Below are 144,179 nucleotides of genomic sequence, written 5' to 3'. Positions count from 1 at the left end.
GGTCAGGTGCCAGCACCGTCTCACGCTCAGAAACAAGAACCTCGGGCTCTCAAAGCCCCATTGTCAGGACAAGGTCACTGCTGGAAGGAGCCAGGCATCCACAAATGTGGAAACTCCTTGGGCCAGCCCCAGAGCTGACTGAGTCCAGTTAGTTCAAGAACAGAATATGCAGGTGGGGATAGGCCCAGGAGAAGGCAAACACAGGGAAGATGAGTCCAGAGATGGCCAGAATGGATTTCCTTAGTTTGGGAGAAATAGACCCAGAACAAGGAAAGGGGACTTTGTCTGCACACTCAGAGGATGCACAGTCCAGTTTCTTACTAGTTAGACCGTCTCAGGAATACACTGACTGTGGTGTGATACTCCTTTTCCTCCCTCAGCAAGTCTGCTCACCAGCTCTCAAAGGGCAGTGATAACCCCAGCTTCTCTCTGAAGTATTTAATAGAGTGGGATCTACAGCTCTCCTAGTCGCAAATGCTTTAACATCGCAGCAGACCTCCAAAAAATTCCAGCAGGGTAATTTCATTTTTGCAAAAGTTGATGAAACTTGACGATTAAGGAAATAAGATATTCTGGGTAAACGGAGCATAGTAAGATTTTGAGATGAGATATCATGTCTCTCAGTATATTAGTACTTTCTTAAAACCCCAGAAAGATGGAGGCTGGACCAGGTAATCCCGTAGAGCAAGAAATGCTGATAGGACCTTGCCTTGCCCGGCTCCAGCTTTGTCTTACAGAGGACGCCGTCCTCCTCGGACCCACTCTCTTGGCTTTGAGGTCTGCCCCTCCGGCCCACACTTCTGTCTTCCCTTCCTGCTTGGTCCTCCCGGTAGTGCCCTGCCTCCCAGCCTCTAGCCGTGGCCCAGCAGCATCCAGCCAGCACGCGGACTGCATCTGGAGTTTTCTAAATCTCGGTTCTCCACTGAATCTAAGTAACTCCGACAGGACCTAGCAGAGCTTGGCGCTTAGAAAGCTGCTTAAAAACACTAAAGGAATTTAATTTAGCTCTTATCTTTATTAATAGTGAATACGATTAGGATTTCCCGAATTATCCTATATGTAAAATATTGGAAAAAGCCTCCGATCTGTAGCTGGGTTCAGAATGCTTGGAGCCACGAGGACGGGGCGAGGCGAGCATTTATGCAACATGTGTCCTGGGCCCAGGCAGGCTACGGTGGGGTCGGTAAAGCCTCCTGTGCCCTATCGTTTGGGTCGTTGTGAGGATCCACTTCCTGCAAATGTCATTCCGTCATAGCACAAATCTAAATGGCATCTGGAAAGGGCATTTATGTGGGACCGCCTATGCCCCATGGGGCTGGATAAGTGAGCTCCTCTGTACTTGAGTCTATTTTACAAAGAACACAAACAATCTGGGACTTTCGAGAAAACCCTCTGGGCTTCTCTAAAATGTCGTGCCTGGCCGCGAGCCACTCCCACTGCAGACCAGTATATGAAAAACTGAAGGGCAAATTCTTCTCTTTATAACATAAACCTGCACCAGCCCCCTGCATGAAAGTACATCATTTTTGCTGCTCCTGGTGGTTAACATAAAAGTTTCCAAAAAGGAACCATTTGGAAACTCGTGTGCCTCTCTTCCCTCCTGATTCTTCCCCTCTGCTTCCTGCCACGTGTGTAGGCTGCCCTCAGCAGAGGTGTGTCCCTCTGAGCACCCAACACAGAGAGCAACACGTGCCCTGACACAGGTTTACCAACACAACACAGAAAGATCAGACCAGAGAAACCTCCTCTTCAGATGTTACCTAAATGTTTGGCTAATTCTACAAAGAACCAGAGGGAGCTATGGTTCTTTCGGGACTGATTTCCCTCAAATACTTTGTGACTTGACAGGCTGGTTCAGGTCTCCAGTGGACACTACTAATCTTCATGGGCCCTCTGCTACCCTCTCACGTACCCCTAAGAAACAGATTGTCAAAATGCAACTATTTCAGTCTTAATTTTACCTATGACCCTCCCAAAACAGACTCCAACTTCTCCCACCCCCCAAAGTAAGGGCATCCATACAGGCATTGCCAAGAGGAGGCCTAATTACAGGCCTTTATACCTTGGCCGGTTACCCACTCGAAAGCATAGAATATTTAAAGTTCAAGTGTCCAGGGAGTGTATATCAGAAGGGTTTCGAAAAGAGTAACTACTAGGGCACCATGGGTTGCATTCTCACCTTGTCCCCAACTAGAGAATCCTGGGGAAGGGGGCCGTTGGGAGAGTTTGACATGCATCCCTTGGTGCACAGGACATATAATGGCATCTCGATTCCATCCAAGAAACCCAAGGCAAGAGATTGAAGCTGACTAGCTCGTCGGCCAGCAGAGCAGAGCCATCAGACATCTTGGTGACCTGCACTCCCAGGGGTGACAGTGGGATGGTGCATTATTCCCATGGGTCACGAGAAAGAGAGAGAGAGAGAGAGAGATGTCACTACAGTACTAGTCAAGTAAACTGCTTGGCCCCTTTTCAGGGAACTGGATCATGGCAGACAACAAATGCTTCAGCCACTCTGCGGCAGGCGCTGAAAGCAGATGCACCCACAGAGTGGGGACCAGGCTGAACGGCATAGTTGGCTACAGACCAGTGCTGCTACGATGGATTCCAGGGGGTCCCAGAGTCCCCTTTCATTGGTCTGCTGCACTTAGACATTTTAGGGGGGCACACTATTTTGGGAATTTAATCCAAGCTTCAACACTCCGTCTTGCAGAGAATTTTAAATGAGATTTAAGGGTGTTTCCAGACCTCTTGAAGGCTGCTCATGGACCACTGTTGACTTTCCTCTGCCGTGTGTCCTACCAGGTGAAGGACACCTGATTTAACCCAGCCAACCCCTTGTAGCCAGCACCATTCATCAGCTGGTTCCTGGCCTTCTGTTTGTCATTCTCAGCCTCCCTCAGAACCCCTGGTCTTGGAATGCCAACCTCATGCTCGCACTTCCCAGGGTGGATCCCTTCTTCCTGACATCTGACCTGGAATCCCATTTAAGTCTATAGCTCCCCTGTTTCAAACTTAATAACCCCCAAATACCACAGTCTAGTCCAGATTCTGGAAATGTCCTGCCTCCCATCCAACATCTAAGCATCTTTGTCTGGAGAACACCTCTTTGAAAATCTTTCTAAATCATGCTTAGCTTAAGGATTAGATCTAGGTTAAAGTTAAAAAAAAAAAAAAATGCCTGTGGGCCAAGTAACCCTTAAACTCTTGCCTTTCATTTGCATGTCTTTGTTTCAGAGAATTTGTTGAAGAGAGTTTGAGAATAGCATCAAGAGAGGAAACCCTCCTAAGGGAGGAAAAGGGAGCTTGAGGGTGGAGAGTAAAATTATTAATTTTTCCTGTTCTTCATTTTTGCTTGGGACCCACACTAAGCTGGATGCTTAAAACTTAGTACAGAAAAGGCTTTTCGGACAGAAAACACTTGGGTTATGGCTGAGAGTGTTTTGGATGGTGTGGCATTCTGCCATGCCTTTGGCATCAACTACCACTAACCAAAAATTGTGTGTGTCCAGTGTTGATGTGTGCCCGATGAGCAAGAGACTTAAACCACTACCTCTACCCCGAGCATGGCCCCACTTAAGACGTGGAACGGATTAAGTACTCTCCCACGGCTGCAGTTCTCAGTGGGTCGGTAATAGACTTGGGTCAGCATGCCGAGCAAACCAGACAGCCTGACTTTTCCTTACCCAATAGAAACTTGAATTTTAAAATGTATTCACATCTCATCATTTAGGGATTTATGCCTGCAAGCCCACTATCATTAAAGAGTTACATGCATACATTCCCCTTTCCATTGTAGGGATTACAAACCCCTAATGATAGTAAATTATTCTCTCCTGAGCCATATACTACGATTTCTCTGTGGAATTTTCTAGGCTGTTTTGTAAGGCACTACAGCCCTAATGAAGTGTTATTTATACTACACACTGATTTTCTGCTTTGTTTTTAAAGTTTCTCCTTGTTCTATCTTTTTTGATTTGTCATACATTTAGCAGACCTAAGTATGAAAGCCATTTTTCTGTCACTCTTCAAACTTTAAATGAATAAGACTTTTTATGAAGTGTAATTTTCAATAACAATGAAATATTAGAAGCCCCTCTTGGAATTCCTTGTTCTATTCCTGCCTGTGGTTTTTTTTGTGTGTTTTTTTTTTCCTGTTTTTCTTTTCTTTTCTCCCTGGTTTCCCACTAGTGCTGTCTTGGATTGCCATAGCCTCTGATATGTGGAACTAGGGTTCCAGAGGGGTGTCAGAAGAATTTCCTCTTACTTGATTATCAAACACCATAGACATGAACACAACAGGCTGTGCATACAATTAACAAACTAAATTTGGGGTTTTGAGAAGCTAGAAAAGGTATACAAAGAGATATAGGGTTAGTTTTCTAGAAGATGGCACTTTTCCTTTAATGTCGGTCTCCTTGACACTTGCATCTAAAATAACTTCTAATCATTCTCCCCTAAAAGCCTAAGACTGTAATCAATCAATCTGGATTAAAATAATCACTGCACCATGTTTTGGCTATGTGATTTGAAGATCTTTATAGAGCTTCTAGAAAATAGGTATCATCAAAGTAAGTACCCTATGAAGAAAAAGTAGTGGAATATGTGAAATAGAGTAAAATGATTTACATAATATAGTCTCAAAAAATGTTCCCTGCCCTCCTCTCCCCTCCCCTGTTTTCCTTTCCTATCCTCTCCTCCACTCCAGCCATTGTAAACTAAATTCATTCCTAAAACAACAAGTTTGTTGCAGTATCTATGGCAGACAAATTTGCTTGTCTTCCCACAACTGCCATCTCCACCACCCCTCTCCTACGCACCCCCTACTTTTGCTTGCTAAGGGAAGTTGATTCCTATAACAGCCTTGGGCAGGGGAACATGACTGGAATAAGCCAATTGTGGTAATCTTGGAAGGTGACTGGATTTAGGCATAGACACATGGCTCAGTGTTAATCAGTAGTACATGCAGAAAAAGCTACTGGGGACGTCAGGGAAAGATTTTCTCACTAATGTAAAGATTTTGGGGAGATTTCTGGGAAGATGTCAGAGTGGGAGGAACCTAAACTCACCTTGTACCACAGACATACCTAGATAACAGCCACATCTAGGTGCATCCACCTAGAAAATGACCCAAAGTTTGGTAGAACAGACTTTCGACAGTTAATGTTACAGGGGAGGCCACATCAAAAGGGTAGGAGGGGCAGCAACGCACTCAGGAACCAAACTCACAGTGAGGCTGACCATTAAAGGGAGGGGCACCACAGTCCCAAAGGAGGGAGAGAAGCAGACCCCAAACCAGGTAATCCAGGCACATGGGACATGCACTGGGAAGGTGAGTCCCCATAACATTTGTCTTTGAAAACCAGTGGGGTTTAATTTTGTGAGTTTTGTTTGTTTGTTTGTTTGTTTTTCACAACCAGTGGGACTTAAGTCTGATTACATTAGAAATTAGTGGGTTTGCCCCTGGAAGAACCAGTGGGTGATAGGAAACCTGACTCTCAAAGAGTCCTGACCCTTAAAGAGACCGCATAACAAATAACTCTACAGAAATAAAACATAGAAGAAGCAGTTTGAAAAGTACCTGGGTTACATGTGAAATTTATTTACTAATCTCAGAACATAGACTGGCAGGGCAGGAATCTTTAGGAGACTTCTCCAAGAACCAAAGAACTAGCAGGTGTCATTTATCTCACTCCCACACCTATGTGGGATAGCTAGACACTTGTGGGAACCAGCTAGAACATCCTCCTCCAACTGTGCTGACACTTTATGCCCTGCAGTTCTCTGATCTGCCCCATCTAACCCACCCTACCCCACCAGAGTCCCACCAAAGCAGCTCCTGCTGCATTTCACTCTGCAAGCAACAGCAGGGGACCAGTGCCACCTCAAAGTGACTCCTTCCCTCATGAGACAGGTAGATAACCACAAATACCAGTTTGGCCATAGCCCCAACAGCTGAGCCTTATAACCAGCAGTGTGGAGAGAGAGCATTACTGATCAGAGCATCTGTAGCCCAGCACACCAAGAGGGGGCAAGCATCTGATCTGACTGCCAGCCCTGCCTATGAACAAGAGCTTCTCAGGGGACAGCATAGGGAGAGTTCCCTTTGGGTTAGTCTATGACAGCCCCAAAAGATGCTTGGGGCAGGCATCTAATTCAACTGCCAGCCTCCCCACCAACAAAAACCTCTCAGAGAACAACAGAGAGTGCCTTGCAGTGCAGTGTTGCTACAGTTCTGGCAATGGATTGAGGGCAGGCATCTGGTCTGAAGGCTGACATCACCCAACTACAAGCCCATGGCAGCCCCAGACTGACATCTTAACAGCATAGGGACCAAACCTGGCCCACAACAGACAAAGAGAGCCATTGTAGCCAACTGGACTGAAGGCAAACACAATAGTAGGGCACACGCAGCCCACATAAAAGATACCCCTGAAGTGCCTGGTTCTGGTGAACAGAAGACATTGTGCTACAGGGCACCACAGGACCTCTTCTTCACAAGATCAGGAGACATGGCAGACTTTTCTAACACAGAGAAACAAATGCAGAGATTCAGACAAAATGAGAGAGAGGAATATGTTCCCAATGAAAGAACAGAACAAAAGCACAGCAAAATAACAAAAGTGAAACAGAGAAAGCAATATGACTGATAAAATTTCAAAGTAATGATTATAAGATACTGGCCTTGAGAAGAGTGGAGGATATCAGTGAGAGCATCAACAAAGAGATAGACAACATAAAATAGAACCAATCAGAGATGAAGAACTCAGTAGCTAAAATTAAAGATCCACTAAAAACAGTAATAGATTAGAGCAGGAGGAAGAATTGATCTGTGAGCTGGAAGGTAGATTACTGGGAAGAAATCAAGCAGAACAGCAAAAAGAAAAAAAAAAAAGAAAAAGAAAAAATGGGATAGGTTAAGGGAACTCAGTAACATCATCAAACATGTCATTCACATTATAGGGATTCCAGGAAGATAAGAGAGAGAAAGGGAGCAGAAAACTTACTTGAAGAAATAATAGCTAAAAACTTCCATAATCTAAGGAAAGGAAACAAACACCCAGATACAGGAGGCACAGAGAGCTCTCCATAAAATCAACCCAACGAGGTCCACGCCAAGACACATAATAATTAAAATGTGAAAAAGTAGTGATGAAGAATTTTAAAAGCAATAGAAAAGGGGTGCCTGGGTGACTCAGTCAGTTAAGCATCTGCCTTTGGCTCAGGTTGTGATCCGAAGGTCCTGGGATGGAGCCCCATGTTGGGCTCTCTGCTCAGTGGGGAGCCTGTTTCTACCTTCCCTCTGCAACTTCTCCTGCTCATGCTTGTTTTCTTTCTCTCTCTCTCTTTTTCTCTCTCTGTCAAATAAATAAACAGATAAAATCTTTTTTAAAAAGGCAAAAGAAAACAGTTACATACAAGGGAAACCCCATATCAGCTGATTTTTCAGCAGAAATTTTGCAGGCCAGAGTGAATGCCATGATAAATTGAAAGGGCTTTAAGGAAAAACCTACAACTAAGTATAATCTAGCCAGCAGGGCTATCATTCAGAATAGAAGGAGAAATAGAGTTTTCCAGACAAATAAAAGTTAAAGGAGATCACCAATAAGCCAGATTAACAGGAAACATTAAAGGGAATTTTTTGGGTGGAAAGAAAAGGCCATAATCAGGAGTAAGAAAATTATGAAAATCGTGATATGAAAATCATGAAAATATATTCATAGGTAAATACAAACATAATAAAAGTAATAGGTTAATCACTTACAAAACCAGGATGGAGATTACAGGATAAAAACATTAAAATCAATTGCATCTATAAAAACCAGTCAGGGAGTGTCTGGGCAGCTCAGTCAGTTGAGAAGCCTTCTTGATTTTGACTCAGGTCATGATCTTGAGGTCCTGGGATTGAGCCCCATATCAGGCTCTGCACTAGTGGGGGGTCTGCTTGAAGATTCTCTCTCCCTCTCCTGCTGCCCCTCCCCCCCACTCATGCATGCATGCCCTCTCTCTCTTTCTCTAAAATAAATAAATAAATTTTAAAAAAATAAAAATCCGTCAAGGGAGTCACAAAATAAAAGGATGTAAAGTATAACATCATACACATAAATTGAGGGGAAGGGAGAAAAAATTTAGTGCTTCCAGAATGGGTTCAAACTGTGACCATCATATTAATATAGATGAAGTAGATCCTTCAAATAGAAAATCAAACAAGGAAACAGTCACTTTAAATGACACATCGGACCACATAGATCTAACAGTTTTAGGACATTCCAACCAGAAACAGCACAACACACCTTCTTTTGAAGTGCACATGGAACATCTTCCAGGATAGATCACATATTAGGCCTCAAAACAAGTCTTAACAAGTTCAAAAAGATTCAAAGAATATATATGCATCTTTTCCAGGCACAATGGTATGAAACTAGAAATAATCACACACACAAAAAAATGTGGCAAGAATACAAATATATGGAGGCTAAATAACATGCTACTATAAACAATGAATGGATCAACTAAGAAGTCAAAGAGGAAATTAAAAAATATATGGAAAGAAAGCAAAATAAAAACATGAACTTCCAAAAATCTTTGAGATGCAGCAAAAGCTGTTTTAAGAGGGAAGATTATAGCAATGCAGGCCTACCTCAGAAGAAAGAAAAATCTCAAGTAAACAACCAACCTTACACCTAACGGAGCTAGAAAAAGAAAAACAAACCCCAAAACCAGTAGAAGGAAGGAAATAATAAAGATCAGAGCAGAAATGAGTGGGAGAGAGACCAAAAAACAAATAAACAAACAAACAAAAAACCAATGTAACAGATCAATGAAACCAAGAGATTTTTTTTTAAAAGATCATCAACGACAACAACAACAACAAAAAAAAAAAAAACCAGAGAGAGTGAGAGAGGAGAGGACTCAAATAACCAAAATCAGAAATGAAAGAGGAGAAATAATTGATACCACAGAAATACAAAGAATTAAAAGAGAATATTATGAAAAATTACATGTGAACAAATTGGACAATCTACAAGAAATGGATAAGTTCTTAGAAACATATAACTTCCCAAAATGAATCAGAAAATTTGAACAGACCAATTACTAGAAAAGAAATTGAATCAGTAATCAAAAAAATTCCCAAACAAAAGTCAAGGAACAGATGGCTTCACTAGTGAATTCTACCAAATATTTAAAGAAGAGTTAATACCTGTTCTTTGAAACTATTTCAAATAGAATAGGAAGGAAAACTTCCAGTTTTTTTCTATGAGGCCAGCATTACCTTAATGCCAAGACCAAATAAAGATAATACAAAAAAAGAAAACTATAGGCCAATAGCTCTGATGAGCAGAGATGCAGAAATCCTCAAAAAAATATTATCAGGGACGCCTGAGTGGCTCAGTTGGTTGAGCAGCTGCCTTCAGCCCAGGTCATGATCCCAGCATCCTGGGATCGAGTCCCACATCAGACTCCTTGCTTGGCAGGGAGCCTGCTTCTCCCTCTGCCTCTGCCTGCCATTCTGTCTGCCTGTGCTCGCTCTCTCTCCCTCTCTCACTCTGACAAATAAATAAATAAAATCTTTTTTTTTAAAGATTTTATTCATTTATTTGACAGATGGAGATCACAAGTAGGCAGACAAGCAGAGAGAGAGAGAGTTGGAAGCAGGCTCCCCGCTGAGCAGAAAGCCCGATGCGGGGCTCGATCCCAGGACCCCGGGACCATGACCTGAGCCGAAGACAGAGGCTTTAATCCACTGAGCCACCCAGGTGCCCCAATAAATAAAATCTTTAAAAAAATATATTATCAAACTGAATCCAACAATACATTTTAAAAAATCATTCCAACCAAATGGGATTGATTCCAGTGATGCAAGTGTGGTTCTGTATTTGCAAATTAATCGACTTGATACATCATGTTAACAAATGAAAAGATAAAAAACATATGATCATCTCAACAGTCATAGTAAAAGCATTGGATAAAGTACAACATCCATTTATGACAAAAACTCTCAACAAAGTAGGTCAAGAGGGAACACACATACTTCAAACGTCATGTATGAAAAATGCACAGCTAACGTCATTCTCAATGGTTAAAAACTGAGAACTTTCCTCTAAAAGCAGGAAAAGACAAGGATGTCCACTCTCATCACTTCTGTTCAACATGGTACTAGAACTCCTAGCAATAGCAATCAGACAAGAAAAAGGAATAAAAGGCATCCAAATTGGTAAGGAAGAAATAAAACTTTCAGTACTTCTAGATGACACGATATTGTATATAGAAAATCCTTAAGAATTCACCAAAAATATTAAAACTAAAAAAGAAATTCACTAGAGTTGTAGGATACAAAATGAACATAAGGAAATCTGTTGTAATGGAAGAAAGATATCTCTTCTACAAATGATGTTAGAAAAACTGGGCAGCTACATGCAAAAGAATAAAACTGGCTCACTTTTGTACATCATACATAAAAATAAATTCAAAATGGATTAAAGACCTAAATGTGAGACCTGAAACCATAAAATTCTGGAAGAAAGCATAGGCAGTAATTCTTTGACATCAGGTGTAGAAACATTTTTCTAGATTTGTCTTCTCTGACAAGAGAAACAAAAGCAAAATTAAACTATTGAAGCTATACCAAAATAAAGTTTCTGCACAAAGAAGCAAACCATCATCAACAATAAAAATACAATCTACTGAATGGGAGATATATTTGCAAATGACGTATTCAATGAGGAGTTAATATGCAAAATATGTAGAGAACTTAAACAACTCAACACCAATAATAATAATAATCATCATCATCATCCAATTAAAAAATAGGCAGAGACCGGATAGACATTTCTCCAAAGAAGACATACAGACGGCCAACAGACACATGAAAAGATGCTCAACATCACTCATCATTAGGGAAATGCAAATTAAAACCACAATGCCTGTCAGAATAGCTAAAATAAAAAAACAGAAGAAACAACAAGTGTTGGTGAGGATGTGGAGAAAAAGGAACCCTTGGGCACTGTTGGTGGGAATGCAAATTGATGTAGCTACTAGGGAACACAGTACAGAGTTTTCTTAAAAAATTAAAAAGAATTGCCATGTGATCTAGTAATCCCACTCTTGGGTATTTACCTTCTCCCTCCAATGAAAACACTAATTTGAGAAGGTCTATGCACTGTGACGTTTATGGCAGCATTATTTACAAGAGCCAAGACATGGAAGCAGCCCAAGTGTCCACGGAAAGATGGATGGATAAAGAAGATGTGGGATGTATATACAATGAACTATTACTCGGCCATAAAAAGGAATGAAATCCTGCCATTTGCAACAACTTGGATGGATCTAGGGGGCATAATGGTAAATGCAGTAAGTTGGAGAAAGAGAAGTATTATATGATTTTAGTCATTTGTGGAATTTAAGAAACAAAACAAATGAAGAATCCAATTAAAAAAGAGACAAGCAAATAAAAGAGTCTTCACTGTAGAGAATAAATTGGTGGTTGCCAGAGGGGAAGTAGGTTGGAAAATGGGTAAAATAGGTAAAGGGAATTAAGAGTACACTTACCTCGATGCATGCTGAGAAAGGTTCAGAATTGTTGAATCATTGAATTGTGCACCTGAAGCAAGTATGATGCTGTATGTTAATTATAGTTGGAGCACATCCCCTTCCTCTTTGTCAACAAAGCGGTCATGTCTTCACGGGATGCTCAAAACTGCTCCAGTGACACTCCTGAACACGAGACATCACCGACACATAGGGCAGAATAGAGAGATGGAAACCCCAGTCCTTGATGTCATCGCCGCGCTGCCGAGTAGCCCCCTTCAGTTTCCCCGCCGTATTAGACGACATACGCCTTAGGATTTAAGGGTCTTCGGGTCAGGATTCTGTTCTTTGCAGCAGAAGTCAGCTCACTGCCAGTGTTTCACAGACCCACCTAAAAGTCTCAGCTTTCTCTGTGCACAAACTGGGGCATGTGATCTCAACTCAGTTGCCTTTTCTGTATAATGGAGCCGGTGATTTTACCCAACAACTGACTGATAGGAGGACTCAAAAATACACAAAGAATAATGTTTGCTAGGACAGGCTGAGTAAATGATAGTTAAAATGATTTGAACAGTCCCCCTAATTCAGGCAGGAAATGCGGGTTACCTCTTGACTGACACAGACACGGCTCACCGTCAGAGGATCCGAATGAAAACCTCGCTGGTGTGTGATTTTTAAATTCCACGACTCTGGGCAGCTGACTAGTTGTTCTCGTGCCTCTCCAACCCTGAAGCTGAGGGTCCGCACAGAGGCTGGACACCCCAGTACCTACACTCACACATCAAAGGAAATACAAAGGGGCCTCGTGTTCATGCGACCCAGGGAGGAATCTGTCGTCTTGCAGGAAGATGTGAGGCCTAAAGAGCTTTTTTAATTTTGGCGGTTGAGGGGGTAGAGGAACTGGATCTCTTAATTTCCTTCTAGAACAACTCTTTTTGACACAGTCCCCCAAAGTCTGTTCCTTTGCCCCTTCTAAGTTCTTCCTGCAAATAGCCCTGTTGTTTCTATTATGATCTATGAATCAGGATCGTCTGCATTATTAGATATTGGTTCCCTGCTTTTTCCTATTCCAAATTTTATATAAAATTGTCTTATTTTCTTCACTTTCATTAGGATCCTTTCCTAGGTTTTAGTACTTGTGTTTATGTTTCCTTTTTTCCTTCCTTTGCCTTACACTTGAACTTCTCCTTCATTCTTTAATTGTAACTACAGTTCTCAGCCGCTTTGTCCTTTTTGTGCTTACTCTGTTTCATCTCCGTTTCCCAGAAGTCTGCACAGAAATCCCCCAAACCGGAACCCCGAATCTTTCCTTTCTGCATTTACGCTGGCAAGTCGGCGCAGACTCCAGGTGCAGCAGGCACAACAGATAGAGCCAGCGTCGACATTTCTTAGACTTAAAGTGCAACTCTGCTTCAGATTGCAGAGTATGTCAACACGGCTTCGAAAAGAAACCCTATAGGGGGATTAGTGGGACTCGGTTTATTTATTTATTTATTATTTATTATTTATTTACTTATTTAGATTACCCAGCCACAGAACCTCCTCCCTGTGCTGGGGAATCTGGCACTATAGGTTTGGGGTGTAATGCCCCCAAAGGCCAGATATCTGGTTTCCCTGATCTCCAGCCACTAGGGGACAGCCAAGCCTACAGCATAAAATACAGCTTTATGAAGATGCCAGGACTGTTTAGAACCTGCTTTGGTGGCCGTGATCCAGAGTTCAGCGTCCCCAACTGGGGGTCATGGCAGCACACTAAGCAGATCAGACTGGGGCCATGGTAGTACTCTTCTGGACATTCAGCTTTGCTTCTCAGACCTTGCTTTCTAGCCATCAACTAATCCAGGAACTCTAAGGACTCCTCCAATCATTTATTTTTGCTTAAGTCAGCCAATCTCTCTTTCTGTTGTTTGCAACTAAAAAACCCAGCATGGCACATTTTGCTTCTTTTATTTCATTATCCTGTGGAAAAGGCAGGGTCTTTAGGGGAGAGGGGCATGAGGACAAATTCTTGGGCAATTGAGTTAACATGTCTGAGACTCAGTCTTTGCAAAAGAAACAAAGGGAAAATAATAGCAAACTCAGAGATTCATTGAAAGAATCAAATGGAACTTTATATGCAAAATTCCTGGCTTTTTTTTATTTTATTCAAACTTGGTTCTGCCCTCCTGCAACTACAGTTTAGTTGGCAAACTGGCGTGTACACATATTGGTAACAGGTGACCGTCATGTTGATGCATGATCATATCTCCTGCATCATTCTAAATGAATGCACTACTGCATTTATTAGCTCATTTAACCTATGTAACAACTCTGCAAAGTAGGTATTATTACTCATTTGTAGATGAGGAAATGGAAGTTTCTAGAGAGAATAGTAAGTAGCGAAATATAATGCAGTTGGAATCCAAATGCAGAACAAACCCAGGGACTCTCACCCCAAAGCCTGCGATCCTAACTGTCTCCCTGCTTTCTGGGGTAATCGTACGACTGCCGAAAGATAGATGCAGATAACGCATTCTGCTGAGTGCACAGGACAGGAGAGCTCTGCGTTTCAGAGAAGCAAGGGAAGGCTTTTTAAGAGAAAGAGGCCGCATTTCTACGAGATCAAATTACAACGGTACAAGAATCCCAGAGTATTTGGATATAATGTTGTCACAAGAATTTTATTCTGTCAATTCCTTCCCATCTTTCTTAGCCTGTCTAACTGCTATTTATTCCGAAAACTCAACCAAGCATATTCCCTCCAGGAAACCTTCTCTGACTTTCATTGACTGGGTCAGGCCCCTCTTCTGTGTGCACTAATAATTTACACATTCCTATTCATGTCCTATAAATATTGGCTCCTTTGTCTGCCTACAGTCACTGGTCTGTGGATCCTGTGAATGCTGGAGCCATGTCTGTCTTATTAATCACTCTATTCACAACATCTAACACCGTACCCGGCACACAGTAAGTTGTCAATCAGTGTTGATTGAATGAATGTGGAATGAACATCCCCAGCAGAGAAAACCACAGAAAGACAAATCTGGCTAAAGACAACGTTTGGGGTAAAAATATTTTGTAACTTCACCAACGTCAGAGTATCCTGGCTCCATCCAGAACTTGATGGCAAAAATCTAGATAATCGAGATGATTAAATTAGGAGAGAGGCCAAAGCAAACTGTTGGTGTCGTACAAAGAGAGATGAAAATGAAATTATATGAGTATTTTAATCTGAAAGAAAAAAGAACACTACCACCCCACTTTCCTGTGATCACGACCAGTCGTTTCGAATGGATAGTGGCAATTATAAACTTGGTTCAGGGGTGTAAGTGAGGGCATGTACAGGTATGATTAAGTGTTTATATATTATTCAGTGAAATTTTGTGATTAATCATTTTGTAGACAATCAGAATTTCACGTGCACTGGGACTTTTTCCTAAGCTATCCTTCTGAAAGTCTCACACTAACAGAAATTATATTGGCTCTTGTTTCGACATAACGTTTTGATTACTCAGGCTCCAGCAAGTCTGGGGTTTGTCCTCTATCTGCATGCTTTTTGAGGAAAAAGTCTTTTGGTCATGACAGACCAATATATGCACCTGAAACATTTTTTTGAATAATCTAAGTGTTAGAATATGTGCCAAGAAGAAGGATACAGGAAGAGTTATAGGAGTCAAGACATGGCAGGGCAGAATGAGCCAGAATTATTAAGGGATTCCTTGTGGGGAGGAGAATAAGGATCATGAGTTCCTTTGGGGGACAGTTTCAGTGAGACAGAGAATATGCCAGATATTATGGAGTAGGTACAAGAAATCGGCATGGGTTGCTTTTTTTTTTTTTTTTTTTTTTGCAATAGAATGCAAGAACAAGGAGAAGGAGAGTATTTGGTGACAGAGAGAGCCTGGGAGGGTACTGGCCCTAATAATTTTTTTTATTATTAACATACAGTAAAACTGACTTTTTTCGTGGGTAGTTCTGCAGAAATTCATGTAACCACCTGATCATAGTCAAGACACAGAACTGTTCCTTCATCCTTAGTAAGTCTTAGTGATGCCTCGTTGCAAGCATTCCCTCCCCCCATCCCTAGCCCTAGCAACCACGGATCTGTTGGTCATCATAGGTTTGCCTTTTCATAAATATTATAGTCACAGAACCATACACTATGCCACATTTTGAGACTAGGTTCTTTCAGTTAGCATAATGTCTTTGAAAGTCATCCAGCTAATGTCTCTAGCTCATTCCTTTTCATTGCTGGGTAGGTTTCCACTGTGTGGATCTATCTTGCTTTGTTTATCCATTGAGTTGTTAAGGGACAATTAGTTGTTTCTCGCTCTTTGGTGATTGGGAAGGCAGCTGTTACAAACATTCATGCCTACGTTTTTGTGTGAACACAGGTTTTCATTTCTCTAAAGTAAATTCCTTGAAGTGAATTTGTTAGGTCCTATGTTGAGTGTCTGTTTGACTTTAGGACAACTGCTCTGCTGTGTTGAGGAGTGGCTGTGCCATTTTGCATTACCAGCAGCGAGGTCTGAGGCTTCTGATTGTGCAGCATCTTTCCCAGCTCTACGGTGTTACCTCATCATGGTTCTAATTCCCATTAGTTCAACGGCTAAGGACCTGGATCATTCTTTGCTGTGCTTGTTTGACGTCAACATGTCCTCTTTGACGAAATGTCCAAGTCGTTTACTCATTTTTAAATTGGGTTGTTTGTGTTTTGACTGTTGAGTTTTGAGGGTGCTTTATATATTCTGGGTAAAGGACTTTTGTCAAATGGGTCATTTGCAAATGCTTTCTTCCAGCCTGAAGTTTGTCTTTCCATTCTCCAAACGTGTTTTTGGCAGGGCAAATACTTTAAAATTTTTGGAAGCCCATTTTATCCATTCGTTTTCTTTAAGGCATCAGCATTTGGTGTAATGTCTAAGAATTCTTTACCTCATCCCACGTCACAAAGGTTTTCTTCTACTTGTCCTCCGAATGTTTTTAAATTTTACTTTTTACATTTAGGTCTATGAACCAGCTCGAATTCATTTTTGCAAAAGTTGTGAGGCTGAAATTCAAGTTCATTATTTTTTGTTATGGATGTTCACTTGTACCATTTATTGGAAAGACTGTCTCTTCCTCCACTGAGTTGCCATTACGCCTGAGTCTAAGAGCCCAAGACTCAGGAAAGAGTGTCAGGATGTGAGGGCACGAGAAAACGGATGGCTCAGCTCAAGCAGAGTGAGAACAAATTCACCCTTCTTTTTCCTTCTTGTTTTACTTGGGCCCTGAAGGGACTGGCCCCACCCACCCAGAGGAGGGCCATCCACTCTACTCACTTCACCAGTTCCAAATGCTAATTTCTTCTGGAAACACAGGCACAACTATAAATATTTTTGCCAGCTATCTGGGCACACCTTAGCCCAGTCAAGTTGGCACAGAAAATTAACCAGTTATACTGTGTTTTTTTTTTTTTCCTGATGCCACCAGCACTTCCTAGGCTTTTGACATGATTTCCTAAAAACCCCAAGTTTCCAAACTTCTACGATGGTTTTTGGCAAAACAAGGGAGATGCTTTTCTTGTGTTTCCCTCTGTCGGAGGAATCCCAAGCAACTTTTTCTTGTCCCATAGTTCTATAAGGAGTTTAGTAAACAGCTCCTCTGTTTTTATGGTCCACTTAGTTTTTGGTCTAAAGTTCAGTGGAGACTAGGATGGGACACATTTCTACTGATGAACACCAAACATTATTTAGAATCTTTCTTCCTTTATAATAATTTTTTATTATTTGGTCAGATTCATTACCCCTGGATCCTTCTTCCCTGGAGATGTTTTCTTCCTGAAGGGTCCTCTTTTTCTCTGCAAAAGGACATAGGTTGGGCCCATCCCACCCTATTCCTAGACATGCCAGAAGATTCCAAATTACCCATGCAGGCAGGTTTCTGGTAAATCCCTCCCATGTGTTTGCCAGTCAGTTTGGACTTCAAGCTGAGATACCCTATGCCCAGTACAATTTCATACAACGTAATGACTGAAACATCTCTGGGAGGAAATTATTCATACTATCAACTCTATAGGCAAGAAGGCTAAGCCTTCAACTCATTAAGTAGTTTGCCAAAGGGATTCCTAGATTTAGAATTGAAATACAGATTTTGTGACTCCAAATACTATTACTCCTTCCATCAAACTATGACAGGTTTAGAAATCATCCCTGGTGGTCATCTTCCAGCCTGTCTGCAATGCTAGGGCATTCTACGAATCATTCAAGCTCCCCGTTGCGTGCTGATAGGCTGTAAACATAGAACAGGTTGGGAATACTTGTCCAGACCATCAGTGAAATTTTACCTGGCAAAGAAATTAAAGCTAGAGACATTGTAGCCATGAAGAACCCTATTTGAATTCTCCCTTTTCCACTTACTTAGGGTACATTTCTTAAACTTGTTAAGCCTCATTTTCCTACATACAAAATAGGGATAATAAGAACTGCCCCACAGAATTGTTAAAGAGGAGAAAGGAGTCACCATGTCAAGTCTTCAGTCCTGTCCCCAAAATGTAATGCTTCCTCAAGAAATGGCAACTGTTATAGATTAATTCATTATTATTATTATAATTATTATATTTTGAACATAATAGGTAATATAAGGTATATATTTGAACACATAAGATAAATTATATTCCCTATATCGTCTTTTTAATAATCAAGAACACATTCTCATGGGCAGTAAGTGTCCACAGTTCACATGGTCTCCAACTTTTGCAATTAAACCAATTTTGAAAATGGCACTCGGGATAGCACGAAATTGGACCACATCATAGGGTTCAGGAAATGAGACATAAGGAAGAAAGTTTCCTCAAAGAAATGAATTAAAATCTGGTTAGGACTTATGCTATTCAGAGTGTCCTGGAAATGGTAGAGGATCAAATTACGGCCATCTTTATTACATCTTTATTACAAAGAAATTCATGGAGCAAAAGTTAATTTAAGATACATTTTCATTTCAAGGGATTATTTTTAAAGTTTCATTACCAGCATTCTCACTTTGTTTGCTGCTGGCTGGTTAAAAAAAAAAATCCCAAACTGAAACGAAAATGAAGCCACTAGCCTTGCCCCTTAGACTCAGCGGCTTATTCTCCTTTGGTAAATGCTACAAATGAAGGTTTTCCCCAAGGCACGTTTTCTTTTTTCTTTTCTATTTTCTGAAAAGAAAACAACAGATTAAGAAACAAAATATCACTTTTCCTGATAGTCACATTTGTAGACTATAATCATTATAAGAAGATAATGTTGAAAAATCAACCTGAAAAGCATTTATCAGGTTCATTACTATATATTGAGCAATATGATGAAATGAGATAAATATAAAATACAGAATTGGCGGTCCAGTTAAGAAGAACCGAAACACGTAAAGTGACAATAAGAAGAGCAGGTTCATAATTCAGCACGGAGGGTGACTCATAAAAGTGACACAGAACAGCACTGTCGGGTCTCCGTAAAGCTAAGGAAGAGACAGAACCATTCCCTGACCAAGTATAACGAAGCACATAAATCCAAAGGGACCATCTGTCCGATCAGGGAAGTCCGAGAGGGAGTAACTGGTTGCATCACTTATAGATCAGGCAACAAAACCAAAGAGATAACACATCCGTTTGCAATTATGACATTTTATTGTGTTCATTTCTGTATCCCCAGTGCAAAGTGCGATGCTTGACTGTGTGTAGGTGTTTGTTCCAGATGCTGCAGAAGGCTCCGAGGATATAGTGTTGGACATGAGAGGGAAGTCCCAAACTCTCATGGAACTTACATAAATGAAGACTCCATGGGATAATGATGAAAGCTACAAAGGGCCAAGTTATCATGAAAAACTCAGGGGAGGAGGATAATCAGGGTTCATCTCTCAGGAGGTGACAGAAATACTTTATAAAGGGGCAAGAGTGGAATGTGAGATATCCTTAAGAATAGTTTTAGACCATTTAATAAAAATGTTATTTTTCACTTAAAGCCATAGTCTCACTCTCTAGCAGGTGAGGGCAGGGGTGCCGAGGGACCCCTTGATAAGCCAGGGGTGCCAAGCTGACCTTGAAAACATGTCCTATCATTCATTGCCTTGTCACAATTTACCCCAGTCTGAGAGATCAGAGGATCACATCACTCCCCAGTTTACATCAAAGATGCCACGTGTTGTGTCCAATCCCCCTCCATAAGATGTTAAGTTCTCTAATATCTAGTTTTATATTTCATTCATTGTTTTACATACTCTGAACTTTCTCTCCCAGGGCAATGTGTACATCAGCAAATAAGAAATACTTGTTGACTTACACTAACACAATCTATTTTAAAACTTGTTTATTCATCTTTACCTTTTGAGCTTATCTCATTCTCCCTATCACAGTTTAAGAAAAAATGCCTTCTATTTCCCTACTTTCCCAAAACACTTCCCTCTTTTAAAAAAAATTATTTAAGAGAATAGTTGATACATAGTGTTACATTACTTTCAATTGTACGATATAGTGATTCACCCTTTCTGAATATGGTGCTAGGCTCACCACAACAGCAGCTACCATCTGTCACCATGCAGTCCTATGACAATACCCCTGACTGTATTCTCTCTCTGTGCCTTGGTCCCCATGCCTTATTCATCCTGTACCTGGCAGCGCATACCTTTCATGGCTCTTCACCCACCGTGCTCATCCCTCCACCCCTTTCCCTCTGGCATTTGCCATCTTGGTACGGACAGTCTTCACTCCAGATATTGTTGCAAACTTGGGCCATTTTTCACCTGATTTGCATGGCTAAAAAGAACCATATGAGAAAATGTAAGATTTGTAAAGATCCTGAATAGTTGGGCCTGAACAACATAGAAAAGGAATTAAAGTTCTGTCTTCCTAAAGGAAGATCCCAAGAGAAGGTAAGAAAAACATCATGCCAAACAAGGAATACTGGTGAACCAAGGTTCTTACACACAAGGAATCAAGAATAAAGTCAAAGATGTTACAAATACAACAGTGAATGCAAAATCTGAGTGATTCTGAAGACTTGAGTTTGAATTTAGGACGAAGGTTTGTTTTGTGATACTCCAGGAAAAAAATAAATTCAAGAAATGTTCAGAAATACGTCCACTGTCACTTAGAAGCAGATCTAAAAATAAGACACTGAAAGAGACATCCAATAGCCCATGAAATTCAGAGACCCGGGTGCCAAATGAAAGTGACCACCAAATGTCACCCAAAAGCACAAGCAAAAGCATTAGACCTCCAAATGAGCCGTTTTTTGCTTTATGGATGCTTTCTATATTCACCCATTCCTGGCTCAGGCTTCTGCAGAAATGTGAGATGGAGAAAAACCTCATCCTCCCTCTTTACAGATGTGGCCTCAGTCAGGGAGGATGCTATGCTTACTTCCTCCTGAATTCAATGCCCAAGGGTTCATGTGAAAATCAGCCCCACAGTAAACCCTGATTTCGTGGTCATATGCCCGCTGTGAGATGGTGTGTTAGACACCACACTCCTGTCCTGTTATAAGATGTGTTTCCCTCAGCTGGGATTTGGCTCACCCTTTTCCATTTCTCTACTCCAGGAGCAGTTTATCTCTTACATAAAACAAATAACACTGTCAGAAAGTTTATCCTAATAATTAGCTTGAATTTATTGCTCTAAAGGCACTAAATCTTCCTCTTTCATAGGCCTTTAGAACTTAGAAACATTCATGCATCATTACCCACATCCCTTCTGAATTATGGTTGCACCAGGCAGAGTTAAATCTCTCACTGTTTCTTCAGCCCTGCTTGCCATCCTTCAGAGCCCTCCTGCTTTCCTACACATTCTCCACCGATTACCAACCTCTCTGTTGTGTCAAGGTGCCTGATGCGTAAACCTCTCCGATGCAGTGCTTCATTGGCAGGTCCCTACTTCTTCCCCAAAACTGAGCAATGTCTTTACTGACGTATCAAGTGTTGACTTATTTTCTTTCTGATGGAATCCATAGATACTTTCCATAACCCAAGTTTCTTGTTGGATAAACAGGATAAAGGGAAGTCAGCTATACTGTAAAGCTTGAGAGAATGAACTTCTGAAAGCCTTCTGCCTTTTTTTCCATTTTTTTTTATTTTTTTATTTTTATTTTTTAAACTTTTTTTTTTAAAGATTTTATTTATTTATTTGACAGAGAGATCACAAGTAGACAGAGAGGCAGGCAGAGAGAGAGAGAGAGAGAGGGAAGCAGGCTCCCTGCTGAGCAAAGAGCCCGATGTGGGACTCGATCCCAGGACCCTGAGATCATGACCTGAGCCGAAGGCAGTGGCTTAACCCACTGAGCCACCGAGGCGCCCTTTTTTTTCCATTTTTATTCGTTCATTTATTCGGTGAGGTTCACATCTGTTTGTGTCTATAGCTTTGAAATATTCCTAACACTCTTTCTTGAGCAATGCAACGGATGCCCTTTGGTTCTTTAATCTAACTTCAGGCAGTGTCAGTTGACATGGCCAAGTTGAGCTTCATCTTCAAGGCTAAGCCATACTGATTGGGACGGACACTTGATAGCTTATCAACTCACCAGTCTTCTTGAGATCCCACCAACTCTGACTCTTGCCACTTAAAACATATCTCTAATTGCTCAGAGCTCATCCAACTGATTGGCATCACTCCCCACTGTGACATTATCTTTTAGTTTTGCTTTGCTTGGCAGAAGCTCTCACATTATTTACACCATATAATCACTAATTTAAAAATTACAGTTCGAGGTGACACACAAGAATTCGAATGCTGTAGAAGCGACTATAGTCGTTAACTTAGATCTGTAGTTTGTTTCTCTTGGAATTCATTTTGTCCTAAATATTCTGACCAAAAACTTAAAAACAAAGAAAAATATACTCTGTGGTCTTCTTGCTTACCAACAGATAAATGTCCATTTTAAAAGTATAAGTTGAATAATAGCTACCAAGCCAGCAGTGGAATGCAATCTAAACATTCAAGGAAAATAAAATCTGAGTACGACCGGCTTGTTATTTGAGACTGTGAGAACCGAGACTGTGCCAAATGTGAGATTCTTACTAACCCTTACCGCATACCTGACATCAGAACAAGTCACTCAGAAAGAGTCTAGCCAACACCATGACTTTCTCTAAACATTTCCTCCAAGCGTCCTTTAGTGGAAGTTTAAATTTCACATCTTCAGGCTAAAATGAAATTCCTTAAGTCTTTCCTTGCATGACTTGTTTTGAAACACAATAAGCTTTCTCCTGATTGACCAAAATTATTATGCCTGTGTGCAGTTTCCAAGATTTAAATTGGGAATAAATCTTAGCGGGATAAAATGTCTGGCACTGTTTCTTCGCTGGGTATAAAGCTCTTGGGAGAGTGTAAAGGGAATTCGCATTTTGGACACTGACCGCTCCACCGCCTTCTGAGTACCTCCATCATCGCTAACTTCTGCTCACTAAAACTTGAACAATTCCTGAGCATTCCTGACCCCCAACTAGCAGGGACTCCTCATTGTCTTCATGCTTTAAGAGGTTGTTTGTTTTGTTTTTTCCCATTCCGAGATATTTCCTATGTTTTCTTCTAAGTTATTTTTTCTAATAGTTTCTTTGAAAAAACATTAACTTTTAAATGCATCTAGCATTTGTTTTGCTGTATGATGTAAGGTGAAAATCTAATTTGTTTTTTCTCTAAACAGTCCATTTCAACACCACCCTACCTCTAACTGAATAGTATTTTTATTCTACAGGTATAGAGGTTAAAAAAATCAATAATTGGGTAATCAGATTTCCAAGTGACCTGCTAGCGTACGTCAGCCAAAGCCCTTACTAATAAATAATCTAAACAACTATATATTGATGCAAAAATGGTTGAGGAAACAGCTATGTAAGCCCCTCACAAAGTACAGAGTGTTAACGTCACTGCAAAATGGTTTTCAGAACAGGAAAGTCCTGTTTATCCTCCTCTCCATTAATTAAATATGCTTCTCATCCCCTCCTCATGGATCTCCAACTTTGAACCTTCCTCCCCTGCTTCCCATAAGATAAAACTGTCCTCAGACCTCTGTTTTCACATACCAGAGCGTTGTTTCCCATTAAAATTCTCCAAGAAGAACATTTAAGTCATGTTGTTCTGACCCTTCTGTGATGGTAAGGAGGTGGCTTTGGAGTCGGACAAACCCAGTTTCCGATGTTAGCTTAATTACATAGCCGTTGGTGGCTTTGGACAAATTGCATGGCCACTCTGGACCTCTCTTTCCATATCTGTTCAGTGGGGATCTCTGAGACATAAGAATATTAGGTCTAATGTAAATGTACCACTTTCTAGTAGAGAGCCACGGTTGTTGTTGTTGTTGTGTGAGTTTGCTTTGTCTACAGGCTGCAGACCCTTGAGACAGGTCTACACAACAGCACAAACACATGTTGCTCAGAGACCCTGGCCTTGGTGGTGCGTGCAGTTTGGGGCTGTTCATCTTCGGAGAGAAGATGGATGTATTTTCACTGTGGAATAGTTACAGAATGTTGGCCAAAGCACTACTGCCAGTTCATGAATAGAAATGAGGATGTAGGTAACTGCATAGCCAAAGGCATGGAGTACACCTAAGTTTGTTTGTATTTTTGTTTTGTATAGTAACTCCATGCGTTTGCTAACAGTACTCTTCCACAGTTTGATGGAACTGTGTGAAAAATGCTCTGTCCTCCTCTAGCTGGAAGATAAGCAATGAGTCTAAATCAGGCTATTTTATTTTATTAATTCCAGTGTAGTCAACATACAGTGTTATATTAATAAATCAGGCTATCTGTATCTAAATTTTCTAGAGTCTAATCTTAAGCACACTGACAAAGGCTGAAAACTGAGTATTAAGCGTGGAGGGGCGATGCGAGGAGAGCCAGCCGTCTTTTCCTGCCGCGTGGATGATGTCTGGGGCTACCCTGGTTTCTGATTTTCCTAAGCCTGGTCCTGCAGCTTTCCCTTTGATTCACGGACTGTCCTGTATCCTCCCAATGAGTTCAAGTTAGCCAGAGTCCATTTCTCTAACTGGCAAAGAGCTTGGACTAACAGAATCCGGACTCGGTAAGAGGGGAAGCCGACGCTTCAGAAGCCCGGGAGCTCGCAGGAGGTTTTCATAGCTCGTGTGTGTTACTTCCAGGATATGATCCTAGACACTTTAATTTTAGAATTAGCTCCCTTCTGCCACTGGCTCTTGCCACACATGCCACTGTGGATCTCTTGAGATCCGGGCTTCAGGAAGGTCCCCGTATGCTCCGGGGAAGTGCACTGGTGCCGGGTTAGGAAAACAACTATAACAAACAAGGACGCAAACGACATCTCTTAGAAAACTCTCTCTGGGCGTAGCACAGGTTTTCATACCTACACGCCATTTCCTATGCCTTTTGAGTTTAAGAAATTTGTTTGATTTTTAGCCACAGTGGGTCCTTTCCTGCTGCTGAAGCCTGAGGGGAGAAGTCATAAAGCCAAGCACACGTACCAGTAGCCGCATCGGCTAACTCCCCTCTCACGCCTGTCAGTGAAAAAAGCCTGCTCTTGGACGAGCCAATTTCGGCACCTCCCAGCTAAGCTAACCCATTCTCTTGTCCCGGCTAATCGACGGCTAATCGACTCATTCCGTAATCACTGAGCACCTGCTGGACGGAGCCCCAGCTGCCCCCCGCAGGCACGCTCCCCTTCCCTGCCACGCGTCCCCTCTGATGCGTGCTTCTCGGAACTGCGGGGCTCTGTCTTAAAAACACACACAAATCCCTCAACCTAAGGTTCTCCTCCAGCGAGTGACCTCTCTCTTTCTTCAAATTTGGGTTCTCACTGTGTGTGGAACTGATTCAAACCAAACCGATTCAAACCAAAAACTGACTTGGTTTGAGATCGGGCTGCAGTTTCACTTTTCTCTTGGAGGAATTAGAGCCATTCCAGCTCCATTTGTCACATCATTTCTCCTTGTGTACCTCGTCAGGCCACCTCTATCGTACGTCAAAACTTCATACACCGGTTTGTGAGCTAATCTGTGCTGTCAGTGAGTCCATCCCTACCCCATATCTTTTTAAAATCACTTTGTAATCTTTCTATTTAGAGCCACAGACCTCCTGTTTTCCCTTTTCAGAAATGAATTAGCTATTCTTTGCCTTTCGCTGCCCTGCATAAATTTAAAAATCGACCTGACAAAAAGTCCTGTTGGGACTAATTTTGTTCCTTGCGAATATGGAGTCATTCATCTATAACTGCTACACAGTTATTTTGTGGGGACTATTCTATCACTGTTGTCTTGAATTTATCACTAATTCCTTGGGACAATTTTCTAGGTAGCAAACTGTGGAGCAAATTATGTTCTCTCTCCCACCAAACATCGTGTTACAATTTTTTTTTTAAATGTACAGAGTAGTTTGAAAGAATAACAAAATACGTTCCAGGTATCAAACATCTAGGTGGAACAGCTATCAACGTTTTGCCATTTCAAAGCTGCAGACATTGGCACTCCTAAAAATTAAGGCATCCCTACATCTTTTAAAAATAAAAGAATTTGGGCCGCCTGGGTAGCTCAGTGGGTTAAAGCCTCTGCCTTCGGCTCAGGTCATGATCCCGGGGTTCTGGGATCAAGCCCCGCATCGGGCTTTCTGCTTGGCGGAGAGTCTGCTTCCTCCTCTCTCTCTCCCTGCCTTTCTGCCTACTTGTGATCTCTCTCTATCAAATAAATAAATAAAATCTTTAAAAAAATAAAAATAAAAGAATTTTTTATAACCACAATACTAGTATTACCTGAGATAAAATTAACCATAAACCTCTAATATAACATAGTGTCAGTCCGTATTTAAATATCCTCCAGTTGTCCACAAAGTATCCTAATTAGCTAGTTTTCTTATGAAAGAAAAAAAAATCCACTTAAAGTTTACCCATCGTATTTGATTGTGTATCTCTTTAGTCTCTCTCAAGAACGTCTCAATACTTTTTTTTTTTTAAACAACATCAAATTTTGAAAAGACTGGGGCAGTTGTCTTGGAGAACTGCTTTAGCCTGAATTTGCCGGACTGATTGCTTCCATCTGGCTGTCAATTAGAGACCTTCTTTTATCCCCTGTATTGCTGTAAACTGGAAGTCTGGTTTAAAGAAATAATTAGCTTCAGGTCAAACATGTTCAATAAGGGTACTTTATAGGGAATGCTATTCACTTCGTATTAAGTTACCTCAGGTGGCATAGAAAATCAAATTGTCTTACTCTTGGAGATGTCAGATTTGAGCACTTAAGAGGGCGAGAGTCAGATCTTTCCGTTGTAAAGTCATGTATGTTTTCATCCTTGCAATTAGAAAGTTAAACGTGAGGAGGTCGTTTGGCTTCCTGTGAATAGATCCCTTTTTTTTTCCAGCTTTATTGAGGTACAATTAACAAATGAAATTGTAAGGCACTTGAAGTACACAGCGTGATGATTTGGTTTACATATACACTGTGAAAGGGTTTCCACCACCAAGTCACTGACACATCCCTTACTTCACGTATTTGTGTGTGTGTGTGTGTGTGTGTGTGAAAACACACGTTCTACTCTTAGCAAGTTTCAGTTAAACAACACAGTATTCTCAACTCTAGTCACCGTGTTATACATTATTAGATCCTAGAACTGATTCATCTTAAGATTCAGTTTGTTACCCCGTAACTGTGCTCTCCCTGTGTCTCCCACCCCGGCCCCTAGCAACAACCCTTCTACTCTCTGTTTTCATGAGTTCAACTTTGTTTTTTTCAGATCCCACATATCATTGATACCAAACAGTACTTGTCTGTATCTGTCTGGCTTATTTCACTAGGCATAATACCACCCAGTTTCATCTGTGTTGCCGCACAGGGCAGGGTTTCCTTTTTTAAAGGCTGAAAGGCATCCCGTTGTGTATGCACACGCCACATTTTCTTTATCCATTCACCTGTTGACGGATGCTTGGGTGGTGTCTGTACTTGACTGTTACAAATGATGCTGCAGTAAATCCCAGAGCACAGGTATCTCCTCCAGATAGTGATGTCGTTTCCTTTGGAGGTGTCCCCGAAGCGGGATTGCAGGATCACATTGTAGCTCTGTCTTTCCTTTCCTGAGAAACCTCCACACTGCTTTCTTTTTTTTTCTTAAGATTTTATTTATTTATTTGACACACAGACAGAGATCACAAGCAGGCAGAGAGGCAGAGAGAGAGGGAGAAGCAGGCTCCCTGCTGAGCAGAGAGCCTGATGCGGGGCTCGATCCCAGGACCCTGTGATCATGACCTGAGCCAAAGGCAGAGGCTTTAACCCACTGAGCCACCGAGGTGCCCCCTCCACACTGCTCTCCACAGTGGCTGCATCAATTTATACTCCCCACAGAGTGCACGAGGCTTCTGTTTGTCCAGGACCTCCCCGGTGCTGGTTATCTCTTGTCTTTTGGAAACAGACATCCTAACAAGTATGACGTGGAATCTCACTGTCATGTGAACTTGCACGTCCCTGGTGATTACTGATGTTCAGGACCTTTTCACATACCTGTTGGCCATTTGTATATCTTCTTTAGGAAAATGTCTACCCAGGTCTTTGGTCCATTTTTAATTTGGGCTATTTGTGGGTTTTTGTTTTGTTTTGTTTTGCTGTGAAGTTGTAGGAGTTCTGAATATTTTGGATATTAACCCCTTATTGGATATGTGGTTTGCCAATATTTTCTTCCATTTTATAGGTTGCCTTTTCATTTTGTTGATAATTTCTTTTTCTGTGCAGAAAATTTTAAATTTGATGTAGTATAACTTGGCTTTATTTGGCTTTTGTTTCCTTAACTTTTGGTGTCAAATTCAAAAACTCATTTCCAAGATGAATTTTAAGGAGATTATTTCTGCTTTTTATTTCTAGGCATTTTATGGTTTCAGGTCTTAATATTCAAGTCTTTAATCCATTTTGATTTTTGCGTATGGTATAAGATAGGGATCTCGTTTCTTTTTCTTTTCATTTCTTTTTTTTTTTTTTTTTTTTTTGCACATGGCTCTTCGGTCTTCCCAACATCATTTGTTGAAGACACTATCCTTTCTCTTGTATATTCTTTTTTTTTCTTTTTTCTTTTATTCATTCATTTGAGAGAGAGAGAATGAGAGAGAGAGCATGAGAGGGGAGAAGGTCAGAGGGAGAAGCAGACTTCCCATGGAGCTGGGAACCCGATGTGGGACTCGATCCCAGGACTCCAGGATCATGGCCTGAGCCGAAAGCAGTCACTCAACCAGCTGAGCCACCCAGGAGCCCTCTTGTATATTCTCGGCTGAAGACACTATCCTTTCTCTTGTATATTCTTGGCTCCTTTGTCAAAAATTAGTTGCAAAAGATATACATACACCAATATATACACAATATATTGACCATATGTTAGCTGACCATTAGTTGACCATGAATTTATTTCTGTTCCATTGATCTATGTGTCTGTTTTTATGCCAATACCAAATTTATATTATCTTTCATTCTATTAATGGAGTTTATGACACTTATTGATTCGTTAATGGTGAACCATCCTTGTATCCCTAGAATAAATCCCACTTGATCATGGTGTATGATCCTTTCAATGTACTATTGAGTTCAGTTCACTAATATTTTGTTGAGGATATTACATTTATGTTCAAGGGGGATATTGGCTTATAATTTTCTTTTTTAAATTAACATATAATGTATTTTTGGCTTCATATCTTGAAAGTATCCTTGTCTGGTTTTGTTATCACGGTAATGATGGACTCATAAAATGACTTCGGAAGTGTTCCTTCTTTTTTTTTTTTTTTGGAAGAATTTGAGAAAGACTGATACTGATTCTTCTTTAAATGTTTGGTAGAATTTACCAGGAAGCCATCTGGTCCTGGACTTTTCTTTGCTGGGAGGTTTTGCATTCTTGATTCAATTTCCTTAAAAGTAATTTGTCTATTCGGGTTTTCTATTTCTTCATGATACAGTCTTTGTAGGGTGTATGTTTCCAGGAATTCATCCATTTCTTCCAGGTTGTCTATTTGCTAGTGTGTAATTGTGCATAGTCGTCTCTCATGACCCTTTCTGTTTGTGTGGTCCCACTTGTCTCCTCTTTTTTTCCTAATTTTATTGATTTGCATCTTCTTTCTTAGTCTAGCTGACAGCTTGTCAATTCTGTTGAGCTTTTTAAAAACCAACTCAGCGTCATTGTTCTCTTCTATTGTCTTTTTAGTTTCTATTTCATTGGTTTCTACTCTGACCTTTGTTATTTCCTTTTTTCTACTAAATTTGACCTTATTTTTCTCTTGTTATAATTTTTCGCTTAAAGTCTATTTTGTCTGACATAAGGATATCTGATGTAAATATAGCTACCCCTGCTTTCTTTCTTTTTTTTTTTTAAAGATTTCATTTATTTATTTGACAGAGCTCAGAAGTAGGCAGAGAGGCAGGCAGAGAGATTGGGGGGGAAGCAGGTTCCCCGCCAAGCAGAGAGCCCGACGTGGGGCTCAATCCCAGGACCCTGAGATCATGACCTGAGCCCAAGGCAGAGGCTTTAACCCACTGAGCCACCCAGGTGCCCCCCTGCTTTCTTTTGATTTTTATTTACATGGAATATCTTTTTCCATCCCTTCATTTTCAGTCTATATGTTTTCTTAAAGCTGAAGTGAGCCTTTTGTGGGCAGCATCGAGTTGGGTCTTTTTCTTTTTCCTTTTTCTTTCTTCCTTTTTTTTAAAAATATATTCAGGCACTCTAGGTCTTTGGATTGGAGAGTTTGGTTCATTCACAATTAAATTAACTATTGATAAATATGGATTTACTCTTGCCATTTTATTATTTTCTCGCTGTTTTATAATTCCTTGTTCCTTTTTTCTCTCTTGCTTTCTTCTTCAGTGATTTGATGATTTTCTGTAGTGTATGCTTGAACGCCTCTCTCTTGATCTTTTGTATGTCTACTCTGTGTTTTCTGCTTTGTGGTTATAATAAGTCTTACATAAAATGTATTTATTACAGCCTATTTTAAGTTGATAATAACTTTAAATGTATAGAAAAGCACTACAGTTTTACAGCACTCCCAACATTTTTTTTATTAATTTTATTTTTTATAAACATATATTTTTATCCCCAGGGGTACAGGTCTGTGAATCACCAGGTTTACACACTTCACAGCACTCACCATAGCACATACCCTCCCCAGTGTCCATAATCCCACCCCCCTCCCAAACCCCCTCCCCCCATCAACCCTCAGTTTGTTTTGTGAGATTAAGAGTCACTTATGGTTTGTCTCCCTCCCAATTCCATCTTGTTTCATTTACTCTTCTCCTACCCCCTTAACCCCCCATGTTGCATCTCCTATCCCTCATATCAGGAAGATCATATGATAGTTGTCTTTCTCCGATTGACTTATTTCGCTAAGCATGATACCCTCTAGTTCCATCCACGTCGTCGCAAATGGCAAGATTTCATTTCTTTTGATGGCTGCATAGTCTTCCATCGTGTATATATACCACATCTTCTTTATCCATTCGTCTGTTGATGGACATCTAGGTTCTTTCCATAGTTTGGCTATTGTAGACATTGCTGCTATAAACATTTGGGTGCATGTGCCCCTTCGGATCACTACGTTTGTATCTTTAGGGTAAATACCCAGCAGTGCAATTGCTGGGTCATAGGGTAGTTCTATTTTCAACATTTTGAGGAACCTCCATGCTGTTTTCCAGAGTGGTTGCACCAGCTTGCATTCCCACCAACAGTGTAGGAGGGTTCCCCTTTCTCTGCATCCTCGCCAGCATCTGTCATTTCCTGACTTGTTAATTTTAGCCATTCTGACTGGGGTTAGCAAACTCAACACCCAAAGAACAAATAATCCAATCAAGAAATGGGCAGAGGACATGAACAGACATTTCTGCAAAGAAGACATCCAGATGGCCAACAGACACATGAAAAAGTGCTCCACATCACTTGGCATCAGGGAAATACAAATCAAAACCACAATGAGATATCAGAGCACTCCCAACATTTTATGAGTTTTTTTTTAGATGTTATTTATTTATTTGTCAGAGAGAGAGAGAGAGCACAAGCAGGGGGGAGCAGTAGGCAGTGGGAGAATCAGGCTTCCTGCTGATCAAGGAGCATAATGTATGGATTTGATCCCAGGACCCTGAGTTTTTGGTTTTTTTTTACATAAAAAGTGATTTAATGTAGGGTGTCTAAAGAGCTCAAAGCAGAATTTGGTGAATCAGCATAACATATGGAAAGAACATGCCTTTGGAGTCAGGTAGATGTCCCTACAAGTTCTTGCTCAAGCACTTACACCTATGTCTTTGGTGGTCTGTGAATCTTTTTGAGCCTCAGTTCTCTGTAAAATGAGGATGTGAATACCCATTTTGCAAGGCTGATAACTTGAATCTGATTGGAATAATGAGTGTGAGGCTCTTTAAGCCATGCTGAGAGCCCACGGCAGATGTGTTTCTCAGGCACTGGGACTGTTATTCCCATCCTTGTTCATGAGCACAGGCAATGGAGAGCCTGAGCTGAAGGCAGGGGTCCAACCGACTGAGCCACCCAGGCATCCCAACATTTTATGTTTTGATGTCAGTTTACATTGCTTTACATTGTGTATCCATTATTGTAGCTGTAATTATTTTTAATAATTAATACTAGAGTTTAATAATACCAGAGCTATAAATTATCTACAATATTGGAGTGTTTTGAATTTAACTATATATTTATTTTTACCAGTGAGTTTTATGCTTTTGATGTTTTTATATTGCTAATTAGCGTCCTTTTGTTTCAGCTTGAAAAACTCTCCTTAATGTCTCTTGTAAGGTCAGTCTGGTAGTGATGTTTCTCTTCAGGTTATCTACAGAATGCTTTATCATAATCTCCTTCAATTATGAACCACTTAGCCAAGTAGTTGACAGTTTTTTTTCTTTCATCATTTTGAAAATATCACCCTACTCTTCTGGCTGGCAAAGCTTCTGCTGAAAAGTCCACTGCATGTATTAAGGGTTCCTTTGTATGTAACATGTTGCTTTTCTCTTGGTATTTTTAAGATTCTCTCCTTGTCTTTAACTATTGACAATAATTACAATGTGTCTTACTGTGAATCTCTTGAATTAATTTTATATTGTATTCTTTGGGCTTCCTAAATCTGGGTGTTTATTTTTTTCCCCTCAGGTTATAGAAGATTTCAGATACTCTCCAATTCTTGAAACTTTTCCTTTTACATTCTTTGACACAGCATTTCCTGGTTTTGCTTTTGTCTTCTTGCCTATATCTTGGTGTTGTGAACAATCTTTCTTCCATCTACTCTAGAGAGTTCTTTTCTAAATCCAGATTCTTTCTTACTCTAAACATATTCTCTTCCTTTAATAGTTTCACTTTTCATCTCTATGACAATGATTCTCAAATAGTTTCCTAAACCAAGATCTTTTACTCAGAGTTCACATTATGTACCTAACTGCCTGTTTGAACATTTCTTTTTTGTGTTCCAAAACTTAAACTCATGAATCCCAACTTGAATTCGTTAATTCATTACTTTCTAAGTTTTCCTCCTTTGCAATCCTACTCATCCTCTTAATTACAGCTATCAATGATTTATTACCAACCATGCAACTAGCCAAGCCCCAAATATGGTGCTCCTTCCTGCTTCTCTCCCTTCTCTACTCCGAGTCCTGATGATTCCTCCTCTGCCATCTGCCGACTCAGTCCACTTGTTACGATTCCTATCGCCATCACCTTAGTTCAAGTCCTTACCATCTCTCACCTGGATTATAGCACAACCTCCTCTCTGCCCTACAATAATTTTCTCCTTCCAGTGTATTACTCATACTGTAGTCCAAGTAAATTTTCAAAAAATATAACTAAATCACATCCTTCACCGCTTAAAATGACTCGATATGTTCTCGGGATAAGGTCTACGCTCCTTAACATGGCTTACAAAGTCAATAATATAATCCCTTCCTCATTCAGTATTTTATCTCACTACTCTTTCATGGTATACTCTACATTCTAGTAATACCAGAATTTGTTCAATTTTTTAAAAAGATTTTATTTTATTTATTTGACAGAGATCACAAGTAGGCAGAGAGGCAGGCAGAGAGAGAGGGGGAAGCAGGCTCCCCGTCAAGCAGAGAGCCTGATGTGGGGCTCGATCCCAGGACCCTGAGATCATAACCTGAGCCGAAGGCAGAGGCTTAACCCACTGAGCCACTCAGGCACCCCAATTTAAAATATTTTATTTATTTATTTGAAAGAGAGAGACTCAGCAAGAGAGGGAACACAAGCAGGGGGAGTGGGAGAGGGAGAAGCAGGCTTCCTGCCGAGCAAGGAGCCCAATGTGGGGCTTGATTCTAGGACTATGGGATCATGACCAGAGCCAAAGGCAGACGCTTAATGACTGAGCCATCCAGGCACCCTGAAATTTGTGCAATTTTTATAAACAATTCTGGGACTTTGATCATAGTTCCTGCCCTCTTCTCTCATAGGTCATTCCCATGACATTTTAGGACTCATTTTAGATCTTCCAACATCTCTGAAGGCCTTTCTGATCCACTACTGCCTTGAAAATAATTGGGGTTACTTCCCTCTGATTCTATACACCTGGTTCTTATCCTTCCCATAGAGTTTTCATACTGTACTTATAACAGGATTACTGGTTTATATCTTCTATGAGATGATGAGTTTTTTTGAGAGAGAAGACATCTTCACAACTTATCACTACCACTTACACAGAACCCGGCATATGACACTCAGTGAATAACTGCTGAACAAGTGGGTAATTACACACAGACCCCTACAAATGAGTGACTTATATTCAAACGTTTATCCCCAAGTTGCTAAGCTCTCTACTGATACTTCCCTTCATTTATTAAAAAATAAATGAACATCCTTCTCAGGTGGGTCTGACCTTAAAACAATGTAAATAAAAGTCAGAGTTAACTTCGTTATCTTAGCCCAAAAGATTTTCGAGTCCCTTGAAGTAGCAGGGACAGATTCTTTCCAAACGGAAGTGGAACTTTGTTAAGTTCTACTTTGTAGATGATAATAATAGGTCATACTTACTGAACACTCACCCCGTGTCAGTGTTCTTATTAATTTACATGTGATAAATTATTGAATCCTCACAACCCAATAAAATTGCTACTACCCCATTTTATAGATGATAATTTGAGGCATAGTTAGATTTAATAACTTCCCCAAAGTTACGCAGTTAACAAGCAGAACTGGGATTTGTATACGAATTCTCTTGCGACCCTTTGATTTACCTTCTAGTCATGGCTATGATAACGTATGCAAATGTGGATCTATTCCCTCTAGAATCTTCACAACCAACTCAGAATTAATTTCATCCTTTGAAACCAAAGCACAAGTGCTAATACTTGTTACTATTATAAGATAGAGTAATGCCTCCACATGTGCACACTCTTTTCCATAAATTTGAGCACGCATGTATACAGCACTGAATTTCCTTTCTAAATCTCAGGACTGACCATGTCATTTGCAGGAACCAGTGCAAAATGAAAACGCAGGACTCCTTGTCTAAAAATTACTAAGAACTTCAAAGTGTCAACAGCAGAGCATTAAACCAAGCATGGGGCTTTTCTAAGTACAAGGGCCTTTGCAACTGCGCGGGAAACTCACCATGCAGCCAGCCCTGCTCACTTGCTTTTCTAAGAGGCAATGGAAACTAATCTCTTACCTACACTTGACAGTCAGTCGGCAACAATACTGCTGAGCTTTTCTGTATATAAGACTAAAAATTCGGGGCACCTGGGTGGCTCAGTGGGTTAAAGCCTCTGCCTTTGGCTCAGGTCATGATCTCAGAGTTCTGGGATCAACCTCCGCATCCATCTCTCTGCTCAGCAGGGAGTCTGCTTCCTCTCCTCTCTCTCTGCCTGCCTCTCTGCCTACTTGTGATCTCTGTCTGTCAAGTAAATAAATAAAATCTTAAAAAAAAAAAAGACTAAAAATTCTATCTTCCACTTTAAAACAACACCTGTAAGTTGTTTAAAATATCGAGGGCGCCTGGCTGGCTCAGTTGGTAGAGCACGTGACTCGATCTCGGAGTCCAGCCCTTGTTGGGTACAGAGATTACTAAAAAATTAAATAAACTTTAAAATAGTAATCCTCACTACCATTTCCACATCGCAGAACTTTTATAATCAAATTGGGAATCTGGTACATATAAAGTATTACTGCATCTTACCCACAAAACACCTTCACAACTCTGTGTGATAGAAATAAGTGCTCCTATTTTGCTGATGAATAGAGAGAGGAAGAGAGATTAGCAATTTCTGTAAGATCACTTATGAATAAATTTCAGGAGCTACTAGTTAAGCCCAGGGCCTCCAAAACCTGCAGCCTCCCATTACGCCATGCTGCCTTTTTTGTGGCAACGGAAAAAACCACAAAGTCATTGGACTAAAGAGCTGGATTAGGAGATGTTTAGTTTTTGCCCTAAGCAAATAAAACCTTACTCTTGTTTTCTCTGTATGTCTCCCCTGTTTATCCCGGATCCTCCAATCGCAGGCCTGTGCGAACAAGACAATATATGGTCTTTAAAAAGAACAAGGCTATCTTCTGAGATGTGGTGAGGTCCCTACTGGCAGCGCTGTCACGGTCACTCTCAAATGTCAGGGGCAGAAGCGGCCTCTTAAGAGTTACAAGTCCAGCTGTTGTTTTAGATCATCAGACTTTTGAAACCAACTGGGAAAAATCTCCTTCTGCCAAGAGGCAACTCTCCAGGCTCTGCAACAAATATCAATTCCAATTTGGTTGAAGTTGTGCAGGGTTGTTGTTTTTTTTTTTTTTTTCTTTCCAGTTTTCATGGTTCCAGAAGTGATTCTCTGCACATTGGTTGGAGGCTAACCTGAAGCATGTCATATTTTCCATCTAGACTGAAGAAGATGTGCCTTTATTCATGCCTTCTGAAGCAGAGCTGGGACACATATTTTCCATCGAGATTGAAGATATACTCTTATTTACGCCCCTAAGCCAGAGCTGAGGCATAGTGCTTGTTGGGACTTTGAGCTCACAACAGTGCATAATTTGCAGAACCAATCATCTTGCCTGAGACAATGGAAAAAAGGATTATAATTTGTTTTTCTCTCTTGTGAACAGTTACTTTGTCCAGTCGAGGTTATTAGCCACCCAGAAATTTGCAAGTGGTTCTCCTTGGCAAAATCTGATTTTGGGTTTGACAGCAATGCTGATGATTTCATAGCATTTTAGAATCATGAAGTGTTAACATTGGAAAGGACTTTGGAGATCACATAATCCAAATACCTCATTTTACAGAGGAGGACATTGATGTTCAGAGATGTTTCAAGGTGGCAAGAGTCATAAAGCTAGCATATGAGCTAGTCCTGGAAATCAGAGCTTCTGATCCCAGTTTAGTTCTCTTTCCATTACTCTACGGCTGCCTCCTTTAACTTAGCCGACATGTCAAACTTCATTTGCTCTCACTCCGCCAGCAGTTTCCAATTCAGGAGGGAAGTGCTTTGAAGTAGGGACATGGAAACAAATCAAGTTTTATTGAGCATATACTTACTGGGTTTAAAAAAAATACTTAACACAGCATTCAGCATGGTGCTTTGTACATAAATAGCTTTCAATCATTCTTCTATCCATTTATTCAGTCAACAGATCTATATGGAGCACAAATAATGGATGCATATGAAGATGGAATCCATTGTTCATTTCTACTAAGATAAGTAAGAGCTGATTCCTGCCCTAAAGGAGCTTACAGTCCAATGGAACACACATGTATGTATGTTAATCATGTATATAATTAAACAGTTATTAAGTGTTTATATATTTATAATTAATTATATATTATTTATATATAGCAGTGATTATATATTATAATTAATTATAATAAATGAAATTATAATTGTATATATTTATAAATAATTACTAATTGTTTAATTAATAATTACAAGCAAAAATATATTCAAGGACAAAGGCATAATAAAAGCACTACAGAAAGATGAACTTTTACAAAAAGCCTTACTGAGTAGGTAGCATATGGAATCAAATAATGTTATCAATAGAATCCAATGTGAGGAATAACACTATAGGTTATAGAGAAAAGAGCATGGACAAAGGCACAGACGAGTGGAAGGACATGTGATATTCTGAAATCACAGAAGGGGATAGGAGCAAGATAGGGAGGTAGAAAGGCAAAATGACATCAGCTCTTGGTGGTTCCTGGATAACAGACCCAGGAATGTAGATGTTATCACATGAACAATGGGAATACTAGCATGAGGGAACTAAGATGATCCAATCTGTATGTTTGGGGACAGTGTGTATGTTGTACTGGAAAACCAAGAGGAGAGAGATAATTATTAAATAATTACAAATTTATCTCCACCCAGTGTAAATTAGGTAATCTCACTGATGGTGTTTGATTATGCCACTTTCTCGTTTAGGATCCTATATTGTTAAACCTTTAAAATCTAAAATCTTCAGCTCTTAACCAGATTCCTATCCCACACCATGAACAAAAACAAATGCAATAAAATCTTTATGTTTGTGCACTGGTGCATTATTTACAAGATGCTTTCTAATACATTGTTCCATTCGATCTTCAAAATTGAGACAGGAAGAGGTCAATATCTTCATTTTATAGATGATAAAATAAAGGCTCAGAAAGACTAAGGTCAACTTACTGAGGGCCTATTATGCATGTTATTCCAATCCTCCCCTCCTCTAAGTTCACACATCTGGTAAATGGAAGTGACCTCCCAGGTCCTTGACTTCTCTTCTCCAATGACATTGTCCTCCCTGACCTCAGCCACATCCTCCCATGGTCATTCTCTGACTTTGTCACTACAAATAAGTGCACGTCACTACAAATAAGTGCAACATCTCCATATTTTTTTCATTCTTATCCTATTTTTCCACTCACTCTCATTGTCAGTCCAGCCTCAGTCATCTTTCAACCTTGCTACAATGAATAACCCTACCCTTTTCTCACTGGATGTCATTCCTTCGATGTCTCTTCCCTTCCCTTACATAGCATAAATTTATAGCTAATCATTAGAATCTCCCAATTATACACATTCTTAATAACCTTGCCTTCTCACTGTGTCAAAGCCACAGCCCATAAGCCAAATTATGGGTTAGTCCATTTACTGCATTACTATTGTAGATGACTATCTAACACACCTTCTCTTCTCTCCTCAGATGTCCAACACCCCCTTCCTAATACCCATTCGCAGCTGATGACCTTGTGTCCTGCTTTACTGAGAAAACTGAAACAAATAGAAGTTTTAGACTCCCATCATCCCATCAGATTACCTATCAGCATATGCAGGCACATACTCTTCCTTCCTCCTGTTACTAAACATAAACTCTCTCCTTGCTCCCACATAAGCCAAGCTATCTACGTGCACAGAAGAGATTCCATCCCCTCTCACCTGCCTAAGGACATTAAGAACTTCTCCCCTCTCCCACAACATCAATTTCTCCCTCTGTACAGGACATTTCCAATCAGCATACAAATACCTCATTGTTTCTTCCATCTGAAGACCAAAAAGAAAGATACCGCTACATCTTTCAACACTGGCACCATTCCTTTGCTTCCCTCTGCTGCACAGTCTTGTCTATACTTGGCGCTTCCGATTTCTCTTCAGTCTGAAACTCATTTTAATTATCTCCTCCCTATTAAAAACAAGGTCACTAATGGCTTCCCCATGGCTAAGTTCAGTGGTCAATTCTCAGGCTTCATCTTCCTTACACCATCAACAATATTCGACACTGTTGATCACTTCTCCTTGATATATTTTCTTTATCCATCTTTCAAAACATTAACTTTCCTGTATTTTCTCCTGTATTGCTCCTTTCAACCTCTCTTCGTTGGTTTCTCCTGGTCTCCCTTACTCAGTGTTGCAGAGCTGCAGAGTTCAGTCCTTTGTCTCTTTTTCTTTAACTACGCTCATTTATTTTTTGGTGATTTTTTTGGTGATCTCACCCAGCCGCATGACTTCAAATATAATCTGTAGGCCAATGACTCCCATATTTATATCTTCAGCCCAGAATTCTGCCCCAGACTGCAGATTTGTATGACTACTCACTTCAGTAACATGGGCAGAGGGGGACATCCTGTATGAATTTTACTCCTCAAAAAGCTGAGCTTTGTAAATGTACAGAAGAAAAGAACAAGTTAATGAATAAGATTGGTGAAATTCTTATCTGAAAGAATCAAAGCAATGGGAGTAGAAGAACAAGAGTGAGAGGGAAAGTAAACTTTTCTCAGAGCATCACAGAGCTGGCAGGAACCTAGAGGTTGAGCAGTTCTCATTTGATAATGAGAATGCTAAAGTCCAGGGGGCAGGACAATTTAATCCAGTTCAAAAATAGCCCTGACATGGCAAGCATCCGGATGGAAACTTGGACATCCTGCTCTATCCAGTGCCCTTTTGATCATATCTCCTTCATCTTTCTGTAGAAAGTAGAGCTGCTCCTCCAAATAAAATTGGCCACTGTGAGAAGACACAATAAAAATCTGAATAATTTGACTCAAGGGCAAAGGAGATGACTACTGAGAATAATAAACTATTTTTAACAGATTATTTTCAAAATCCGATGATAACAAAAACTAAGATTAGAAGTGGTTAAGTATCGATGCTTCAGCGGTCCACTTTAATTAGTATGCGTTGGTAATGTGTATTGCTAATATATAAACACAGTCTATAAATACATAAATGACATATTTTTTAATATGTAACTATGTTTTTTATTGTAACCAAATACTGTTTTCTCTCTTAAATTCCAAAATATTTCCACAAGCTACAACCCACCTTCCCAATCTCGCAGACAGGCATTGATTTCTGTGTACCTGTACTAGGTATGAAGAAGTACCAGTATCCCTTTCTCCAAGCGCACCCGGCATAGGTACTCATTTCCCAGGCTGCGATCCAGCCCCGTGCATGCGTACTCGTAGCCATCAGAGCTGTGTGGAGGACGGGTGGGTCACCCAAGCCTCAGCATTAAGCAGCTTTCCAGACCGCAAGATACTCCTCTCTTCTCAGTGGCCAGCTAATCTCTAACCTTAGGGATTCCATTCTAGCTGGGTGACAAACAGCCGTGACAGCTGCAAAATAAAAGTAGACGAGGGTAAAAACTCTCTTTCAGAGGGCCTTACCTTGGGGTCAAGTCTCTTGGGTTAAATTATAATAAGCTACAAAAGTTTCTCTTCAATTAATTTTCTATTTAGTAAATCAGAAAATGCTTTCTTTTTCTTAAACACGCCAATGTCCCATAAAAAGTCACACTTACGCTACATCCTAGGTTTCCAAAACACTTTTAGACTGGCTCTTTGGGCACCCACTTGCCTGCTTCTAAACCATCTCACAAGATCTTTCTTCACCAGTAGATGATAGTGTGTCCTAGAGCAGGATCTCTTTCTAATTAATCTTGTGTTCCTGATAATAGTAATAGGAACAATAATTCTCTTTTAAATTTTTATTTCAATTCCAATATAGTTAACAGTGTTCCATTAGTTTCAGGTATACAATATAGTGATTCAACACTTCCTTCAGCACCCAGGGCTCATCAGATAAGGGAGCTTAATCTCCTTCACCTATTTCACCCATCCCCCACCCACTTCCCCTCTGGTAACCATCAGTTTGTTCTCTATAGTTAAGAGTCTGTTTTTTGGTTTGACTCTTTTTTTCTCTGTTCATTGGTTTTGCTTCTTAAATTCCACCTTTGAGTGATATTGTACAATATTTGTGTTCACTGATGGACTTATTTCACTTCGCATTATAACATCCCCCATCTATCCATGTTGTTGCAATGGTAAGATTTTATTCTTTTTTATGAGTAATATTCCTGTGTTTGTGTGTGTGTACATACATCATATCTTTATCCATTCATCTATTGATGGACACTTCCATTCAGTAGGTTGCCTTTGGTTTTGTTGATTGTTTCCTTATTTTTTATTTTGATGTAGTCCTAAAAGTTTATTTTTCCTTTTATTTCCCTTGCCTCAGGAGACATAACTAGAAAAATGTTGCTATGGCTGATGTCAGAGAAATTACTGCCTGTGCTTTATTCTAGGTTTTTATGGTTTCAGGTCTCACATTTAGACCTTTAATCCATTTTGAGTTTACTTTAGTGTATAGTGTAAGAAAATGGTCCAGTTTCATTCTTTTGTATGTAGCTGTCCAGTTTTCACAACACCGTTTGTTAAAGAGGCTGTCTTTCTCTCATTGCATATTCTTGCCCCCTTTGCTAAAGATTAATTGACCGTGTAATTATAGGTTTATTTCTGGGCTCTCTATTCTGGTCTATTGATCCATACATCTATCTTGTGCCAGTGCCATACTGTTTCGATTATTATAGCTTTGAAGTATATCCTGATATCTAGGAGTGTGATTTCTCCAGCTTTGTTCTTTTCTTTCTTTCTTTTTTTAAGATGCATTTATTATTTTTTTTAAGATTTTTATTTATTTATTTGACAGACAGATCTCAAGTAGGTGGAGGCAGGCAGAGAGAGAGAGAGAGGAGGAAGCAGGCTCCACACTGAGCAGAGAGCCCGATGTGGGGCTCGATCCCAGGACCCTGGGATCGTGACCCGAGCAGAAGGCAGAGGCCTTACCCACTGAGCCACTCAGGCACCCCACATTTATTTATTTTAGAGAGAAAGCATGCATGAACCAAGGGGAGGGGTACAGGGAGAAGGAGACAGATAGAGAGAAGCATGAAGTCTGAGGTGGGCTAGTGAGATCATGACCTGAGCCAAAATCAAGAGTCAGATGTTCAGCTGACTGAACAATACAGGTTCCCCTCTGGCTTTGTTCTTCTTTCAAGATAGCTTTGGCTTCTGAGGGTCTTTTGTGGTTCTGTCACATGTTAACATTTTTGTTCTAGTTCTGTGGAGAAAGTTGCTGGTGATTTGATAGGGATTGCATTAAATCTGTAAATTCTTTGGGTAGTATGAACATTTTAACAATATTGATTCTTCCAATCCATGAGCATGGTATATCTTTCCATTTATCTGTGTTATCTTCAGTTTCTTTCATTAGTGTTTTGTATTTTTCAGAGTACAGGTCTTTCATCTCCTTGGTTAAGTTTACTCTTAGGTATTTTATTATTTTGGGTGGAATTGGAAGTGGGATTGTTTTCTTCATTTGTCTTTCTGCTGCTTCATTATCGTTGTATAGAAATGCGATGGATTTTTGTGTTTTGATTTTGTATCCTTCAACCTTAATGAATAATTTATCAGTCCTAGTAGTCTTTTGGCAGAGTCTTGAGAGTTTTCTATATATAATATCATTTGCAAATAGTGAAAGTTTTACTTTTTCCTGACCAATCTGGATGCATTTTATTACTTTTTGTTGTCTGATAGCCATGGCTAGGATTTTCAGAACTAGGATGAATAAAAGTGTTCAGAATGTACATCTTGGTCTTGTTCTTGGCCTTAGGGGAAAAGCTCTCAGTTTTCCCTGTGGGGCATGATGTTCGCTGTGGGTTTTTCATAAATGACCTTTATTATGTTGAGGTATGTTCCCTTTAAACCTACTTTGTCGAGGGCTTTTATCATGAATGGATGTCTCACTTTGCCAAATGCTTTTTCTGCATCTACTGAGATGATCATATGGTTCCTATTGTTTTTCTTACTGATGTCGTGTATCATGCTGATTGATTTGCAAATATTTAACCACCCTTGTATCCACTGGAATGAATCCCACTTGATCATAGTGAATGATTTTTTAATGTATTGATAGATCTGGCTTGCTAATATTTTGTTGAGGATTTTTGCATCTCTGTTCATCAGAGATATTGGCCTATAGTTCTCTTTTTATTGATCATTATCAGTAAACTTTATCCAGTATTGTTCAGGGCAATGCTGGCTTCACAGAATGAGTTTGGAAGCTTTCCCTCCTCTTCTATTTTTTTGAAATAGTTTGAGTAGAATAGGTATTAACTTCTTTAAATGTTTGATAGAATTCACCTGTGAAGCTGTCTGGTCCTGGACTTTTGTTTGTTGGGACTTTTTTTATTTTTTTGATTCATTTTCATTGCTGGTAATTGGTGTGTTCAAATTTTCTATTTCTTCCTGACTCAGTTTTGAAGTTTATATATTTCTAGGAATTTATCCATTTCTTGTAGGTTGTCTAATTTGTTGACATATACTTTTTCATAATATTCTCTTATAATCCTTTATATTTCTGTAGTGTGAGTTATTCTCTTTCATTTATGATTTTGTTCATTTGAGTACACTCTGTGTCTGGCTCTTTTAGTTATAAGGTTTGTTTTTTTGGGGGGGGGTTTGTTGTTGTTTTTTTTTTTTTGAGATTTTTCTTGTTTCCTGAGGTAGGCATTTATTGCTCTAAACTCCCCTCCTAGATCAGATTTTGCTTCATCCCAAAGATTTTGGACCATTGTGTCTTCATTTTCATTTGTCTTCATGTATGCTTTGATTTCATCTTTGATTTCTTGGTTGATTCATTAATTGTCTTGTACCATATTATTTAACCTCCATGTATTTTTGTTCTTTCCAGATCTTTTTCTTGTGAATGATCACTAATTATTGTGAATAATTTTCTCATGAATAATTCTTAATATGAGTACAATACTTTACCATTTTCAAAGAATGTTTATATACCCCTATTTCACTGTATTTTCACAAGTTGGAAAAGTATATATGTATTAGAAATTTGGGTCTAAAGACTCAAATTTGATATCTTAGTGGATTCATTTGATATCTTAAAACAAATAAGCTGTGACTCTGGATCTAGAACATAAAATCTTTATTCCTACCAAGGTTAAAAAATAATAAAATAATAAGATTTTGAAAGTCCATGAAAGCTAGTGATTACAGAGTCATTGGAGATATTCAGGAGTATAGTTTCTGTGGTATAGTGAGTAATAAAGTGGTTTTGAAGTTTGTAGTATGTCTTCACAGTAAAGAGATGGAAGAAGAAAGTTAATTTGAGAATTTTGATAGTAAAATGGAGAAAGGTGAAAGATCGGTTTGGTGGAGTTGCAGGTCAAGAGAACGTTTTTAAAGTCATGAATCAATGAGCATATTTGCATGTGTAGTAAGATGAAAGAGCAAAAACACAGGTTAGAAGAGTTATGTGGGCCCAGTATAAGGAGATTCTTCCTCAAGAGGTGTTGAGAGTGGGGCGCCTGGGCGGCTCAGTGGGTTAAGCCTCTGCCTGTGGCTGGGGTCATGATCCCAGGGTCCTGGGATCGAGCCCCGCATCCAGCTCTCTGCTCAGCAGGGAGCCTGCTTCCTCCTCTCTCTCTGCCTGCCTCTCTGCCTACTTGTGATCTCTGTCTGTCAAATAAATAAATAAATAAATAATCTTAAAAAAAAAGTGTTGAGAGAGAAGAGCAAAAGACAGGACAAAAAGGGTATAAAAAGAAGGAATTTTATTGTACTAGCTCTCTTTAAATTGCATTTTTGAAAACGCCCTGAAGTCACAGATTTCAAACTGAAAAGTGCATGCAGGTGTTCTGCAGACGTATCTTCTCTTCATTCAACAACTGTGGATTAAGTACCTGGTTACAGTAGGCACTGTTTGCCCTTGACCTTAGCTTCCTGGCAATGGCGCTCTGAAGTACTTATTTTGATCCCCACCTTTCTGGTTGGGAAACTGAGTCTAATATGTACATGATTTCCCGCTAAACCTGGGCAAAGGCAGCTGGCTCACAGATCTTTCCAGCACATTAGCCTGTCCTTCAGAGGATATACCGCCCACTGGGCCAGCAAGACAGGTAAAGTGGGCAATTACCAGACACACTGGGGGCTGAGGCCCCCCATCCACCTGGGGACCATCGGAGAAGGTCCGATAAAATATAACAGTTTAAAATATTTCTTTGCAATATTTAAGAAGCTGTTTCAAATCTTCAGCACAGTTTCTATTTTGAACGGCACTTGTTTTTGTGAAATTCTCCCAATGCCTCGGAGAAAGGTACTGTGGGATGGAAACCGGTTTTAGACACTCTGCCCTCTTGTGCAGCTCTTTCTGGAGCCACCGTGTGGTATTGTTGTGCAATTAAAATAGCTGCGTCCTTCAGCGCCTCGGCCTTCCTCTGACCAGTTCTCAACTAAGAAGTATCTTTTCTGCATCTTACCTGTCCGTTCTCTTCTAAGGGCTTATATCTTTCCCCTGATGTAGGGCTTTATAAAGTCTGTTTAAAAAAAAAGGGGGGGGGCGCTTGGGTGGCTCAGTGGGTTGAGCCTCTGCCTTTGGCTCAGGTCATGATCTCAGGGTCCTGGGATTGAGCCTCACATCGGGTTCTCTGCTCGGCAGGGAGCCTGCTTCCCCCTCTCTCTCTGTCTGCCTCTCTGCCTACTTGTGATCTCTGTTTGTCAAATAAATAAATACAATCTTTAAAAAAAAAAGTCTATGTTGTCAGATTTCTCCGGAAGGTGAGGAAACCAGCTGGCCAAATATGTGTGTTCAGAAAAAATCAGTAGGACACATGTACCCATGCCACTGCTTCAAAGAAGAGCCATCCTGTGTTTGCTGGCCGGCCCCTTTCATCGCAGCACCACATGGGAGAGCGGCGCTTGGCCTGCTCCATTACAGCGACCCCACGGCCAGCGCGTGGGATAGCCCCACTCGGATGCACCGGCTTAAGCTGATTCTTTGATGCTCTGCAGCTTTTCCATCATGAAAGCCACATAAAAGCACATGAAAAATTAGGTCTCATGTTTAAAAAACCCCTAAGGGAAAGCTATGGCTGGAGGAGGACAGAGCAGGCGGCTGGAATCTGGAAGGAGCGCATGGCACTGAGCTTTGGAATCTGCATCAGAAGTCCTGGAATCTCCTCAGAAAACTATGGAAAAGGTTGAGTCTCTAACTTCCCATCTGTGCTTAAAAGATGATCCTGTTTTCTTTCTTTTTTTTTTTAATATACTATTGATTTTTTTTATTAACATACAAAGTATTATTGGTTTCGGGGTGCAGGTCTGTGAATCATCAGGCTCACACAATTCACAGCACTCACCACAGCACATACTCTCCCCAGTGTCCATCACCCAGACACCCCGTCCCTCTCCCCAACCCCCCAGCAGCCCTCAGTCTGTGTCCAGAGATTAAGGGTATCCTGTTTTCTACCCTCACAATCACCATTCAGCTCTTCTGACTACATTATTCTGTTGTTGCGTTTGGACACCCTAGAGCACAATGGCTCAGACACCATCGCGGATTGTTTCAGAAGAGAACCAACACCCCAAGTCACATGGAAAGGTGTACCTAAGGCAGATAACAACACAGCCCTACTGCTTTTGTATTCCTGAAGAGTTTGCAAAGTGTTTTTCCTCAGGCAGGACTCGTTCATTCTCCCAGCAGCTCTGTAACAGGCATTTAAGGTCAGTGATTTTCTTCCAATCACCGGTGACACAGGCAAGCGGGAGCTGGGGCTGCTGGTTCCCCATGTGCCATGTTTCCACTCAATCCCAGTGAGCCCTGCCGGGCAGCAGAGACTAACAAGCACGCTCAGTGAACGGAGTTTGGGATAAAAGGCAAGGAAAAGGCATAACCAGAGGCAGGCAATTGGGGAAACAGAGGACTTCCGTGAAGTGCGGGAAACGTCAATAAGCAAAATGTAGTATATGCTTTCAACTCCCTTTTGGCAGAATTCTCATAAAACAGCTTGGTAGGCTGCAGGAAAGTTGATTCCACGGCTTAAAAAAAAAAAATCTCATCAGCTAATGTTTGTCATGATGTCTTTCATTTGAAAATGTGTTTTGCACATGTGGGTGCCTAATAAATGCTACTTGCTAATGACAGTGAGGACTGATGGACTGGAATCTCCTTTGGCACTCACCTTGTCAGCTTTTGCAAGGGCAGCGTGTGATGAGGAAGGCTGCGTCCCGTTCCCAGCCGGCTGGGTCCTCGAGTATGCAAGAGTAACTTGGAGGACACAGTGCGGCGGGGGTACGAGGCCGGGCGACACAAGGCCGGGCACACCCCATGCCAATCATTCTGATGAAAACTGAAAAATTCAGTCAATCATCTGAGGACTCATCCACGTGGCACCGAACATCGGATGACTGAGCATTTCCAGTTCTCAGCAGGCTGGTGCGTAGACTCACACAGACTCGTAGAGACTGGTCATGCCCCAAGATAAATAAACTCTTGGGTAACATGGCACACTTGGGCCCAGAGGAGCGTCTCATTCATTCATTCCCTCAGTAAATACCTTTCTTAGAGGGAAAACTATGTGTCACCCGTCACTGTTTTTGTACAAGGGACCAAACATATACAAAGCACTTGCAGTCCAACAGAGGAAGACAGTAATTATAATGCGAGTAATAAAATCTGTCCCAGAGACATAAACAAAATGCCAAGGGGAAGCAAAGCGGAAATGGACTGCCTCTGCCTGAAAGTTTGCAACGCTTCAAAGATGAGACCTTTGAACAAGGTCTTATCATACCTCAGCAGAGCAGACATAGGTGCTCCAGGTGAAAAAGAAAGGCAGAGTGACCTACATAAAGACAAAAGAGATACTTAAAAAAATGCTTTTCAGGGAAAATGACCCCTCAGGAGGGGGCGTAGAACATGAGGTACATTGGCTGTACTTTCTCGAGGTCCTGTGCATCCGAGGACCAGGCTGCGGTGCGCCTCCAGCTGTCCACCTTCCATGAACCAAGGAGCGCGTGGGCGAGAGGACACGCTCACCCGGAGCCCACGCTCACCCCCTCCCCGTCACCCTACCTTTCTTTGTCTTTCGCAGACCACAGTCTGCTTTCTTAGGATCCAAAATCCCCTGTCCAAAGGGCCCCCCAACCTAGTGGAGAGCTTGCAAGGTCCTCTCCCCCAAATCTACACTTCCAAAGGCAAAGCATGCCATCGCGGCGAGCACCCCACGCGGAGATGAGGCCGGAGGGCAGCGGCCGGGCAGCGCGTGGACAAGCGCGGAGCGCACGGAGTCGGCGCCGCGGGGCTGCGGTCACTCGCACTGCGGGCGGCCGGATGCAGTAAGACAAGGGGCGCGGGCTGCCGCTGGGGCTGGGAGCCAGCTCTCCCCACCCACCCACTTCAGAGTGGGACTCCCAAGGGTGCAGGAAGTGTAATTTGGAAGCCAGCCGGCAGATCGCTCTGAAGGTCGGATACCAGTGTCGCGCATTATTTCACAGACCGTTACCTTGCCTGATAACTTGGAACACCTAAATGCACGCGGTGTGAGCCTCCACGGATGCCCTTGACCTGGGCTTTATAAATTTTAGAGACAAGTCTGTATTTGGGGAAACTGGTCAGAAAAGAAACCGGGAAGAAAGGCTGAGTCTAGACTGTGAAGGGTTTTATATGAGAGGGTCGACACAGACATTTCTTTTTTTTTTTTTAAAGATTTTTATTTATTTATTTGACAGACAAAGATCACAAGTAGGCAGAGGAAGGCAGGGGGTAAGGGGAAGCAGGATCCCTGAGCCCAGTGAGATTCGGGGCTCGATCCCAGGACCCTGATATCATGACCTGAGCCGAAGGCAGAGGCTTTAACCCACTGAGCCACCCAGGCGCCCCAAATTGGGTATGTTTTAAGTGAGGCTCCTAAAAAGTACCATTTATTATGACACAGACATTTCTTTTTCTTTTTCTTTTTTTAAAGATTTTATGTATGTATTTGACAGATCACAAGTAGGCAGAGAGGCAGGCAGAGAGAGAGGAGGAAGCAGGCTCCCCGCTGAGCAGAGAGCCCAATGCGGGCTCGATCCCAGGATTCTGGGATCGTGACCTGAGCCGAAGGCAGAGGCTTTAACCCACTGAGCCACCCAGGCGCCCTGACACAGACATTTCTAAAAATAGATTTGTGTGATGTCAAATGGCTCAGACCTTTCCCTTTCACATCTTCTCTGTGATGACCTCCTCAGAGATGGCTTTCTTTTCCAAAGTACCATTGTAATTATCCACAACACAGAGTTTAGCTCTTAATCATAGATTATCAAATTTTTACTGAATTTCATCTTGACCTCCCTACCTGACTATAAGCTCTAATGCAAGATAATAAATATCTAGCATCTTTTAAAATTTTTTTCTTTTTTTTTATTATGTTATGTTAGCCACCATGCAGTACATCATTCATTTCAGATGTAGTGTTCCATGATTCGTTTTTTAGGCATAACACCAGCACTCCACGCAATACGTGCCCTCCTTAGTCCACACTACCAACCTCACCCATCCCCCCCACCCCTCCCTTCCAAAACCCCCCATTTGTAGCATTTCGTTTTTGTCATCCATGGATGTCTTGCATAGTTTAAGGGTGGTGGTTTTTCTAGTAACTACTTAGTGATTCATTGCAAAAAATTGTTGATGAAAAGTGAATTTCAGGGTCACAACTGAGCCATGCTCTGATGCCAACCCTTTCATATTCCTCTGTCCCTTTGGAGCCGGCTCTATGATTTGCAGTACCTGGTGCAAAACAAAAATGTGAGGCTTCTTGTTTAAAAATTAAGAATTCCGAGAAGGTGAGAGCAGAGCATTAAGCCAAGCGTGGGCCCTTCTGAGCATGGCCTGTGTGTCTCCCAGAGGGGTTCCCTTCACTCGCTGAAGATAGGTGCTTCCCTCCAGGTTTCGTTCGTAAACTGGGCAAAGTAGTCTTTATGACTCTTTCCCAAAGTATGGCTCAGTGGTAGACAAGCTGATTTTATCTTATTTTATTTTTAAAGATTTTATTTTTATTTATTTGACAGAGATCACAAATAGGCAGAGAGGCAGGCAGAGGGAGAGGAGGAAGCAGGCTCCCCTCGAAGCAGAGAGCCCAATGTGGGGCTTGATCCCAGGACCCTGAGATCATGACCTGAGCCGAAGGCAGAGGCTTAACCACTGAGCCACCCAGGCGCCCCAGACAAGCTGATTTTAGATGGTGCGCAGATGGACACTTGTGTAGTGTGGTGGTTATGTACCCGCGTGTTATGATGCATGTAATAGTTATGCAAGTATGCTTTAGGGAAATACAATTTGCACATCAATCAATAACTTCATGTTTATTATTGTTTGGGACAAGGCTCAGTTAAAAATTGGATTGAATTAAAGAAAAATATTAAGTAAATAAGAGTAGGGATGGTATGCAGATGTTGTAGAAAGCATAAAATGGTGTTCACGTGACAGAAGTTTGGAAGCAGTGGAAACGCTGGATGGTTACGTCATCCTAAGGCCCCACTATTTGGGTAGCATCCTTAGGCCACATCTGACCTTTGATTTTCTGTTTTAGCTGATCCCTTTTTTGGGCTTTCCTGCTCATCTGGTACAAGATTTTCCAGTAATGAGAAGGAAAGTCTGCTGAACCTGGAGCCTGGTTGGAGGCCGTCTCCAGGAATCACCAGGATCTCACAGTCCGTCAGCAGCGGCTCACCACAGCCTTTCCTGACCCTATTTTGCAGAGGGAGAAGACGCCTTACGAGGGCCAGAGAACTTGGAGCTGGACGCAAAGCTGCTTCTACCAATTTCCAGTCAGCTTTCCACCCATTGTTGCCCTTCCCAGCTTTGTGCATGCAAAATTTTAGCAACGGTCTCTAGGGACAGCGGCCCAAATTTACACCCTGTATTTATCTATAGTTCTTTTAAAAGCGCAAAGTGGAATTCCTAATCTTATATGATCTTATCGACCTTCCAGTGAAGTGTTAGTTTATCTCTATTGGCAAGTGGCCACCCTGAGACTGCCTGCAGGGCAAGTTTCTGCAGGAAGGTTTACATCCGACTTTCCGGTTCCCAAATTCATAACATTTTCACCATTCTTTGCTAGAGCGTGGAACACCAGAGCCCCAGGATTCCATTCTAGATGTGATTTCTTCCTAAATTTATCCACGGCCAGTGGTCTACCTTCCCAACAGATATTAATCTTAGGGATTTGGGATCAAGAAATCGGAATTCCTGGGAATTCTGATAGTCGTAAGTTATTCTTAAAATCCTTCCAACATTCTTTACACTCTTTACTCATCGTGGTTCTCTAAAAAGTGTTCGTTTAATAGATGTATTCATTATTGATTATTAATTTATCAATATTTATTGTTAATAAATAAGAGATATTAAGTCTGGTGGTACCAGAAAGAACCATAGTCTATAGCAAATAGTCAAACAGTAGGAACCACCAGAAAACACTACTGGGAATTATTTAAGTAACGTGACGTTTAGCTCTTCTAACAAGGGCAGCAGCAGTAAAGAGAATCATATGTCAGAATTATCAACGAAGGACCTATTTCACCTCCCACCTTGTTGTTTCTGGAAACACTATTTGTAAAATTTGCATAAAATATTCCATCTGATTAAACTTTCTGTATTTGCACTGTTTCCAGGAGCAAGTCTCTGTCAGCAGCACACAGAGCCCCAAACACACTCGTCCCGTGCAGGGGACACAAACAAGGCTGATCTGACGCTGATCCCTCCTGGGCGCTCTCATCCTGGTACAGAGGATGCGGCCCTTACACTGCCTCCCCTGACAGGTCCCCATTTCCTGAGATTTCTTTGACTCAGCAACTTCTCTGCATGGCTTACTGAGTCTAATTCTCTCAGGAGATAATACTTTTCTTTCCATTTTCCCGACTTCTCAGCCGATTTTCTTTGGGATGCATTTCTTTGGGATGCATTTGGGATAGTCTTTACAAAAGACTATAAAGGTAAACGACACACTGGGAGAACTTTCGGTGGGAATTTTAGTGGTGCACTACCTGCGACGGGCAGGGATCCAGGGTCACAAGCGTCCGGGTGGAGCGCTTAGTCCAGTTATTTCTGTTCCAAGAAAGAGAAGGGCAACAATTAAGCAAGGTTTCTAAAAGCACTTCCTGTTTTTAAATAAGGAACCCGTTAAGCCTCATATTAGATAATGAGGGTTCTACAGAGACTTAAAATCCACTGTCTTCCCAGGAAGAGCTATTATTTAGGAGTTAATTGCTGGTTGCTTGTTCGGTCTTTTTGGGGCCGTCAGATTATTGCTGAGTGGGGGCCTCATAAACAAGACGCTTCCTAGCCTGTCCTCTCCAGACCCAATGGACATGTGTTTCCCATTTCAACATTTCATTGCCCCAACTGAAAACAAATCAGCTGTGTCTTTGGGATCTGAAGGGGGAGAAGGTTGGGATTTATTCCTGGACAAGCCTGAGGAAAACATTACCCTAATGGATGAAATATGTTTGTACTAAAGACTTCTTAGAAGTGTTGAGCTGATCTTTCCCAACTTGATCTCCTTTTCCTTGAAAAGAGAGAAGATGCAGTAAAGTCCGTCAAGATTATCCTAGAGCTTTGTCCTTAAAGGAGGAGTAATGGGTAAGACTTGCCTTGGTTTAGGTCAGACTCAGGAGTACTGACTGTCTTTAGAGACAATTCACACACCTTTGACAATGCGGTCTAGAAGTCATATTCTCTCTTGGCCACGCACAGCAATAGAAACCCACTTCCTGTTTTCTAAAGCCAAATTCCTCCTTTGGTTCAGTCTTTCCCAAGAAGGCTCTCCCTGATTTCTCAATACTCAATGTGGTCAGTAAGAAAATTGGTTCTGGAAAAAATATTTGACTTTCTGTGTAGAAAATAATGGTCTTCTTAAGACTGCAAGCCCACTGTGGAGGAATTTTGGCTTATTTTATGTTTTGCACCCTGATGGAGCACAGGAAATTGGAAAATAGATTATTTTCCTTGGAAAACCTGGAGCATGTTTGCTTTAGCAATTGGACAATTTTTAGAGTTCAAACTGGCCAGCACGATGTGGGGCCACTCTCAAAATGGTGTGTCAGGGTCTAAAGCATAATTAGGGAAATTCATCAACACTGATGGCTTTGTCCTGAAGTCCATGTGATAGAACTACCCAGTCAGCAAAATATGTTGGTTTCTTTTTCTTTTCTGAGTTGCATTTTGCCATAAAAGGCTTGGAAACTCAAAGAAACTTGAGAGCTGGCATGTCCCCCTGGTGTACCCAGCTCACTACCAGAAGCTGGCACCTTGCTAATTTTGGGACCGTGCCACTCAGTCAGTGAAAATACATCAGAGTCATGTAAAAACGACATTTAAAAATTATCCTCATGTAGCTATCTGACTCAAACTTAGAACGAAATGTAGAAATCACTTACAACAGTAAACATCACTCAGATTGGTGAGGCTGCATCTGGAGACAGGATAAGAGAACATTTCCTGTTTTGGACTCCTAGAACCAACTGTCTCTTAGCAGAGAAAATTTCAGCAGAATCAGTAAGAATCAGTCAGTGGTTTTACCTAAAGTGTCTCCTGGCTTTTCTGGACCTATACTTCTGGAATACCTCTGATGTCTATGACTTTCATACATGGTCCATGATACTTCCCCATGATATTTCTTTGGTTAATGATATTAATCAATGTAATCAATTTCTGATAAAAAGGTAGTCTATATAATGAGTTCTGTGTTATTTAAAAATTATATTATCAATATTCATAAAGATCAAGATTGGTAGCAGTCTTATTCAACTCTTCTATAAGCTTTCTAGTTTTTAATCTTCTTTATCATTTACCAAGAGAAGTATGTTAAAATTTCCAATTGTGATTGCAGATTTTTACCTTTCTTTTTATAGTTCTGTCATTTTATATACTATAAATTTTAAGGCTACATCATTACATGTTGCTAAGTGTTATCTAAAATTGTGATGGCTTCATGTTGAATTGTTCTTTTCATCATTCTTATCCCTAATGGTGCTCTTTGCCTTAACATCTATGTTATCTCTTATTAATATGGAAAAGCCAAGTTTCTTTGGTCTAATACTCATCTGATTTATATTCTCTTCAAATTATCCTTGTGTTTTATGCATCTCCTGTCAACAGCGCTTAGTTGTAGGAAATGCAATCCCATCTGACCACTAGCCACTTATTTGATGTTGGGGTGAGATGGGAAAGAGGCACATTGTCTCCTGAGAGGGCAGGGCCTGAGGTAGGTTCCCAGTGACAGAGACAGCAGGTCGTATGGGAAACAGCCCAGACTTCAGTCTTTTGAGTCTTGGAGAGGGACGTTCCACAATCATTTCTAGGCCTCCGTGGTGATGCCTTTTCCCCTGGTGACTCAAAAACAGCAAATGCTAAACAGACGCTTTGAAACTCGCTTGGAGTCAGGAAGGGAGAGGTTGGGAATCAGGAGAAATAGGGAGTGCCACCCAGGCTGAAGGGAGTCTCTAGCAGACTGTCATCAAACACCTCCTCCCTGAGAAGAAGGAGCATCACACAGTCAGGAGACAGTAAGGAGAAGGAACTGAAGTAAAACACAGTCTTCCCTCAAAAACGAGCTCTGTGCCCTGCTGCTTTATGTCTGAGCTCTTTGTGTAACCAAAGAGGAACGAGGAATTCATCAGAACTCCTCAGTCATTGTTCTGTAGGATTTCCTCTGGGATGGGAGAAAGGGCTTCTGAACTTTTGAGTGCCATTTTTGTATTCAAGGCAAACACAAAAACAAACACACAAAAAACTCCAAAGAACAAAAACAAAAAACCACACACCAAAAAAAAGTCAATTTTTAAAAAGTTTTTATTTAAATTTCAGTTAACACACAATGCAATATTCATTTCAGGTGTACATAGTGACTCACCACTTCCGTGTGTCGCCCTGTGCTCATCACAGTAAGTGCGCACTCAATCCCTGCCGACCACCCAACACAACCCCCACTCGCCTTCCTTCTGCTGACCCTTGGTTCGTCCTTTATGATTAAGAGTCTGTCTCTTGGTTTGCCTCTCTCTCTCCTTTTTTTTTGTCCTTTGCGCATTTGCTTCGTTTCTTAAATTCCAATATTAGTGAAATCATATAGTATTTGTCTTTCTCTGATGGATTTATTTTGCTTAACATGATACTCTCTAGCTCTCTTCATGTCATTGCAAATGTCAAGATTTCATTCTTTTTTATGGCTGGGTAACATTCCATTATACACACACACACACACACACACACACACACAACGGAATATTAAATTACATATGTATACATATATATGCGTGTGCGTGTACATATATATATAAATACCACATCTTCATCCATTCATCAATTGACAGACACTTGGGCTGTTTCCGTAATTTGGCTCTTGCAGATAATGTTGCTCTAACCATCAGGCTACATGTATCCCTTTGAATTAATACTTTTGTATTTGACTAAATACCCAGCAGTACAAATGCTGGGTCATAGGGTAGCTCTATTTTTGACTTTCCGTGGAACCTCCACACTTTTTTCCCCGGTGGCTGCACTAGTTTGCATTCCCGTCAACAGCGTGAGAGGGTTGCCCTTTCTCCACATCCCTGCCAAAGTCTGTTTTCTTGTGTTGTTGATTTTAGCCATTCCGACAGGTGTGGGCTCATCAGTGATGTTGAGCATCTTTTCATGTGTCTTTTGGTCATCTGTATGTCTTTGGAGAAATATCTATTCATGCCTTCTGCCCATTTTTTAATTGGATTATTGTTTCTTGGGTGTTGAGTTGTGTACTTTTTAAAAAATATTTTGGATATTAGCCCTTTATCAGACACGTCATTTGCAAACATTTTCTCCCATTCTGTAGGTTGTCTTTCAGCTTTATTGATTGTTCCCTTTGTTGTGTAGAAGTTTTTATTTTGATGAAGTCCCAATAGTGTATTTTTGCTTTTGTTTCTCTTGTCTCAGGAGACATATCTAGAAAGAAGTTGCTACATTATTGCCTGTAAAGACTCCTCAATTTTTTTTAAAGGATTTTCTTTCTTTATTTATTTGACAGAGAGAGCGATCTCCTACACAAGCCGGGGGAGCGGCAGGCAGAAGGATGGGGAGTAGCAGGCTCCCCGCTGAGCAGAGAGCCCAATGCAGGGCTCAATCCCAGGACCCTGAGATCACGACCCGAGCCCAAGCAACCGTTTAACCGACTGAGCCACCCAGGCGCCCCAAGATACCTCAACTGTAAGAGTATCTAGGCAAACGGAAAACCATCTTGTGTATACTTTTGGGAAGAGCAGGCAGTCACACACATTCTAAACTACGTGTTCCTTCTTTTCCTTTCTGCATTTTCCCTCCTCCGTTTCTCGCTGCCACACTTTCCTCATCCTTGAATTTCTTCTGCTTTGGTGCCACACAGAGAGCCTGGGCCACCTGATGACATCCCAGGGCTCTCTTCCCTGGAGCTCAGTTGTCCCTTGATCGTACAGAAAGACAAGGAAATCCACAACGTGATTCAAGTAGGCTATCAGTGCTTTGTGTATGTGTTTTCTTTAATCCTTCCCCCAATCTGTGAGGCAGGTCATCACTTTACAAAGAAGAAAAATACATATAGGACAGGAGCAACTTCCCGAGATTACATGGCAGATTAGTAACTAAGCAGGGACCGGAAACAAGGCCCATGTTTGTGTCACTACATCATGGTACCCCCTTTAGTTCTCCTCTGCAGAGATCTTGTCTGAGTGCTGTTCTGCAGCGGGACTCTCAGACCACACACACACACACACACTCTTCTCTTCCCTCTTTTTCCCCATTCCGTGTCTTAAAACTATGTCCTAGGGGTGCCTGGGTGGCTCAGTGGGTTAAGCCTCTGCCTTCGGCTCAGGTCATGATCTCAGGGTCCTGGGATCGAGCCGCACATCAGGCTCTCTGCTCTGTGGTGAGCCTGTGTCCTCCTCTCTCTGCCTGCCTCTCTGCCTACTTGTGATCTCTCTCTCTCTCTGTCAAATAAATAAATAAAATCTTTAAAAAAAAAAACCAAAAAACAAACAAACAAACAAAAACTATGTCCTAGTCTTTCAAGATCATGCAGGAATGATAAAAAATGGCTAATGATAACTTCAGGGCATGGGTCACCTCATACAGCCCAGATCGTGGGAGACTCCTGGAAACCCATTCTCTGAAGGTACAAATTTAGGTCCAGTAGTAAACCAAGGGAGATATTTTTGGTAGAAATCTTTCAGAGACATCAACCCTTCTATACCTCGAAGCTCAATTAGGTGAGTTAAGTTATATGCGGGATTTTTTTTTTTTTTTTTTTTTTTTGTCCTCTAAAAAAATGTACTATGACCACTTTCCTCTCTACTTGGCTACAACAAAATCTGGGATTATACAAACACACCCACCTCAATCTCCCATCTCCGCCTGCGGAGGCGGTAAGATATACATACACGTTCTTTTCTTTCCACATTTAACACATTTTGAAATATAATATTCACAGAAAAGTAGAGAGATCAATATCATGAACATGCTGTACTTACCACACAGCTTTCATCAAACTTTAATACTTGTCCTCTTTGTTTCTCATATTTTTTTAAAGAAATAAGATATTACAGATATGTTCGGAGCACCCAGGGGGCCCTTTCCAATTCAGTCCCTTGTCTCCTTACTCAGAAGTTGCTTTTTCTGAAATTATTATTCTGAAATTGCTTTTCATTCCTATGCATCTTTTTATATTTTTACCACATACATTCATGTTCACAAACAATATATAATTTAGAGTGCATTTTTAAACTTCATAAAACAGTGTCACACAGTCTTCTGTAACTTACTTTTTCTCCTTAAAGCTATGTTTCTGAGAGCTGTGCAAGTGGACATGTGTAGCCATGGTTCACTCATTCATTTTTTATTTCTGAATAGTTTTCCATTATATGAATATATCACAGCTTATTTATTCTCCCATTGATGGACATTTCGTTTATTTCCAAAATTTTGTTTTTATAAACCATTCTGCAATGAACATTTTTGTTCCTGTCTTCCCATGCTCATGTGTGAGTTTCTCTAGCTGTCCAGTTTTGTTGGCCTTAATTTACCTATTCTTAACTGAGTGACACTAAGCAAATAAATATATGACTCTAAGAAATAGTTTTCAGATGCCTTCAATTTGTAGAAGACCTGGCTATCTTCCTTTCAGGAATGCTGCTGTTTTAGAACTAGAATAACATTTTGGAAGTTATTTTCCAGGAAGCCCACAGTGTTAGGCATTAATTTACTGAAAATGTTTTTTAGTGTATTAATTTACTATTACATTTAATCACTTTATTAGGAGTAATCCAAAAGGCACAAGATCCATTATATGGATAACCATATAACGTCCAGTGTGCGAGAATTAGAATATGTGGTCAGGGAGAGCTACAAGGCTATGAGATATAAGAAACATCTTGAAATGCAGGCAGTATAGAAAACAGGAAGGAAAGGAAGGGAGGGAAGGAAGGAAAGAGGGCAGGGAGGGAGGAGGGAGGGAACAACTGGGGAAAGAGAGGAGAAAGAGGAAGGAGGTGAACCAGTTAGGCGGGGCTAGGTTGCAGTCAGAAATAGGCCCTGTTGTGTAACGGTTCAACGCAGCAGAACTCCATTGCTCTGTCATCTAACACTCCAAGATGCTTCCTGGCCAGCAAGGGTTGTACCTTTGCTTCCTGCAGTCACTTTTCAGGGTCCAAGGCTGACTGCTGCTTTACCATTTTTAAAACACGGCCTCCAGAGTTGAAACGGCCCGGCGGCTGAGCGCTGCTGCAGTGCCCGGAGCTAGAGGTGGGGACAAGAGCAATCGTGTTGGTACCCAAGCAGCACCTGAAACCAGCAGGCGCCCTGCTCTGGGTGCTCAATCCCTCTCGACCCACAGGACACGATGTCTGGGTCATGGATGCCCCCGAAACAAATCAGGACCGTAGAGTCCTCCCCCAGGATTTTCGTAACAGGGGCTTGTTTCTCTGATCTTCCTTCCCAAGTGCAATGGATGGGGGCTGCGTCCCGCGGTAGCTGCTTTCCCGGCTACGTGCAGAAAACTCGCACGCAGAGCTGAGAGGCAGACAGAGTTCTGCGGATGTCGGTTCTCAGTTCTGTTGCCTGGGGTTTTCAGAGCTACCCTAGTTCCTAGAGCTCCTCCTTTCATTCTCTGACTTACCCCCATCCACGTAGCAAATCCTCTGATTAAACCATCACCGCCTAATTTGAGCTGGGTTTCTGCCACTTGCAACTGAAGTGGACCCGACCATATAGAAACTGCTGGGCAGAAGCGGGGCATTGTTTGTTACAGGCCCTGAAATCGAGAACCGGGAGACCTGAGGTACTCGGTAGACCAGGGCGGATCTTTACCCACTGCCAGGCCTCCAAGCCTCCCAAGGGTCAGACAATAGCAAACTCTGCAAAATGTAAGACTTCCCTCTTTTCTAGCAGAGTCAGAAGGTTTGAGACACAGTGGGAATTACAGGGGCTTAAAAGGAGCTAGAGAAATGACTGGAAGTCGTCGTTCTCGGCCCCTTCCCAAACCTCTCTGCTGTCCCATCCCCCCACAAGCCCGATGCAAAGTGTCAGGACCCCGTCGGCCATAAAGCCCTTTATACTGAGATGATGCTGAGTAGAGGAGGCAAGTTAACTTTTTTCAAAACCCTTCTGAGCCTGTCCCATGGGAGAAGTAAACTGAGGCCTTAGGAATAAGCAGAGCTCTGAGTCCTGTTCAGAGAGGAAAAAAAAAAAAATAGTGAGGCCGAGATGGATCTACATTCAAGAATTACGTCTCAACAAGATTTCTGGTATTGGTTTCTGTTTAATGGGATATCCAGAAAGTGAACCAAAAGCTAACCAGGCCAGATCTTAAAAGAGGTGTGTGGTGCTCCTCCACTGGGCGCCGTCCGGGCAAGAGTACAAATGAAAATCCACGTTTATATTCAGACATTTCTGTTATCAATCAAGCTAGCAAACTATTCAACAAATTATGTCCGACACTCTTCTCTTAATGAACATACTTCCATATTGACCTGGAAACTCAGGCTGACATGTAGAATTCTCGAACTATTTGGAATTCCTTCCCAGAATATGGCACTGCGGGGATGGTCAGATCCTAGAAGCCCAACCTGTGTCCCGCTCACTTCCCTTTCCACGTCAGCCCATCCTGCACCCAAAGTAGACCTCCACCTACACGGGTGGCAACGGCATTGTGTTCACCGAGCTCTGGCTACACACCGTGACCCCCCGCAAACAGCAGTCACAGTAAGAGAGGCCCATGGGGCCCTGAAAGTGGGCTCCAGATTACCGGGACAGGGAGCCTCAATCAGAAGTGCCTGAAGCGTGGTCTACGGTGAGGACGGCAGGTTCCAGGTCCGCACATCCGGCTGGCGCTGCAGACTCATTGCCCAGAGGCCAGACACCATCAAAAGAGCGCCGGTGGGCTCCGGGGTAGGGCATACAGACCTTGGCTTGTCTAGGGGTGCGGCCTCATTCCAGCCTCTGGGACCCAAGGAGCGGCTCGGCTCCAGCAGTCGTACTTTGGGTCCAGTGGGCACCCCCGTGGGTTTTAAATACAGCCCTTGTGATTTGAACCAGTTACCACCTGCAGCTCAAAGAATCCTTATTCATAGACTTTCGATGCCAAAGGTTCTCGAGCAAGTAGTCTATGAGTCACGGCTTCCACTTTCATTTTTTAAGGAACTCATTCTTACCATGACTGGTCAAAATGTGTCTTCTTCCCTCAGCACCACAGTAAACATACTCAAGAAAGTCATGCATCCAGTGGCCTTTCCTCCACCCCCAGTGACGCTGGTCTGCTCCCCAGCATCTGACCATACTCAACACTCTCTTCTCTTCAGAGACTCCTCTTTCCTTAACTCTGGGGAAGCCAACAAGCTGGTCTTCCTCCTGCTTCTCAAACAGCTCCTTCCAACGGCCTTCAGCAGCTGTCACCTCGCTACGTGTTCTGCAGAGTCGGACCTTCCTCCCTGGGCTGAAACTACAGATGACCCTCTGAACCACATGGGGTCGGGGTGCCATCCCCGGTGCAGTCAAAAATCCATGTGAAACTTTCCACTCCCCTAAAACTTAGCTACTAACAACTGCTCTTGACGAGAAGCCTTACCAAGGGCACAAAAAGTCTTCCCACACAAATTCTGTGCATGTATTAGATGCCGTATCTTTATAATAAAGTAAGCTAGACAGAAGAAAATGTTATTACGAAAATCATAAAGGGCCACCTGGGTGGCTCGGTTGGTTAAGGGTCGGCTTTGGCTCAGGTCACAATCTCAGGGTCCTGGGACTGAACCCTGCATTGGGCTCCCTGCTAGTGGGGAGTCTGTGTCTCCTTCTCCCTCTATCCCTTATCCCCCCTCCTTGTGCTCTCTGTCTCTTTCTCAAATAAATGAAGTCTTTTAAAGAAAGAAAATCATAAGGAAGAGAAAATATACCTACAGTCCTGTGCTGTAAAAAATCCACATTGGTGTGAACCTGGGCAGTTCAAAAGTGTGTTGTTCAAGGGTCCACTGCGCTTCCAGTGGAAGCACAAGGACGCTCTCTCCTCTCGAAAAACTCGTTCATTCTTGTACCTCAAGGTATCACCTCCTTAATGATGAATCCCAAAGTTCTATCTCCATCCTTGACCTTGGTTTCAAGCCAAGCTTTCATATCTTAACTTACATTTTGTTGTTTTCAAATTCAGTTAACGTACTTAAAACTGCAATTACTGCCTTCTCTCACAGGGTCTCCCGTTTCTGTTGGTTTTTGTCAGTTTTGTCTGTGATCCCTTCTCCTAGTTCCCACTTTTTAATTTATTATTATCTTAGACTCTATTCTCTTTTTCCTGCCATAAAGTCTTGTTGATTCTTTCCTTGCAAGATGTTCCCTATTCAACCTTTGCTTTTTGTCCCCCTTCTAACTGTTCTGCTTCTAGATCCTGTTCTGTTCTGGCTTCTCTTCTTCTTACAGCAATCCTGCCGTAGTAGTATTTTTTGCATGACTTTTTTTCCTACTTAATAACTTTTAGTGGATTTCTATGGCCTGAGCAAAATTCCAAACTCCTCTGTCCCGACACACCATACTCTGCAAGATGAAGGCTCAGTTTCTATCTCCAGTGTTTTCCTCCACGTAGATTCAAAACAAGCCCTCCATTCCATCTGGGCCCATATTGTCATGGTCCCCGAACACAAATTCCTCCTTCCTGTGTCCCCACGTTTATCCGTTTTCTGTTCTCTGACTTGAAGGCAACACCTCCTGTCCTCCCAGTCCTAGATGATTAAACGAGCCCCAGTTCTTCCATGAAACCCTCTCTCACTTCAGCTCAGTGTTTCTTTCTTCCTTCTGGACTCTTGTCTGCTCTATTCGTTTGACACCTTCACTTGCTGTCTTGACTGTCGCATACGTTGGTTCATCACGTACTTCCCTTTTAAATCGGATCTTAATCTATATGAAAACAGAACATATGCCCCACCCCCATACCACACACCCAGTGCTAAGCACAGTAGGTGCTTAAATTTTACTCTCTTACTTCTTTATTCTAAAATAAATGTGTGTGCTATTTTGTCTGTTTTGTCATATAGAGCTGGTATTATGGATTCTAAAGAAATGGGTGAAAATTAAATTCTCATAAAAGTGTCCCTTTACGCATTATGCCAATAAATATCCCCTCTCCCTCCCACCATTGTCTTTGCTTTTGAGGAATAGACTATTTGCATTTTTAAGAAGTGCTACCACACTCCGATGAAAGTTCTGTTCACAAATCCCTCTTACCTTCGCTCTTCCCGGCAAGTACCCTTAGGTCCTAGCAGACTTATTTTTGAAGTCCAAAGAGAAAAGAATCAGCAGACTCAAATGTATATAACAAAAGACCGCATAGTAGTATCCTTCTTCTTTTTATTGAAAAGGAATCATTTCTATTCTAGCGCAAACAATGTATATTTTACATCATAAAGCAAGATATAATTTACATATTATATTTATTATGAGATCTTTATACCCTAAGTGTCATTCCCTTTTTTATTCAATCACCTCTTCTGGTTTGACTTAACCTGCCACGTGTCCTACAGATCAGCATCTTGTTTGGGAAGGGACTGGGGACACAGACAGACAGTTCGCATGTTTTCATCTGCATCTGGGTATAATGATGGTGAAGAGCAGGGAGGACGCCTTGGAACTTTGTTGGTCTGAGGCCCTCTGTTGAGACCTGGCTTGGAAGCCAAAAGGCTACTCCTCTAAATCATATATCAAACTTCTACTTAAAAAAAAAAAATCAATAATAAATGAACAATACTGAGTGCTTGTCTCATGTGTATACTTCTTGATCAGGTGCTTAGATAATAAATGTTTGTGGTGTTGAGTCACTAGCAATGAAAATTCCTACGGCTGACCAGCGCTGGCTACTCTCTGATTTCCCAGTCATTGCTTCCCAGGCATTGGTGGCAAAACTGCCCAGTTTCACACAGCGTTTGGGTTTTGGGTTCAGGCTTTTCTGTTCACTACTGAAAACGGATGTCAGGACGAAAGCTTCAAATGACTTTGTTTCACATGACCTTCTATTCCTTTCCTCCCTCTTCAAAAATTCCCCTTGCCTAGCAACACCTTGTCTTGTATGAGTTGTTCCCTGCACTGTAGCCCAAAGTCCAAACTCCAAATGTTCACCAATTTCTTGGATTGCACTCATTTCACAAAGAATGTTTTCATCTGTTAGTCTACACTGTTCCTTTGAATCTTGATAATCTGCAGCAGCTAGTGGGACCAAAGAATTAGTATAGGGAATCCTTAGGAAGCAAGTAATATGTGGTGTTCAGCCAGCCCACGTGAAACATCAGTAAGAAATATTTTAATAATACGCTAAAAGAAGAGGGAATCAGTGGATGGAAGCAAAATGCACAAGATGGGCTTTCTTCTTGTTACTAAAAGAAGTATAGATTCAACATTTAAAATACATTTTCCAATTGATGGCTGTTTGGCTGAAAAAGTTCCACCATTGGTTCAACTTGCTAGGCCGAGGGGGAACAAGTGTGTGCTGAAAGTGCATCTTAAACTCAGCAGTCCATGCCTGTCACTCAGAGTTGGCATATCTGGCCAAAACCAATCTAGAGCTTTTTAATTACTGATAACTAAAGGTATTAGAACCAACCTGGTCAGGATAAAAATATGTCAAAAATATGTCTGTTCTGTGTATCTTAAATTATTCTTTGGTCAAGTGATGTGATTTTTGAGAGGTCTGTAAATATAAACCTATTTCTCATTTCCACATACAAGGCTATAGGAAGGGTATATTTACAGCAAGGTAGCATTTCCTTGCTAGAAAACAAGGCTTCCAGGTACCTTATCCTTCCATTAACATTGTATACTTTTGTAGTCCCTTTCCTCCCACGGCTACCAAGTGCTGCACAAGCAGAGAACACAGCAAAGAATGAAGGAGCAAATGAATAGAGCCTCACAACACCCCTGTGAGGTAGGTAAGTACTGTTAAACCCATTTTACAAAAAGGTAAACTGAGGCACAGCATGGTGGTGTGGTTTGGTCTCGTCCACCCGACAAGTTACAAAAGTACAGCTGGAGACAAAAAGAAAGAAACAAAGACAGGTCAGTCCTGGCTCGCAGCCCTAGGCACTAAACTTTATTTCAAAATATTAGTAAAAGAATAGCCCATAGTCGCCTTTTAAATTTTTTGAATTTAGACAAGACATTAAGGATTCCATTCAAACGTGTCTTTCAGATTCCTGTTGAGTGGAGAAGGGGCAGATGGCAACATGGCTTTCCCTCCTCTAAATGTAATCCCCATGACGTATCAGGATATACTCCTGTTCCACCAGAGCTGTCTCCAAACTCAAGAACATTTTTATAGCCTCGAATAGGCTCTAATTTATTCAAAGCTCAAATGTGAAAATGAGACCTGTTCTGAAACAGATGCCCTGTGAAGTGCTCTGTGGCCTTGATGAGAATTTTGTGTCAAGAAAGAAAGGAAACGAGATCCCCCAAAACATCTCATTACTGTAGAGATTAAGGACAGTGGTGACGGTGTGAGATTTGCTTTTGGTAGTGTTCGAGAAACTGCAAACTCAAGCTTGCAAGAATATTTTAGATATATATACATAAAATATATAAATATCTACAGTATATATATAAGTGTGCATCTGACTATCCTTAAGGCACTAAAGAGATGTAGGCCATGCCTTTCACAACTCAGTCTTTGTTTTCCTAAAGAAATCTCTCTCCCTCTCTAGAATGTCAAGCCCATGACAACAAATCATTCAAAAACAACAAATACCTTTGACTTACGATGGCTGATTGCCTGGATGGGGGTGAGGGGTGGTGGTGATGGCGATATTGTCATCTACAGCTTAGAGCTTAAACTCTAGCTGATAAGGAGAGCTTCGATCCACAGCTTAGAGCTCAGACTTAGCCAGACACAAGCCAGTGACCAGATGTTGTACATAATTGCTTTCTGAACAGTAGCTGATGGAAAGACCTTACCATGACCGACAGACATGGAGACCACAAGACAGGAAATCGTGTCTGGCACAGATTTTTCAGAGAGACTTTGGCTTCTCAGAAGCTCCTAGAGCTTTTATACAGAGAACTGGGAAGAAGGATAGGGGCAAGGCACTGAGGTTCAAACAGGTCACCAAGGAGATGCTAGACAATGACTCTGAATGTATATGTGGTTTCTTTGGCTGCTGTAGTTTTTTTGTTTTGTTTTGAAACCCATAAGGCCATCGGGGTGGGTGGGCTGAACCTAACTGAAGAAGCTTGGAGTATATTAAAGCAAAGCACACGAGGAGAAGGAAAAACAAAATCAACACACGCGGAAGCACGTGGTGGTGGTGGTACCCCGGAGGGAGGAGAAACATTGTGAACTAATTTTCATTTTGCTCCTCTCCGGCTTTTCTCTGCCATGGTCCCAATGTTTGAGTTCAGGGTTTTTTATTTGTTTGTTTGTTTGTTTTATTTTTTTTCCCCAACAGATGAAGAAATGACAGAGCAGGAAAGGTGTCTTATGGTGTTTGATTTCTTCGTAGGCCTGTTTAATGGTTTTTTCTCCTCAGTTGACCGTTGGCACCTGGTTCCTCTGTAAACTATACTCCTTGGCCTTCAGTCTCAGGTTGGCAATGCTGTTGGCCATGTGGATGCCCTGTGCGGGGCTAGTGTTGGCACATGTGGCAGAATAAGTAGCCATGGCGCTGTAGGGACAAAGGAGAGAGCGGGGAGAATAACAGGCATTAGTTTCACGAAGCCACAGGTCGGTGCCCCGGGAGGACACGAGTCTCAGCACGGGCCAGGCGGGGCCAGGCAGGCTGCACGGGTGACCTCTGAGGTCCTTTTCAGCCCCGGATCTGCATGGGTTTAGGGCACTCGGGAAAGGCTGGCAGCGTCCGAAGGGCAGGGGAAGCGCCGGGGAGAGCGGGACAGGGCGGGGAGAGGGACCTGCTATGTGGGGCACAGTGAGGCATAACTGACTTCTGGGCCAAGAGGAGAAAGCTGCTTCTGCGGAAAAGCGGGACGTTTCCCGGCCGGTGGCCTCTCTGCGTCTGTCACAGCCCGCGGAGCTGGGAGCGAGACACGCGGCGTCTGGAAGCGGGGACCCCGCGCCCTCGTCACTCTAAGTAGCCGACTCCGCGCCCGCCACACTGCGGGCCGACGGCGGGGACCGCGCCGGGAGCTGCTGAGAAGCAGCAGAGCCCCCGTCCCTGACACCGCGGCCCGGAGCACCGAGTGCTGCCGCAGCTTCCTGTCCGATGGCCTTGACTTTGTAGCTTCTTCTCAAGAGGACTCGAGTGGCTCTGGATGCCTTTTAGGTTAGTTATTTGGGGACTGTTTAACTCCCCTACATGAACCAGCAAAGGCTCTGTCCAGGTTCAGGATTCCTGGCCTCTGAGATAACTGTTTCTCTTTGTCCTTATTCCTGAGAAAAACCTGAAGTTGTTTTTCATTGTCAGAGATGGTAATTAAGACCTAGAAAAGCAGCTGGACAGAAATGGGCACTTGCTGGTTTTCCGTGAATGGAATCCATGAATTTCTTTTAAAGGAAAATGTAAGGGTCTCTCAGACTTGGAAGCAAATTATTCTTTACTGTCTACTAAACAGTTAAAAGGGAACTCGTTCTAGTTAAATGAACATGTTTCTAGTTGTTTCTAAGATTAGCAAAATCCCTTTCGATGGAGGCCTCGAGTGAGATAGACTACAAATGGGACACCGGGAGCTCCACTGCTGACTGCCCTCCGGGGCGATCGACCAGCCACATGGGAGTTTGTGGTTCTGGGGATCCAGTGACAGACCAGAAAGAGAGAAAAGCAAAGCTGCTCTCCAAATAGACAGCCCTGTGTCATTGTCCCTGTTTGGGAGACCATACAGTTGAGGCTTATGGTCAAGACTCACAATAGCCTGTTCCAGCTCACTTACTAGCAATTAACCCAGGAACATTCAGTTAATGAAGTATAATTAGTCCCAGATCACTGGGTCTCTCCAGAAACACACATCCTTAATTTAAAATTCTTACAGCACTGGGGTGTGTGTGTGTGCGTGTGCGTGTGTGTCTTAAGGCAGAAAAAGGAAGACTCCGTAGTGTTCCAAAAGAATCCTACGTTCTTCCACTTCATTTTTACCTGCTTCACTCTTACCCATATCCGGGAAGAAGCTCTCAACCGTCTATGCAAACTTAGGTTCTCCTGGAGCACCTTGTAATTTCGCTTTCAGCACTTACTTCAGTGCCTCACCTGTAAGCTCATAGATCAGACACCACCTCTGACCCCGTTCACCACTATATCCTCAGGTAGAGCTAACATCGTATCTGGCACATATCGACACTCAAGAAAGTATTTAATGAAGAGATAACTGAGAGATATCTACTATGATTAAATGAATTCTTGCTCAATGTCAATGATCTCGGTCGGTCTCCTGCTGTGAGTAATGATTTTTCAAAAATGTTTTACCAGGGGTACCTGCGGGGCTCAGTGGGTTAAAGCCTCTGCCTTCGACTTAGGTCATGATTTCAGAGTCCTGGCTCAGGTCATGATCCCAGGGTCCTCGGATGGAGCCCCATGTCAGGTTCCCTGCTCAGCGTGGGGTCTGCTTCCTCTCCCTCTGCCCCTCCCCCCACTTGAGCTCTCACTCTCTCTCACTCACACTTTCTCTCAAAAAAATGAAATCTTTTAAAAAAATTTACCAATATTCTTTTATCACTAGGAAGTAGTCCTTCCTATTACATTTGCTCTCTTGATAGACTGAGCAAAATCAAAGGGATGGGACAAAGCCAGGGCCGATGACTACATACTCTTGATCCATCAAAAATATCTTTTTAAAATGAACAAATATTAGTATAGATTAGTACAGATCTAACAACAGACTATCGCTTTCCCACTGTCTACCAACAGAGCAGAAAGAGTCCCCAGTTAAGATAGGTTTCAATTAGGAGTGAGGTAAATGATCAGAAACCCTGTTAAAATAGGACAAGTTTTTTTGTTTCTTTGATTTTTATTTTTTTTAGTAATACACCAAAAATTTTCATTTATTTTTGAAACCCGTATAGTACTCTCATTTAATTTCTATATGAATTACTTGCTTCCTTTCAAGGCACTACCAGAAATGTATGCAAACCCGTAAATCCTACATTCAAAAAATTGCTAGTATATACTGAAACCCAAGGTTTCAAGGAAATCAAAGATGTCAGTTGTTAGGAAAAGAGACCACTGGGTTTGGGAAATGATCCTAAGTTACAGATCATGAAATGAACCCAGTCCGCCTTTCTTAACCAGGTTTTTGTGAGAGAATTAAATCCTGAAGATGGTCCATAGTACCATTTAAAATGCATAAGAGAGGAGCTGAAATGGTACGTTATCTATGTTATTGGTTAAACAGAATAAAATTGAACGCCTCCTGGAAACAGAAGGCTAAAATTTCATGAGAGAGCATAAAGAAAAAATTCGGTAAATTGTGGATGGTCATGGAGTATCACTCTTTCAAGTACTTGACCTAATTCTCTTGGGGTTCTATTTTCCTTTGAGGCTCTAGGCAAGCAAAGTCCTATTTAATAGAGATTTTCTCCTTTTTTTTTTTTTTAAAGATTTTTATTTATTTATTTGACACAGAGAGAAATCACAAGTAGGCAGAGAGGCAGGCAGAGAAAGAGGGGGAAGCAGGCTCCCCGCTGAGCAGAGAGCCTGATGCGGGGCTCAATCCCAGGACCCTGAGACCAGGACCTGAGCCGAAGGCAGAGGTTTAACTCACTGAGCCACCCAGGTGCCCCGATTTTCTCCTTTTTTGATGGTCAAAGATCTAGTCTGTTTTCCATAGTAGACAAAGGGGACTGGAACCTTTGGGGATTGTTTTTGTTTACTGAAGACATCATCACCGTTTCCTAGAAACGTCTACTGTAGCTGTGACTTCAATATTATCTATTTCACAGATAATTTTTATAGAGCTGCTCTGTAGTTGACTAATTTCATCTGATATGCTAGTCTGAAGACTTCATATGGTAACACATCTCTTGGAAATACTGAGATTCCCTCTCTAATGTGTCCATAAAATAATCCATTTTCCATCTCAAAACCAAATCAATGCAAATTAGTTACATATTGCATAGGAAATTGGATTTTCACTGGGACACTTTCCACTAAATGGAAGCCTGAGTTTCTAGAGTTGAGAAAGTACCCTTGTCCGATTGTACTGTGGTGCTGTTGTAAGGGTATCACTGCATTCATGACACTGTGCAATACTTTGTAGGTAGCCCTTATGTTAGTGGGGCATGAAGATTAAAACAGCAGCTGCTCTCAATGAATGAGTTTTGCAGTTTCCTAGGAGCATAACAAATGATAATATTTGCCCTTGATAAATGTTTAGGAAAGTTATAAATTTTCAAAAATGGATCCAACTTAGTCTAGCACATTGCACAGCTCTAAGAAGTAGGATACAAGAACAGAGCCCGCTTACTTCATAGACGATTAACCGGGTTTGGAATAGCGCCCGCACTAAAGAATTACAAGTCTGTGCTCCGTCTGGTAGTTCGACATGGTTCTAGTTCCTCAACTTGCACTGAAAGAGCCATGGAGGCATGGAGAGGGCAGTCCATTGACACACCAGTGACAAGCAAGACGTGTGACAGGTCAGAGAAGACAGAATTAATGAGTGGGTACTCTAGAGCCGCTTAGTCATGCTTTAAAGAAAGCATGAAAAGTAAGTTGGAGAGGACCACTTCCCAAAGTGACAACAGACTCGAGAGAGCCTTGGCTGGCTGCCAGCGCGAAAGACTGTTGTGACCACCTGTTTCTCACGCCACCAAAACTTATAAAGGTCTATGTTAGGCAGAGAGAGAGGATCTTGAAACGTTTTCTCCCAAGACAAAAGCAAAGAGGGTTAATTAGCTATTTTCGACCAATTTTATAGGACCGTTCAAAATGTGAAAACGAGCACTCATCCCTACACAAGAGGACACTTGCTGGGATCAGAAAGTGAGACAAAGACTAAGTGATCCGTATCGATGACGCACGTGATAACGTCAGGAGCTTAGCAGCACCGACAGATCCAGCCCACTGGTCCTGCCTTCTAAGAGCCACCTGCCCCTCTAACAGGACATGGACATGAGCTGAGCACAGGGACTGGGTTTATAGGATTTGGTGGAAGCATCTTTTCTCTCGAGTTTTGAAGAATGTCGGTTCTTTGTGTCTGTGACCAAGAAACTGCTTTGCCAAGTGAAGTGCATTGCGGAAGCGGAGACGAAACAGAAATGCTTGGGGCCCATCTGTTGATTCAGCAGCTCTGCGCCGGGACGTGTACGGAGCTGACACATTTAAGCAAGCTTGAAATCTTTCCATCTCCTTGTTTGGAGATTCTTAACAGATGGAGATCAGCCACAGACGGCAGAATGCTAACCACGCCGGGGTTCGGTTCCATTTGCACTGGGGACAAATCATTTTTGATCATTTCAACCTACCCCGAAAGGTTGTCGGGAGAAGGAGCGTGTTCAGATGGCTCCAAACACCAAGGAAGCGTGGAAAATTCTCCATACGGTATGATTCTAAACCAGGAGACTTACGGGCACCTGCCTCTCTGCTTTTCGAAACGCCCCACAAATCACCAAACACTAGAGGAGTGCTTGGGGGAAAATAGCGCCTGCCTCCGTTTTCAACGCGACTTCGTTTTCTCTTTGGCCCCCTTGGACAGATGATGACAAGCTGTTGAAAATTTCCCCCCAAAGACAACTCTGTCAGCCCGAGAAGTCTGGGTGTCATCCTGAGACCCTGAGGTTTCACCAGCTTGGGGTTTTTCCAAAGGTGGTGGAGCGCGAGGCCGCTGTGGCGCAGCGATGCTGGTGGCCGGAGGCGAGGCTCTGGCTGTGGCTTTTGCAGTGCGAGAACCAGGTGTATCCGCTCTACCTAAGCCAACGCCATACCCGCTCTCCTGTGGGCGTTTACTTTTAAAGAGAGACCCCATAAATCCTTCTGGAGGTGATCCTTTGTGATTTAAATAAGCATTTCTGAAATTCAGAAGCTGATTTTCTGCCTTAGCCTTCGGCTTGCGCTGTTTGCTCACGATCCTCCTGCCGCATCTAACTTCCCCTCCTAAGGACGTTTTACACACGGGGCTGCATCTCTCTCTCTCGTCTCGAGGACTTTCGTGTGCCTTCTTTCACATGCACGTCCGCTACCGGGATTCGGACGCCCTGGGAGGTGTGGAGAAGGGAAAGGCCGCTCGCTCGGCCTTAGATGCAAGGCTGCATGAGAGCCTGACGACCCGACAGCCTGGGGAGCGGCTGGAGCCAGGACAAGAACACGGTTCTTCCGACCCCTGCCCCGTATCCTATAGTCCCCTACTCCTAGGGTCGTAGCCTCAGCACCACGGGGAAGCAGGTTAGAGACGCAGCCGAGTCCTGAGCCAGACTTACAGAACGCGGCTGCACTGCAACCCGATCCCAGGCGACTCACGTGCTCCGTAATCTCGGAGGAGCCTGCTCTCGTCTGTGCGACTCCCCTTAAGTTCAAGGACACATACGCCTGCGTCTCTGCTTCCCCATCGTATCCCCACTTGAGGACTTCACTGGTGGCGTTGCTATAAACTGCCAAGACCCGCTTTCTCGAACACACTTCGTTCCCACTTGAACCCTACCCCCAGCAGCCACCCTCGTCCCCCTCTGACAAGTTACCTTTTCAGTGTCTTCCGTTAGAATCCGTTATGAAGCCCCTCGTGTAAACAACATCTTGGGAGGGACGAGGATCTATTTTTGAAAGCGTGAAAGGGAGAAATGAGCCAAATGCGTTCAGTGGATGTCAGGCAGCACCGTGACCACGATCAAATGGGGGAGGAGGAGAAGGACGGGGAGGGGAGCCGTGGACAGGGACAGCTGGCCGCTCTCTCGCCTGTCACTAGTTTTCTTGGAAGCCCAGTCCTCCCTCTGGAACTGGCACTGATGACCCAGGCCATTTTCCAGCTCCCATAGGAAAGGATGTCTCTGGGGAGAAGCTTTTCGACTACCTCATCTAGAATAACAGGTCAAAATCTAGGATTTGGTTGGTCGCTGCTCCCCAGGAGGTGAAGTCACCACGAGATTTGTTGAACTTAATACCTCCCTCCGGTGCCGTGTGCGCCCTCCTTTGCCCACGGAAAATAGTTCTGATCTAAGCAGTGGGCGCATGTGCCAAAAACCAGCTTCCCCCCACGGGCGATGGGTAGATGAAGCAGACACCTGCCGGGACAGCAGCATCTGTGTCGGAGAACGCTTTGCTCCTCCTGGTGGTTCAGTTGCCTGCCTGACGTCATCACCCGTAACATGCTCAAGGGAACGGACAGGGCCATGTCGTGCTATAAATAGGGGGAACCATATGTCCCCGGTGACGCCTGTTGTTCTGGTGTCATTATTAATAGCACTCCCCTTTCACTTTCCGAAAGTGTCCCAGCTTGGATGATAAATTATACAGCCACCATGCTGGATATAAAAGACACCCAGAAAAAAATGTGTTGGCTCTCTCCCATCCCATGATTCTGACCACATGCAAACGATTACTTTGAGTCTTGGTTCCCTCCCCTCCTCTTTCAGGGGAGAGCGGTGGAAGCCGGCGAGCTATCCTTTCTGGCAAAACTGCTCACTCTGCCTGGTCGCATGACTGAGCCACATCAGTCCTTCCAAGGGGTTGCTCACACACCCCAGAAGGTGGCTCTCAGTTGCACGCATGCAACCCTGATCTGAGACAGACACTGAATCAGAGAGCATGTTTACAGTTTCCCGGTCTTACTCTTTTTACTACACTCAGTGTAATGGAAGCCTGAATCTGAATGAGAACGTGCTGATGTGGCCTAGTGTGCTGGACAGACACAGGCACCACGAGCCCTGGGTCTTACTCTGCTGGCTGAAGGCTTACACTTGGGCAAGTGTTCAGTTTCTTCTTTGGAACCAGAGCAAGGACAGAGCTAGCACACAGGAGCGTTCCAAGGATTAACCAAAAGAAATGCCTTTTAATGAATGTCACATGTGAGATAACTAACTTGACATAAATGTACCAACAGAAATAGCCAGTTAATTTTTTTTATAACACAAAAGGTCTCTCATTTCCTTTGCTTTTCAACACTTGTTTCTCTTTTATGTTTCCTAAACAAGACACATTTCCTACCAAGCTTCAAATTGTGAAACCATAATGTATTTTGGTCCTAAACAGAGCAGAAAAATCTCCGAGTAACAGAATAGCCTTGCCACTTTTAGAAATTAACCAAAATATAAACACTTCAGTCAACAATGGGTCAAAAACATTGATATTGATTAAATTAGTGTTTTAAACCATCATTCTTCTACTTCTATCTGGAGATTAATTTATTCTTCATACAGAATATGAACAATCAGATTCTATGCGATTTTTAATTATTTTTTTTACAAACTCTGTATCTAAGAGAAAAAACTATATAAAAGTATACCATGAAATGAGTCAAAAGCACTAGCTTATATGATTTTTAAATGAAAACAGCAGAATACAAGATCTGTACACTAAGGCTACACTATATAAAATACTGAACTCTAATTGCAAAAATAAACTAGTTATATCAAGATGGTGGCATTAGGAATGTTTCTTTAAAAATGTATCTAGTATTTCTACATAAATCTTTTAAAATAAAATAGAACATTTCCAAAAAAGGCACACACAAATTGCATGTTAATAATTTCAGCATGATGCCCATATACCAAGCGTGTATGATGCAGGCACTGGGGCTTGACCCTCCACTTAGGGGCAGGCAGTCTGGTCCAGTACTAATTCAGGGAGGATCTCAGCCTCACCCACGCAGTGTCGTGCCCTCAGGCTCTCTCTCAGGCTGCCAAGGACTACACAAAGCCAACTGGATAGCTTAGAGCTGGTGTGAAACGCTCCTAACGGGACCCAGGTAGGAAAAGGAGCAAGACTTCCTGGTCAGGACCAAATTCAAACCAGAGACCTTGAAGCATTAAGTGCTGAACCACATCCATTCCCCAAGCCATTGAATGAGTCTGTGAGCTAACAATATTTATCAGAGAAACAAAGCAGTCTTCTACCTATTTAAAATATTAAAAGATATGGGATTTCACAATGGTCTTCAAAATGTGTTTTTAGTAAGTTTTCCAATGGGAAAAGAGTCTACATTTTAAATCGGACATAGAGATAGGACTAATCTTTTGAAATCAGCAAGGCTTACTATATCTGAGAGCTGAGAAATTTCCAGTTTCCCAGGTATGGGGTCTCTAAGTGCTAAAACCAACATAATTCAGGCTAATTGCACAATGGGGGATTTAAAAAAAAAAAACCCGAATACAATTGTGGCATTTCTTTCAAGGAATTGATTTGGAACAGAAAGAACATTGAGGTGAGGCCTTATGCTTTGATTAAAACCATCAATTTTGAAAAGTATTTACATTTCACGAATGTGGCTTTTCACGTTAGGAGCTGAACTTTAGCTGGGGGATAATCTCCTATAATTAGTTTAAGAGCTCTCTTTAAAGCGTTGATTAGCCTTCACAATAAAAAGGCAAATAAAAACATAATAAATGAATTTGTGAATACTTCTCCACTGCAGCTGGCCAGAGAGAACACGCAGCCTTGACCCTGTGTCTAAGAGTACTCAGGGTTAGGTTCAAAGAAAGGCACTTAAGAACAGTAACGATGCTTAGGTTCAACTTCCCTTGGGCTAAATTAATCTGTGTTATGTGAACAGCATAATAAATGGAGGTTAAAAGTCTTTCCAAGAAATTGAAATAATACCCTGTTACTTGCTTCTTGAAAAATTTTCACCTTTTTAATATAAAAGTTTAGTATGAATCACACATTGTTTTTTATCTTTTAAAAACCCCACACGGACAAACTGGCCCCCAAAGCACTCCAGAGAAGTGAGAATTCGCAATAGAACAGGAAGGTATTTTGGATCATAAGCCATTCCCACCTGCTAACAAGGGACTGTGGCCATGAGCGTGGTCAGAATGGTTGTGGATGTCCCTTCCTTCCCTCTCTCTCGTTCCTTCCTCCCTTCCTTTTCATTTCCTTCCTTCTTGTCTTTTAATTCAAAATCAGTTTTACCATAACGTTCACCTTTGAGCCTACATTGGAGCCTTACGAGTTAAATTTCTCCTTCAGCGTAATGAAACACATCTATCTTAAATTTGGAAGTGGAGTCAAGTTTTGTTCCTGAATGGTCACACGAGGGACTCTGGGCAAAGCTTAATGATCTTTTCTTTTAGATTCTTCCCCATCTTTGAAACCTTTGCAAGAGTTCCTGAGTCCAAGAGGAGATTGCTGATGGCCCGTCCCTCTCTCTTCTGCCCCAAACCCTGCTCCTGGGGCAACTAGTAATCTCCCGTGAAAATCTGGGGGTGTCAGCAAGTTGAATGTCTCTGAAGAGGTTAACCCAGTAAGAAATGTCAGCCGGCCGCACCAGCAGCTCTGAGCGGGACTGGCCGCTGAGAAACGTGTGGAAGTGGAGCAAGGGAGGGCGGGCCCGCCATTCACCTGTACGGAGAGGCCGTCCCCCAGGAGAGATAATCGGTGGGTCGTGGAGCAGGACGAGGTACGATGGGCTGCTCCACAGCAGTCACGTCCCCTGAGTAGGATTTGAGGAGGGAAGCGTTTTTGTTGGCCAGCATGGCTCTCTCGTTCCTGCGGAATTTGGCTCTTCGGTTCTGAAACCACACCTGGAAGAGTGTCGGGAGGAGAGCAGGGCACAGCAGGGAGAGGGAAACAAAGAAGAAGAGGTTACACGAATCATGCCAACGTCCTGGGCAAGGTTACCCTGTAACACCTCCCCAGGAAGAGACGGGTCAGGTACAGCCTTCTTCCCAGAGCGATACAAAGATGCCACAGTCCTTCCCTGGCGGGCCGCGTGAGCTCACTGCCCTAGTATCAGAGACGATCACGACAGGCCCCTGTGGGGCCTCCATCACCACCCACCCCCCGAAGAGGAGATCCAAGACCAACCCACAAGGCAGCAAAATGTGGTCTATAACCCTTGTAGCTTTGTAATCAAGGAAAAGAGAAAAACCTCATTAGACCATGGAGACTGGCTTTTTTAGAAGTCTTTTTCAAAATTCTCCAAAATGTGAAAATATCATCTGTTTTTGAAATGGTTATTGGACATTTAAAGAAAGTTCTCCGTGTCCAGATCCACTGGTGCCTGCGGCAATGATCTACGAAGCAAGTGGTTTACTGGGATCATGCGAAGAGCACCAGGGCAGGGGCGGGAAGTTACAACGAGAGGACCCACCCCCGCTCACAGCACACCTCTCAGTTATCGAGAGCGGCCAGGGCTAGAAACTTCCGGAAGCACACTGCATTCATTGCTTCTACTGGTCGTGCTCATTCCATATACTGGGTTTTATTTTTTCTGTTTCAGAGTCAAGGAAACAGGTTCGACGAGAGTAAGTAATCTGTTGGCGTTCGCTGGGATCGGAAGCGGCTGCGTTCCTGGGCTCGAGGACGTCTGGCTCATGACCACTCCAGTCGTCCAGAGAGCCACGGAATCGTATGCAGTCATTCACTCATTCGAGAAAGCTTTTGGGGTCCCTGCCGTGTTCCAGAGTCTCTGCTAATTGCCGGGAGTGGGGAGATGAGGCTTATTTTCTGCTCATAAGCAGCTCCCAGTAAAGTAAAAGAAGACAGGCACGTACATTTGACAAACTGCAAAACAAATCTTTTAGGTATAATTAACAGGAAATGCAGGATGAGGCCTGGGAAAAAGCCATCCCGTGGAGTGGAGTGGGACAGCTGCATGGCTCCTGGGAGCACTGTTAGTGTAAAACACCACACGGCTAGTGCCCCGTGGGTCGTGCGGGTGGAAGGGCCGGGCAGAAGTCAGAGAAGGTGACTCTGGCGCTCACTTTCCGGCTCCGCACGCGCCCAGCTCTTGCTGCTCACGGGTCCTTGGCGCTACTATTACCTTGATCGTTTTAAATGTAAATGGAATCTGCTTTCTGTCATCCACGGCTCTCCATTGCTCACCGAATAGAACCGAAACTTCTTACCATAGAACAGAGTCTGCTCAGGAATGAGCTCTTGGTCCACCAACCCAGCCACATCCTGCCTCACACGGGCCTCACGCATGGACCCTCCAGCATTCCAGCTCCCGCCCTGGGCTCGGGACTACCGGATGTGTTCAGTTGTTCCCTCCTCTGGATACTCAACCAAAGGCTCCCTCTGCCTGTGACAGTCCCCCTCTCCGTCCAGGCATCCAACGACTTGCTTTTCAAGATTTGACTTTAATATCACCTTCTTGTGAAGAATCGTAGTGGAAGTGGAAAGAACTTTAAAGTCTAATGGAGTTGGATCAAAACACCGGCCCCGCTGCTTTAAAATGCCGTCATCAGCGCCTCTGATCCTGGGCCTCCGCACCGCACAGAGACACTAATACCCACGGGGCTGTCATGAGAGTTGCACAGAATGGGTGCTTCATTTAAGTGTATTTTTACCCCTTTTCCCGGGGCAGATTTGATCGTCCCTTCCTCTGGTCTATCACGAATTCTCGCGTACTCCTTGAGCGTAGGAATCATCTCCTACGTCAGGACAGTGTGGCGTGCCCATCTACCTTCTCTGTCTCCCACCGACAACACCCTGGAGGAGAGGGCCAGTGTCTTACTCATCCCCAACAAAGTGAAACATTTCCAAGAGTATAATAGGTGCTTGATAGATGTTCGAGGGGGAGAAAAAGAAGAGGAAAAAGAAAGAGGGAAAAAAATGAATTTTTGCAAAAGTGGTAAGATACGGCTTCCATCCAAGAGGATTCACAGACTCGTGTGGAAGTTGGCCCACAAAGGACTCAACGTAACAGTGTCATGTTGTGACGAATGCCATAAAGAAGGCCAAGGGACTGGTGCGGACTGGGGAAAGGGGACTTCCCGGAGGAGGAATAACGTGGGGGAGGAAGAGTTATGTCCGCTCACATCCGAAATGTCCACAGCCCCCAGAGGGATCAGAACAGAGTGGGGTGAGAACGGAGGAAGAGAAAATAGTTCCAGCGTCTAAGAAAGCATTTGTTTGTCACTGTAAGGGGGGCAGGACCGGCTCACGAACTTGGCTCTTCCACATTGAAGAAAGGAAGACTCCGAGCACGGCTCGTCCGGGTGCCCTTCTGTGCCAGTCAAAGTGGCGCTTCAAAGAGCTGCGGGTCTAAAATGACTCACTACACTGCGGCAGGCAAGGCCCGGGGCACAGAAGACGGGGCAGGGGGGTGTGAAAGGAGAGGAAGGGATTGAAGGTGGAAACGCAGAGCGCGTTTGGGGCGCTGCGGTTGGCAGCGAGGGGAAGAGGACGTGGGGAGGACGTGGGAAGGACGTGGGAAGGCAAACCCCGGGCTGTGCTTGGGATGGCAGAACGGAGACGACCCAACTGAGTCTCGTCCCTGCAGATCCCGTGGGTCCCTCTCACCGCAGCAGGGAGGGCCCGCCAGGCAGTGCTGAGGGCCTCGCCCCCACGCGGGCAGGGGTCTAGACAATCTTCCCTGTCGCTGACCTCCTGTCTCCTCCCAGGGAGGCCCTTCAAGGTGAGGCCACCACTTCCCTACAGCGTGGCTCTGGCCAACGTTCTCCTTCCGCTGAAGGGCCCTCCAGGGCCCTCTCCATCGACTCAAGCATCCCTCAAGGGATGCTGCTCCATCTCGCCCCAGTCCTGTCGGTCGAGAGATCTGTCACACGCAGGAAAAAATCCCTCAGGCCCAGACGAGCACAAACTCCAACGACCATTTCCTTGAGCGGACAGGACAGATGGGCCGGATCCGCGCCTGCCCTTGTCAGCCGGCCAGCTCCGGAGGACACCGAGGTCGTCACCTGCGGCCGCGACAGCGACACAGCCAGAGAAGGAGCGCTCGGCCGGACACGCGCCTCACTCCTCATCTCCTCTGGGGCGTGAAAGCCTGAACTGTGTCTGCTTTCAGGTCCCAGCCGAGCCGCTCGGGCTGTGCGACACCGGGGGAGACGCTGGAAACGCTCTGTGCCTCAGTTTCCACATCTGCAAGGTGAGGGGCGCCCGCCACGTCCCTGAACGGGCCTGACGAGTAAACAGACCAGTTCACGTAAAGGCCTTAGAACCGCACTTGGCACAGAGGGTTCCAGAAGTGCTGGTGACGAGGCGATTTTCGTCGTCACTAATCCCAGCCGCGCTATCTCCGTGCAGCCGAGCGGTCACCGCGCGAACGTCGTAGGACGTGCTGCTCCCTGCGCTGTCCCACGCGCCCTGCCTTCCCCCTTCAGAGACACGGAGTCACCCCTAAACAGGCTCCAGGGCAGCTCCTGATGCGCTCGTGTCCGCTCCCAGCAGGGGTCACCCCCCCGCCGTGTCTGCAGCCAAGTGTCCTGCCGGCCTGGACACTCCCGAAAGCAGCCCCAGGAGATGAGACGCGGGGGCAGAGACTCCATCATCTCTGCGGCGCCTCACGCTCACATCGGAAGCTGGGGGTGGGGGTCAAACGCTCGGAAAACGACGCGGTCACCGGATCTGCAGGGCCGGCAGCCGCGGGGCGAGCCCCGAAGCGGGGCATGGTCCGCCCACCTAAGGGCTTGCAGCCGATTTGTAAAAATCCCGCGCGGGATGCCCGGTGGCTCCGTCGGCAAAGCGTCTGCCTTCCACTCGGGCCACCACCCCGGGGCCCTGGGTCGAGTCCACGTGGGGCTGGGCCCCGCGCCCCCCCGCCTCCCGCGCCCCGCTGGTGCCCGCCCTCTCACAAGTCAATGAATAAAGCCTTAAAAATAAATAAAAATGCTACGCCGCCCCCAGAAACAGGGTCTGACGTGCCCCCGGGGGCCCTCCGGAACGGCCGCCGCAGCCCCGCGTGGAAGCGCCGCCGGCCGCGCGTACCTGCACTCGGGCCTCCGTGAGGTTCACGCGGCGCGCCAGGTCCTCCCGCACGAAGGCGTCGGGGTAGTGCGTGCGCTCGAACACGCGCTCCAGCGCCTGCAGCTGGCTGCTGTTGAACGTCGTCCGGTTCCTCCGCTGCTTCCTCTTCTTCTTCTCCTCGGAGTTCAGCGGGTCATCTGCGGCGGGAGAAACCGAGGCTGAGCGGCTGCGGTCACCCTCCGGAGTGTCCACAGGGCGACACCGTGTCCTGCGCTCCCTTCCTTCCTGCACTGTCAGGGCCCAGCGTCCCTCCCACCGTGCGCAGCGGCGCGCACCGGGGCCCTTGGGTTCAGGCGCCGGCGAGCCCGGCGGTCCTGACGTCTGCGCCGCCTGCAAACCCGGGACGGGACCGGGACCAGCCCCAACCGACAGGGAGACCGCGCGCGCTCCTGGACGCCGGCTCTGCCCCAGACGGCCGGGGACACCTCCCTGCTGCCCCGTTCTCCGGGCTCCTGCGGAGATGCGGGAGGAGAGAACCTTGCCGGGGGCCTTAGTTGTCTTAGGTTGTCTTGTGATCTTCAGTACAGTTTCCCACCAAGGAAGTCAGCAACTCTCTGGTTCCTGCTCGTCAACGTACCCACTAGACCCGAGCGCAGAGGGGCGCCTGGGTGGCTCAGTGGGTTAAGCCTCTGCCTTCGGCTCAGGTCATGATCTCAGGGTCCTGGGATCGAGCCCCGCATCGGGCTCTCTGCTCAGCGGGGAGCCTGCTTCCCCCGCCCATCGCCAACCCCCTGCCTCTCTACCTACTTGTGATCTCGGCCTCTCTCTGTCAAATAAATAAATAAAATCTTTAAACAAACAAAAAACCACGAATGCAGAGTGAGTCAAACTGGTGAGCAGGATTCCCGTTTCCCCACGCGTTCTCCAGGGGACACCGAGTCATTCCTAACTCATGTGCTGGAGGCTCCATCCTCTTCTAAGGGCAGCGCCAAAGCCTCCGCCCAGATCAGGGAGGCGCCCCCACACCGCCCCCGAGCCAGCTCAGGCCTGGGGCTCACCGGATGAGAACCCCGCAGGGGGTTCAAGATCTCTGAAACAGTCTCACCCAGGACCTTTGGGGAATCATGACCCCAAGTTTTCACCTGTTTTCCTGTCGGTTCCCCCAAACACACCTTGGCAAGCGGCTCACCCAGCCCGCGCATGGGGTGACAGGGTGGCGGGCTGGGCACCCCTGCCCGAGCCGGCACCGACAGGAACCATGGATTCGGGAAGCTGAGCCAACACCAGCGAGCCGCCCGGGAGGCCGGGCCACCTGCCGAGGGCACGCCGCGCCCAGAGATGTCCAACGCAGGGGTGCGGGGGCCGAGACACGTGCTCCGCTGGAGGAGTTGGACTTAACACTTCCGCGGCCCTCCCCGCCGACTCCCAGCCTGGCCGGGGACAGACGGAGAGAAGAGCTTGGCCCCAGCTCCACACGCTTCAGAGAGGAGCTCCTGGGCCTTTTCCCACCACTTGACGTCTCCTGATCCTCTGGCCAGAGACACACAACACACTCAAGAAAGCGCCGGCTCAGTCGCTGAAGCCTCAACTCCTGATCTCAGCTCTGGTCTTGATCTCAGGAACATGAGTTCAAGCCCTGCACTGGGCTGCCAGCCGGGCCAGAGCCTACTTACAAAATAAATAAGTAGAAGCAACCAGCGTGAATCCGGATCCTCAAGAGAAGTGATACCTGCCTGAGCTGTGATATTATTCTTGTCACAAACTGAGGGCACGATCTACATTTGGGTGTGGATCCGAGGTGTAGCTTATATCCAGGAGCCCCCAGCCCAGAGCCCTCAGTGCCTGACAACTGAGGCCTCCAAGTGGTTTTGCTCAGGGACCCCTTCTCCTGCGGGCGGAGCGGAGACCGCATGTTTCCTCGGGATGTCTCAAGCACCCGGTGAGAGCAGGTGCTTGTTGAACATGAAATGTCCTTGTCTTTTGGGGTTTCTGCTGAAAAACCCAGATATTCCCAATTCCATTCCCCCGGCTAAGAAGGACTGACCCTTACTCCTTCTGTTTTAGGGTCGTGTTCACAGTCCACCACCTCCCTGACTTTGTTCCCTCTATGGTATCTCCTCCAGGAGCCTTGCGCCAAAGAAGCTGCTGTGACACTTTCGGTAAGAATGTCATTTCCGCAGCCTCCTGACACGGGAGCCAGTTGAACTAGCGCCATTTCGGGGACCAATCGAGGCCTGGAACATTCCAGCCCACAGCCTGATTGTACCACTGTTCACCTAGCAGCAGAACCAGCCACAGACACAGCCACACTAGAACCAAAGCCTGGGTCGGACAGCGCTCAGCAGGGGCCTTACCTCTGTGTTCTCCTTCGTATTTAAGTATTTGGAAGCTTTCCTGTGGTTTCCATTCTCTTTCCCCAGAGTCTTTCTGTCTACGGCCTTATCTGTCTTGTACTTCAGTCTCTCTAGGTCATCCGGGCCTTTTTGACAGCAGCACAACGTGCCTTTCGTGCTCCTCTCAAACAGGGCTCGGGAAAAACCTGCAGATTCCATCCTGCCCAGGACTGAGACCGATCAGACAGACCCTGGACGATTACGTTTATTCACATGAAGGAAACCCCTTATTAAGCCAATCCTACGATTTGTTTGTTTCCCTCAAAGAGAACTTTCTCTGATAGAGCCACAAATTCTAAATTCTTTATGCTGTTTTATGAGCCTTTTCTTTTAGTGCTGCCAAACCGTGATCAAGAACAAGAATATTTTATGTTTTGTTCTTAGCCCTACAACCTGCTACATCATCTCTTGGTAGTTCTTTGAGACCTTCCACCGTTCGCTCAAATTCCACCGACTGTCCACCAGAAACCACCAGCTCCCCTGACGTGGGAGGAAGGGAAATGGAGAATTATAGTTTATGACACAGAATAAATAGCTATGATGACCTGAAACGAGGCCAGCAGAAGTTTCCCAGTGAATGTTCTTGTTGTTTTTAACAAATGAAAACACCAGTCCGGATCATGCTGAAGGTGAGAAAAGACACAAATAACAGGGGTCCGAGGAGCCTGGATCTGGCAAACGTCCTCCCTAGCGCCGGCGTAACGGAACGAGACGATGAGTCGGCAACAGGGGCAGCTCGAGCGGCAGCCCATGGACTCGGCTGTCTTTGCTCGCCAGCCACAAGCTGTTTTCCTCCAAGAACACAGAAGACGGGACCCAACCCAGCCCCCTGGGCGGCCGGAGAAGAGAGGTGCACGTCGCAGAGCTTTACAAAGGCCTCATTCGCAGCGCCTGTGAGAAGCCCTTTTTCGCAGATTCTGGATGCGGGCTGAGGGAGGGGAGAAGGTCGTGTGTGTGTTGTTGGAGGGGGTCGTCTTTCCTGTAAAACCAGTCACGGTGCAGGTCGATTTTAACACACGCTGCCCAAGGACACGGGTGTCGAACTGGCTGTCGGGGGCGTCGCAGGAGTTCTGGAGTTCTTGGGGTTCTGGAGTGGGCGGGACGCAGCGAGCTGCGGGATAACCACAGAGGGCGCGGGTGCGACTTTATCAGTCGTAGCATTTCTGATGCGAGGTGTTTGTGGTTTTTATGAACGATTATGTATTTTTACGTGTGTTGTGGATGACTGAGTAAATTGCCAGTTTCGGCCACGATTTCTAATAAAAAAAAAAAAAAAGCAAAATGGCCCTGTGAGCAGGTGTACTTTCACGTGGAATCATGAGTCATAGAACACTGGCACCACAGGAAGCCAAAGAAGTTGTCTGCTTCCACCCTCTTATTTTATAGAGGAGGGAAAGGAAGGCTCGAAGAAGGAAGTGAGAATTCCCGCAAATCACGACACCGGTGTGCCTGAGCCGGAGCTGGAAGCCTGCCCTGCTAAGGCCGCTGCGGCCTCAAGGGCAAGTGACCGCGGTCACTCGCATGAAGCATCAGAAAAACAGAGGAAACCATGACCCTGGGAAAATGTTATAGGAAATGCAGGCTTTTCCACATGAATTCTACAAAGAGGGTCTGAGATAGAGGGTGTATCACGCGTGTATCACGCGTGTATCACACGTGTCATTCCTACCAGACGAGTCACAGAACTGTCAACTCTCTCATCTGGAAGAGCGACTTTGATCCAGATGTTCTCAAAGTTTCTTTTCCCGTGGCCTCCACTCCTCTCCGCTTCATCAATTAAACATGAGCAGTTTTTTACGAAGTAGCAAACCCCATTTTCCATCTTCCCTCTGCATCCTTATTAGCCCTTCACTCGTTCATTTCAGGACACAGTTCAAAACCTGTTTTGTATGATGCATCCCAATGTGACCTCCTCTAAGACTCTGGGATAATTTCCATTCATACTGATCTCTCCATTCTCTTAATCCCTACATATATTTTAGTGTGTAATCAAATGCTTAAAAAAATGATGGTTCAGTTCTGTCAGAGTCAATCTTATTCACCTCTGTGCGCTCCTATATTCCTGTGGAAATGACTGAGGGTCTCTTGATAAATGATGAGACAATAAAATCTTGAAACAGTCATGGTAGTGTTGTGGCATAAATGCAGTCCCAGAAACTTAGAACTCTGGTGATTCACCTGAAGTTTTGAAGGCTGAATAATTTCTGAATTCCCAATTATTCTTTTTAACAGTCCCTAGCAAATAACTAGGTTAACAGTATCTTTTGTTTCTGGATAACTTTACCCGTGGAGGACAGAACCTTCATCATCTCTTCTTCAGACAGGTTAGTAGAGATGGGAGGAGCTGTGTGGTTCTGATTCCTTTGTAAATTAAGAAATTAGTCCTTATTTTTATTCCGTAGTAGAAAAGAGGCTCCAAGACAAAGGAAGGGTTCAAACAAGGAGAAACACTGGTGAGAATGAGATGTTAAAGGAACGACCCTTGTGATGGATGCGGATGAGAACACATGGGACCGTCGCTCCCGAGTCCTCAGTGGGAGGCCCCGTGCGCTCAAGTACAAGTTAAAGGGAGCAACAGCTCTGTGCGTCCCCAGGGCTGGAATCAAGGGGACCCCACATCTAGCTGCCAAAGCTGCCCTGAAGGCTGGGTGGGGAAGCTGACATGAGGAGGGCGGTCCTCTGACAGGGGACCGGGTGGCACGGGCGACCCCAGCTCCCGAAGGCCTCGCACTCACCAGGCGGCTTCCCTTAACTCCCAAAGACCCCGGCCCTCTTCTGCTCTGCATCTGGTGGGAGAAGCCTTGGAAATTCCAAATAGGTCAGCCAAATGTAATTTAAAGGTACAGCAAAAACATATTTTAGGAATAAAATCTGAAGAAAAATGTGTTTCGTATGCCTGAGTCACATCAATTTGGAAAGAAATCTGATGCAAGAAGATAAAACGCCAGCTTCAGTAGCAGAGACCAACCACCACATCAAAGCCTGCCTTCTTCCTTTTGGTCGAAAACATGGCAGGCGAGCGGATCTACAGAGCAGCCCGCTGATCATTTTATGGGCATTGAAGAATGTTTTCAAAGGAACTTACATTGCACAACATCTACTTACTTTAATGGGATTTGTGTGGTTCGGGCCCTGCAACCTTTGGAAAATTGAAGGGAAGTGTAATTGCAAAAGCCACTAAAAACAGCTTCGCTTTTCTTGCAAGGCCTATGAAAAGCAGCGAGATACAGCTGTGGCGTTCCCTTGAGTTTCTTTGGTTACACTAAGCTCCGATTGCAATTAGGACTGTGTCCTTTTAGTATGTGCCCGATAAATGGCACAGGGGTCATTTCACTGGGATGACTGTTGCAGTGTAGACCAAGCCTAGCGCATCACGAAGACCAAAGCCAAGTTTAACGGTGCACCCACGCCTTGTCAACAGCACAGCCGAGCTCCTCCACCACGGAGTCCCGGCAGCTCTCAGGACCGACCGGGTCTCTGCCGACGCGGAGGCCGGCTGTGGGGCAGCGCTGGTCACATTGCAGCTGCCGGACCTTGAACTTCGCGTCATGGTCCTTGACGTGCAAATTTCTTTCTTTACGGTCAACTTGGCAAATAACACTATTTATTTTTAGTCAAGTGTCAGTCCTAAGCCTTAGAAGATAGCATGAAAACACCTCAGATGTAATTTTGGGGACATACATCCTTTGGAGAATAAAATGCTCTTAAAAGTGTACAATATTATTTGTAATAGTTTTGCCCCCAAAGCTGAGCCAGTCGCTCTGTGTAAAGCTACCGTGGTTTCACGTGGAGACAGCTCAGAGTTCAGCGCTCAGCACGGCGGACGCTCCTTCGGAAGACAGAAGCCTGCAGGGCCCGAGGTGTCCTCGCGCGACCTGTGCTGCTATTGACGGTCTCACGGGTTCGCTCGCACCTCTCCAGGCCACAGCCTTTCCCAGAGAGCCTCGACTCCGGATCACCTCATCTACTTTAACTCTCTTAGGATGTTTTTCTGAAAGGATTCCTGACCGGAACCCCGAGGAGAGCTGATGTAAAGCCTCCCCAAGCAGCCCCATGCCGGAACCCTGGCTCTCTCCTGGGACTCGATGCATCATTTCCCCCATGCTGGGACCTGCAATGTGACTCTAAGTCTACTTGACTGTAACCTCGGAGTACGACATGTATGTTTGCATCCAGTGCTCAGTAAACACGGACGGAGGATCAGATGTAAAACACTCATGTACCGGAATTATTACGGGACTTCAATTACCCAACAAACACGTTCTCTTGTATGAAAAATAAAATAAAATCCTGGCTTCAGATATGTAACCTACTCCCAATTTCTTTACAGATGAATTAGTTATTTACCTACTTTCAAGTCATTTCTACATGTCAAAAAACAAAACAAAACAAACAAAAAAACCGGAAAATGAGAGTCTTTCCATCTGCGCCAACTGAACAGCCATTGGGAAGGGGGCACGGCGGGGGGGAGAATGCAAGGTGAACCGGCTTGGGAACCGAGACGACCTGTGCTCTCCCACAGGCCCAGCTACTTACTGACTGCGTGGCCTTAGATAAGCCACCTTCCTTCTCTGAGCCTCAGTTTACAAAACAGTAAAAGGGAGGTAAGACGACCTGCTTTCTCTGGTCACTGGACAGTGTGATGCGCACGCGGCGGGCACGCGGTCTGGCACACGGGAGGCACAGGGCAAGGGCAGGCTTCACGGCGACCGCCGCTGTCACGGTTTCTCCTCAGAGACAGACTGACTGCTCAAAGCCACTGCTGTTGTTTCTTTTTTTCCTTCTGTTCACTGTTTGTTGGTATTTAATCGGGAAGATTTCTATCACAGCAAAACTGCAGAGAAAGTGAGAAAACCACCCACATATGTGACGCGGCTTCGTTGGTCTGATTTTGGCTACTGGACCACGGAGTGAGATCTATGGAGCTTGACAAACGAACAAAAGCTTTAAGAGTCAAGATCTGAGATGTGGTGGTTGATCCAAAATTGCACCACAGAAGTCATGCACAGACATTTGTCTGAAAAGCCCCATTTGGGACATTCTTTCTGCTAGTCAACTCCTGGCTTTCTAACAAGACAATTTTCCTTTCTCAATTCAGATTCTGGGGAAACGTTCAGAAAGCAGGCAGATTCTACACTCAAAGACAGGTAAGCCACGGGCACTTTTAACAAGTAATCTCATTAGAAATGAATTAGAAAGGAAAAAAAAAAGACAGGAAACAGGAAGAAGGCCAAGGGCTAAAGCCAGGCTATGAAAATTCAGTGATTTCCCAGCCTGTGTGCCTTGGGTCGACTAATTTGGTTGCCACATGTCTAAAAACACAAATCTTGGGTCATATTACTCAATATTTATTCAGTGATTTTTTTTTTCCCCTAAATATCTGAGCCCTTTGGTAAATGCCAATGGGATAAGAAGAAAACCAAGAAAGGCAAAGTTCTGGGAAAAGAGTGAGTTCTGACTGAGATTTTAAGAGCTTTCTAAACTTGCCATATTCCAGGTGTGTGGTCCCCACGAAAACCCTGGTATTCGAGCAGGATTACCGAGCTCTAGATGAACCATAAGGCCCTGTCTTCTGCTGATGGCCGTTCTCCTTTGTAGTAAGACTGTCGTCACTTTGAAAGAGACACAACATCAATCTTGACATTAGCCGCAGAAATGGGTGTCTTCATGGGAGGTAACCACTCTGAGTCGTATTTTTTAATGATTCATTTTCTGGGGGGAGAGGAGTAATAAATTTTAATGTTCTAATGAAAAATCTGGGGAAAAAACAGATTTTAAAAAAAGCACAGTTGAAAGCAGAGAGCAGCGGAGACACACGTGCAGTTAATGACGAAGCTCGGGCCCTGGAAGAACCGCGGTGATGGAACAAGACTCTTCACTGGAGAAAAGACAATTGAGAGGCTGTCGTGGGGCATTTAAAAACCCGAGAAGAGAGACATGACTTCACTTCCTTAACTTTTTCATCTCAAGTTGCTTTTCTCTTCTTTCTTTCCTTCTTCTTTCATCTCAAGTTTTAACTGTCGGACAAGCAGCCTACAGCACAGAAAGCCACAGGGGACAGGGAATTCACTTCTCACTGCAACAAGAGAAGGAACCAGGGTGATTTTGTGCTGACACCAGACACAGCCAAAGAGGGACCCGTAGAGAACTGCAGCCCCTCACAGCAGTTTTTGTCTTTGACGTTGGACCGCTATGGAGCCCGGACTATGCTAGCGCGGTCAACAGAAGAGGCTTGCTGTTTTCCAATGATGTTAAAGTGGAAGGAAATTAAATTCTGTCTCTCTCTTCTTCCCGGTTCATGTATTTACTTCAGCGAGAGACAGCGTGCCCCCGAGTGGGGGCCGAGGGAGAGGAAGAGAGAGAATCTCCAGCAGACTCCCCGCTGAGCGTGAAGCCTGACTCTGTGCTCTGTTCCGGGACCCCGAGATCAAGGCCTGAGCCAAAGCTGAGAGTCGGACGCTTAACCGACTGGGCCACCCAGAAACCTCTAAAATTCTCTTTTAGGAGTAAGAAGAGCCAAATGTAGACAGCGATTTAAGCTCAGTATTTTGTGGAGGAAGAGGCCGTGCCGTAACATTTCTGCATTTCAATCTTGTCTGTAAAACGGGTTGTAAAATATAAGATAGAAACAACACATGTTTTTAAAAGTGTCACAATCAGGCATACACACTTCTTCTATTTTGTTTTAAATTCTCATGTGGAACAATTGTACAAACGGCTTTGCGGAGGCAATCAGGAGGCTCAGATTCTAATCCAGTTCCCTGGTGGTCTAGTGGTTAGGATTCGGCGCTCTCTCTCTCTAATCCAGCAGGATTACTGGTCAAATTTGTGATGTTGAGCCTCAGCGTCCTTATGGCAAAATCACAAGTTTGGACCCGGTGACTAAGATCTCCTCCAGATCCAGCACTGCAGGTTTGTAGGATTGTTTTGTATTTTCCATAACTAGTCCAACAGAAAACTTTCAACCATAGCTTATTTAAGGCAGTGGCTGAATCTTGTCCTTTTGTGGTTATTGTTGTGTTTTTGGTTTTGCTTCGTTTCGTTTTGTCTTTGTTTGAGAACACCTTTGGCTAGGTGACAGAGTGGATGAGGGCTATTGTTACCCATGCTTGGGAAAAGCCCAGGTGACTGGCCTGTTCCTCCACACCGAGAGCCCCCTACAGGGATCAGTCTCCAAGCTGGAAGCAGCATGACTCTATTTCAAAAGAACTAAGTTCACCTATAGGCACAGTAGAGAGAAAGAGGAAACGGGAAGGTTTCTAAGAGACTTGAAATGAGCAGACAGAAATGAGAATGACCATTTCTCTTCTTTCTCCTACCAGCCTTGACCCCCTGACCATGGGTGAGCTGACAGTGTCTGTATCAACCAGCTTAGGCGAATCCCCAAAGTGAGGTCACTAACGATGGTCACATCAATCCTCAACTTTCACACCTGGTTCATGCATTTGAACACATATTTATTGAGAGCGTGAAGCATGCTGGGCAGAGAGGCACTCGACAAGATACAGAGAACGATCGTACGTGTAGTCCGCCTTCAAGAACTTTATACCTGGTGTGGGGAAAGATGCCACAAGTACTTGGAAAGTGAAGTGACAGTAACGAAAAGATACCCCAGTAGGGGTGGCAGCCGTCAGAGCCAGTAATGGGCCAGGGAGGAGGGCAGAGACAGCGGCATGGGAGGTAGGTCAGAAAACGGTCTGCCAAGGCTTCCTCTGTCTCGCTGAAGTCCAGCATCCCCCTCTCAGCCATGCTGTGACATGTCCCTCCATTCACCCCACTCTAGTTGTGCTGCGGACCGTGGTGGCCTTTTCTTTGTCTTTCCTTTCTGTTCTTCTTTGGCCTTGATTCCACCTGACAACACATCCTAGGCCTTACCTGTAGCCATTGAGTCTTTATCTTGATGGTTCCTTGTCCTCCTCCAAGCCTCAGTCACCTGTCAGCAATCCCAGGGACCTTCTCTGATCACCAGCCAGAAGCAGCCTTCCCCTCATGGTCCTCTGTCCAGCATCTGAACCACCTGCCTTCTAACAACACTTCTGACCAAATGCAATTACGCCCGCTGACCGTCACACTAGAATACGAGCTCCGTGATGAACCTTCTCTGACTTATTAACTGTATATCCCAGCTCCTGGCACACCGAGGCCCTTCTTTGGAATGACAGAATGGATAGGTCAGTGGCGCTGGGTGAGATGCCTATCTGGGGGGCATGTGGGGGGCTCAGTCGGTTAAGCATCTGCCTTCAGCTCCAATCATGATCTTGGGCTCCCTGCTTGTTGGGAGTTGGCTTCTCCCTCTACCTCTCCCCTCCCCTGCTCATGCTCTCTCTCTCTCTCTCTCTCTCAAATAAATAAATAAAATCTAAAAAAGAACAAAGAAAATGCCTATTTGACACACCCTGATCAACTCACATGCAGCCACCAAATCTGACAGCCCCTTCTGGGGTGAGTTTCTGGAAAGCCTTGGCACACAAATTTTCCTGATGAAGGTTTACTGCATTGTTTATAAGACGCGTAAATTCCAGGAGCATGTGTTACGCAGGCTTTTCATGTACTTTCTCTGTGCAAGACTTTGCATCAGTAATTATCTCCCCAAATTAGAAGGCGAGCCTTGAAGGCGGGCGAGCAAAGCCTAGAGAATGGCACCCCGTACTTCGTAGCAGCACCCAACAAATGTTTGGCTTTGATAATGATGACACATAGGGAACTCCTGACCATTTTAGACACGTCCTGGCGCACTCATTTCTATGTGCCAAAAATCATGTTTAGCTTCAGGTTGTATTTTCTTGTAATTAGTCCTTTCTAGTCACTGTGTTTTCTATTCCCTTTCACTGGCAAAGGAGCTTGGGCAAAAGCCGGCGACTTCATTCTCCAGCCTACAGCGACATGACTGCCTGCCAAGCACACCTAAACCTTAATTATATAGTGATTTCCCCTCCAAGGATGTGTGACTCTTTTAACTAGGAAGGAAGCTGATGCACTAAGGTCACATGAGGGGAAAAAAGAGGTTTCAGGCAAAACACTCAAAAATCCATGTGGAATAATCTTATTCTACTGAATCATGTCCCTGTTGTTGAACAGCCCTAAAGAACTCCTTGTCATTAGGTGATTCTGTCCGCCTGGAGTGGAAACCTATGAGTAATCTGTGTGTCACTGTGACTCATGTCATGGCCACCATTTCCAGCTCCCCATCATCTGAGTGTTGGCAGGAAGAAGTCATACCTCAATTCATAACAGGCAGAAGTCAGGATAGAGGAAAGACCTAATAACAAATCTTATTGATTAAAAGAAAAGATAACCAGAGGCACCTGGATGGTTCAGTCAGTTGAGCCTCTGACTCTTGATCTCAGCTCAGGTCTGATCTCAGGGTTGTGAGTTCAAGCCCCACACTGGGCTCCACACTAGGTTTGGAGTCTACTAAAAGAAAGAAGAAAGAAAGGAAGGAAGGAAGGAAGGAAGGAAGGAAGGAAGGAAGGAAAGATGGAGGAAGGGAGGAAGGAAGAAAGAAAGGAAGAAAAAGAAGGGAGGGGGGCACCTGGGTGACTCAGTGGGTTAAGCCTCTGCCTTCAGCTCAGGTCATGATCCCAGGGTCCTGGGATCGAGCCCCGCATCGGGCTCTCTGCTCGGCAGGGAGCCTGCTTCCTTCTCTCTCTCTGCCTGCCTCTCTGCCTACTTGTGATCTCTGTCTGCCAAATAAATAAATAAAAAATCTAAAAAAAAAAAATCTAGTTTAAAAAAAAAAAAGGGAGGGAGTGAGGAAGGAAGAAGAAAGGAAGGAAGAGATACCCAGAAAAGCAGGATAACCAAGGGTAAGAACAATCCACCTAAATGATTCTCTTCTGTGGCATCTGTTCCCAATGTGCCTTCTGGGTCAATGCAGGCGTCCTGCCCTCCACCTCCTTGAGTGATTGATTGATTGATTGATTGATTTCAGATTTCTCCTAGTTTTAGATTTTTTTCAAATTTGTAAATTATTTTCATTAAAGGACTTTGAGAGCAGTATGTTGAAGCAAGAGGAAGGACAGAAGGGGGCAGCCTGGTCTGTCATTCCATGGCAGAGCCATTTCCCAACCACTGATGGAACTTTCGTTGGCAGCTTTCATCCTCTTCTCTACTCCTCTGTGTCTGCAATTCAAATAGCACAGAGTTTAATGACCTGATGACCTTACTCTTAAATAAATAAAGGTATTTATTTTAAATACCTTCAAAATAAAGTATCTTAGGGATAAACTGGAAGATTCTATGAATTTAGGGGACCCTAGAAGACATACCCTAATTAGGAGGGCTGGTGGGGGAAGAGATTTTGGAAAATCAGATTTTACAAACAAAATGTTTGCCATAAATTGGTTAAAGGAAAGTATATATGTGATAGTGGATTTAGGCAAAAGTGGGACATCCTAAACTACATATTGGTGATTTTTTATCTAGCCCAAGCAGGAGTTACTTACAAGGAAATCTGCTTCTGTTTTGCTCTCCAGACACATCTGCAGACCCTTGCTGGGGCTCCTTCAATTTGTTCATTTGGTTACTCCTATACTAAGGTTTTCTAGGGACAGTGATCATACCTCCTTTGACAGCAGCGGGAAACGTCTTCCTTTATTACAGATCTGTTAGTCTGGGGATGATTTATTATGATTCTGATTTTCCTTCCTTGACATTTTAGTTTTAGGACCGGTCCCAGCTCTTCCCAAGACCAACGGGCTCTGGCTTTGCTGGCCACCGTGTGTGCGTGGGGATCAGGTAACACTACATGTTAACCTGACTGGAGGGAGCCCATTCTTCTAATATCAAAGACTTTCTTTAATTTGTCAGAGCCCCACAGCAGATTTGTATAATAGTGATTTTATACCCTTTCTCACATTTTCTACAATTCAATAGTCTTAAAATTTTTTTTCATGAATTTTATCATTAAGACAACTTTATATAACGGGAGAGGGGGAGGCACTCCAGTGGATTAGAAGTCAAACAATGTGGGTTTCATCCTGTCTGTCCCTAAAAAGTCACATGATTCCCCCCCAAGTCCTGCCATCTCAAGAAGGTAGCTTTGCGGGGGGCGCCTGGGTGGTGCATTTGGTGAAGGAGGCGACTCTTGGTCTCAGCTCAGGTCACGATCTCAGGATCTTGAGATCAAGCAGTGAGGCAGGCTCTGCGCTCAGTACCGAGTCTGCTTGAGATTCTCCCCCATCTCCCTCTGCCCGTCCCACTCATGCTCGCTCTCTCTCTCTCTCTCAAATAAATAAATAAATCTTTAAAAAAAAGATAACTTTGCCAAATGCGTTTCCATTTCTATTGCTGTCAAATGGGGCACTGAATTAGACTGTTTCAAATATCTCTTCTGGATTTTAATTTACAAATTCTTCTTCAAATACTTGACCAATGGATATATCTGTACGCTTGCAGAGTAAATAACAATATACTTATTTTTACTTATCTCCATTTTTATAATCTATTAGTTTAACACAGATTAACTACAGTTTATATAATTCTATGGCTACAGACTTCTATAGTCAAATGTGTAATGTTCTTGATGTTTTAAATAACATTACTGGGGATTTTTGTGGATATCAGAGTCATTTCAACACTGTATGGATGCTTATTTTCTTTTAAGTAGTTTTTAAAGAAAATGATCAGATTTGACAGTTATGCAAGCAATCGAGAAGGCAGCAAAGATGAAAAACACTTTTGCAAAGTTTTGGAATTTTAAAATAATTTTACACTGAAAGATTATATATATATATATATATATATATATATATATATATATATATATACATATATATATATATATTTCTCATAAAAAGTCAGTGTGGCTGTGTGTGTGTACGTGGTATATGTGGGTGTCCGTATCGTGGACGTGTGACTCAGCTCAGAAAATCCTGGGTTGAACTATAACAGTGCTATGAACATGAGAACGAGAAGCAGATCCAATGGCCCACAGGGAAAAGGACAAACCTGTGGCATTGTGAAAGGTCTGACCGGTTTGGGCTTTCCGGAGAGCCCACTGAAACTGCAGAGACCTATCGTCATTGCCTAGTCTCACGCCAGCGACGTCTGGTAACTCACTCTGACATATCAGTTTCTAGGTTAGAAGCTCCCAGACAATGGCTCATGGGAGGTCAGTGCCAGCTGGACTCAGCTGCAAGCAAAAAAACCCCAAAACTCCACAGTATCTTAAATAGATATTTCAGATGTTTAAGATTTAAATAAATGCAAGTCGGTGCAGCCACTTTGGAAAACAGTGCGGAAATTCCTCAGAAAGTTGAAAATAGAGCTTCCCTATGACCCTGAAATTGCACTACTGAGTATTTACCCCAAAGATACAGATGGAGTGAACAGAAGGGCCACCTGTACCCCAATGTTCATAGCAGCAATGGCCACAGTCGCCAAACTGTGGAAAGAGCCAAGATGCCCTTCAATGGACGAATGGATAAGGAAAATGTCGTCCATATACACTATGGAGTATGATGCCTCCATCAGAAAGGATGAATACCCAACTTTTGTATCAACATGGACGGGACTGGAAGAGATTATGCTGAGTGAAATAAGTCAAGCAGAGAGAGTCAAGTATCATATGGTTTCACTTATTTGTGGAGCATAAGGAATAACACGGAGGACATTGGGAGATGGGGAAGAGAAGTGAGTTGGGGGAAATCAGAGGGGGAGATGAACCATGAGAGACTGTGGACTCTGAGGAACCTGAGGGTTTTGGAGGGGAGGGGGGGAGGGGAAGGATGAGCCTGGCGGTGGGTATCAAGGAGGGCACGGATTGCATGGAGCACTGGGTGTGGTGTATAAACAATGAATTTTGGAACCACACACACACAAATAAAATAAAAGTTTTTTTAAGAAGCCATGAAATACACTAAAAAAAATTTTTTTTAAATAAAACAAGGCAGACCGTGTACTGCTCAAGTGAAGTCCACTGCCACGGTGTGCCAGTACAAGTACTTTATCAAAGGAGTCACACATGGAGTCAGACATGGAGGAGGAAATGTGGGCCCCCCCCCAAAAAAAAGAGTGAGAGGGCATTAAAGGTAAATTCCTAAGGATACTCTTCTATTAAACTCTGAGAGCTTACAAAGTGACAGCAGCTCACTTGGACCCAAGTAACCTATGAGCCTTTAGAACCATTTGCAGTATCTGTTTCAAAGTCCAGACCAAGCTACTAGGTAAGTTTTATTGGTCCCTCTAGGAAGCAGTTTCATGACAGGGCTGGAAAATAATGTTACAAAGGATCCAGGAACAACAGAATCTAGGCCTGTTTGTTAGATCCAAGTTGATACCTCTTCCAAGAGCAGAACATCCAGAAAAACAATATATTATCCAGACCAAGTGAGAAAGTCCAACATTTAGGGTTAAGAAAAGTTTGGTATATAGTCTACTGGACACAGGATGAAGATCTGTTGATGCAAATCTGTTTAATTTTATTTGTTTCAACAAAGGCTGTCACAAAGGTGAGTTTTGCCAAGATCATCCCTTGTAGGAGCTTAAAACAAAAGACAGGAATGTGTATGTCACTGGCTTTCTGAAGTCTATCCTGCCTCTCAGGGTTCCTTGAAGAACACAGTACGGCCAAGAAGGCATGTTTGCATACGTATGATGCTGTGCAATGACCACCGTGACGGATGACCAATGAACCAATTACATCTCGTGCGCCCTACATAACCTTTGGAGACGACGGATATTTGGAGTGTGTTCCTGTGGCCTCAAGCCAAAAGTTAACCACAGCCTAGAGATTGCTGAGCCTCAGGAAAATAACTGGAAATCTATGCTCCCAGCTCTATTTTCAGTGTCGCTGGAGAATAGAATTCCATTAGAGAAAGACAATGTAATTGTGTTCATAACTTTCGAGCTGAAAGTTTGCATTTCTACGGAGCCTTTCTTCCAAAGATCATAAAACACCTCACAGACGCTATGTCACCTATATTTCAAATCTCTTTTTGGTATAAGAAAAGAGCACAATATAGTTGTAACAAAAAACATTAATAATTTAATAGTGGCTAGCAAAACTAAGCAAAGTAACCTTTAATTTCATATATAGGGGAAACCAACTTCTAGTAACATTCAGAATAAAGAATGATCAGTAGGTGTGTACATTATCTTTAACCTTTAATTAAAATTTTAATTTTGGGTGCCTTGGTGGCACAGGCACTTGGGTGTCTGACTCTTGGTTTTGGCTCAAGTCGTGATCTCAGGGTTGTGGGAATGAGCCCCATGTTGGGCTCCACATTCAGCATGGCATCTGCTTGAGGCTCTCTCTCCCTCTGTCCCTCACACACTCTCTCTCTCTCTCTCTCTCACCCTCTCTCTTTCAAATAAATAATTAAATCTTTAAAATTTTTTAAAAATTTTATCTTACTTTTCTCAGCTTCTCCAGACCAAATTAGTCTCTTTTCTTAACCCTAATTGCACAAAGTGCTTGATTTATACAATTAGCACATTGTTATGCACTGTCTTCTTGTCTTTGTTTTCTATGTGTTTGTCTCAGGAGCTACTAAACGGAGACCCTGGCGTGTACTGGAAATGGCAGTAAGAAGGCAGAGCTCCAAGAGCCAGTCCTGTCTCTGTCACACATAATCTCTCAGCAAACTCCCTCATCCTTCCTAAGCTCCAAGGTTTTTTATTTTGTTTTGTTTTGTTTTGTTTTACTTAACCGTGAAAGAAAATCAAAGTCCAAAATGTCAGAAAGGATTGTAAGTGAGGTTCAAATAAGATGACTTTTCTAAAAATACTAGGCATATAAGTAAGGCATATCATTGTAAACTTTGAAGGCAGTGACAACATTTTGTAACCCTTTACATACATTCTAGGATCTAATGTTGGATAAATATGGCTTCCCAAGTAGGTGCTTAATAAACATTCCTTGATTAACAATCACAGAGTACTCGCTGTTTGCCAGGTTAAGTGCATTATGTGGAATATTCTTTATTGCATCCCAGGGAGGTCATTTAATTATTAGCCCCATGCTGCAGATGAAGAGGCTGAGGCAGAGAGACTCTGGGCAGCCTGACCAACGGCACAGAGCTGGGCTCCCTGACTCCTGCCAGTCCGGCCACAGAGCCCAACTCGGAAACGCTTGGCTCCGCTTGCCTCTCATACAAACAGAGGTCCTGAAAGGATGCAGAGGTTAAGAAATCTGCTTCCTAAACTATTAAAAAGTGGAAGAACTTCTAAGAAGTGGGTAGGAATTTAAGAGAATGTGTTGGGTACAGTTTTAACCCGGAAATTAAAATGGGTAAAGACACCAACTTCTCACTATGGTTGGGTTGCAATCACATGGCTTTTATAAGGGGTGTTCCGCTCAGAGAAAGACTTCTAAGCATTTAATTTGGCAACAAATTGAGAATTGCAGTTACAGCCTGCAAGCTGTCTCTACTCTTCCCCAATCCTCTAGTTACAGACCCTCCCCGAAACCTGGGAGCACAAATCCGATTATGCACAAGGCCAGTGGGAACAGAGGACTGCAGAGCTCTAGTGCCCATCCGTTACGCGCGGCATCATACATCACGAGCTGCCACAACCTCAGCCTTCTGGAATCCCCAAGTTGTCTGAAACATTCTGCGTTTGCCATTTATGGAAGAACCATATTATACTGTCTTTGCCTGAAGTGCTATCGAAATAAAATTTAAAATTTGAGTGTTTACCCTTCTGAGGGTGTTCCTGCGATAGAACTCTGGAAACACGAGAAAACAATTCAGAATTTGGAATCTTCTGATGTAAACCTGGGCAAGCACCTCAATCTAAGGACATGGTTAAGAAATTAGGGAATTAAGTTGGGAAATGCTCTCTTTAGTCCGTTTGTGATGAGCATTACATTGGTTAGCAGAAATGTGGGTCTGCTTTTCCCTCACACACACCTCACACGCATGCCAACTCCCTGGGGGGGAGGGGGGTCTGACAAATGTGTAATTCTTGAGCGAAGCAAGCAGAGCGTTTGGTCTGAGCAGAGCCGGAACGATCAGATGGCCACAAATTAAAATGAGTCCATGCCCAAGGCTTATTTGAGCTTTTAAACCCTGGAACTGAAGTGAAGTTGCAGTGATGAATCGATTTCGATTTGCTACTGCTGTTTGCTTTCTGTTCAAGGCACATCTTTACCACCTGCCTGCTGGCTGGTGGGGACGAGAGGTCAGTGGCCTCCACCCCCCAAGGACCTCACAGGTTAGCAAGAAAAACAGATATATCGACAAGTAAGGTTTTTTTTTTTTAACAAACTAAGTGAAATCATGGCAGCACAGACTGTCCAGCTGTGGCTCAAAGGAGGGAACCCACTGTATCTTCCTACATGAGAAAAGAGACACAGAAAAAGAGGAAGCAAGTGCACGGAGTTTTGAAGGAAAAGTACGCGTTTTGATCAGGGGGTGGGGGGCGGGGCGGGAGTGGTGGGAAGAGTCTGGAACGGACGGGCCGAGCGGCAGGAGCAGTATTACTCATCCCCAGTAGTGGATTTTCTCCTCATCCATTCCTCAGCACGGCGCCGCGTGGGAGCCTGTCATTGTCCTAATTTTAGAGGTTCGCAGAGGCAGGCGCCTGAGAATGCAGGGCTGGTAAGTGATCCGATCTCGGCCCTCCTGGGTCGCCACAGCTGAGCATTTGGGGCCTCCGGGGAGGCAAGAAAGACGAAGCTGTGGGGAAAGCGGAGCCACGTGCCGCCGGGTCTCTCCGGGACGTCTGGGCTTCATTTCCTGGTGCGAGGGACGCAGACGGACTGTTCAGCAGGGAGTGGTGACGAGAATGTTTTGCTCTTCGGCGGCGTCCTGGGAACCGGGTGGAGCTTGGTTTCGGCTGGGCACGAGACGGTCGGCACGAAAGACGTGACCGTCGGGCCGCCAGCGCGTCGTCCGCTCGCCACCTACCCACGGGCATCTACTATCTAATTACCAACGATGCAAAGTACAAATTCAAGACACGACGAAGGTAACTTTTTAGTGCCTGGGAGCGCTCTGGCTTTCCAAGGCGCCCAAAGACGCAGCCGAGAGGCCATGCACCCCCAGGTTAGAAACTTGCGGACACAACCCCCAAAGGCTCTGTCCGGCCTTCCACCTGAGACCTGCTGCACATCCCGGGGTCCCGAAAGCCTCCCTTGAAGCCGCCGGACTCATAAAAAAGGAGTATTTCCAAAAACACAGTATCAGATAGGACAAAAGTTGGCCTTCGGATATTTTAAACTTGCCAAGTCCGCGGGTACATTTAAAATGTAATCACATATGCATCTACCGGTACCTGGAGGCAAACCGGTATTTCTCATTGTGTTTTGCGGTCACTTTGCTTCATTTTTAAAGGCAGATAATCCCGATGCGAGTCTAAGCAAGGCTGCGTCCTTTTGAGCCCACGGGAACCCTTATTTCCCTCTGTGCCGCTCTCCAACCCCTTCGTATATAGGTTTCGCTCGGTCTTGCCGTGGACAGACGCCCTGATCTCCTCCTCCGGAACCACCGCTCCCAGGACGACTCCCCGCGAACCACCGCCGAGATGTGCGCGGGGCAGAGAGAAGGGGCCACGCGGGAGAACGCAAAGAATCCTCCTCATTTCAAGGAACCAAACACGCGCCCTCTGAAAGAGTTCTGTGCAGAATAAGAATTAAAAGTGAAAAAATACACAAAACCTTATTAGTGTTTGCCGGGGAAACTGAAAAGCTTTTTCCACAAGAAAAGTCCTTTCCGGGCAGAAATTGGCCGCCGGCCGCCCGCGCGCCGCCCCGCACGGACCGCGCTCTGCCGGGCAGCCCGGGCCTGACGGACAGACTCGGGGCGCGCTAGCTCGGCAGAGGCCAGTCCGTCCCCCGCACAGAGTATTTGCAACTGGCGTTGGTGAAGCAAGAAATCACTACTTTAAAAGCCCCATTTACCATGCGCTGCAGAAGTGCAGACCTCGCCGTCCAGCACTGACCGAAGACTCCAGACCGTCCGCGCCGCGCTCGGGGGGCAGCAGGCTTGGGGGCCCGCGGGCCTCTCGGAGGGAGGATTGGAAAGTTAAGGGCCAGGAGCAGCCCCTCCTCCAGGGACCCTCGCCCCCACCGTCCCTCACCCCTCTGGTCCCCTGTGCAGGCTCACGCTCGCCCTTCCAGCACCTTCTGTCCTGCGCCTGGGCCAGCAGGAGGCGGGCGGCCCCGCAAGCTCCCCCGAGAGCTGCGGTAGCTGCGGGGTCAGCGCTGAAGGAGCCTTGGCCGAGGCAAGTCGGCAGCACTTGGCCCCGGTTCTGCCCTGATGAGGCTGTTGATGAACATGGAAATTCCGAGACTGTTTGAAAGCTCAAGCGATACTATGGTGCTACTCCTCTCAGCCGCTTCATTTAGAGGCTCAATGGTCAGAAAAATAGTGGATTTTAATAAGCAAAGGCCTCCACTGTGGCGCTGAGACACGCTCCCGAGCACTGAATGGGGCCGATGTAGTCTGGCGGGAAGGCTTCCCGCGTTGCCCCGAGGCGCGGCCCATCTTTAAAGGACTGCACCCCCTAGGAACAGAAAAACAAAAAGATGCTTTGTTCTCCAGGCTTTAAAATTAAAAAAAAAAAAATTCTCAAGTGCTTATATAAGTAGCAAGAGATCTTTCTCTCTCTCCCTTTTTGGGATTTTGTTTGTTTACAGAGAGAGAGAGTGGGGTAAGGGGCAGAGGGAGAAGGAGAGAGAGAGACTCAGACTCTGTGCCGAGCGTGGGGCCCGACGGGACGCAGTCCCAGCGCCCCGAGATCAAGTCTTGAGCCGAAATCAAGAGTCAGCTGCTTAACCGACTGAGCCACCCAGGAGCCCCTAAGTGGCAAGAGATCTTTCTTAAAAACACTTGTAAACGTCCTCCTTTGGCTTTAACTTCCCAAAGTAAGAGGGCTTTACCAAGTCACTGCCACAGTGTCACGAGTTACCTTGCCGCCACTTAAATGTTTAGATGGTCCCGGGTCTCTAGCAGAGGCTGACTTATTCTCTTGTCTCATGGGCGACACACGTCTCCATAAGCAAACCTCAGCATTTCATGAGAATGAAGTAACATAACATATGTAAACTACTTATATAGTTTGGTACAGAGTGTCCAATAAATGATGTCAGCCATGTTCTAGAGATTTATCTAGAGATAAAAGTTGGTTTATAAAGACTTTTAATGATATGAAAGAACACCTGTGATATGCATGTATGTATACATGTGTCCATATACATGAATATACGTTACACATATGTTATATTCTTAACTATATAAAATAATATTCAGGGAAAAAAACCCCAAAACCAGAAGGAAATAAATCAAAATGTTAATAGTGTTCACCTCCGAGCAATGCAGTAATGGATATTTTCCCCTTACTGTCTTTTCTATAGCCTACTCTCATTATCTGTGATGAGCTTGCCTTACATTTACTATGAGAGACAAATAGGAAAAAATAAATACAAAAATAGAAAAGTTACAGGCAAGGGAAAAATCAAAATTAAATATTATACTTCAAAACTAAATATTATACATATAATTGTATAAACTTGTTTATACCCAATATGATAACCCTTCATGGGAGACAACTGTTCCCATTTTACAATAAAGTAACTGAGGGTCTAAGAGATTCAGTGGTTTGCCCCTGTGTGTGTGTGTGTGTGTGTGTGTGTATATGCGCACGTGAGCACTCACACGCACACCAGCATGTTCATGTTCCGTATCTTTTCCAGTTAATGTGTGTGTAAGAAGGGGCTATATTCATATACGAAGCTCCTGATGTGTCCAGATTAGACCATATTCTCCCACATGTGGTCTGCTGCGTGCACAAAACCGATCACAGGCCCATCTTTAAAAATCACAGGGGTTTGGATGGATTTATTTAGCTCTACTAGGTTCAAAGAATGTGCCAGGCAGATTCTCAGTCCAAAAATAATCTCCTTTTATTGGTGCTCTAAGTTAACTCGTGGAGGAGTGGGCTGAGCTAAATTAAAGCTTTCATAAGGGGGAGGTGCAGGCATTTTTACTGAGTGGTAAACCTTTTCTCTCTGTGAGAACTTTACTGTTTCCTTCCTCTGGGAGAGGCTGTGCTTAGATGCAAAGAAAGTAGCTCAAAGCAGATCTTGGAGAATTCATTTTATTTGACAAAGACTCTTAGTTTAAGCCCCCAGGTGTGGGACATTTAAATTTTTATAGGTTTTCCTAGCTTTTAAAGTAATTTGCATGTAATTAAAGATAGTAATCTCTAGCAAAAATGGCAAAATGTGTTCTTTGCCCTTTTTAAACTGGAAAATTGGATTCCTAAGAGTCATTGGGGTAAGTATTTCTACTTACAAAGAATTTCAAATGGCTCGACAAACCTTAACCACATCCCTTCTGGATTGCCAGCTGCCGCTCCTGTTATCTCTTCAGGAGGAATACCTCGTTTCACTACTCTCTGAGAACAGCACACTGGGGACAGGCAACCAAAAGCTTAAAATATGATATTGAGATTCAAGGTCGCCTCTTTTTCTCTCGTAAGGATGTGTCACTGCTGGTCATGGATAATGGTGCCTTTACCACGGCGCCTGCCCTGTGGGACTAACGCCCACTGAGTTCCCAAATAGCCACAGAGCAGCAAAGCAGGCTTGTCTGACTGCCATATGGCCCTGGGACTTCTCATGTGTCACTCTCTCCTCTGCTCCTGCCTACCTTGTAGCATGAATGAGTGACCGGTCCAGGTGTGAGGTGTTGATCTCTGTCTTTCACACCGGGTTTTGGACGTGCGCACCTCTGCCGATGGGGCACACTGAAGGGCCAAACCTTTCAGGCCGAAGTCTAGAGGACAGCATGTTTAGGTTTTATTTCCCCCACACTGCACATCTCGAAGGCCCCAGAAAAATCATCCTGTCGGTTTAAGCCTGTGCTGGGTTCAACTGAGTTTCAGCGACAGTCCCAGAGGACAGAGCGGAAAAGGGTGTATCCAGAAAACGGAGTGAAAAGAGAAGATGGGGTCAGGATAGTCGGGGTGATGGGAAGATGCAGGTTCACACCTCCGATGGGTTTCTAGTTCTGTTTGTTTGTTTTATGGATTTCTGGTTGACCGGAGAAATGAGTTTGAGGTGATGTGCACTAACAGAAGCTATCACTGGTTGCGAGCTGATACATCCAAGTGAAAAGAGCTCAGGCACAACTGGCAGCTTCTGGTCCTGACCCAGAAGAAGAAAACGCTCTCCTCTACCCAGCTGTGGCTGAGACTCTCACACGTGTCCACATTCCCAGCAGGAAAAAGTGACCTTTCCAGCCACAGACACTCATTCCATCCCCCAACCGTGTCTGGACAGACAGACGACACTAGCATCAAATACATTCCAGAAAAGTGTTGCTGAAAGTAGGGGGAGAGGACGGGGCCAAGTGACTGGATGCACAGGTGTGCGACACTGACCCAGCATGTCACCCCGAGGGCTGACAACCATGATGCAGCCTTGGGAAGCCACGGGGTGGAAGGCAGCGGGCGCTGAGCAGGAGCAAAGCTCGCCTCCCAGCCCCAGTTCTGCAACGAGCGAGCTGATCCCATGCGGATCGCCCCTGTTTCCTCCGTCTGCAAAGACAAGGTTTCGAAGGAAACCCTCTCGGGCCCCTTCTCAGCTCTGCCAATCCATCAGGCACAGTTAATGAACGTAGCCATTCCCCTGGCAGCCGTCTTGTAAGATCCAGGTCTCCAGAGACATCCGTGGGGGTGAGCGAGACCCTTCCCTGCAGGGCCCCGCGGGGCCAGCCCCGGCCGCGGCCACACAGGGCTCAGCCTCCCCCCAGCTCAGCGGACTCTCAGGCTCTGCTAGTTTCCTAGTCTATTGCATGAAGAGCCCGAAGGACAAATTAGAAGAGCTGATGCCTTTAGCTACCTTCGAACTCCTACAACCGTTGTTACTCCAACAACAACGACGACACCCTCGGATGTTCCCCTACTTTAATTTTTATCTATAGAAACCCTCAGAGCACAGCTGCTGTTCATTAGAGCCCCGGCCAGGGCCTTTGGTTACTACAGGAGAAGGAAAAAAGAAAATCAGTTGAGTTTTATGTATAATCTGCTTTCATTGTGAAATAGTAGAAGATCCTGAATCAATAAAAAGATGTGCTTGTTTCTAGAAGTATAAATATGCTTTCTTAAAACACTGGTAAACACTTTGGGCACGTTTCCCAGATTTTAAGTGCGGTTCCAATTCCCTTATTTTCCCCATCAGTGCGCTCACACTTCTTAGCCCATGTGACCAGCTTTTGAGAGAGAAAATGCAGTTACATAAAAAATAGGCCTCTTACAGGACATATGTGTTATATGCACACACAAGCATACACACACACAAGATTTTCATATAAACTTGATGAAACTAATTTGCACCCTGGTTCTCTCTCTGTGAAATCTTCGAGCAGCCTGGATTCTGTCCGCCCAGAATGCCAGAGAAGGAACTCTGGATCCCAGAGTAGATTTGATTCAACAACTTATAAACTAGCTTTCAGTTCTGAATTCGAAGATTCTCTTAAGTCACTGTATTTCCCTAAGTTCATTTTATAAAAACGGATCCAGCCTTTCTCCTGCGTGTCATGCACGGACCTGAAGTATAACAAACCCAAGCAAGAAATGGAAACTTCATGGTACTGAAATTTGGATGTTGGACCCATAAATTCCCATTAATGGAATAAACTCCTTTGTGGTAGTGCCCTTCCTCCCAGAAAACCGCAGAGTGTTTTAGAAAACTAACACTGCTTTTGGGGGGCACCTGGGTGGCTCAGTCAGTTAAGCGAGTCTGCTTCTCCCTCTGCCTGCCCCACCCCTGCTTATGCTCTCTCTCTTGCTCACTCTCTCTCTCTCTGACAAATAAATCAATAAATTCTTAAAACAAACAAACAAACTGTATTTGCCTCATGGAATCTCCGTGTGGTAAATGATACTATTCCCACGTCTCGCAAGCAGGAAACATGAAAACTAGGAATCACATATTTGTAAATAAGATGGAATTATTGCTCCCAACCATTTGACTTTGCAAGCAAAAGTGCCCCCTGAGTTTCATACGATGTAGAAGCATTGCTTGGCCATTGTATCTCACCTTCAGTAAGATCAGATTTCTAGGAAAATATATTTTCCTTGATCCACTGTCTAATCTTGAAATTTAGTCCAATTCAAGATCTGAGTTTCTCAACTTTTTAATTCAGTTTCCAAGAAATTACAAGTAACAAATGGACCTGTCAACCCTATTAGCCATTCTCCACCATACTCTCCATCTTATCGAACTTCTTATTCCTAAAAGTTTTCCCTTTAAGAGTCTGGCTGAGCCCATTTTACCCAGCAATACAAATTTTCAAATTATTTACGATGTTAATTGTTGAGTTTAGTGGGTGTGGGGGATGGGGGTGTAGGGGATTGTAGCCCAGCAAGAAAGTCAACTGTTATTCTTCCCTGGGCCCTTCCGAAGTAAGGCAGAACTGCCATATCAAATATCCTGTTTCCTGAAAGCCTGCCTCTGAGACTGGTATGTACAGGAAATTACATCATTCCAGAATTCGGTCACACTGACCCTAAGTGCACCCCTATTCCAGCGCTTGCCCTCTGACCCCACCTCCTTAATCACATTTGCATGCTGTCTCCACTCTTTAAAGTAATATTTAGAGCCTTTCTACAGCATATTCTATTTTGCAAGTCATTTATCAATGCTAATTCATCTCTTCTCACCTTCATTCCTCTGAGGCAGGGCCCTGTGATTAGTAATAATAACGAAACCACGGTATTTGGCTTTTCTGTAGCTTCTGTCTCCTGAGAACTCTACATGTATTAACCACACACACATCGGTCTCCTGGAATGGCTCAGGTCACAGGAGGAACAGGGAAGAATGCTGTGACTAGCCAGAATGGAATAAACTGAAGGTTGGGTTGGAACCGAATCAAGATGCCGGTGTTAATGTGCCTGACTATTTAGGAAAAGTTCCAGGATCACTTAATGATGAAAAGCAATACGGCTGTCAAAATTTGCCTGGAATATATAGAGGATTAGGCCACCTCCTAAAATTTCCCAAGTACCTCAGGGTCAAGGGCTTTCTGCAGAAGGTAAGCTTTCTTGATGACATAAAAATTTCAAAAGCCCCAGATGCAGAAAAACATAAGAAAGTAGGGTGTGTGTGTGTGTGTGTGTGTGTGTGAGAGAGAGAGAGAGAGAGAGAGAGAGAGAGAGAGAGAAGAAGGGAGGGAGTGGGAATTAGGGGTTTCTTTCACTTATTTCCAAAGATTCTCTGTTGGATCCATTTCCATCTTCACTACTTGTTATGACCTATCATTTCTTATCTTGAAAAAATGATTCTTCAACTAGGACAAATCTGACTATTAAATAATAAGAGAAAACTAATAGTCTGAAATAAAAACTTTTAGTTTTTCATCAAATACATATAGTACGACAGCTTAATAACAATGTAAGGTTATAATGCTTATTATAATACAAGGTTATAATCCACAATAATGCAAGGTTATCCTTTAATTTCATTCGAAAGAGTTAGCCACATTCTACTATACAGTTCAGCAGTGAACCAAGGAAGGATGTTCCAATGCATTTACTAACCTTCACTTATTGAAACGTTAAGACTCTTCTCTTAAGTTAAACCCTTCAAAATAATAATTTAATCTAAAGTGTTAAAACTATGGGAAAATAAAAAATTAGTTCTTAACCCATAGGATTAGTGTCAGTCATTGGAAAGACTTCCTGACCATGGACAATTGTTAATATAAACACATATCCCTTTCTGGAAACGCATAGAAATGTATTTCCTGGAGACGTGGTTCCTGAATAGATCCCACTCCAATTCTGAATTGCCAAGATGAAAATAACTACCGTTTCCTATAATCTGTTCCTTTCATAGTGTTCCTTTCCACTTGATTTTGTATATATTTGTTTATATATCTAATCTAGAGTCCAGATTCTAGACCTATAAACTATGTCTTAAGTTACCTGAAGAACAGAGAACTTAATACCCCTCAGAGTGCTTAACATAGTACCACATACACATTAGATATTTCTTGAAGAAATGTTGCAATAAGGCAGGTTGGAGTGTTATAATAAGGCACTGTGCCTCCCCCCTCAACAGAATGTCCCACAGGCCCCTGAAACCTGCTGCTGGAACTCTGTGAACCACCCAGGGCACAAGGGTTAAGGTTTTCCCACTTTACATTAAACCCTTGGGACTATGCTCCTTTACTTTGTTTATTTTCAATACTATACTTGTCATTCACACAAGAACGGGGAGGGACAAGAGGGAGAGGGAAGGGGGAGGGAGAAGGAGGTAGGGGAAAGAAGAAACGGAGGAGTGAGGGAGGACTCGAAGAAAGGAGAGGGAAAAAGAAAGGGTGAGAGGAGGAAGGGAGGAGGCTAAGGAAAATAGAATGCAGTGTACCTGAAATAAAGACAAAAACATGAAAAGGGGAAAAAAAGGAGAGAGGCAAGATGAGAGGAAGGAAGGAAGGAGAGAAGGAAGGAAGGAAGGGAGGGAGGGAGGGAGGGAATTTCTTCTCGGTGAAGTCAGACTCCATCCGACGGACCCACTCAATAAAAACAAGCGGTTTCCCACTATCTGTGTGTCCGACCTGATCAAACCCGTCAGCAGTCACCTAAAGACGCTTTTTATTTCACTCCAAGTTTGGCTGATAAATATTTTGACCCCATCTTTGCTTGCTGGCTGGCACCCAACGCACCTGCTTTATTTCACTATTCATTCAACAAACACTTCGAACACAACTTTCCAGGTGAGGATCGGCTCTGAAGAAAGAGTGCTGACTAAAACTCATCTCTCACCTGAAAGCTCACCCTACCTTCTCCACAGGCACCCACAACCCAGACTTGTTACCCACCCCCAAATGTTGTCAAGCAAACATCTTTTTATCACATTATCTTCACTAGCTTCATTTTGTCTGCCTGGAAAAAGCTCGCTGCAGTCATGGCTTTTCCAGCGGCTGCCTCTGACCAGGTCGTGCATTCCTTTGTTCTGATGCCGACAGCACTACCCGCGTCAAGTCAACTTCCTATTCTCTCTCTAGGCTCTGAGATTTTTTGAAATTTCCATCTGTTTTCTAAGTTTTATTTTATCTGTATTCTTCCTGGAATCATACTTCTAAGAACTCTCTGGCACCTAATCTAGGTAGCACACGTATATCGATCCTGACCCAAAAAAATCTGCATATCTAGAGCTCAGTCTATATTATAATTGCGCTCATCACACAAATTTTCATATATGAGGGGTTGTGGGGAAGTCAAGTTTTGCCAAACATGTTTTCAAATTCAAAAATTAGTCTCCAGATAGTAACTACCGTTTGTGCTTTTGAGTATTATTTTTAAAAGATTTTATTTATTTGAGAGAGAGAGAGAAGGATAGATAGCATGCTAGAGAGAGAGAGAGCATGCGCAAGGGGAGGGGCCAAGGGAGAGGGAGAAGCAGGCTCTGGCTAAGCATGGAGGCAGAGGTGGGTCTCGATCCCAGGGTCCTGGGATCCTGACCTGAGCTAAAGGCAAACATTTAACCAACTGAGCCACTCAGGCGCCCCTTGAGTATGATTATGAATAAATGCTAAGACCCAACCAACTTTTCTCATACACACCACAGACACTTGAACTGTTCATGGTGGCCTAATGGACATTATAATAATCTCCCTCCCCTGATCTATTCTAAACGATGGACAGGTGTTCATCTTTCACCATCCAGCTCAAAGTTCCTATCTTCCATGAAGTTCTTCCTTGGCCACTGGATGACAACTCCATTCTTTGCAACCCTTCTTTATCCTGCCCCAATCCTGATTCCACTTTAGAACCCAAAACATACTGATGATTTAGGATTCACACATCTGCTTCTTGTAAACTATGAGCTCATAGGGGTCAGGGACCAGACCTTATATTTCCAATACTTCTAGTGCTGTGCATGGAACATTGTAGATGCTCTGCAATTGAACGAATGGAAGGGTAGAGAGGAGGGAGCATCTTATATATCATTAAACACTTAAAAAAAAAAAAAAAGGCTAGCAGGAGCTAGAGACTTTCTGGTAGCTCCTGAATTTTCAAAGCAGAATATTTTCTAGAACCTCATGACACAAGTGTTTCCTACAGATGATGAATGTCAACCTTGTCTTTTTCAGCCAAAAGGTTAAAAAAAATTAAAAGATTAACCAAATCTTTAAAAAGTTCTCCCTTTTTTGATCTATTTATCTGTCTCTCAAACACTTGCTGATCAATCTGCTGTCCAGATCTCCAACCACACGCTTGCTTCCCCTTTCATAGGACAAGATCCAATCTCAGTGCCCCAAGCTCCCCACACTTCACCCCATATTGCCACCTGGTGTCCTAAAGCAAGCAAGATAAATATTTAAGAAATGAAAATGTTTTTTTTTAAGCTGCTGAGTATTAGTATTAGTATTAGTATTAGTATTAGTATTAGTATTAGTATTAGTATTAGTATTAGTATTATCTGCTCCTGGAACTAAATACTGAAAGTTAAACAAAACAAAACAAAACAGCAACGACAACAGAAACCCCCACGTCCCTCTCGGCATAGACTTCTGGTCATAAACGTAAAGATTAAGTGCAAAAACCTCCCTCAAAGTACAGTTTTATTTCCACTCATATCTTCACCAAAAAATATAAATGCTCTCAATCTTTTCAGCGTCATGGACTGCCTTCTTCCCATAGATTCCATGTTTTACAACTTTTTCTACCAAGTAAACCATATTATGTCATTTGCATCAAGTAAATTTAAAATTGTCTGTCCAAGGTACACTTTAGCCCGTGATGGCGGAGAATATCATCATTCAGTCCTGCATTCCTCTAGCTCTTTGAGGAGTCCCTACTATGTTCTAAGGACTACGGGGATCCACAGAGCCATTCTAAACTCAAATTGATGCAATCGAAAAATCTTAAAGTTTTGTTGCTGTTGTTTGTAGAGAGTACAAACATATTTTGGTATTAGGTGCCTTGAAACACTGAAAATTGGTAAAGGTTTCCTTTACTGCCCCTAAGAAATTGCGGACTATGAGACTGGGTATCAGTGGATTAGGAAACAACATACCCTGACGGATTCAATATTTGCAGTACAACTTCAGTACAACTGCAAATCAATAATTCATGTCTCAAATGTCTACTTTCAGCTCGGATTGTCTTTTATCTGGTTTTAACTCGGCAGTTGGTTGTTAATGTACATTGATGATAATTTGGTTGTCATGGAACTGGGAACAAAAAGATGTACAGCTGGGGAATAATATAAATTTTACTTGAACTTGGGTCACCACAAAATCATCAAGTGAGTTTCATTAGTGAAATCGGCAATTACATAGTGAAGTATAGGAGGCAGAAAGCAGAGATCCCCGTCCACAGTTCTCAGAAGAAAGAACGAAGTTTTCAAGACCCCAGAATAAAATGGAGTGGGGTAGTAAGAACGCCATAGTGAGTTTCTTCTTACGTTAAATGCACCCATTTGTTTTATTTTGAGATTATAATCATTTTGTTATGTTGGTGCTGTAATGCCCCTTCTTTCCTAAAAGAATATACACAGAAAATAGTAGGACGTTTATTTAATATCCTTACTTGGCTATATAAGTAAGGGTACCCAGGTTTTTTAAAAGAAAACTTAACTGGGTAAATATATTTTTAAAGACGAGATAACCCTGAGCATAAATCTGGGCTAAAAGTTGGAACCCTTGTAGCATTCCTGACTTTGTGTTCTTGTTAAGACCAAATTTAAAAATCGAATTGCTTTTTCAAACAAATTGGTTAAATAAAAGCAATTTTTAAGAAAAATAGAAAACAGACACCTTAATTTTGCCACAAGTATAGGCCATTTCCAGAGATATCTTTTTTTTTTTCTTTTCAGAGATATCTTTTAATGCTATGTAACATTACATACTCCTGACCCATATTGTACCTTGAGTGTTAGTCCTTTCTCACGTTATTTGATACTGCTTTCTGGGTTCAAAGTTAGTAGGGGGCTCTAGGTTTTACCTTCTAAGGTCTCTTTTCCATAGGTAAAGTAATCCTAACAGGACGAAGGTGTAGAGAGGCGCGACCACCGACTTCGAAGTCACTCAGCAAATGCACAGAGGTACAGCCCAGGTGCTTTGACTTCGAGATGATACAGTAAACACCAAGTTGCTTCTCAACCAAAATGTTCTTGATGCTTAGCTTTAAGCAAAATCTATTTCTCTCTGACCTCTTCTCTTTCCCCCTTTCTCTCACCATGAAACTTTCTGGGTCGAGTCAACGTATTTGGTCACTTGCTCTTTGATCCCAGAGTCTCCGGAGACTATATATTCATCTTAAGAATGAGTCCCTTTAGTTACCTAAAGTGTCCTCAGACTAAATTGTTTCCAGATGTTTACGAATATTTCAAGGAAATATGCACATGGTTTTATGGCTGAGTGATAAAGGACTCCACAGTGTCTGCTCTTGTAAAGTAAGAAACCAACACTTACTCTAAAACAACTTCCTTTTGGAATTTGCCACATGCCAGGCACAGGACTAGCCACAGTCAACACATTATGCTCATAATCCCAGAGTGGATCCTTGTTTCAGAGAAAAGAAAGCTGAGGCTCCAGAGAAACAGCACTGAACAAGCAGGTGAGGGAAATGAGGGGCTCCACAGAACCCATGTTCTTGGCTCCAGGGGGTCCCACCGCTCCCTCAGAGCAAAACTCAGACCACAAAGGCCAGAAAGAATTCACCAAAGTCATGGGGTACTGCTGAGCATCCCAAGAAATTTCCTGTAAGACTCTACAGAGGGAAGTGTGTAGACCCAGAGTCCCTGTGTCCAGTGGGGTTTTCACCAACTATGACCTCACTGGACTGGAAATGCTCGATGCCAGAAGTTTCTCATTATTTAAGGACCAGCTACCACACTGAGGGTTTGAAAGCTGCCTGTTTAGTGCTGATACTGTCTTCCACTCGATATTCCGAGTAAAAACAAAAACCGAAACACAATCCCCAAATGGTCAAGGTGACCTTTTTTTTTTTTACAAAGCCCTTAATATCATAGAAATCATGCGTTCTGTTTTATTTTGTGCTACTCTTAAAACAGGCTGCTGTTAGCAGGAGAACTTAAATGAGTTGGGTTTGGGGTAGAGATGGCCAACCAATTTGTTGATTATTCTAACTAATGGAAAGAAGCAAGGCATAACCGTTTACAAGGCACATGATGAGCACTTGTTCCATTCCCCAAAACAGAAGGTGGTGTAATAGCCCTTACTTATGCTTGGAAAATTACATGGTCTCCTTGCTGTCATGTACCTAGGAGGTATACAATTCCAACAAGTCTCACCTAGGTTGAGTTTGCAGATGACCTTGGAGTCTCAGAGTGTAGTCTCTCTGAGAATGAAGGACGTCTAGAGTGTGTGCCTCAGAAACACCAACGGCAGATTTTGAAAAGAATCCACCAAGTGGTAGATCCATATGCAGGCAATTAAGAGGTGACTCTGTTTGTTCTGGAAATGCCTCCCATGGAACTGAGTGAGCAAGCTGCAGCTGCCGCCTATCCCCCACCGATGCCAGATGCCATCTATTCATGCCACCTCTTCCTCCTGCTCTCATCAAACACCTACCCCCTAAGGCCAGAATTTGAATGAGTGTCAGAAACTGCTGACCTTGGCAAATCACATTTTCCTTAGTCCCACTCCCCACCGTACCACAGAACTCTCAGACTTTTGACCTTGCTGAAAACCATGGGATTATGTGAATGACAAACTCTTTTTTCCACTTCTCTTCCTTCCCCTTCTGCTTCCCTCCTCTCCAAGGCCACCATCAGTCCTTTTGAAGAAAAGCTGGGATGTCCAATGCTGAGCTGCCCACCCCCCTCCCGCTTAGGCATCTGGTCCCCCAAGCCAGCCTGTTTTCCAAGCTGCCATTCTCCTCCACTGGGCAGACGATGTGTTTAAAAAAATCTCTGGGACACAAATGGCAACTTGTTTTTTGTACCCTTGACTAAAAACCTACCAGTTTTTTTTTTTTTTTTAATGTAATGTTGTTTCAAATCATTTTTAAATGTGTTTAATGCTGGTGAAAGGGGACAGATTGACAGTCTGGGGGCGGAGAGTCGGTATTTTTAAGGATGACGGAGTGAAGCAATGTCAGCTACTGGCAAGGAAACGCAGAGGCCTCGCCCTGCTGCCTGGAGCGGCTCTTGCGGGACCGAGCAGGCCCGCATGCGTTCCCGGTGTGCGTGCCTCGTGCTCACACTGTTGCTAACTCGCAGTGCTCTGCCCCGTATCAGCAATTCCCGGACACTGAAGTCCTGTTCGAGTGGCTCCTCTCCCGTGGAACGTCTCCCCAGGTGCTCCGCCAGGTGTGAAAACTCCCGCCTCCGAAACCCCGGCAACGCGTCCCTCACTGTGGCTCCACAGCGGTACCGGTCAGGCCTGGACCACGCATCCCTTCTCCCCCACAACCACCACAAACAAGCAGACACTATCCTCCGTCGTATCAGCACGCCCCGGCGGCCACTGCACATAGGCGGAAATAAAGGCAGACCCGAAATCTAGATTTTTCCGGTTCCAAATTCTTTATTCTTCATCTTCCGAAACAAATATCTTTTAAGCTTCCGAGTCTGACTGAAAGTACTATAATCCCCCCATCCGATTCCCTCCAAACGTCCTGCAGGTCGCCGCGGGAAGCCGCTGGCGGGGAGTCGGGCTTTGGAGGGCTGCCGAGTTGTTCCCCGCTCGGCCGCCTGTCCAGACCCGAGTCGCCCTTTGACACGTCGCACGCCGCAGCGACTCGGACCGGCCTTCCCCGCCTCGACTGCCCCGCGCGTCTCCCGGTATCAGGGGGTGCAAAGGCCGGTGCTTTCAGCCGCAGCCGGCGGACGCTGGACCGCCTGAGTCCGTTTCCGGTGCCTTTTTTTTTCTTCTTCTTTTTTGGCACATTATGAAGACATCAGTGGAAGCCGGAAGAGATAAGCCAGTAAAACCCCCAGTAAACCCTGCGGTAAAGCCAGTATTTCGGTCTCGGGAAAACACGGATTCGGCTCCCTTGTGAGGAAGTTAAGAAACCGACCGCCTCGGAGCTCCGGTGTGGAGTCGGCGCCTGTCGTCTTGTCCGAGGTTCGCGGTCGGTGCAGACCAGTTTCTCCGTCCACAGACCGAGCGTCGCTTCGCGGTCGGCGTCACCGACTGCACAATTACACGTCTCCGCCGACTGTAACTTGTCATTCGCCGAACGACGTGACATCGCACGAGAAGCGCCGCCCACAGAGCGCTCCGGAAGGTGAGCCAGAGGCACCGCTCAGCTCTCCGGGTGCGACGAGCTGGAAGACGCTCCGACTCTCTGGGTTCGAAGTCTCCTCTGAACCCCCCGACGGACCTGCTCAACCTTCCTCCCGACGGTTTTCCGACGGGCGGGTTCTTGCAGGTGCAGCTCCTCCTCCGGGTCAGAGCGCTCCCCGCCGAGCTCCACGCTCCCCGCCGAAGGCGCGAGGAGAGAGACGGCACCGGCCCTCGCGACGCAGGATGTCCGCCCGCGAGAGGCCGGAAGGGGCGGCGCTGCGGTCGAGACCGGAAGCCGGTTCTGCGGGTCCTGCCCCAGGGCCTGAGGCACGGTCGGGTCGGAGGGAAAAGAGGAGGAGCGTTGGGGCTTGGGGACCCCCGCACGCGGCGAGTTAAAACGACGTGAGGTGAACCGTGTGTGAGCGAGCGCCGGACTCCCCTCACCAACCGGACGACGGGCCCTTCCGGCAAGAGCCCAGGCCCGAGGCTCCCCCAGCGTCCTCCGGAGCGCGGCACAGGCGACACAGGGACCGTCTGTCAGCGCAGTGGCGGGCGGGGGGCAGCGCGCTCCCACCGCAGCCTGGAGGAGGGGTCGCCTGGCAGCCGCGGGGAGAAGACACCGGACTGGCGGCGGCGTAGACGCGGACGCGCTGAAAGGGAGCAGCTCCAACCCAGGGAACTCGAATCCCTTCTGGAGGCATTTCGGCTGCAGGAGCCTCCACGTCCCTGGATTGTAGCTGTTAGCGGCGCTGCCTTCCGACGTTTTGCTAAATTACAAAGAGGCCGCTTCTGCAGAACTTGAACAGAACCCTTCCTTTCGGGGAAAATTACAGGCCGTACCTGAATTACAGGCTCTAACTTTTCAAATAACAAACTCAGGAAAAAATCGCTCCCATTTCACACCCCGCTGCACCCAGCCACTCCCTCCCCTCTGTCGGCTGCTTCCAGGGAGCCCGCCAGGGGAAGGCAGGCGAGTCCGAGAGAAAACCTGGGTACAGAAATGCAGAAAGGAAGAGACTAAGAAAAGTGAGTGCCCTGGGTGAGTCCCCCGGGCAAGGCCTGTTGCATGGACAAAGCGAGGCGACTCACTGGCCTCCTGGGCCCTCTAGCAGCCCAGATGGTGCCCACCACCGCCCCTCGGCCTTCGAATCACCATAATCCCTCACTGGCCCATTGCAAGAACCTCCGAACTACATCCCCTTTCTCCTCCAGTCTGCGAACATTCTCGATAGAGCAGGTCGTTCTCTTCACTGTGTAAGTCAGATCACAGGAACCCCCACTTTCAGTCACTCCCACGGCTGCCCACTGCCATCATTCTTGGGCTGCAAGCCCAGCTCTCCCTCTGTGATCCCCTGACCCCTGCGTGGCTCTCTGACGTCACCTGCCAGCTCCTGTCACTTGCTGTCCTCCAGCCACACTGTCCTTTACTGGTTCCTCAGACTTCCCAGGTTTGTTCATGCCTACTGGCCTCCATACGTGTTCACTTCCCTGCCTGATTTTACCTGGGAAGTAAAATGCTCCGGTGGTCTCTACTCTGATCTCCACATACTTAGCACTTTCCTTTCCTCCCTATCCCTGCTCAAATAAGCCTGGTTCATTTCCTTTATAGGACTTATCATTATTTATAATTGCATTATTTACCTAGTTGTTTGTTTACTTGTTATTGCCTTTCTTTCTCAAGAGAAAATAAGGTTGTGAGCAGAAGCAAGTGGTGTTTTTGAATCGCCATAATCCCTCACTGGCCCATTGCAAGAACCTCCAAACTACATCTCATTTCTCTTACAATCTGCGAACATTCTCGATAGAGCAGGTCGTTCTCTTCACTGCCAGATCCCCGGCACCTAGAACAGTGATGGGCGCACAGCAAGTACTCAACACAAATTTGCGGAGAGTACGAGAAAGTGAGCGAGAGAAAGAAAGAGTAGAGTGGGAGTTTGTTCTGCAATCATTACTAGACTTAAACCTAGGCCTCCAACATTGTTTCATCAGCAAATCCCAGAAGATGGGGCCTTGGAGGGCCCAGGGCTCATTGCCTGTTTGCCCACATGATGACAACTCAGTGCCTTATTTCCTACTCAGCTATCACTCTCTGTGTTTGTCCTCCTCCCTGGGAACTCTAGAGAAGAGGGATGAGTAGGATGACAGGCACCTGGACTGCAGTGGCCAGGGGTGGGTGTTGCAGAAGACCGCGCAGAGACTAAATTCATCTTGTTCTCAATTTTGCCCAGCACTGGTCCTACACCAAAGAGAGGCCCAGATACCCTCTTCCTCCTTACTGTTGAGCCACTAAGCCAATTCCTTCCAGAAGCAACACTCTGGCCGCCTCCATGATCACTATAGTCCGTCTGTCTCATACATACCAGCCTTTTGGAGGCTTCCAGGGAACCTAATTACCCCTTGTAACATTGCATCTGGAAAATGAATTTCCAGCGCCAAACAACCAAATCAGACTATCCAAATCTTGCGAATAAAATCTTATTCTTAACTTAAAAAACAAACAAACATAACTCACTCCCATAGAGGGAGGGAATTTAAGCAGAAATTTTGGGTCTTTTTTTCCCCCAATATTCTCATCGGTATTAGAACTGATGCAATTGAGAAGCTTTGTACTTTGGGGTAAATAAAGTAAGGAAGGTCCACATATACCTGATTTAATCTTCAACAGACTCGTCAAAAATACATTGCTGTTCTTCCTGTCTCATAAGACTATAGCTTAGAGGGCCTTGTGGCATGTTCAAGGTCAGAACCATGATCAAAATCAATTCTTCACCTTCAGAAAAGCTCTCTGGCTCACCTAGCTTCTTCTCTAACATTATCTTCCAACTCACTTTTTCATTCGAGTTCACTGAGCCCTGTAATTACCCTCCATTTTGCTGCTCACTGAACTATCCAGTGCCATCGAGGCATTTTCTTTGCAAAGGTATCATTTCTGGACGGGGTATTTGCATTTTTTCATTTGCAATCCCAATACACAGTCCAGGACTACATTTCCTGGAGTTCTGTGTCTCACTGAATAAATGCTGCAGAAAAGCCATTCAGCTCAACTTCTCCTTCCAGCCTTCTATCCACTGGAAGGTAAATGAGAGAATTATGGAATACGGAGTTCCAGAGGCATCGAGACAAGTGCTGGTTTCAACAAGACCGACTTTGAGGCTTCAGGCAAGTTGTTAAGCTCCTTGGAGTCTCAAAGCCCTATCTGTGAATTTGAGGGTGACAATACCTACCACTCAACATTACTGTGAGAATTTAACATAAGTACTATAAATCACCCAACACGTGACCTGGTCATGTTGGGTGTCAATAAATCTTCATTTCTCTCCTTTAGGAAAGATGGAGGAAATTTTAATTTCCTTCCCTTTCTCCCTTCTCCCTCTGAAAGTCCCAAAGGCACTAGATAAGTGGGGTCATTTCTGAGCAGCCAAGGGCCAAACACAAAGAAATACTGGGACTAATCTCTATTCCCTAGGCTAACCCGGAAACTGTCTTTGTTATTTGATTGATTCATCTTATATCCTTATGGGATAATAGAAAAAAAACCGCATTTTACAGTTACATTATCAAAGTCAATATCACATTTGGGTTTGTGTTTCTATGGAAGCATTGTGCTTACTACTCAGAAAACTGCATTTAAGCCCAGAAGCCCAGCTGTCTTTGGTAACTATTCCTCCAAAAGGAAAACTCATCAAGAAGGTGAATCAGATGGGATAACTTTCAGGACAATCACGAGCAAGGCCAGCATCTGCGAGTCTGAAATATGGGATGTTATGACACTTGGTGAATTACTTCTGATGTACTTAATTATGCAACAACAAGATTTGCAGGAGCATAACCACACAGTTCCCCTGGGTATGCTGCCAGTGCGCTCCACAAATGATTAAATATAAAATAAACAACAGCTAACTGTGAATTATGAAGTTGTAATTCCACCAAGGGGGTTCCAGTGATGTTATAAACCACGACAGCGAAGTTCATGTCACCAAAAGATCCCAGATGGGCTCTGAGCCTGTTACTCAGCAGTGGTCTCTGCTGCAGACACAGCTCCCGAGAAGACCTTCCCCTTGCTTTTTGGCCCTCTCATCTCTGCCAGGGCCCTCCATTCTTGTTCTCTTCCTCTGAGCTTCCTAAAGTCTGCTGATCCTTCTTTTATGTTTAATGAGTTAAATGGTCTGTCATTTAAGAGGCTATTTCTATCCTTGCCCCTCCCCCTGCACCCACCCTTTGGACAACAATCTATGAATTGCATGTACTTCATTAGGAAAAAAGCTTAATATTTAATAGAAAATCCATTTAGAACAAAAACCTTGGAGCATACCTTAAAAGAAGATATTTCAGATGTAACTTGAGTATATGCCAACCTAGTACCCCACTAATGGGATAAATTTGTCTTTAAACATGGCAAAGGTGGAAAAGTTATGCTGAAATTTCAAATAAAACCTCATAGCCAGTATCTGAAAAAGATAGTAAATGAAAACTTAATGGCCCACCCAAAAGCTACTGAATCAAAATACTTGGAGTGGAGTCCAGGAATCCGAGTTTTTACAGCCCCCCCCCAGGTGATTCTGATGTGTGCTAATGTTTGGGAGCCACTGGTCTATAACTAATGGGACCCAAGGTGAAGTCTGGACTTGGCTTCTACTTGGTAATTCAGGACCTTATCCACCCAAGAGTTTCTGCAAGTCCTTGGGGGTGTCCCCACATGACGATGAATAGCCCGTTCAGTCCTTCAGTCACCACGTGACATCCAGCCACCTTTTCCCTCTGTGGTATGAGTTAATGAAATTATGCCGAACTTATAAACTCATGCTTCAGAGTTTTGTTTAGAAAATGCCGAGATCCATCCTACTCATTGAACAGTTTTTGATAAAATTCCATGTGCTGGCAAAAAAAAAACCAACAAAAAACAAACAACTGGGCTTTTCCAACTGTGTATAAAATAAGCAAGCAGTCGTTAAGCATCTGCCTTTGTCTCAGGCCATGATCCCAGGGTCCTGGGATCGAGCCCCGCATCAGGCTTATTGCTTGGGGCAGGAAGCCTGTTCTCCCTCTCCCACTCTCCCTGCTTGTGTTCCCTCTCTCACTGTGTCTCTCTCTGTCAAATAAATAAATAAAATCTTTTTTTAAAAAAAGGTAAGCAAAATTGCACAAATAGAAAAACTGTGCTTTATCAACCATCAGACAGGAAGGAAAGACTTTGTTAAAAAACAGAGAGAGAGAGATACACAAAATACTGAAGCGTATTCTAAATGTGGCATACTTTTCATCTGAAAACATACTTAAAACTGAAGTTAAATTGCAAACAATAGTATCTGTGTGATAGATTGCCCTCTCTTTGGTACACGTTTTCTCTTCCAGAATAAGAGCTAAGGTAACAATCACCTAAAATTAGTCAGAGTTAGGATTTTTACAACTTTCAGTAATCGCCTTAAATGTCTTTTCCTTTTTTTCCCCCCTCAGGTGAAGCACTTAAAACATTGCCGGCAGAGAGCGAACGCGCCAAGCATTGCGCAGTCAGCATCTGCTTATTACGTCATTTACAATAGGAAAGCACAGCCATGCTCTGAAGTATAAAGCCGCCTTCAGTCTGCCCTTCTCTTCAAAACTTTATACACCTGCTGAAGAGAGAAAACCAATGCTTGTAAGGGGAGAGTTGAATGACAGCGGGCCACACAGGCCGGTGGACAGCAGGCAAAAAAACATCATTCTATGCCAATCGCTATGAAAGAATGTGGTCTATGTCTACATCTACAGACTTGATGGCATATGAAAATCATCTGGGGTAAAAATGCACGTTTTGGGGAGATTCTGATTTGCTGGGTATGGATGGGGTCCCAGAATCTGCATTTCAAGACATTTCAGTTCATTCTGATGAAGACAAACCAGGCATCACACTTGAAGATCTACAGGATTCGACCATAAGCTCGGTAGAGAAAATCCCATGACCTGTTACTTTTCTTTGTCTGTTGCCTCTAGATCGTTCGACATGAGCCGCACAGGAGACACAGAGGAGGAGGAAACAAAGTCAACAAGGACCAAAGGAAGGTTTTCCTGCACGGGGACAGGTGCCTGCTCTCTAAAGGAGAATGGCGATCCAGCTCCCCACACCCCAGTTAGAGACTGTAACCCCGTAAAGCAGAGCCAGCGTTTTAGCTAACGCACGCGTCCTCCTCCGTGTGTCAGAACTGGTGCTGCGACAGGTCAGTTCCTCGTCTCCAGCTCACCACCGAGTGAGCTCAGAGCTCTGCCTCTCTTTGCAGAAAGCTCAGGGCAACTGCCTCTCCGGCCCCACGCAGAGCCACGTGACGGGCTCATCCAGTCGCCTCACCCACGGTGACCCTTTTTCTCCACAGGTACCACAGCTGATGTGCACCTGTTACCAAAGGATGCCAAGGAGATTCAATTGTCAATTGCCTGGCAGCAAAACAGAGAGTCTCGGATGCTTTATGATACAGAAATGCGGTCTGTATGTCTTCTAGGTTGACGAGATTTCAAAGCAACACACAGGAGAGCAGGTCACGTATCCGACTGGGGAACAGAATGTTTATCTTCCTCTGCTGGTTAAGAAAGCCAGGTTGGGGGGCGCCTGGGCGGCTCAGTCGGTTAAGCGGCTGCCTTCGGCTCGGGTCGTGATCCCAGCGTCCTGGGATCGAGTCCCACATCGGCCTCCTTGCTCGGCGGGGAGCCTGCATCTCCCTCTGCCCCTGCCTGCCACTCTGCCTGCCTGTGCTCGCTCTGTCTCTCTGACAAATAAATAAAATCTTAAAAAAAATTTAAAAGAAAGTCAGGTTGGCACAAGAATAGCAACTGTGTGCGCCGTCACGGTGAACACGGCGAGCATTATTCGTGCCTAAAAAATTAACTAGACCCAACAGAAGTCTGAGGGAAGCGGTGAAAGCTGCTGTCAGACATGACACCACAGAGAAAACTTGGCATGGCTGGTCTCTGGGAGACACAGTGGCTGTGGGAGGGCTGGGGTAAGAAGTCTTGACCCCCGAGGTCTGAAGCCTGTGTCCTATACTCTCCGTTAAATTCAGGGTCAAGTTTGGAGGAAAGCATTTGTCTTCTTCAGTCCTGCACAGTCCGCAGTGATGGATGAAGCCAGTGGAAGCATGAAAGACTGGTGCCATCTCAGAGTTCAAGAAGATTCAGATGACCGGTTAACGCTAACGAGGAGAAGGGTGGCCTGAAGGAGGGGACCACGGGAGGGATCCTCTGAGCCAGACTCCCAGCTCTGCCAGGCACTCATGGTGTGACTTAGATGAGCGTCACTAGAAATCATAAGGCATCAGTTCCTGGCTGTAGATCAAAAACATCTGTCTACTTAGTCACTTGGTAAGTGACAGGCTTAAAAGCATGGCTTTTGGAGTATGGGAATATTCCTAGTTTTAATGACATTAACATGGCCTCCAACATTGACTGGGAAATCACACTGAATATACATCTGAGCCTGGAGTAAGTGACATTTGTCAGAGATGCTCTGGAGGTGGGAGCAGGACAGGAGCAGACATGTCCTCTCATGCCTTCAGTGGGACAGAGTAGGGTGCTCCACTCCTTGTCCACATTACCTCATTATTCCAAGCAACAAACCCATGTAATAGCTATTAACGTTCCAGGTTTTTAGGTAAGGAAATCAAGACCCAGACAGTTATCTAAAGTCAACCAGTAAGTAAATTGTAGAATCATAAGTTACCATGGAATTCTTTAAATACAAAGTAAAATGCTTCAAAATCCCTGATGCCTTAAATCTAAATGAAAGATTCTTGCTTTTTGACGGCTGGGGATATATTTATTGAAACACATTCTTACCTTTCAAATTTTTGCTTGATAACATAGTTTAGAAAAATCTCCATTGGATTCCTATGGTGTAATAATAAATCGGCCCTTTATTCCTCAAGTATTTTTGCAAACGCAGTACCCTTTTGGCTGCTGTGTTCCCTCGAGGAAGACAGGGTTAGCAGTTCCCTGCCCACTTATAGCAAAGACTAGGAGCCAAAGGAAATAAAAGAGATTGTGCAGCATGGTAGTATGTTGTGAAGTGCTGTGCTGGTCTCCCTACTCCTAATTCAGCATTGCTTCACTAGACTATAACGCATCCACAAGAATTTGGTTGACAGCAACGATGATGGGATAAAACAAAAAAATAAAACAGGATCAGGAAGGAAATACTTGAGTCACTTAACAGTAGGTCCCTAAAACTCTCCAAGCCAGTTTTCTTCTCTGTAAAATGAAAATAATTGCACTCCCCGCACCTGTTTCTTCGAACTGGTTTTATAAAACACAATAGTGTTGGTAAATATTCTTGGAGTTTGTGAAGCAGTTTCTTATTTTATGTCACTTCATTACTTATATTATTAATGTTATTAATTCTTTAAGACAAAGTAGGGCCTTAATTTATATAAGTAACCAGGGAAAAGAATTAAATCCTCCAGCAGTCTGAGTACATATAGTAAGTCAGTTAAAATGATTGACTTTAAGGCCTACCCAGATACAGCTGGAATTTCCTGGCTATTCAAAGTAGCTCTGATTCTCCAAACCAAAAAAATCCAAAACAGAGCAGAAAAAAAGATATCCTTACCACCCTGAGGAAGGAGAATGTTGGGGTGAAAGGGAATAAGAAAGGCATAAATTTAAATAGTGCTCCACATGTTCTGAGTAAAAATGATCACACCCAGAAAAATCTCTTCTTCCCTGAGGGAAACTAAGAACAGACTCTTAACAGTCAAGTGTGCAGTGATATTATGTTCCGTTTCTCTTGTCAGGAGGGATTCAGCCTTTGAAATATGTGTAGAAAAACTGCAGATTTCAGTTTCATGATTAATGAACTAAATTACATTTTATTTCTTAAATGTGTTGAGGATTCATCCTGTGGTCTTTCCTCAAACTTGAGCAGAGCTGCTGAAGAGCACATCTGGTTACTGGCAAAGAGCTCTCTGGGTGGTTCACGTTCTTTCTTCCCTCAGAAATAGGCAGTGCAGGGAACTGCAGAAACTTTTATTGGACAAGTGTGGTTTTTTAATTCTTGAAAATCATGATTCTCTCTCTGCTCACCCTTCCCCATGAGAGAAAGATTAATTTCTAAGATATATCTAATTCATAATTTAAAGATTTTGTTCTACACAATTTTATATCACTAAATAATACTTTCCCTAAAGAAAATATTTGCATTCATCAGGCAAATATTTTAACATCAACTTGCCTGGGAATGATTTTTGAATACACTTCATAATAACAATTTATATTTTCTCTGCAATTATCACTTTAAATAAGGGTTGTGGCAATGTAGACTTTCATATACGAATAAATGCATTGTATTTTTTTATTTTTAGAAGTGCTTCTCCTACCAAAATACTCTACTGTTTAGTGTCACTAGTCTACCTGATCATCATTCTACAAGTTATAAATAAATGTCATTTTCCTCTTCCTTTTTTACAAAAGCATTGTATAAGTTTTATGATATTAAAAAAGAAAAAAAACTTATAAAATGAAAAGTCAAGATCCAGAGATCTACGAAAACAGAAAAGGTACACTCCCTTAAGACATCTTTCTCCTCAATGGTTTTATGGAGCAGTTCCTTACTAAACCATGTCAAAACTAATTTTTTGAGCAGTAGCTCTCCAACTGTGGTCCTGGAATGTCCTTTAAGTATTATGCAGGCTTTTCCAATTTCAAAAGGAGACATGTGCTCATGTCTAGGGAAGGTTCCCAGCTAGAACAAGCAGAAAAGAAAAAGAAGCTGTTTACTCTGAAGGTCTTTACTGCTGGGAGCGGGCCCACCGGAAGCCGGAACTCTGTGAAATGGGTGTGACGTCACAGCTCCCACAATCCTTGCGGAGCTGTTGTTTGTTGTTTGTGTGTAATTTTCTGATGAGAGCAAGTGGGTTACATGTTTGTGTGTTTTCTTAATTTGTGGTGAAACTCAATCTTTGAAAATTCCTCTGTTAATTTAAGAAAAATCAGTAATGGAGAACGTTAATATAAAAACTGTATAAAAAATAAAAAGGAAATATTTTAACACCAAACTACAAACTGCATCTATTTCGGGGTGGTGAAATATGGGTGATTTTACTTTCCAATTTAAACTTTTTTAATGTAAAATAATACATTTTCTAAAATGAGCATGTGTTGCATTATGCTTATATTAAAAAAAAACTACTCACAGCCAGAAATTGCAAAAACAGCAGAACCACACTATTTAAAAAAGAAGAAGAAGGAGACCTACTTAATTTGCTTACTGCAGCTTTCCTATATATAGTGGGACTATGCCTCTCCCCTACGGTCCCCTCAAAACCTCTCATCTTAAGAAAATCCTCAAGGTATATTAACAACCATATCATACTTAGAAAATAATTAAGCAATACTTGTAAAAAGCACTTAAAGATTATTTCTACAGTAAAGCATCGAGGGAAGGTGTTTGCTTGGTCTAAAATGAAGCAGTCAAGAAACGTGTCACAAGGAGCAGAAACTTGAGAGGTGGCATGGGTGGGTTTGCAAAAGAAGAGGTACAGAGCAAGGACATCTCCTAGGAGAAGTCAGAGCAGCAGAAAGGGGACTAGAGGACATGGGCAAATGTTCTAGCCTAACTTGCATACTAGGGAAAACTAAAGGAACAGTTCTGGTCTCTGTGTGAATGGGCAGGTTGCTGGGACATGAATGGAAATATAGACTATGAAAGGTAATGGGGAAAAAAAAAAACCCAAACAGGACAAATTTGGTCCTGATGTATAATAAAATAAAATGAAAACAGAGAGGGAGGTAAATCATGAGAGACTTTTAACTATAGGGAACAAGTGAGGGTTGCCGGAGAGAAGGTGGGTGGGGAGGAGGAGGGGGTAACTGGCTGACGGGCATTAAGGAGGGCACTTGATGAAATGAGCACTGGGGTGTTGTATGCAACTGATAATTCATTAAATTCCACCTCTGAAACTAATAATATAGTATATGATAATTAAATTTAAATTTAAAAATTTAAAAAAATAAAAAGCAATTGTGAGTGCTAAAGGAGAGGGCCATGATTTTTTAAAAATGTGTTTGTAAAAGAATGTACTCACATGCCCTTTTTTCCTTCAGCAAATTTTCCTTGAGGATCTATTATATTCATCCTGTATGCCACCTACAGATGGGAGGACAAGCAAGGACTCAGGGAGACCCCGTTAGTTAGGAGGCTGGTGGAGTTATGCAAGGAAGATATAGATTTTTAAGAGGAGATGGATTCAGGTGATTTTAGAAGGTAAACTTGTTGAGATTTGGACATGGACTGGACAGAGGCGGAAAGGAAGGAGTCAGGATGAGTCTGAAATTTCTGAGCAAAACAGGAAAAGCTGTAAGAGGATCCGATTGGGCAAAGGGAGCTCGTTGGTGCCACGCTTTGTTGTTTTGGAGTCTGAAGCACTTCTGCCAAGTTCACATGGAAATGTTGAATTGGTGGCGGCACATGGACCTGCAGTCCCAAGGGGGGGCGTGCGGCAGTAACCTGGGGGTCTTCAGTATGCAGGTGAGTATCGTTGAAAAGGTGAGCCTGCAGGAGAGCTCCCAGGCAAATGGTATAAAGTCAGAAGGGGAGCCGAGGGGCCCAGTGCTTAGGCTGGATTCGAAAGGGGATCCCCTGGACATGGGGAGGTGATTCTCCCACTGACGCATTCACTGAGCAGAGGCAACAGGTTAGCAGCTGCCCCGGTGGTAGAGGACTGCTGCGATCCAGACCAGGATTTAGGGAGGTAGGTCTGGTGGACAATGGAGAGAGAGAGCCACAGTGTACCTAATCCCTGAGTGTCACCTCCCACTCTGGATGAATGGCTACATCAGTACTCAGGTGTCAAGGGTTAGACTCAATACCTATTTCCATCGAAACTTTCAACTTAAAAAGAAGTAGTAACCAGCTCCCTAAACCTCTGCTTCCAAGAAGTCTCTAAGTGGGCTATTATAAAATGAATTATCAGGAAAAATACGTGAAAATACTTGGTTTCATTGAGCTCAACAGCTCTCTCCTTTTCTGAGGATTTTAGAAAACACCATTTAGGAGGCTTCCATGGTCTCTAGGCACCAGTTTTCATGGCAGCACACACCTCTGGGACAACCAGTCGGGCCACAGGGAGCGCAAAGAAGACAAGGATGGTTGACAAAGGCAGGAAGCTGGACCCCAATTCCCCCACCACCCACCAGGCCTGGGCCGTATCTTCCAAGTCTGTTGCACACTAGCATGAATCTGTGTGCATAAATACAATGGAAACCTGGGCAAACGGGGTTGTCTAGATACATCCGAAGTGCTGGCTAGGACTTTCACATTGCCCCATAGTCAAGCTGATTCAACTTAGCACATCCTGACTCAAATTTTGATTGAGTTGGGCTCCTTGGCCCTTAAGTTGTATATCTGAATCTTCTTGGAGAAGCTCTGGCCTCCCCATATACATTTAGAGTACTGGGAGAGCGCCCATCTGTTTTTATGCTTATTTGTAACTACACCACCTTCCAGCACTGTGAGGTCCTCTAAAATATAATGACATGACTGATGATGAGAAATTAAGTGAATGGGGTGAATGTTCCTCCTCTCAGACGAACGTCTGTGGGAATGCAATTTCCCTTGCAGTCCTGGCCTGGCCCTTCTGTTGCTCGTGAACACCCCAGCTCAGATTATCGGGAAGGTCCGCATGACCCACCATCTCTGCTAAGAAGACAGTGCTCCTTCTGCCCCTTGGTTGCTCCCATGGTTGCCTTGACTTGGTGACCTCCAGATTCAGGGCGTGGTAGGAGAGAGGTAGAAAATCCCAAGATTTACGGAAGGGGGTTAAGAATTTTCCTCCTATGTCCTGTGAGTCACCTGAAACTCTTGCCCCAAAAGGGAGGATGGGTGGAAGCCAGGAGTTCGATCTGGGGACACACACACAAGACCTGGGGTAAGTACTGCCCTTCCTTTGAGGGAAAGAGGGTTCCTCCAACCGCAGGGCCCGCCAGTGTCGCCCCCCCCCCACCCCGGGAAGAGGCGGTGTCCCCGCAGGGCCCCTCACCCGCCGGCGCCCGCTCTGCGGTCCGCTCCCCCTTCTTCAAGCGCCGGGTCCCCTGCACACGAGGCTCGCCCACCTGCGCGGAGACGGACCCTGCCCTTCCCAGGCGCCGTCGCTGGCACCCGCGGACCCGGCGTCGCCAGTCCCACCGGGGAGCCCTGGCATCGCCCCTCGCGGTCGGGCTCACCCGCAGTCGGAGCACCGCAGGCCGGGGCCGACCAGCTGTCGCCGGGCTCCTGCCGAGACGCGCGCGGCGCATGCGCGTACGTCGCCCCGCAGGGTCCTCGGGGCTCCCGCGCGCCCCGTGGTTGGCTGCTCGCGTAGGGGCCCTGCAGGGCGCCGGGCCCCAGGCTCTCTGCGGGCTCGGTCGCGGCTGCCCGGCCCGGGGGAGGGGGCGCCCCCTCTCGGCAGGAGGAGGCAGAGCGGGGGCGCGTGGGGCCGGCTCGCCGCGCTCACCCTGCGGGCGCTGCGCTCCACGCGCTCCTCGGACGCGGGAAGACGCGGGGAGACGCGGGCCGCAGCGGGGAGGGAGCCGGCACCTGTGTCCCAGCCGGGATGCGGGATGCGGGATGCGGGGCACCGGCGTCTGCGCTGCCGTCCAGGCCAACGTCTACTCCTCACTGCAGTTCGGGATTAACTCTCCGTCCTCCCCCCGCCTCCACCCCGCAACGGCGAGGATCCGCCAGAGCCTTCCGTCGGGCCGAGCGCGGTCAGCCCGGCCGGACGTTTCGGCGCAGTCGCCCCTCGCGCGCCCGCGAGGGCCACTTCCAGCCGCGCGCAGACAGCTCCACGCACACAAGATAGGAACCAGCGGGCCGGCCCTTGTTCTTTCTAATAACTCGAATCTTGGGGATCCACCTTAGTACGCATTTTTCAAATCCATTCCTCACTTGAAGCCGAGTCTGGGGAAATCGACAGCAGCAGAAATCAGCCTCGGGAAAATCCGTTCTCGGGGATTCGAGCGCTCTCGTCCCGCGGCGCGGCAGAAGGGCTGGGCCATCCCTTACGCGAGGACGAATCCTGGTCCTGACTTCGTTCCTGTATCTGGGAGCTTTACAGGAGCAGCAGAATCCGTGAGATTCTGATTGTCCATGGACTCTCCTGAGAAGTCACTCTTGTGTGCGATGGATTTGTTCTGACAAGTTTTATTTTCTTTTACAAAATTTCCTCCACCAACCACTGTTTGTGCCTTTGTTCCCCCACCTTGCCCTGAAGTGACTATCACCCCTATACTCGGCTTCCCAATATTTTTTCAAGAAACGTGGTTCCAGGACAAGTGCAATGTAGTGATTTTAAGTGGAAACCTAAAATCAATAGTTCACAGTTTTCTGTACAACTACTTCTGTAAGTCTGCCTCACTAAGTTAGACAAATGACCACGCCAAGAATCTTCTCATATTCGGACCACGGTAGAGACATATTACTCAAAAACTTCTACAGGTGGAAAACAACCCGCTAACCCCCAAACAACACTGACTGTCTCTCCTCAGATGTCTGGGCAATGTATCTCCGTATTTATTGATTTAATAAGAAAGGGCATTCAGAGAAAAGGAGATTGTGGCAGTTTGTCGAAATTGTTTTTCTATTTTAGTTAATTTTTTATTGAGTATTGTTAGTCTGCTCATCAAGCGATTTGAATGTACAAGAATCCAAATTCTTGTGGATAAATATTAATGCTGTTGACATAGACACCCTCTTTGTATCCTTGAAAAGGGAGTTAAAGGACACCAAGCCTGGGGCTGGTAGTACTGGGCCCTGCATCAAATTAAAACAGAATTGGAAGCCGAGACTATTCAGATTACAATGGCGTGGACTCACAGGTAGTCCTGTAAATGTTTGCACACCCAGTGGACACAGGAAGTTAGCCCCTTACCCGAGTATTTCCTGTAAATGTCTAATCTCTTGCTCAGAGGAATACTGCAAGAATTCCTCTTGAATGACCTTACGAATTGGTTTGAATAGAGGATGCTGAACACCCAAGTTTTACTCTTTCTTTGGGGTAGAGTTCTTCACCAAGAAACTCTTCCACCCCCTGCAAAGAAGAAGAAGAAGAAGAAGAAGAAGAAGAAGAAGAAGAAGAAGCAGCAGCAGCAGCAGCAGCAGCAGAAACAGCAGCAGGAAAAAGCAAGCCTCATCTCCTTCTCAATAAAGAATGCTCCCTGATTTAAAAAAAAAAAAAAAAGTAGTTCCTATGGCTTCTTCTAACTCCATCTCTCAAAGAATAAAAAATAGATTTTCTCAGAACCATTGAAAGCTGGCACCACCAGGACTAGGGGACACACAGGGATGGCCGTGCACACGTGGGCACACACAGATTTGCAACACCCCAGTCCCCAAGTCCCCTGGGCCCCCCTCCTGTGAAGGAGCTGAGTTCTCCTGGAGCTAGTGGCCTGCTTTGGGGGCGGTGGGCCCTGCTGAAGGAGGGAGCAGGTAAGTAGGGTATTACAGGAGCGGGATTGTAAAAGAGACACATCTTTTAAAAATAAAAATCAAATGGACCTTTAGCTGAAAATCTACAGATACCATTTAAAAGTGGGAAAGGATCTCTGGTGGGGGGAGCGCCTTTTAAAACTCGGATCAGGGGGATCGGAGCCAGTCGGATAGGAAGGTACCTTTGGTTCTGAAGTTGCTGTGATTTTTTTCCGCAGGGGAGGGGTGTGCATGACATCTCGTTGGGTTGAAGATGATTTATTCACTCCTGCGGTAAAATCTAAAATGATGCCCCTGGGAGGAGGAAGGCTCTGCGTGGCTCCCTGTGATCCACGCCTGCCCGCCTGACGCCCCTATGTTCAGACCTAAGCATGTGGGGGAACCGTTAAAGCCGCTTTGCCAAAATGCAGGGCTTCGTGACACCTGAGGAGCGGCAGAGGCGCTCCGGAGTCTTGGAAAGGCTCTGTGGGAGAAATGAACAGGGGAGGCAGGGGCTCACTGTTCTAGAGTTGGGCGATCTGGAGCCCTAGAGAGTACTAGCTGCCTGGGGCCTCTGACTATACAGGCCCAGATCCCACTCCAGGCAGCCCTTCTACCCAATGTGGGTGGGAGTCGCCAGACGGTCCATTTTTTCCAAAATATTAAGAGGAGGCCATCCAGTGCCCTGCTCCTGCCTGTGATATAAACAAGATTTACCTCTTCTTCTCTGAACTTGATATGCGACCGTGGGGACTCAGTGACCTACCTCCATCCTGGATTTCATTGCCTCCTGTAAAGAGAAAAAACTTCCAGGCTACCCTTAAAATGATATAGTCCGTGGGCTCCCCTTTGAATCAAGATAACTGAGGCCCAAATTCAGAGCGCCAGCACCGGTTCCGAGGCCCCGGGTGGTACCGCAGAAATTACCGGCGCCCTGGGTGTTAGAAATGCTGAAACTCCAGGGAAACTGATAATCTGTTGTGTATTCCGACTAGAGAGCCCCCTAGAGATGTTCCCGCTCCCTGGGTTTACCTCTGGGGACGGGGTGGGGGAGAGCTGGTGGAGCTGCCCCCGGGAGTGTGGTGGGAGGACTGTGGGCCGTGGATTCCTTTGCGCCGCGTTTACACCTCTCCCTTTGTGACAAATCGATTTCCCGCGCCGCCGTTCTGCATTCGCATCCCGCCAGAGGCCCGGGGCCCAGCTGTGCCCCGGTGCACACTTAGCACTGGTTTGGGAGTGTGTGCGTGTGTGCACGCGTGTCTAATTGACTTTCCGTCTACCTTTTTATGACTACATGTGTTTCCAACAAAAGGTCTTATTAGGACAATCTGGTTTCACTAATTTAGAGGTTGGGAACGTGGAAAGCAGGAGCTTTTTTTTTTTTTTTTTTAAAGAGTTTGCAGAAGTTCAGATTAAGAAATGACAGCGGATGCACCGTCCTCTTAGGAGTAGGTCTGCCTATTTTTAATGACCTCTTCCTCTTTCCTCTCTCAGGCTTCCCCTGTTCTACCCCCCTTCACACCCCATACTCCCCCATTAGCCACAGGATTCCTAACAGTTAAAGAACCATTTCTTTTAAACACTTAAGGCATCTGAACCCAGAAGTCTGAGACATTTACTAGGCTGGGAAAATCAGTAAAAGGGAAAAGGGATCGCTCTACAGAGAGGAAAGTGGAATGAGCATGAACCCAGGGGGAAAGAGAATTGTGGTAAGCAGTGAGGGAGAGCAGACAGAAGCTCTCATCTGGATCATGCTAAGATCATGCCAGGTGGTAACTGGAAACTTTGCAGCGTGAGTGTAGATGGAATATATTTCATTAATCTCGGCTGAAAAGAAAATTTAAGAAGAACGTTTCCATAGAGTTGGAAGAGTAAACCATGTCTTTTATGTGTTTCCCATGTTTTCCAAAGGAGATTATGGTTTCCCCCTCTGGGGTAGACCCCAGCAGGCCACAAGGGGCACCTGACTCTCGGTGTGGCTCTCTGTCCCCTTCCGGTTCAGAGCCCCACGTTAGTCCCGAAGACTGAAAACTCCTCTCCTCTCTGACTCACAGTCTGAGCCTCACTGTCCACTGCAGATTGGAAGCCTAGCAGGGCCCACCCGTCCTCACTCAAGTAGCTCACGACAGACCCCTAGGCGACACCTGATGGGGGGGCCCAAGGGCTAAGGACAAGGCTCCTCCTGGACACCATGTGCCCCACTCACCAGACCTTCCTATCCTCATCTCAGAGATGAGTGAGGATGTTGAGGAAACATCGCTTCTTTAAAGCAACAACCCTTTGTTAGAAGAGGCCCCCTGCCATCGCAAGAAAGCAAGGCCTATCGGGTTTCCCAAGTGTCGGTCAGTCACTTTGTCTCCACCACCTGGGTCTGCATTTCTGCTACCTCCTTCTGAACTGTCGACCATCCTTCCTTAACTATTCTTTTCCTGGCTGGTATCCTAACCTCAATTTCCTTTGCCGGCCCACTCCCCACTAGGCCTCCTTACTCCTTGAAACTCGGAGGGCTTAAGTCTGCATCAGGCAGGTACCCGGAGGTTTCATCCCCTTCCCTTGGAACACATGGTCCCCAACTTCGCCCGCTGCCCTTTTCGTGTCCTCGCGCATACCGGCGGACGCCACGTGCATGGCGCGACCTTAGCCACGCCAGGCCTGGGTCTCACCGGAGTCAACCGTGGGCTGCCTCCCCGCCACCGGCCGCCACCTCCGCCTCAGCTTCCAGGGTGCCCCCCAGCCGGCCTCCAAGCCCAGTCTCCTTCCGTCCGCACTAGAAGGCCACCGTGAACCCGAGCTCCCTTCTCCGTGGCATCTCCTCAGAGCCAAAGGGCAGGAACGGTCGGCATCCCGCGCGCATCAGGGCCGGCGCCCGCCGCCGGGCTCGCTGTGGCCCCCGTGAGCCTGAGTTTCGTACCCCCCGCTTGTTTTAGGGGTAAAGCAACAATGGCTGGTCACTCCCGCCCCACCCTGGTCTTTTACGCAGTCCTTTCTTCACGACCCTGTTTTCTGTTGTAGGTCCGGCCTCCAGTTCTCCCAACAGTGTTAAGTGTCGTGATTAATAAATAACCATGGCGAAACCAGACCCGCAGAAATCAGTGAAGCTGGGCGATAGGCACTTGGGGATTCGGAACACTATTCTCCCCCTGCTTTGCACATTTAAATTTTCCCTAGTAAAAGCGTTTAAAAACAATCACATTATTTCGCGGTGCATTTTCCCGGAGTTCAAAGTGTCTAGGCAAACAATTAACTCATGCTGTGGACGGCGCGTGCTGCACGAACCACCCTCCTCTCCCCAACCCCCTCTCTGCACCAAAATCTCCAACAAGGAAGCTTCTGCGTCTGTGCTCAGCCATTATGCGGTACTTGGGAACACCAGGTCTACATTCCTTGGAGCAGCCGCCTTTCTCTAGTGACAGGCCGGGCCAGGCCAGATTACCCTGTCCAAATTCCCCATCGCCCTCTGCCTCTGGGAATACCTACGGGGGATTGACTCCAGTTCGATTTTGGCTTTAAAAACAAAACAAAACAAAACAAAACCTGAAGGGATTGTAGGCCTGGACCTGGGAAAGTGGGCAAGGGGCAGGCGGCCTGGGGAGAGAGGGGATCTCCTTGCCTCTCATTTCATTGAGGCTTGCTGCTGGGCTCCCACAGCTTTGCTAGGGCCTTGCTTCCAGCTGTTTCTGGGTCCTGTTTCCTTCCCCTACTATTTCCTGAGAGTCTGATATTGGCAAAAAAAAAAAATTTTTTTTTGAATGAAGGCATGCCTAGGGGATCTCCTGTTTTCACAGGTTCCAAATTTGAAGACAAAATAACGGTCTACAAATAATGAAATGGAAAAGAATTTGCCTCATTTAAAAAACTTCCAGCCAAGTGCAGACTCCTGCAATCTCGAGGAGGAAATATCAAGCCCCATGACACCTGGGCTGATTCAGGTGACAGGTCCGTTACAGACTCCAGAATGTACGGATACACTGGCCGCCACCTTTTAAGGCGCGGTTAACAACGCCAGTCGAGATTTCCGCGGGGACACGGTATCAGTCCGGAAGGATGGGAAAGGGAGACTGCGTGGACTTTTCTGGGAGGACTTAGGGCCAATAGGGAGAGCTCGTGGAATGTGACACCAGGCTGGGCACTGGAGCCCGCGCTTTCCCTCGCATCTCTCCTGTGCGGGACCGAGCGGGGCAAGAGCCCGGGTTTCACCCCAAAGGACGCCCCCTTTGCTTTGCCCGAGTTTTCCCGGGGCACGGGCCTTTGATTCTGCCGGGGGTCTCAAACCCATGTGCAGGTGGAGCGCGGCGACAGCAGAGGACGGAGAGCGGATCCGGGGCTGGGGCTGGGCGCTCCCGCGAGGCCCCTCCCGCACGCCCCCGCCATCGGGGCCCCGAGCGCGCTGTGCCGCAGGAGCCGCGCGGGTCTCGGCGCTGTGCGCGGTGCCCTCCGCCTCTCCGCCCCGCCTGCCCCCAAACCCACACTCGCGACCTGGGAGAAGCCCTCCCGACCCAACTCGGCATCTTTAATCCGCTGCCTTCACAAACAGAGCAGGCTCCCCGACTTTCCACCCCTCTTTTCCGGCCAGTCCGGCTGCCCCGCATGCAGGAGGACCTGGCCGCGGTGCTCGCCCGGGGCTGAGGGGCAGCCCAGTCGGCTTCGGCGAGCGTCCTCAGCTGACAGAGTCCCTAAGCCCGACCTCAGGGCCTCGGGGCCTCCCTGTAGCGCCCGCCCCGGCTGCACCCTCGGCAGATCCCCCTTTTCACCATCCTTTCCTCCCTGTCTGTGCCTGGCTCTTCCTCTGGCCACTGACACCACCTCTCCTCGCCCCCGACTTTCTCTCCCTGGTCCGGGAGGGTTCCAGGCGCCCAGCCGGGACCCGGTCCCCCGGTCCCGGACACACACTCCCGCGGGCATGCGTCCCTCACTCACTGTCCTGCTGTGGGGTGTCGCTGCCGCTGGTGAGTCCCGGCGACTCCAGTAGGCTTCGGCCGGCCTCGCCCACGCTCTCGTCCGCCTGCGCCGCCACCATGTCCCCGGCTTCCTCCAGGTCTAGCAGGTGACTGACGGAGAAGTTCTTTTTCGCCTGCAGGGTGTCGAGGTTGCCGGGGCTGTCCAAGCGGCCGCCCAGCGCCGGTTGCCGCTCCAGAACGTGCCCGTAGCTGGAGGTCATGGTCTCCCCCTCCGATCCCACCCACCCCCCTCTTCCCGCTCGAATCAACACCAAACGCTGTGGGCGCGAGGGGGGAGAGGAGCCGAGTGGGGAAGAGAGAGGGGGGAGTGGAGAGAGAGCGAGAGCGAGAGCGGGAGAGAGAGAGAGAGAGAGAGAGAGAGAAGAGAGAGAAGGAGGCTAAGGACAAAAAAAAAAAAAAAAAGGAAAGAGGGCGGGGGACCCCCTTCTGCAGAGCGAGCGTTCTGCACCAACAACCTTCGACAGCCTCGGTTGCTTTCCTGAGGCCAAGTCCGGCGCGGTCCAAGGAGATAATCCACACCAAAAAATAAAATTAAAAAGTCACCCTATGTTCAAGTCAGGAGGAAAAAAAAAATTCCTTCCAGCTCTCCAAAAGCGTCCACACGCACACACTAAAAATAATAATAAGGGGGAGAAAGGAAAGGGGAGGCCAGCAGGGCGGGGGAGTTAGGCAAACAGAAGAAGAGAGAAGAAGGGGTGGGAGAGAAGAATCAAAGTGGGTTTTTTTTCAAGGTTAAAAAAGTTATTCCCAGGCAAGAGTTCAAGCACCAACAGAAGAAGGCTTGTTCCAGCTTTAAAACATCTTCAAGAAAACGTGTTCCCCCTCTCTGCACTCCTGTGGATTCTCAGGAGTGACTAAAGTTTCAGGAGGAGAGGGTGATGTCTTGCAGATGTATTGGAGAGCAGGATTCTCACTTTACTTTTCGTAAGAAGAAAAAAAAAGGGCTTCAAGAGTCCGAAGGAGGGTGGTGGTGGGTTTCCCCCCTTTCCCTTCTCGCTCGCTCTCCCCCTCTTCTCGCTGAGCTCCTTTTTCCTTCTCAGTTGGATCAAGAAGCTCTCTGGCACTTCAAAAGGCACAAACTGGCATGCAGAGGAGGCTTTGTAGGGAATACAAGAAAATTGGAGACCCCTGGGAGGGCAGATCTCGACTTAATAGGAGCCTGTAATTACGTGGCAAAGCCTTTGTGCGGTGCCTGACGTTTTACAGACCCCCTTTCTCCATCACAATCTCCTTCTTCCTCCTTTCCTTCGGACCAAAAAACAGTCTGATTAAGAAAACCCCCTTTGCCAACATCTGAGCCAGAGAGAAAGAGAGAGGGAGGGAGCTAGAGAGGGAGGAGGGAGCGAAAAGGGAGGGAAGAGAAAGCGAGAGAGCCCCTTTGGATTTTTAAAGTAAAGGTCTAATTATCATTCCCCTGCAATAGTATCACGGGGAGAAAAGACAAACTGAAACCCACAGTCACTTCAAACGGGCTGATTATTTTGCTTGGGCATTAACTCCTCCAGATTTGTTTAAGATCCTGTTGGAAAAACTCATTTGCATGTTTTGATAACAGCTGCGGGGAAACTTGTTGGAAAAAATCCACAACTATCTCAATCAAATTTTCTTCTCTCTCTGCCCTTTTTTTCTTTAGCGTTTCCTGTAGTTCTAACAGTTTTGGGGGGTGGGGGAGTGTCTAAGAGAGAACGAAGGAGAGAGCAAGCAAATTAAGGCTGCGTTTGGCTCCGTAGAGACAGCCTATTAAATAATGTAATAAAATAACAGCAGCGATAATAACGGGAGGCTCTCCCACGCTTCTTCCGCGAACCAAAGGCAGGTTAGAGGAGATCTGGAAGGTGCCGAATCGATTCGAGTCTCTCGCGCGGCTCGGCGTCCCGGGGCCAGGGCAGGAGGAAATTTACATATTTATTTAGCTGGAGGCAAGAACTCTAGGAGTGCAGCGTAATTGCTCCCTCCTCCGCCCGCCCTGGCCAATTTCGTAGCCTCTTCCGTGCGGCCAAGGTCGCCTCCCCAGGCGGCAACGCTGCTCCGGGAGGGTCGCGTTGCCCAGATGCGCAGGAGTCAGGGGCATTCCTGGAGCGAGTGGCCGGGCGAGGGTCCTGTGCACAGGGTCCTACCCGGGTGCCGGGGCGGGCGGGGGAGGGGCCGTAGGGGAAGGACAGGAGGGAGAGAGGAACTCCCAAGTGTAGGGGAGTGCCCCGCCGCCCGTCTGCCGAGCCCTAACTTGACGAGGAACAGAGAGGCGCTGAGGGATTTTTTCCTGACCTGTTGGAATTTGGTAACAGCTTTAATAGTCTCATTAGAAATGAGTTACTATATGACGAGTAAGTAAAATACTAAGTGCTTATTTGTGGCGTTTTATGTTCTTCAAACACACACACATACTTCCCCGCTGGCTTGATTACTAGACTTTTTTTTTCCTCCCCCCCTTCCTTTCCCTCCTATAGCCGAGAGGCTCGACTGGAGAGAAAGAAGGGTCCGAGTGTGTGTAAATGGTTTCTGGGCTCCAAACGGCCATAGTTAGCCCAGAACTCCCAGCCCCGATCTGGGAAAAGAACATTTGATGCCATCAAAGGGCCGCAGATTGAAACCAGATGTGCTCGCCTCGGTTCGTTCCATGCATTTAATTAAGGAGCCGGGTTGGAGGAGACTTTTTCATCATTAGTCCACCCACTCCCCCTCCTATTTCCATCCCCTCGCCCTCCCCTCGCCCCCCCCCCCCGCCCCCGCTCGCTCGCACCCCCGACCGGGAGCCCAAAGCCCCGCCAGCGCCGCGCGGTGCGCCGCGCCCGCCGCTCCGTCTCCCCAGCGGTCGGGGCTCGAGGCAGTAAACGTCTGTCCGCGTCTGGGCCGGTGCGAGCCGAGCGGCAGGGCCACGGGATGCTGCTGGGCGGCGGACGCGCGCCCGGGTGGGCCCGCACCGAGGCGGACGCCTTCCGCGGGGATCTCCCGCACCGCCGCGCCCGCGAGCCTCCGCTGAGCGGCACACGTGGCAGTGCCACCCGCTGGCTCGAAGGGACGCGACTTAATCGCAAAGAGAGGTCTTCCCCAGGGGTCCCGCCGGACGGGCTGGGCTGAAAGGGCCGAGGGGCCCTCCCTTCCCTGCAGGCCGAGCGAGGCACCGCCGGTTTCCGCAGCCGGGTCAGCCGCCGGCACGCTCGCGGACACCGCTCAGACCCGCACCCGGCCTAGCCTCTCCCTGCTCCTCTACCCTCGCTGACGGTCGAATTTAACGTTTCTTTTTGTCCCGACACTGGCCGAACTGCCCTTTGTGACAAAGGTCTGGGGAAGAGACCAGGGGCTTCGGACACCCGCAGGAAGCGCCGCGCTTCCGCTGGAGACCCAGGGTCTCCGTCGGTCCGGGAAGCCCGCCTTTGGGGGACAGCGGCCTGGTCCCTGCAGGGCCGTCGGGCAGTCTGGCCAGTGGCCGGGAGGCAGCGACAGGGAGGAGAGATCAGAGCTGGGCCCTCCTCGGAAGCACAGTCGGAGGTCTGCACTCACACTCGCCGTGCTCTCGGGAGGGATCAGGCACTCCCTTAACATTATCCACTTGTCATCCGTGTAATAATGTCAACCAGTCCTACCAATACTAACTACGACGCTGTTTCAACAAAAACATCAGACACATTTGCTTAACATTTGTCGACCGAATATGTATCTGTGTGTGAGTTATATAAATTTTTCTATGCACACTTCCCCCAAATCCTCAGCTGCTGGCGCTGAGAATTCAAATACCTCTGACTGCGGGGCGAGCTCAGCCATGGCCCCGCAGCTCTCCCACCAAGGCTCTCAAGGCCCAGCCTGGGGGTCCTCCTCCAGCAATTGGGGTGGCCTTTGCGGACCTTGGGGAGGGAGGGGTGGGCAGAATGTCTTCCAAGCCGGAAAACGAATTCAGGGTCAGACTAACAAGGTGTCCAGTTAGGGAGAAGGGAGAAGCCAGTGTTGGGACAGGGTCTGGAGGCAAGCGGCAGGACCCCCTTTCACTGACGGGAGCGTTTTTTTCCTGGAACCCTGCGGAGGCGCGGGAGAGCGGAAGGAAGGCTCGGAAGGCTCCAGGGGCCCTTAAGCACTTCGGCAGGCAGGCACCCCATATGCCTCCGCCGCAGCGGCCAAGTCCCAGAGTCCTTCAGCCTCAGCCAAAATCACTGCGGGGAGTCCGGACAGCAGGGTGGGCTGGAGGAAAGCTCTGGGAGGGTCCCCAGGAAAGCAAATAAATCCCCAAGGCAGAGGCCGGGCAGAATTGCTTTTTTGGTGTTGCTTTTTTAGACCTTTTTAGGTTTTTTTTTTCCTTTTCCTTTTTTTTTCTATTAACAATTACTAGTGGGTTGGATCCACACCCTGATTATGTTTACACAACATCTGTAATTTGCTGAGATTCTGGATTTGCTGGATTGTAATTGAAAGCTATGCGGATAACCCTACAGGGAGATTCAAGACCGACTGGAGAGCTTTGGTCACCCAATAAATGGTGAAAAGCATGGGTTTGTGCCAAGCTGGCCAGGCGGAAAAGGCTCTCAGGGACCCTCAGAACCAGCGCCGGTGCTCTACTTTGGGCACACAAAGGTGGGAAGGAGAGGCCTTCTCAGAATGCCCAAGGTGGCTGCCTGGCCTCTCCTTGCTGTCCAGGCGCCAGGCCTTTCTAGCTAGAGGGGTGGAGGGAGGGGGAAATTGGTGGATCAAAGTTCTTTCGGTTCAGGTTGCAGGAACCAGGAGGGCCAAGCACCTCTAGAATTCAAGAACTACCATCTGGCAGAAAGATGTCAGGAGAAGGGAAGCTGTGGCTAGAAGCATATGCCCGTCCCAGCAAGCAGGCAGCAGGTCTGGCCTGGGAACTTAGAAGGCCCCAGAGAACACTGTGGCCTGTTTAGTTCCTTAATCACTACTTTGCTTTCCCCATGTGATTTCCTTTTGGGAAGAGTTGGGAGGAGAGCATTTCTAACTCAAAATCTCTGAACATGTGTAGATCTTTCCTTGGCTTTCACTTTGATTTCCATCCATCAATCAGTATTCATTAAAACTCTGAAGCTCTGGGTGATGTCAGTAACCTGAACCCTCTTGCTCATGACCCTTCCAGCTTCTGAGGGTGCCTTTCCAACCCTTCTTTCGGCCGCACCCTTTTAAAAAATCACTCCTGTTTCTGGATTCTTCCACAAGTAAGTGGGAGCAAAGCTGGGACCAGCAAGGAAACTTGCCAAGAGATCAGAACAAGGTAGGAAGGAGGAAGGAGGTTTGGTTTACAGCCATGTGCCCTTGGGTGGTCCCATTCATAGTTAGGTTTGGTATTGATTACTGTCCAGGGTTTCCTTGGCATGGGAAGCTGGCAGAACTGTGCCTCATCTGGCTAGCAGAATGTGCCCCCACCCTAAGAAGCTTCCCATCTGAGGTGGAAACCAGGAGTTGCCCTCCCTGACATGTTAATAAGCTGACATGATAATCACATGTGACAGGTCACAGGTTCCATGACACATAAGCAAGACAATACCACCCTCATGCAAATAATATGCTTTGGCGGTAGAAATGCATTCCTGTTCATGGTTCACAATCCAATATATATTTATTAATGATGAAACAAGGGAAAAGAGAGAAGTACAAGACAATTCCACAGGCTCACTGGCTTGTAGTGTTTCTGAGAAGGAAACTCTATGCCAGCCTTGAAAGAAACTCTCCTTTGCCCTTTCACTTCTGGCTCTTGTAATCCTAAGTGGCATTGTAGGACCATTCCTGCCATGCATGGGTGAGTGCTCTCCGCTGACTCCCACCTCCATCCAGTAGCCCTATTGAGTGATATTGAAATTTTGCAAGAATGAAATACAGTAGGACTAAAACACATTTCCAAGTAGTACACTGGTAACGTGCCCATCCTATTATAGGCAGGAAGTCCAACATACTCAGTTGGGACTCAGTGCAGTTTCACAGGGGCTATCTGCTCCTTAAACCACTGATGCTAACATTGCACACACCACCGAGCCAGCTTTAGCTAAAGACATCTGTAATCTGCACAATGCCAAATTCAATGAATACTCTTAGACCTTATTTTGCTAAATGTCTCAGCTGTTATCAACAGTACTGAACATTCTCTTTTTGAAATTTCTTCTTCTGGTGTCCTCTGTTGCTCTGAAGACCTCCTGGTCTTCAGAGAATATTCCTTTTCTGCAGCTCACTTTTTACATGTTGCTACTCTCCAGGGCTCTGCCTTTCATCTTCCCCATCCTCTCTGTTGAACAGGTTGTTACTGTAAGATCTCATAGATTTTCACAGGTTAACTACCACTTGTTTGTCAATGAGTCTAGCGTCCAAAGTTTAAGCTTTGTTACTTACTGTCATGTTGGGCAAAGTGAGCAATTTGGTTACCTCTGTAAGCCTCAGTTTACTCCTCTTTCCCATAGGGCTAATCATGGCCCCTCCAGACATATATTTGTGAGAATTAAATGAGAATGTATGCAAGCCCTTTAACACAGGGCTTAGCATATAGTAAGTCCAGAAAGAAAAAAAGATAGCTCTGTTCTTGCTGACATTCATTCATTCATCAAGGAACCTTAAATTCAACATGTCTAACACCAAACTCACCTAATCTCTCCATGCCCCTCCTCTTTCCCCAGCAGGAAACTTAGGAGTTACCCCAAATTCCTCCCTCTCTGACCCCAACTCCAGCTTATCCAGGTTATCATTAAGGTCTGCCTACGTTCCATAGCTGGCATCTAATCTGTCACTATATAGTCTCTAAGTGATGGTTGATGGTCCTGAAGGTTAAGTAAGACCAGAGCAAACGAACAGGCGACGTGCACAGCTATGATAGTATGGTGTGTTCTAATATATAAAACACAACAAGTAGTCAAGATGCCTTGCGAAATGCCCTCAGAGGAAACATGAATGTGCAGGTACTACAACTTCTTTCTCCTGAGGAACCCGAGGCTTTCTCAACCAGGAAAACTCAGACCTACCGCAAATGGGCAAATGGCTGTTGGGAGGATTAAGAAGACAAAAGAAAGATGTCCTACCATAGTCCTTACTCAACAAATGTTGATTTCCTTCCTCTGCTCTTTCCCTTAGGATCAGATGGCCCAGGCTAGGTTCCTCTGGGCACCACAAAGAAACCGGAAGCTAAATTCTTGCTGTCTTTCCATTTTAGAAAAGTCCTTCAAGGGTAGGCAAATGCATGTGATGAAGATGCTTCAAACTGGGAATGGTTCCAGGCAAGCAGCAGCACACAGAGCTGCCAGGGAAACCACTGCTGACTCCTCCCTCCTGCCCCAGAACAGCTAACGCCGGTGGCTTCTCGTATCACACTCAGAATTAGAGGACCTGCCCGCTCACTAGATTCTTGGCCCTTCACAAGACATCTGAGCTGAGGTCCCAGGCTGGCTTTCTGCCTCTGCAGGTTCCCCGACTTTGGGGCCCTGGAGCACTATTTCTAAGCCAAGTAAAAGTGGGTGGGCTCTTAAAGGAGAGCTACAAAATGCTTTGGGCCTGGATAAGTCTGGCTGAGTTGAAACACATAAGGTCCTTCAGCTGACTTTAGTGCTTATTTATAGCCTACCCAGTGGGTGTGCCACTCCGAAGTGGCTCACCTTCTTTGGCTTGCTGCTCTCATAAATCTGGAGCCAAGCGCAGCCCAGTCTCCACGTGCTTTCTTCTCCAGAGTCCTTGCGCAAATCTCTCCTTCCAAACGCGGCTCACCCTTCTCTTCTCCCAGTTCTCCCCTTTCCCTCTAAGACCAGCTTCAGGTGAACAAAGAGCCTGGCTGCGTCTCCTATGGGCCGGTCACACTTGCTAGGTATACATATATATTATTCTCCTTGTTTTCTATTTTTTTATCATCTTAAACCCACCCGGATTTGGCTCACCTTAAGTTCTGCTCCACGGCAAACAGCCGTAAGAAATTTCAGGGCCATATTTTTCTTGCTCACCTCAAAAGGTTGCTGTGAGATAACATGTATATGAGGAACTTAGTATAAAAGGCATGACTGCAAATAAGACTAGTTCTTTTCTTGCTTCCTTATCATTACAGAAGAAGAGGGAAGAATTGATAGAAAGGGATTTACGCATTTAAAAAATTTTTAAAACCTGAAATAATGTATTATTTCAACACTTTGTGGCTCATGAACTATTAACTTCAACACTTTAAGTCACCATTCACCTTTTCATACAATACACACCCTTGCTTTTCATGAACTTGGTGTCCAGCTTCACATTTAAAACACCGGAGCCAGCTTCGTGCAATGGCAGTTATCATAGCCAATGAGGTTTATCCGAGGCGCGATTATTGCTAATTAAAACACTGGAACCATCTTTCTCAACGTGATTTTTTTTTATGATTTTTTTTTTAAACTTCCTTTTGCCACTTGCCTTTTAATCCTTTCCGCTTTCTGGAATTTTTCCTTTGAGTATCTGCTGCTCCTTTAAGCTCGAAGTCTGAATTATTTCCTTCAAAATTTGAAGAGTATGATTTATTGATCTCTCTAATTTATCAGGTGTTTCAGTTTACCCATTAAAAATTATTATACAGGATCTCAAATATCTGGTTTTATGTTATTTTGGACCAAATGACCATTAATCTTTAACCTTACCAGACAGGCTATTATGTCCCACTTTGAGCCTAGCATGAGAGAAGAGTAGAGCTTTAGAGGCTCAGGGAGGTAGATTCCTTGGTTCTATGTCTTAAAAATTTCAAGTGAGTTACTTAGTCCTTCTGAGCTTCAGCATTTCAAAGAACTGCTGAAAAAATGTAAGATAACATAGGTAAGGATCCATCAAAATGCCTGGCAAATAGTGAATATTCAATGATAGTTCACAAAGTGATAGTTTCCACTTTGGGCTATGATGCAGTAGCTTGCAGCAGACCAACGATGTTCCCACCGAGAGCAGCCCGAAAAATCTGAAATATTTAGATCCTCCTCACCCCAAATATCAGAGGGCTTGTAAGGCAACTGGGACTTAAATGATTATGTTCCAGAGAAGAATGCTTTTTGAGACAAACCAAACTCAATGCTGGGTGTGGAGCCTGC

At 44.9% G+C, this 144,179-nt stretch overlaps 1 protein-coding gene and 1 pseudogene across 5 annotated transcripts; one reads left to right on the top strand and one right to left on the bottom strand.

The window, feature by feature from the left end:
* Positions 1-57,501: 57,501 nt before the first annotated feature.
* PRRX1 (paired related homeobox 1) lies at positions 57,502-136,447 on the bottom strand. 5 transcript variants are annotated; one of them, XM_047704380.1, is made up of 5 exons: positions 135,134-136,439; positions 80,288-80,463; positions 75,956-76,137; positions 72,142-72,213; positions 57,505-58,799 (listed from the first exon to the last, which is right to left on the bottom strand). In XM_047704380.1, exons 1-4 carry the CDS (start codon positions 135,372-135,374, stop codon positions 72,159-72,161), a joined length of 654 nt encoding a protein of 217 aa, XP_047560336.1. In that variant the 5' UTR covers positions 135,375-136,439; the 3' UTR covers positions 57,505-58,799; positions 72,142-72,158. The 5 variants fall into 5 exon arrangements, with proteins under 5 accessions (XP_047560333.1, XP_047560336.1, XP_047560337.1 ...); XM_047704381.1 differs by lacking the exon at positions 57,505-58,799 and adding an exon at positions 62,875-64,559; XM_047704378.1 differs by lacking the exon at positions 57,505-58,799 and adding an exon at positions 66,005-66,187 and having other exon boundaries at positions 135,134-136,434.
* A 6,935-nt stretch (positions 136,448-143,382) lies between these two features.
* LOC125086502 (uncharacterized) lies at positions 143,383-143,502 on the top strand (annotated as a pseudogene).
* Positions 143,503-144,179: the final 677 nt, after the last annotated feature.

The sequence above is a fragment of the Lutra lutra genome, chromosome 15, assembly GCF_902655055.1.
Source record: "Lutra lutra chromosome 15, mLutLut1.2, whole genome shotgun sequence".
Taxonomy (NCBI): domain Eukaryota; kingdom Metazoa; phylum Chordata; class Mammalia; order Carnivora; family Mustelidae; genus Lutra; species Lutra lutra.
This window is presented reverse-complemented; position numbering and strand designations above follow the sequence as displayed.

Excerpts from the sequence above, each read along its gene's own strand:
- PRRX1 (XM_047704376.1), bottom strand. The coding sequence starts at position 135,374 with ATGACCTCCAGCTACGGGCACGTTCTGGAGCGGCAACCGGCGCTGGGC. Across the intron at positions 80,464-135,133 it reads CGACACCCCACAGCAGGACA|ATGACCCGCTGAACTCCGAG; the intron begins GTGAGTGAGGGA and ends CTCCCGCCGCAG. Across the intron at positions 76,138-80,287 it reads TCACGGAGGCCCGAGTGCAG|GTGTGGTTTCAGAACCGAAG; the intron begins GTACGCGCGGCC and ends ACACTCTTCCAG.